This window comes from Chanos chanos, chromosome 6 (genome assembly GCF_902362185.1).
Source record: "Chanos chanos chromosome 6, fChaCha1.1, whole genome shotgun sequence".
NCBI lineage: Eukaryota > Metazoa > Chordata > Actinopteri > Gonorynchiformes > Chanidae > Chanos > Chanos chanos.
Genome location: NC_044500.1, coordinates 19473882 through 19616175, shown reverse-complemented (window position 1 = coordinate 19616175; position 142294 = coordinate 19473882). Strand labels below are relative to the sequence as shown.

General features: G+C 40.8%; 10 protein-coding genes across 11 annotated transcripts; 4 read left to right on the top strand and 6 right to left on the bottom strand.

Moving 5' to 3' along the window:
- Window positions 1-1440: 1440 nt before the first annotated feature.
- LOC115815558 (collagenase 3-like) lies at window positions 1441-7998 on the bottom strand. Its single transcript, XM_030778521.1, has 10 exons — window positions 7903-7998; window positions 7492-7730; window positions 7122-7270; window positions 6738-6863; window positions 6495-6650; window positions 6112-6232; window positions 5716-5849; window positions 2030-2189; window positions 1738-1841; window positions 1441-1541 (listed from the first exon to the last, which is right to left on the bottom strand). Exons 1-10 carry the CDS (start codon window positions 7996-7998, stop codon window positions 1441-1443), a joined length of 1386 nt encoding a protein of 461 aa, XP_030634381.1.
- A 3641-nt stretch (window positions 7999-11639) lies between these two features.
- Window positions 11640-15355, bottom strand: LOC115815557 (collagenase 3-like). Its single transcript, XM_030778520.1, has 10 exons — window positions 15260-15355; window positions 14849-15087; window positions 14545-14693; window positions 14176-14301; window positions 13933-14088; window positions 13568-13688; window positions 12538-12671; window positions 12229-12388; window positions 11937-12040; window positions 11640-11740 (listed from the first exon to the last, which is right to left on the bottom strand). Exons 1-10 carry the CDS (start codon window positions 15353-15355, stop codon window positions 11640-11642), a joined length of 1386 nt encoding a protein of 461 aa, XP_030634380.1.
- Window positions 15356-25057: 9702 nt separating this feature from the next.
- Window positions 25058-29127, top strand: mmp20b (matrix metallopeptidase 20b (enamelysin)). Its single transcript, XM_030778142.1, has 11 exons — window positions 25058-25064; window positions 25350-25429; window positions 26020-26258; window positions 26580-26728; window positions 26843-26968; window positions 27163-27321; window positions 27772-27940; window positions 28293-28426; window positions 28515-28671; window positions 28760-28863; window positions 29027-29127. Exons 1-11 carry the CDS (start codon window positions 25058-25060, stop codon window positions 29125-29127), a joined length of 1425 nt encoding a protein of 474 aa, XP_030634002.1.
- Window positions 29128-29852: 725 nt separating this feature from the next.
- Window positions 29853-39218, top strand: mmp20a (matrix metallopeptidase 20a (enamelysin)). The gene is made up of 10 exons (XM_030778141.1): window positions 29853-29930; window positions 30262-30503; window positions 30819-30967; window positions 31836-31967; window positions 32020-32238; window positions 34391-34502; window positions 35097-35239; window positions 35341-35497; window positions 36366-36469; window positions 39118-39218. The coding sequence occupies exons 1-10, from the start codon at window positions 29853-29855 to the stop codon at window positions 39216-39218; spliced, it is 1437 nt and encodes a 478-aa protein (XP_030634001.1).
- A 22195-nt stretch (window positions 39219-61413) lies between these two features.
- On the top strand, window positions 61414-64417 carry LOC115815565 (collagenase 3-like). The gene is made up of 10 exons (XM_030778529.1): window positions 61414-61515; window positions 61964-62208; window positions 62373-62521; window positions 62676-62801; window positions 62882-63043; window positions 63303-63504; window positions 63608-63738; window positions 63826-63991; window positions 64112-64215; window positions 64314-64417. The coding sequence occupies exons 1-10, from the start codon at window positions 61435-61437 to the stop codon at window positions 64415-64417; spliced, it is 1470 nt and encodes a 489-aa protein (XP_030634389.1). The 5' UTR covers window positions 61414-61434.
- Window positions 64418-67170: 2753 nt separating this feature from the next.
- Window positions 67171-74791, bottom strand: npat (nuclear protein, ataxia-telangiectasia locus). The gene is made up of 17 exons (XM_030778140.1): window positions 74755-74791; window positions 74242-74360; window positions 74067-74127; window positions 73896-73974; window positions 73657-73697; window positions 73250-73459; window positions 72864-72942; window positions 72512-72635; window positions 72311-72402; window positions 72058-72139; window positions 71848-71944; window positions 71186-71299; window positions 69580-70995; window positions 69257-69369; window positions 69036-69126; window positions 67379-68718; window positions 67171-67251 (listed from the first exon to the last, which is right to left on the bottom strand). Exons 1-17 carry the CDS (start codon window positions 74789-74791, stop codon window positions 67171-67173), a joined length of 4176 nt encoding a protein of 1391 aa, XP_030634000.1.
- A 1158-nt stretch (window positions 74792-75949) lies between these two features.
- hif1al (hypoxia inducible factor 1 subunit alpha, like) lies at window positions 75950-88698 on the top strand. Its single transcript, XM_030778518.1, has 15 exons — window positions 75950-76062; window positions 80844-81034; window positions 81279-81433; window positions 82446-82530; window positions 82749-82861; window positions 83829-84016; window positions 85270-85376; window positions 85485-85632; window positions 85802-86028; window positions 86444-86583; window positions 86667-86762; window positions 86897-87033; window positions 87251-87356; window positions 87576-87696; window positions 88042-88698. The coding sequence occupies exons 1-15, from the start codon at window positions 76043-76045 to the stop codon at window positions 88119-88121; spliced, it is 1914 nt and encodes a 637-aa protein (XP_030634378.1). The 5' UTR covers window positions 75950-76042; the 3' UTR covers window positions 88122-88698.
- A 3859-nt stretch (window positions 88699-92557) lies between these two features.
- zgc:152863 (sushi domain-containing protein 6) lies at window positions 92558-98077 on the bottom strand. Of its 2 annotated transcripts, XM_030778528.1 has the most exons (5): window positions 97901-98077; window positions 96277-96383; window positions 95502-95699; window positions 94276-94417; window positions 92558-94018 (listed from the first exon to the last, which is right to left on the bottom strand). In XM_030778528.1, exons 2-5 carry the CDS (start codon window positions 96368-96370, stop codon window positions 93685-93687), a joined length of 768 nt encoding a protein of 255 aa, XP_030634388.1. In that variant the 5' UTR covers window positions 96371-96383; window positions 97901-98077; the 3' UTR covers window positions 92558-93684. The 2 variants fall into 2 exon arrangements, with proteins under 2 accessions (XP_030634388.1, XP_030634387.1); XM_030778527.1 differs by lacking the exon at window positions 97901-98077 and having other exon boundaries at window positions 95502-96379.
- Window positions 98078-102602: 4525 nt separating this feature from the next.
- pak4 (p21 protein (Cdc42/Rac)-activated kinase 4) lies at window positions 102603-116836 on the bottom strand. Its single transcript, XM_030778517.1, has 10 exons — window positions 116778-116836; window positions 108499-108720; window positions 106954-107174; window positions 106441-106867; window positions 105862-106317; window positions 105386-105519; window positions 104711-104837; window positions 103433-103558; window positions 103099-103233; window positions 102603-102869 (listed from the first exon to the last, which is right to left on the bottom strand). The coding sequence occupies exons 2-10, from the start codon at window positions 108697-108699 to the stop codon at window positions 102714-102716; spliced, it is 1983 nt and encodes a 660-aa protein (XP_030634377.1). The 5' UTR covers window positions 108700-108720; window positions 116778-116836; the 3' UTR covers window positions 102603-102713.
- A 7403-nt stretch (window positions 116837-124239) lies between these two features.
- ccdc9 (coiled-coil domain containing 9) lies at window positions 124240-136704 on the bottom strand. The gene is made up of 15 exons (XM_030778516.1): window positions 136617-136704; window positions 135776-135853; window positions 135316-135420; window positions 134797-134946; window positions 133345-133668; window positions 133101-133184; window positions 132806-132973; window positions 132169-132350; window positions 131646-131704; window positions 130080-130203; window positions 129570-129678; window positions 128920-129418; window positions 128413-128532; window positions 128117-128230; window positions 124240-125617 (listed from the first exon to the last, which is right to left on the bottom strand). Exons 2-15 carry the CDS (start codon window positions 135776-135778, stop codon window positions 125613-125615), a joined length of 2046 nt encoding a protein of 681 aa, XP_030634376.1. The 5' UTR covers window positions 135779-135853; window positions 136617-136704; the 3' UTR covers window positions 124240-125612.
- Window positions 136705-142294: the final 5590 nt, after the last annotated feature.

The window sequence follows — 142294 nt, the reverse complement described above, 5'->3', positions numbered from 1 at the left end:
ATAAATATTTAGTCTGTCAAAGACTGCACACCAGTGAAAAAAATTCTACGAACCTTATGATCTAAAGAAACAGATTTTAATGTTTTTCTCACATTTTTCACAAGCAAAATTTAAAATAAAATCTGTTCAGTGTAGACATTACAGGTAATGCTAATCACAAACACATCTTTGTTTTTGTTTTTGTTTTACCATTAAAAATGCCGTAAATGTTGGTAGTTTTCTGCAATTCTGTGTTGGTGAGAGAATTTCTGATTTTGCTGCAGACACTGGGGTGTTTGAAAACAAGCAGGGGCCAGTCCATGACAAGACTTCCTGTTTTACTGCTTGTGGGCAATCCCCTGAAGGAACTCATACCATTTCAAAGTAACTGATAGAAGGCAGGATTCACATAAACATCCACTGACTGTATTTCTTAAGGTGTTTAACATAAAGTATGAAACACAGAAGAGTAAATGGAAATCAGAGGAGCCACATCAAGATGAGCTTTTGCATGAATGCTTACTGGAGCAGCCCTTTTTTTTCTCAAACTGAGGTCTGAAACCTCTCTCTCTCTCTCTCTCTCTCTCTCTCTCTCTCTCTCTCTCTCAGCAAACACTGAGAACAGCTCTTGTTTCCAAGCTCAAACAATGCCAAGCAGCGAGCCCTGGAAGCCTTAATACTGTTTGCTCTCTTCACTAAATCCTCAAAACCACCAATGTGTTTACACTGTGACCTGCATCAGATACTGAGTCATTCTCATGAACTCCTCAAATGGAGCCTCTGAGTAAGAGCTGACTGATCAGCATAATGAGTGATACCTGCCTGAAAACTGGGCATGTAGCTTGTTTTGTGTACATGTATCACCAATATCTGTGCCGAGGCATAAAATAAACAAAATTAAAAGCATGTCACTGAGAGGTTTCTCCAGTATTGACAGTAGTCTCCACAGGCTTGGAATGGAAAATCCACAGAGGAAACTCAGAGAATTCTCCAGAAAAGCTTACTGATCTCTGTCAGAGCACACTATTCATCTTAAAGATCTTGATCATGAAGTGTAAATTTAACTGAGTGGTAATCTATAACAAAACCCACAATTTATACCATTACTAGTAAAGATCAAAGACGAAGGTAGGAAAAATAAATTGAATAAATTGAAATTTATTTTATTTTGCTTTTCATAACAATGGCATTAAGTAATAATTAAACCAGTCAAAATTAATTAAATTAACAGAGGAAATGTCTCAGATATTAGTTCTCATCCAGGAGAACTCAGAGCTCAGCCTTTTTTCAGGCTTCATAGTTAATTGTTTTATTATTTATCATCTATGCATCAGCAGAAATCCACAGCTGTATGGTGTGTATACTCCAGGACCAAGGCAACTGAATAATCAGCTGATCTCTTAAGAGAAAGACAAACACCTGTGCTCGAGGGCACTTTCTCTTCCCTCTCATGGTGAGAAGTTAGCAGTACAGCAGATTGTTGACTCTCATTAGGCGGATGACTTTGCGAGCACTGTAGCTATACTCAAACACTGTGTGTTCGTCAAAGAATTGTAAATATCCTGTGTGGAAAAAAACAGAAACAAACAAACTGAGGGTCTCTCATACATACACAAGCTGAAGCCAGGACAGACCAAACTGGGAATGACAATTAAATGAATTTTTCTAAGCTCTTTCATGACAGCTTCACCTAAATGTACAGATAACATGAAACATTAGCGGGACTTTAAAAACCAAAGTTAAGAGCGAGTTGTTTACCTGAAGAGTAGGCAGCTGCATCCACCTCATCACCTATTCCAGGGAAATCTGTCTCTATGGATCTTGGGTATCCACCATCCATTGTCCCTGTCTGTTCGTCGTAGCTGTGGATGAGGAAGCAGTCCGGTCAAGATACCCACAGACCACACTAACAACATCTTACCAGTCATAGTTTAATTTCTCTCAGAACTCTTAAAATCAATTTTAGAGATAACTTCAAAACAGGCGGTCATTGGTATGTAGCTTCTGACACACGACAACGTGAAATTAAGTACAGAGTATCTCAATGTACCTCCAGTATTCTTCATCAGCGAAGAGCAGAGTCTTCCCCGTGTCTTGGACATGTACAGCAGCATCTATTTTGCGAATGCTTTTTGGGAGGCCCAATTTGTGGATATATTTTGGGTAGCCATCAACTAAATCATATCCATTCAGGGCCCACATTCTGATACCTGCAGCATTTTAAAGTAATAACTTGTGTAAGTTCATATGACTTTTACCATTTTTTACTTAGAAACATCTGTAACAAGACATTTAGACTGGGAATTATGTGACATTGTTACAGAAAGGAAAATAGGTTGAATCTGTACATACACCAGCACATACACATATATATATATCAGTACTTTTTTTTAAATTCTTTTCATTTATTTGTTGATGGTCACTCAGAAGGGGGTGGGGCTACTTTTTGGACCATCTTCAAAAGGAGCTCGTGCTGGATACGGCAATGGCAGAGTGGTAGTGCAAAGTGGAATGTTAGTTGTTGCTGCAGCCAAGTGCTTTATAAGAAAAAGACAGCATTAGTGGTCTCCAAGAAGGAGGATGCCAAGTCTAATCAGCCTGAAGGGGATTCAAGTTGGGGAAAACAGCAATTGTCATGGTTAACGAGGACAAAGAAGCAGAGTTGCATTTGTACGTTTGCATTTGTTTATTTGACGACTTATCCCAGAGTACCATACTGGTAGGAGCCCGTGACACTGCACCCCAGTCACACTCTAGACGTGCACAAGCATGGTACATATTCACACTGGAAATTTGTCTGCAGTATTTTGGATTTTACAGCCAGCAACTTTAGGCATATAGGCGTTCTGCTAGCTGGATTTTAACATTAAATTTTCAGATTGTGTTAAGTGGTTGTGTGGCTTGATACTATACAAATTTAGAAAAATGAGTGAAGCGCTCAAGGCAGAGGAGTTTATCAGTCATAATCGAATTTTCCATTCAAGGGATTGGTATCAACTGAAAACAACTATCTGTAGAAAATAGCAGACCATTTGAATGTCGATCGTCCAGCAGATGTCAGAAAAGCTGACTAACAGTGATTCTACTGCTCACTTGCAGTTTGCAAAGTTGGAACCTGAAAAAGAGTGTCTTTGACAGGGAATAGCTGTTCTGCTTGCATTAGATAGAGAACAAATGAGGCTAGACAGAGAGAGAATGGAGAGAGAGTTTAAACAAAAGAAGGTTTAGACTGCAATTGGACAAACACCAAATAGCTACCCTGGAGGCGGAAAGACTCTTTGACCCAACTAAAAATTTTCGTTTGATCCCTCAGTTTAGCAAGAATGAGATTGACATTTTCTTCATGTATTTTGAAGGAAGTCACTAAATCATTAAAGAATAGTGTATGCCTCGACATTGAAACTATCCTGAGGATCAGACAGTGGAGAATGTAAAGAAAGCTGCCGTTATGGCAAGTGATTTTTAGCTCACATGTCAGAACGTTTCCAGCAATACGTACAGGCCCAATTTTTTCAGGTCCCCTGTGGGAAAAGGGACTGAGAGAAGTTCTCAGAGGAACCTCAGATGGCAACATGTCTGCGGAACATGAGTACACAGTGGTTGTGTTACGAGACTCAGGTGCAGCCCATTCACTGTTGGTGGCAAAGCATATCACCCTTCTAGCAATTAGTTCACCAAATGTCTGCGCACTGATTCAAAGGATGGATAGCGAGTGAGGGCAGTCTGAAACTGTCCCTCTTCACTAAGTTCATTTGAAACCAACCTGCAGACAGTTAAGGTAAGAGTGGTGGATAGTCTGCCTGCTCCAGGGGTTACTTTTGTTCTTGGGACAGACTCGGAAAGAGATAAGGTGTGGGTCGTTACCTTGGTGACTGAGACTCCTGTGGACTCCTGTCCACAGTTTGCTGGTGTTTTCCTAGCTTGTGTGGTGACTTGTGCCCAGTCTCGTGAGGCACAGAAACAGGAAGAAGCAGTGGACTTAGCGCAAGCTGATAAAAGGATAATGTTGGCTGAAAATTTCTTTATAGAGGGCCTCAGTACTGATCCAAATTTCACATGGAAAGGTTAGATGAGAGAACCAAGTTATGACCTGAGGAAATTTTGTGTTCCATCAGATTATGCTTCCTCCATGTTACAGAGATGAGATTTTGAGACTGGCTCATGAAATCCCAACAGCAGGTCATCTAGGCATTAATAAGACTCAAACAAGAGAGTCCAAGCCCTTCTATTGACCAAAAACATGCAGAGAAATTGTTATCTTTTGTAAAACCTCTCATGCTTGTCACTTAGAAAAGCAAACCAGTCCATTTCATCTGCTCCACTGATTCCCTCCCCAGCCTTTGATAGTGGAGATCCCTTTCAGGCTCAGTTGAGTGATCCACATCCGATTAAAGAGAAACTGAGTGATGGGAACTGTATTGTGCATGCTCCTGACATTTGCTGAAGTGAGGTTACCCAACAGCAGTGTTTTGGCAGATTTAGACACATTTTTTAGTTATTTGACACCAAATCATTCAAGTGATGGAAACTGGCTTTTAGACAAGTCATCCTACTCTGTTTGAGGGGGTACTGTACCTATTCTGAATTCTGAAAAGCTTTACAGGATCAGAGAAGAGGTAGCATACGTGCTTGACCATCGCATCATTGAACCTAACGTGAGTGACTGGAGCACATCTATTGTTACCATCCCAAAACCAGATGGTTCTCTAAGGCTGTGTGTGGATTATCTTAAGGTAAGCAGTCACTACAACAGACTTTTCCAATCCCGGGAATCAAAGACTGCATTGATATACTGGGTTATACCAATCCTGTGTCAAAATTTGTTCTTTTGAAGGTAATTGGCAGGTTCCCATGTCAGGCCAAGCAAAAGAGGTCTCTGCATTGTGCATACTAAATAGCGTACATCAGTTCAAGGTGCTACCCTTTGGAGTCAAAAATGCTCCATCCTTCCCCTGTCCTTATGAGTCAAGTCACTGAAGGGCTTCCTAACTACACTGTCTGTTGATGTACTGGTGATGTAGTGCTGTATGGAGAGACTTGGGAGGAATATCTGTCTGACATAGAAAAGTTTTTTGAGAGATTCAAAACACCAGGGCTGGTCATTAATCTATCAAAAAAGTGAGATAGGGAAGGCTTGCATCACCTACCTAGGTCATATGGTTAGGCAAGGCAAGATTCAACCCTGTATAAAACGGAGGCCCTTTCTTAGCTTACATTCCCACGCAACAGAAGAAAGCCGATGCGTTTTCTGGGAATGTGCAGGTTTTTTAAAAAATTTTGCTTCAGTGACCGAACCATTGATCAACTTGCTGCATTAGTTCAAGTGGACAGATTCTTATCAGGCACCAAATGAGCAGCTCGAGGCAATACAATTCTGTGAGACAGTGGTGATTGCTCCCGATTTCTCTTTGCCATTGAAGTTAGCATTGGATGCTTGAGATGTGGAGGTAGGCACTATACTCCTTCAGGGAGATGGCTCAGGGATGGGCAGGCCTATGGCCTTTTTTTCAAGGAAATGAAATGACCGTCAAACAATTTATTCCACTGCACCCAAGTCAAACTCTAGACTTGAACAAGGATCTTACATGCTCACAGAGGGATTTTGTGGGGTTTTTTTTTTCTTTTTTACAAATGAAGAAAAAAACAATGCCAAACTAATCAGCAAGTTTTAGAGGGTAGGATATTCCTACGGTATGAGGAGATGATAAATGTCAGGTGATGTTTTTAAAAACTCACCACTGAAGATGATGACAATGTCTTTCTCTGGATTTTCATAAGCAGCATCAACTGTTTTGGGGAGGAAAGGCCATGTGGACTTGATCAGGATCTGCTGAGGTTCAGGCATTTGTGGGTGCAGACGCCAGTAATACCTACCGACCATGACATACACAACATGAATGATGGTTAAAAAACATTGGTGATTCTAAAGAAATAAGGCAGAATTGATGTCATAAATCAGAGCAAACATCTACCTAAGTGTTTTTTTAAAGTGGATCAGATGAAACAAAGATGAGGTTAAAGGAATCCTTTAGGAATTTGAGGCAGTCTCAGAATGAATCTAAAAAAGGTTGAGGCAACCATATTAAATTCCACCATGACAGTGCAGACATCAGTATGGTGTTCATACAGTACCTGTCCTTAAAGATTATTGTTTCCCCTCTGAGCTCTGTGACTGCATCAAAGGATAACTCAGGGTCACATCTGTTTGGTGCTTCAGGCTTGGGCTTCACTTTTCGATGGTCTGGGTTAGGACCTACAGAGCAAAGGTCAGTCATATTATTTTCAAGCTAGAACATGTGATACAACCTAGCACCTAATTTGAGGATTGGAGTTGTAGAAACAGTTTGAGAATATGGGTACAGTTTTTTCTTGTTAGGTTACCATGGTATTAATTACTAAAGTGATCTGTTGCCCTCCCCAGGAAATTACAAATAATAATCCTTGTAGCCTTAAAGTGTTTCTTTGACACAAATACAGATTCAGACAGGTACACTTTGGTTTCAGAGTCTACTGACCATAAAGAGACTGGATTCCTTTGATGTCATCTTCAGACAGGGGAAAACCCTGAGCGTACTCATAAACTGGGTACATCAGTGCTCCTGGATCAGAGGAATGACCCATACCCAGGGCGTGGCCAAGCTCATGGGCCGCCACCAGAAACAGGTTGTAATCTAGAAGATGGAAGAGAACTCAGTGCTGCTTTCAACCACCAGAGTGAATCATAATTACTTGACCTGATTCATTGACAGACAACATACTTCTGGAGTCCACGGTCCATGTTTCATCCTCATCGAAGTGTGCATCCCCTCCGATGCCATTTCCGGGGGGGTAAGCGTGTGCCAACAGTCCGTCTGGTCCATCAAATGGGTTATGATCACCATGTTCTGTATTTCAGAAAGGAAAATTAGAGCAGGGTTATGTTTCCTTCAACTGTCTAAGCTTTTGATGAGGATTTAATTCTAGAGAATTTGGAGAATTTGTAACCTTCTATGCTGAAATTTGAATATTTAGTGCAAAGTTTGGTAGGTACAAAGACATCTTAGTACACATAGACAAGGTAAGAGTATGATTATTAATTATATTTGTGATGACATGGTTTCAGCTATGCAGACGGATAAAGGAGAGATGCTAATCAAAAATACCTCTGGCCCCAAAGCTGATCATAATATCAGCAATACCATCATGCAGTTTCTTAAACTTCAGGGGAGTGACTTTGCTCCACACTTGCAGGGCATTGTGTAGGGCTCGATCCACATCCTCCTTTTTCAGATCTGGAGTGTAGTTCACTATTCTGTAGGATCAAAAGAAACATTGAAACGTAGTTAAAAAAAACAGAAAACAAAACAAAATACCTTGCTTTTAGTATACATACACTTTCAGGGCCTCTGAGTTCAAGTATGTTCTACAGACAGTTAAATCTGGAGGAGAGGGTAAGATTAGACATGAAGTAAAAAGCCCTCCATACTGTAAAGCATCTTTTCCTGAATCAATAGTCTACATGACAGACATTACCTGAATGTCACAAGATTGGTTGTCCATTTTGGGTCTTTGGGGAAGTGACTATACGCGACCACGTCTGGTACCCCACAGCGGGGCATGCTCATGAGCTCCAGTGTTTTGGAATCCAGGTTGCCAGTAACTTCCAGTCTGAAGAAAGACTGCATCTCTTTTATCTTCTCCTGCATGGTACCTGAGGGCTTCCCTGCTGCCTGGAGCCCGGCTGGCATGTTGTAGAATCTTCGAAGATATTTCTAAAAGTATGTTGAGAAAACCAGGGCAATTTTTAATAAAAATATCTAGAGATACCTAAACTATTTTTAAAAAAAAAAGGAAAGAAAGAAACTTTTCAAATTAATTTATATAGTTATTTAAGATTATACTGGACCATTGAAGACTCCACAATTCTAAAGAAGTTCAGCTTACCTCAGCTAAAAGCCAGTCGTCTGTCTCTGAAGTCAAAAGAGGTTTCGCAAAAGAATGTGCGACTGTCAAAAGGAGGATAATGCTGGTGATTTCCATGCTGACTCTTTACTGCTCCCTGCTCCAACACTGACAGGCTCTGAGGCTTCCTGAGTTATATAGTGTCCTGTGTGGTGGTGTTTTTTTTCATCTCTATCAATATGATTCATGAAAAAGCACATCCACGACTTCCTCGAAAGTGCTCAGGCAAGGAAAAAAACATGCAGTATGAAACACCTCTTTGGATTTGCCAGTGATTTAGTGAGAAATGATTTAATTTATTTAAGCAATTTCCGTATATATCTTGTTAATAATACCAGGAAACAACATATATATTTAACTAAAAATGCCTGTCCAGACACGTGGCAAAATTAGACCGAGATAACGTCATTGGGTCAAATGCTTTGAATCAGAGCAGAGACAGACAGAGTAGAGACCCATGACTGTGAAACAGTATCATGCTGTCTTGACTCAGCACCCGCTGATGCCCTCCTAACAGACACAAGAAAAAGGACTTGGAAAAAAAAAAACTGTATAACATATATAAACTCCCCGTTGAGCTTACATCACTGCCTTTGCAAAAAAAAATAAATAAATAAAAATACCTATGCAGTGATATTGAGACAAATTCATCTTTAATCTGATTACAGACAGATTATAACAGATTACACAAACATTTGTTTACATAGATCAGAAACATCTTTACACAAAGCAGATGCGCCTTTATGTAAAGATCTTTACATATGTCAGATGCAGTGTTCATTACTATGGTTATTCACATGAATCAGATAAAGTGCTTTCTTCTGAGATTTTCTGGATCACAACGATAGGTATTTTGTTTGCAAGAAGAGAATGTGTGGGTATGATTTTGTTTGAATAATGACTACATGAAAATGAAAACCTTGGATTCAGATGTTTATTTGATTTTTCCAAACAGCACGTAATGGCTGGTAGGGAATTTTTGTGGAATCTTACTTCTGTTTCAAGAAATAATAAAAATACCTATGCATAATTTTCATGTGGCTTGACCTGGGGTCATCTGAGGTCTGTGAACCAAGTAAAGGACATTATTATAGGTATGAGTGACTGTGTGTGTGTGTGTGTGTGTGTGTGTGTGTGCCCATGCATGTGTATATTGCTCACTGATTCGTTCATTCATTCAACCATTCATTCATCCATCCATTTATTGCTTTCTCTGATTGAATAAGCAGTGATATATCTTCCATTCCAGAAGAAAAGAAAGATGGATGTGTAGAGGAATACAAGCATGTGCAAGCCCTGTGTCACTGTTTCTCTGTTATGAAGTGTGATATGGATGAGAACATTTTCACACATTGCCCCCCAAAAAAAGAATAACTATACAACTACATGCAACAAACGAATGTTTGGTGGGGAAGGCATGAGAATAAAAAAACAGCCGCACCATGCTGAGCTCACAGTTAATGGCAGTTAAATCCATGCGTTACGCACAATGCGAATGTTATTACTTATGCATTGTTAGAATACAGCGTAATCTCTAGCTTGTTGAGGAAATGCTGAACTCTTAATCAAAACGGGAAACATAATTTTTGTGAATATATGTATGGCCTATACGTGGCATTTCTTTATTATTTAATATTATTTATTTATTTATCGATTTATATATACTGTAGCCTACCATAACAGGAGGGAAAAGTGTGTTTCTGTTTATTTGTATAAAGTTATTCAAACCTGCTTCATGTTATATATTTGTTCAAAATCACATTATTTTTCAGGTTATATGTGTGATATATTATCTATATGTCCATAAACCTTTGATGAAAGATTAACCTGGATCTATGGGCCTGCAACCAATACTACTGCCTGAAGGGAACATATCCTTTTTAGTGAGAATAGCATACCGAAAATGAGTCATGAACAATGGATGCAAGCAGGGGATTTTTTCTGCAGATGCAGCTCCATACTTGTGTACTCACTCACATACAGACTCACGTACACGCGCTCTCCTCAATTCGTCCCTGCGAAGAATCGGCCCAGTGTTGTCTGCTTCCTCAGGAACTTCTACATCAAGTCCCGTCTGCAGCATCCAGCAACTGGACAACCGACTCAGTCGCTGTCGATCCTCTGAGAACTCCAGAGTCAAGAATCAACTCAGTTGTCGGCAACCCTCCAGTAGTAACTCCTGACTCTTGTACCCGATTGTGACTGCCATTAGAGGAAGTAACTACATTGGAGCATAAGTCAGATTGTTTCTTTTGGTTAAATGTGCCTCTTCTTGAATAAAAATTAATACATACGTATAATTATGTCATTCTAGTGCACAAGAGGTAACAAGAGTGCTTCACAATTGACATCTAGATGCTACTTCTTGCTGTTAAGTTAGTTCTTGTGTGTGTGTAGTCAATGTCCCATGATTTCTATCTAAAATCTGTCTTATTCAACACTTCATTTGATTCTATACCGTTTTAATTTGAAAATTGTAAAAAAAAAAATTAATTAAAAAAAACATGTTGACAATCGCTTCCCATACCTTGGGTGGGCAACGAATCACCACTCGATTTACTGAACGTGGTGGTCCAGGAAGTTCACAATCTACAAGAATTCAATTCTCCAGGCTACTTTGTTTAATACATGTTTATGCTAATGAAGAATGATTATGAATCCTTTCAAGGCTCAGTGTTGAAAGAGCTGTTCAGAAAAAACATATTGCAACTGGGTTCAGATTCTAAAATGAACTCAAATAATTATGATAAAGGTCAGTGATATTGGTATTCATCCCCATTAAATGGAACTCATCTACACAACTGCATGACAGATGTTTCCCGCTTCAAATATTGAGTCATTCTCACGAACTCCTACTGGAGCCTCTGAGTAAGAGCTGGCTGATCAGCATAATGAGTGACACTTGCCTGAAAACTGGGCATGCAGCTTGTTTTGTTTACATGTATCACCGATATCTTTGCAGAAGCATAAAATTAACAAAATTAAAAGCATGTCACTGAGAGGTTTCTCCAGTATTATGACAGTAGTCTCCACAGGTTTGGAATGGAAAACCCACAGAGGAAACTCCAGAAGAGTTTACTGATCGCTGCCACAGTTAGACAGTTCGTCTTAATCAAGACATATAAGTTTAACTTAAGTGATAACTTATAATGGGAAAATCAATATTCTAGACCTGTTCCAACTTACTAATAAAGACCAAAAACAAAGGGAGAGCAATCAGGATGAAACAGAAATTGATTTTATTTCGTTTTTGATAACAATGGCATTAAAGTAAAGATTAAAACTATCAAAATTCATTAAATTAACAGAGGAATTACTTTTTTCCATTGTCATCTAGGAGAACATTTATTGCCCTGCTTTCAGGCAACAGATGTACACATCAAACAAACATTTTTAAATAGTTATGCCAATCAGAAAAAAAATCCCAAACTGTCAGACTATAAATAAACATATGGTGGGTGTACTCCAGGACCAAAACAGCTGAACACCCACCCAATCTCTTAGATATTAGTTCTCATCCAGGAGAACTCAGAGCTCAGCCTTTTTCAGGCTTCATAGTTAATTGTTTTATTATTTATCATCTGTGCATCAGCACAAATCCACAGCTGTATGGTGTGTATACTCCAGGACCAAGGCAACTGAATAATCAGCTGATCTCTTAAGAGAAAGACAAACACCTGTGCTCGAGGGCACTTTCTCTTCCCTCTCATGGTGAGAAGTTAGCAGTACAGCAGATTGTTGGCTCTCATGAGGCGGATGACTTTGCGAGCACTGTAACTGTACTCAAACACTGTGTGTTTCCTAAAGAAGCTCAAATATCCTGTGGGGGGGAGAGACAAAAACAAATACACTGAGGGTCTCTCATACATACACAAGCTGAAGCCAGGACAGACCAAACTGGAAATAAGGCTTCAATTAATCTTTCCTCAGTCCTCATTGAAGCATCACCTAAATGTACAGATAACATGAAACATTAGCGGGACTTTAAAAACCAAAGTTAAGAGCGAGGTGTTTACCTGAGGAGTAGGTGGCTGCATCCACCTCATCACCTATTCCAGGGAAATCCATCTCTATGGATCTTGGGTATCCACTATCCATTGTCCCTGTCTGTTCGTCATAGCTGTGGATGAGGAAACAGTCCATTCACGTTACCCACAGACTGCACTCGCAACATCTTATCAATCATAGTTTCATTTCTCTCAGGACTATTAAAACCAATATGAGAGTGAACTTGAAAACAGTCAGTCATTGGAGTATAGTTTCCACCACACAGCAAAATGAAATTAAGCACAGAATGTCTGAACGTACCTCCAGTATTCTTCATCAGTGAAGAGCAGAGTCTTCCCCGTGTCTTTGATATGTACAGCGGCATCAACTTTACGAATGCTTTTTGGGAGGCCCAATTTGTGGATATATTTTGGGTAGCCATCAACTAAATCATATCCATTCAGGGCCCACATTCTGATGCCTGCAGCATTTTAAAGTAATAACTTGTGTCAGCTCACTAGACTCTTAGAATTGACTGCAACTGGAACTAAACATTTAGACAGCAAGTCATGCGACATGAGGAAATCCAAGATGGTGATAATGTCAAATGAAGTTTTTTAAAAGATTCACCACTGAAGATGATGACAATGTCTTTCTCTGGATTTTCGTAAGCAGCATCAACTGTTTTGGGGAGGAAAGGCCATGTGGACGTGATCAGGATCTGCTGAGGTTCCGGCATTTGTGGGTGGAGACGCCAGTAAAACCTACCAACGATGACACAGAAAATATGAGTGATGGTTAACATACATCAGTGACGCCAAAGACACAAGGCAGAATTGATGTCATAAATCAGAACAGAGATGTGTCTGAGAGTGTCATGTCAGTTCAATTCAAGGAATACACTGATCTATAGCACAATGTCGTCAAGATCAGGTTTGAGAAGAGGAAATTCTGTCAGTCACACTCACTGATACACCAGTATGTGGAGTGATTTTTTTCCCCCACAGTTGATTAGACTGAACAAAGATGAGGTTAAAGTCATAGTTTAGGAATCTGAAGAAAAATCTAAGAATGAATCTAAAAAGGTTTGAGACAACCATATTAAATTCCAACATGACAGTGCAGACATCTGTCAGGGAAAACTTGGGACTCAGTTGCAGACTTGCCAATGAATGAATAAGAGATGTTTATTATGTCAGGCAACAGTCTTTCAGTACACTTAAAGCGGAATCCAAAAAACAAGCAGAGGTCGTACCAAAGAGCAGTCAGAGGCAGGCCAACAATCCAAAACAGAAGACAAAGGCAAATTCCAGGGACAGGGAAAAGGTAAAAAAACAGGTGCAAGGCAGGCAGGCAGGCAATATCCAACAGGCAAACAATCAAAAAAACAGGCAGAGGTCAAACACGGAAAGCAATCAAATAACAGTACAACACACTGGGGGAAAGCGGTACAAACTGACAAACAAAGGGTAGAACAGGCAGGGTTTAAATAGACAGACTAATACAACTCCAATGAGAGACAGGTGAGCACAATGACACAATAAGTGAGGGGCGGGGCCAGAGCACACGGAAAACCAAAATAAATGACCAGCAGGGGCACAACAGAGAAAACAGTTCATGCAGGAACCCTGACAACATCAGTATGGTGTTCATACAGTACCTGTCCTTAAAGATCATCGTTTCCCCTCTGAGCTCTGTAACTGCATCAAAGGATAACTCAGGGTCACATCTGTTTGGTGCTTCAGGCTTGGGCTTCACTTTTCGATGGTCTGGGTTAGGACCTAAGGGTCAAAGGTCAGTCATGTTATTTTCCAGCCAGAACATGTGATACAACCTAACACCTAATTTGAGCATTAGAGTTGTAGAAACAGTTTGAGAATATGGGTGCAGCTTTTGCTAAGTTACGATATTATTAATCTGAGTGAGAAAAGTGATCTTTTGTCCTCTGATTTTAATTACAAATGTTAATCCTCATAGCCTAAAAGTGCCTCTTTTGTCACAGACACAGATTGAGACTCTACTGACCGTAGAGAGACTGGATCCCTTTGACGTCATCTTCAGACAGGGGAAAACCCTGAGAATAGGTGTAAACTGGGTACATCAGAGCTCCTGGATCAGAGGAATGACCCATACCCAGGGCGTGGCCAAACTCATGGGCCGCCACCAGAAACAGGTTGTAATCTAAAAGATGGAAGAGAACTCAGTACTGCTTTCAACCAGCAGAGCGAATCATAACTACTTGACCTGATTCATTGACAGACAACATACTTCTGGCATCCATGGTCCACATTTCATCCTCATCGAAGTGTGTGTCCCCTCCAATGCCATTTCCGGGGGGGTAAGCGTGTGCCAACAGTCCGTCTGGTCCATCAAATGGGTTATGATCACCATGTTCTGTATTTCAGAGAGGAAAATTAGAGCAGGGTTATGTTTCCTTCAACTGTCTTTCGATTTTAATGAAGAAATATGTTTAAAGAATATGAGAGAATTTATAACTTTCTATGCTGAAATTTGAATAATCTATGCAGAAATTTGGTATATACAAAGACAAAATAAGAGTATGATTATTAATTATATTTGTGATGACATGGTTCTAGCTATGCAGATGGATAAAGGAGAGATGCTAGTCAAACATACCTCTGGCTCCAAAGCTGATCATAATATCAGCAGTGCCATCGTGCAGTTTCTTAAACTTCAGGGGAGTGACTTTGCTCCACACTTTCAGGGCATTGTGTAGGGCTCGATCCACATCTTCCTTTTTCAGATCTGGAGTGTAGTTCACTATTCTGTAGGATCAAAAAAACATTGGATATTATATAGTATACACTTCAACAGTTTCTGAGTGCAGGTGTGTTCAATAGACAGGAAAGGGTAAGATTAGGGATGAAGTGGACAGCCCTCCATACTGTGAAATGTCTTTCTCTAAATCAACAGTCATTACCTGTAAGTCACAAGATTGGTTGTCCATTTGGGGTCGTTGGGGAAGTGACTGTACGCGGCCACATCTGGTACCCCACAGCGGGGCATGCTCATGAGCTCCAGTGTTTTGGAATCCAGGTTGCCAGTAACTTCCAGTCTGAAGAAAGACTGCATCTCTTTTATCTTCTCCTGCATGGTACCTGAGGGCTTCCCTGCCGCCTGGAGCCCAGCTGGCATGTTGTAGAATCTTCGAAGATATTTCTAAAAGTATGTTGAGAAAACCAGGGCAATTTTTAATAAAAATATCTAGAGATACCTAAACTATTTAAAAAAAAAAAAAGAAAGAAAGAAACTTTTCAAATTAATTTATATAGTTATTTAAGATTATACTGGACCATTGAAGACTCCACAATTCTAAAGAAGTTCAGCTTACCTCAGCTAAAAGCCAGTCGTCTGTCTCTGAAGTCAAAAGAGGTTTCGCAAAAGAATGTGCGACTGTCAAAAGGAGGATAATGCTGGTGATTTCCATGCTGACTCTTTACTGCTCCCTGCTCCAACACTGACAGGCTCAGAGGCTTCCTGAGTTATATAGTGTCCTGTGTGGTGGTGTTTTTTTCATCTCTATCAATATGATTCATGAAAAAGCACATCCACCACTTCCTTGAAAGTGCTTATGGCAAAGACAAAAAGAAAAACATGCAATGTGAAACCCCTCTCTGAATGCACCTACGTTGCCAGAAAGTTGACCACAAAGTGTTTTTCCTTTTTGCTTTGAATTGTGTGAACCACATGAATAGAAGATGCCAAAATCTCCATCAGGCTCAAATTAATGAGACAGAGTGCACATACGTTATGTGAATGATTAAATAAATGCCCATTTTTTTCAGTTTGGGAACTTGAATTGATCAAAAAATGGAAGTGACATATGAGTTTTGTCCGTAGGCTACTAAGTGACAATGAAGGCATTTAACTAAAAGCACTTCCCCACAGACATGTAACAATAAGACTAAGATAATGGTGTCATCTTCAGGGCTTTGTAGAAATACTTTGCATGTACTTAATGTTTTGTGAATATTTCTGGTTTATGTGAGTAAAAATGTTTCTGTCAAGTTCCATTTTCCACTTCATTACATTACCCAAACCAAATGGCAACTTTTACTTCAATACATTTCAAGTCTGCGCTGTGAGATTCAGACAAGCTTAGATTCGAATTGATTGCATCCAGATTACATCGTTATGCATAACAAATGCATCTCTACATAGAAGAAATACATCTTTACATAGATCAAACACATCATTACATAGATCAAGCACATCTTTACACAGATCAAACACATACTTTACAACTGTCAGTGCTCACTACTGGTACAGTGATACAGATGAGACACTGACAGATACAGTGCTAACTATGTGGTTATTCACATGGGTCAGATAAAGTGCTTTCTTCTGAGATTTTGGATTGCAAGAAGAGAATGTGGGGATATGATTTTGTTTGAATAATGACTACATTAAAATGAAAACTGTGTATTCAGATGTTTACTTGATTTTTACTGCAAATATTGACCAGCAGGAAGTTTTTGTGGAATCCTACCGCTGTTTTAAGGAAGAATAACAATACTCATGCAATTTTTCATGTGGTTTGACCTGGGTTCATTTCAGGTGTACGAATCAAGTAAAGGATATGACTCCTTGACATCATTCAGAGAGTGCGTGTGTGTGTGTGTTTGTGAGTGTGTGTTAGGTAAAGCTAGTTTAATGACTAACTTTCATAACTGTAACAAATATTCATTTAGGGGAAGTATGAGAGTTAAGAATAAATAAATAAATAAAAATCTCATCGTGCTGAGCACACAGTTAATCAAAGTTAAATCCAAGTGTTAGACATGATGCATATGTGACCTCCTCCTAGCTGTTTTCACCATTATAGTCTCACAATGACACTGTTGCCATTGTTGCCATGTGGCATGATTTCTACCACTTAAGAATCACGTGCTCTATGGCATTTATTGTTTCTCTGTGGCCGTATAAGATGAAAAACGTGCTAATTTGTTATATGATCTATTTTTTTGGTTAAATTTGGTTAAATTATCTATATATCCATAAACAACTGACAAACTGTTGAAGACTTATTGCCTGGAGGAAATGCATCCTGTCTTAGAGAGACTGTTTTAGTGACCATGAATCATGAATGAGGAATGGTGGTGGGGGGTTTTCCCGCTGATGCAGTTCAATGCGCTCACACACACACACACACACACACACACGCACACACACACACAGATCCAAGTAAAATCCCTTCCTCTATGGGGGGGCAGAAGACACCATGAGGACCAAAGTACACAGTTTGTAGTTTTTGTTTGTTTTGTTTGTTCATTTGTTCTTTGTCTGCCTGATAAAACCTTGAATTTGTCAGACAGGTAAAATTTTAAACACTTCCTGACTGTATGAGGTGGAATCATGACACAACAATAGGGCAGAAAAAATGTCTGAGAAATTTGACATATCATTAACAGACAACAGACAGTACTCTGAAATCCAAGTTTCAGTATTAGTGTACAGTGTTCAACAATTTTATGCAAACAATAACAGTACACAGGTCTACTGAAGAAGGTCTACTGTTCATTCAGCAGAACAGGTAAAAATTGGGGTTTAAGTCTAACCAGTCTCAAAAAACAGATTAAAAATATCTTTCAGTCTTTGTGCAGCAGAACTTAATCAGTCTTTCATGATCAAAAGTGCCCTAAGAAAATCAGACCTGTGGAAAAAAAAAGGTTTCCATAACTGAACTTCGAAGGTACAAGCATGAAATATCAAAATTATACTAATAGTGTAGTGGGTTTTACTTAGCTGATGGAGACATTCAAAAACAGAGTATCAAGACAAGTGAATCCTCATGAAGCTGGTTTATTATCTTTATATAGCAAAATTAGAGGCCTCATGTCAAAACATAATTTAGAAAAACTCATTCATGCTTTTATTTCCAGCAGAGTTGACTACTACAATGATCTTTTTACAGGCTTTCCTAAACAAAACTACCAAACAGCTTCAGCTTGTACAAAATGCAGCTGCTAGAAGTCTTACGAAAACCAAAAGAACTGACCACATTACTCCAATACTTAAGTCCTTACATTGGCTTCCAGTAAGTCACAGAATTGACTTTAAAGCACTGCTGCTTGTTTATAAATCACTGAATCGGGCAGGACCAAAATATCTATCAGGTGTGTTTCAGCAGTACACATCTACTAGACCTCTCAGGTCGCTGGAGAGAAATCTGTTGGTAATACCTACTTTCAGAACTAAACATAGTGCAGCAGCTTTTAGCCGCTATGCTACTCAGTAATGGAACCTGATGACATCAAACGTGCTCCAGCTGTAGCCAGTTTCAAATCCAGATTTAAAACCCAACTGTTCTCAAATGCTTTTTGTTAACTGATCGAATGCACTCTACTTTTTTTTTCCTATGTTCTTTTAGCTGATCTAATGCACTCTTCCTTTTTTAATCTTTCATTTTTCTATATTCTTTTATCTGCTCATTCGTAAAGCACTTTGAATTACCAATGTGTATGAATTGTACTATATAAATAAACTTGCCTTGCCTTGCCTATATGTCTTTAAGTTTGTTTTTAGGATTTATCAGATGTACAAAACTATGAATATATGTATTAAACATAGCTTTGTAAAGCTGAAAAAAGAAAGAAAAATCAAAATGCCCAAATAAATTAAACTCATGATAGTACATTTACATTACATTTACCTTTATTCATTTAGCAGACACTTTTAACCAAAGTGACTTCCAAGACAGGCAGAAAGAAATCAAGCATAAAGCCATTGTGGAGCTGTCTATTGTACAAATGCCACCGCTAAGTTCAGTAGCAGATGAGAAACAAATGCAAGAATGGTGAGGGAAAAATAAGAGAGTGGACAGCAAGTGACTCAAAAGCACCCATAATGTAAACTACTGAGGACCAAGTATCCCAGTTAAGTGCTATGTAACTGCACATATTAAAGCTAAAATCTTTTTTTGCATAACAGCATAAAAGAAAATGAATGGTTTATCTTTGTTGGGATTGTCAGATTAAAAATCTGGTTTCTTTCACTGACTACAATGCTTACACTCTTTCCTTGCCTGCTTGTTTTTGTATCCGCAGTGACTGACAAGTATTCCCTCAGTGTGTATTAGGAAGAACAATAACAAGGGTTTTATCACTTGTTCCAGTCACGGCACATTTTTGTTTTGTTTGTCTGATTGTATGTACATGCACTGCTGGTTTTGATGTCTGATAGAGAAATCTGAAGCACAGCTGTGTAGAGCGCAATCATCTTCCCGACTTCATCAGTTCTTTGAATGACATGGGGCACATTTCAGTGTAATCGCCAGAGGTGAACACGTAGCAAAGTGTGAAAGCTCCAACGTGTATGATCTGTCATGAAATCCCATTCTGTAAATCTTCATGGGAATAATTTCTTTTCTGCTGACCATCGCTGTAGGAGAAACAGACCACAACAGTCACTGATGGCATTGCTAGCTCCCTGTTAACAGCCAGCACATGGGGAGGAAAAACACAAACCCTTTTGCTAATTTCCAGTAAACTATTGCATCAGCATTTTGAGTCAGGGATTCTGATGTAGCCATTGTTATTTCGATGTGATGATGATCACGGTGCGATTCATTCCAAATTTGTGGTGGACTTTTCATCTAAATATAAATATAAACATATCATCACTCCTGCTACCACATTCAGAAAAATAAAATCGAAGGCTCTGAACGGATGTTACCTAAGACGAACATTTCTAACATTAGATAGAGGATGTGTAGGCAAAGGGCTTTAAAAGGAAACCACAAACGTCAAGGAGATGGGGGGGAGTGTTAGTAGATGTCTGGGAAATAACCATAAACATTTTCCCCTAGTTCTGTAGAGTTGTGATGCTATTTCACAACGTGGTAGTTTCTTGAAGAAAGATGTGATGAAATGGTTAAAAATAAATTAAAGGAAACATGTTGTGTAACTGTAAGCTTGAGCATTTACTGTTATGTCTTAAACACTTTCTAAGTTTTGAATTTATAAATAATAATCATTGTGTTTGGATATTGACATCACGTAACAGAAAAAGAAAAAAAAAAGGAAGTGATTTTCTCAAAAAGTGTGGAAGATGTGATAAGTGTTCTACTGTAAAACTGTTCCTACATATATCCAGCTCCTTTCTGCCTTGTTCCTCTGAAGAGTGAGACATCCACCAGTTACTGAACCCCAGACATAGTTTACATAGCTAATTAGCCTAAACAAAAAATTCCCAGAAAAGAGATGCCAAAGTTCCAGTGCTAAACTAAGAGCAGATGAAGGCCAGTCAACCTTTTCTCAATCTTACCTTTAGTTTGGCCATCTACTGAAAAATGAGGGAAATTACCTGAAACCCCATCTTGAGGCTGTTAATGGTTTTCTCAGTCAGAGAAGTGTACACTGGCTTAGTACACAATCTAGATGGCTTTGGAGTGTCTTTTTCAGTAAAGCTCATCTGGCAATCTTTTTTCAGTGATGTGTTGGAAAGAAGTTTGAAAAGAAAGTCTGAAGGTTGTGGATTCAAATCTGCAGTTTGCTCTTTGCTAACATGGTTGTGAGGAAGAGACTTCCAAACCCCCAAAACTGTTAAACCCCAGATGCTTCAGGTTTTGTTTGCAGATTTCTGTTTTATTGTTGCAGGATATACAGGAGTGTGGAACTGAAAATAATTAATTTGCATTCCTGTTTGTGAAATACCAAATTGTAAACTGTAGATTGGACAGCTTAAATTGAGAAATTCTCTGCATTTTACATATTTTACAGGATTTAAAAATGCATTTATGAAGTGCACTTGAAGTGCATTTAAAATGAATCTGAATTAGAATGAACAAATTACAGGAAGTATACAGAAAAGTGTGCGTGACCCCCCCCCCCCCCACACACACACACACACACTCACTCACACACACACCAAAAAAAAAGGAAAAAAAGAAAAAGAAACACTTCTATCGACCCACTTGAATAAAATATCAAGTATTTTTTAGAAAATAACTTCTCCTCACCCTCAGAAGATATTTCCATTTCCACTTTTGTATCTATAATGCGTTAACTTTGCGCTTTGACCATGTCCAGGCTTGCAAGTGGAAGGTTGTTCTGATGCATCTGTTAAAAGCAACTCTATTATCCTTCGAAAAACCAATGTACAACCTGCACCAAAAATCGAAGAAAGGTCTGAGGGTTTAACTCATCCCTGTGGGTGCACTCAGAAAAGGTTACACAAACAGAAAGCGGTTGTGTCAGGTTATCTGTCTATCATTCAAGGTTTTCATGCAAATTTTTTTCTTTCCTCTGTGCCTCTAACTCACCATCTGACTTGCCAGTTTTCTGCTTTTTGCCAAGGGGCTGTTTACAGATATTCTCTGACGTACAAGTGCTCTGTGACTGCCTTTTCATCTTTGAAATGCAAATGATTCCAAAATAAAATCACCTATGAACATCTGTCATAACTTACTGTATCAAAATCTAAACCACCTTCATACTGCACACAACCATTCCAATTCAGTTTACATAGAACCAAAATAATACATGCAAGCATTAATGGAACAGTTCATCAGTATCTTAAAAGTATAAAAACATGTTTAAGCATACTTAAGAATCTTTTGTTTCTACATGAGTTGTGTGTCATGTTTGGAGAAGAGACTTGGTGACACACTACAGGTCAGTGACAGTGATCTCAGTATTTACCATAGTCTTAACAGACCAAAGCCCTCCTGTCATGGGACTCCAGAAACACATTTCACAAGCACTGTAATCACAGTGCTAATGTGGTCGTACCCTGCACAAACCTGGAATGCACAGCAGAGGGCAGCAGAGCTTCTCTGACAACCAGAAACCAGAAATAAATCACTAAGTGAGTAACTCAAACCACAAGGTCATGATTTGGCATAAAAACAAGACTGTTCAGTCTTCTGAGCCTCACTTCATCTGAGATTAATAAACAGACCAGAGAGTTGTGGTGTGATATGAGGAAACTTGGTTATGAGGGTTTGGGCATAGTCCTTCTGCCCTGTTTAGTGTTCATTTATACATACAGTACATCAACATTCAAACAGTCAAGGCAATGTGAGAAATGGGCACTAATAATATGAAAATACTGGTGGCCACATCCAAATCAGTAATTCTCTCATGTTTGTCCATGAATTAGGCTAAAAAACAAAGAGTCAATCTCAGATGAGTTAAATGGTATCAATAGCCAAGTCTTTTGTTCACAGTTTAGCTCTGCCCCCACCATAATGACTTCCATGGAAATGTGGGGAAAGGTTGCTCTGACTTAGAAAAAAAAAAGAAAAAAAAGTTTGCATGTGTTTGCAAGTCCATTAGTACGCATGCTGGTACTGATTTGTCTAACTGTTCAATTCATTTATCATAAAGCCATCTTATATCAGCAGTGTTAAGGATTTTTTTTATGTTGAGTGTGTTAAGTATGAATTTGTAATGTCATATCATTGAATTTGTCATATCACAGGTATACAGGTCATTTATTACTGCCTGTATCTCTGTGGTGTGGTCTCAAAGTACTCAGAAATATTATGTACATTTTCTGTTGGCCTTTAGTTAGAGCAACTAAAAAGCAAAGCTGTAAGCTGTTTTCACAACTCTTTTAGGAAGGGTGTGGTCAGAGGTGGTGGAACGAGACTTGGTTTGTGTTGTGCAATAAAAGTTATTTGGATACGAGATGAGTTTCTGTGTAATCTGTAGATCGGCTGGGTGGCTGGCACTCCGCTAAAATTGTGAAATCACTATAACAAACAAGTCAGATTGATTGCAAAACCAAATTTTTTTCTTATGTCCACAAACTGCTTCGAAGGTCCATCAGAAGACCAGCAGGGAAAGTAACATGACAACATGTGACATGAAACATGTGTCCACAGTCAGTGGTTGCTGATCTTTTTACATTTTTTTTTCACTCCATCTGTTCAAACAAGTGCCTTGGAAGTACAGGGCACAAAATTACACCAAGGAGACCTTCTAATTTCACCCTTGCTGAGAGCAACTCTGCCAAAACTTTTGGCATGTGTATGATTTTGTTAAGGTCACAAGAGCTGGGTGATGCTTGTTCCTGTTTAATTACGTTCTTTCCCTTGGACTTTTTAGGGTCAAAGCAACAAAGCTGCTGGAGCCCTACTGTGTTTGTTCTGATTTTTTATTTATTTACTTATTTATAAACATTTTTATATTGCTGTAAGTTCATGAACATACCTCAAAATAGATGATGAAGACTAAACAAATATGACACAACAAACAGAGGTTGACAACAAATTACAAAAAAAAATCTACAGTAGACCAAACCCGTAATTAAATTAGTCACCTATTTTGTTTTGTTCAGTGCTGAATTTTGGGTCTCATAAAAGAAGTCTCACAACTCTAATATTTTTTTTCTCCACTTGTGATGGTCTCTCTGCGGATAGCCTATTTATGTTTTGCTGGCATTGCGTAGTTGAAGGATGAGATTAACTCTTAGATATTTCTTGAAATAAAACAAGATTACATGTTACATAAAAAGAGGTTCTTATTTATCCTTAGTTTATATAAATGCATAAGTATGATCCTGCTCTGAGTCCACAAGTTATTCATTGGCTTAGCAATCCTTTGACTCTGGACGTTTGTGAGCAATGTGAACAAGCATGTGAAGAAAGTTTCTCCCAAATTAAATATCTCCTGCTAACTGGAGGCATTTGAGTACAATCAGTTATAAACAAAAACAAAACAACAAACAAACAAAAATGTAATTTGTAGCAAGACCCTGCTTGAACAGTGCTTCACCGATTGCTTTTACATGTATCATGGTGTCTCGCGGTGGGATTTGGCTAACACAGTGTTCTCTGGAGAATAAGCAAGAATACAAATGCCTAGTAAATGTGTTTAATTTTCAATCCATTTTGCAAAAGTGACAAATTATTGTTGCTTTTGAGAAGGCATTGCTTTGAAATCTGCTACATCTCTAAAATATCAGCAAAGAACAGTAAAAAAACAAAAAAAAAAAAAAACAAAAAAAAAAACAAAGTGAAATACTACAGTGGAGACTTATTTTTGCTGGATGCTGGTATAATTGCACATTCCTAACCACCCACTAAAAATAGCAGCTCTAATAAATTTTCCTCTGTTATCAGGCCAGCCTCTTATTTTGACTATTCAGTGTCTGGTTCTTTCTGTACAAAAATCTCCATTTTTCACTTACTTTGTGCATTAAAATTATGGAGACCACACTGGGTATTTGAGTCTGAAGCATGTGTCCTTTAAAATCATATGGCTATGTAATTCTATATGCTATTGACTTGAATTTCTAGAGATTTGCTGTTGCATAAAGGTTATGACAGCCCTCTGACCATATGAAAGTTGGTGCTCCATTAAAACCTGCAATTAATTTGGTCTTTAACGGATCTTTATATATTATTTAGAATTTATGAGTTGAACAGCTGAAAACAGTAATGAGTTCCAGGAAAGTAAGATTTTTGGAGTTGCATATATGTGTCACTTCCAAGTAATCAGCAATTCCCAAATCAGTAAACCACAACACGCTGAGTAAATGAAACATTAGAGATGACCAAGCTTTGGAAAGGACCAGGCTGATAAAAAATGCCACAGAGCAGGGGCCCAAATCTGAGGCATCTGGTGACTTTATCTCACTATCATATCCAAGACAATCTGTGTTTACAATTACAGGTAATAATGTATATGTTTCAAAGGCATGATGTGAGTTTTCATTGGAGATGTGTAGCCCACACATGTGACAAAGCCAAGTTCACGTTCTGAAACAACATGAACCAAGGCAAATCAAACCAAAATATTAGGAGTCAAGCTGTGACCACAGATCAAGTCATGCCTACCATTACTTCCATTAATAACTCTCTCTTACCTATGACCTTGTACTGTTATGATAGTAGTGACTGAGTTCTACAGTGTAAGTTCCTGACTTCAGAAGTTCAGCATTAAAAGCTTTTTGTGCCTGGTCCAGTGCCTCGATCTTGAGAAACAGAGCTTACGAACGTGTCACAAGAGCAGTAAAGTTACACACCCACGTTTTTCTTCTTTCTCTTTTTGACAAGCTTTCTAGCTAAAATGAACAGAAGTCTCCTATGTCTAATACAAGCTCTCAAGAACACCAAAGGCACGGCAATGCATTTAATATATTTAAATAGAGGCATTTTACACATAACTGAAGGTGCCCCAAAATGTTTGGTACGTTGGTGCATTGTAATTTGAGATATATTTTTTGACATGGCATTTTTCCTTGTGACCTGAGTGGAACCCTCCCTGCCATTATGCTGCTGTTTGAGGTATTCTGGTCTTGGCACCATGTGAGTTATAATGACACGCTAAAAGACGTTCCCATAAAGACTCTCAGCCCTATGACTTCTTAAGCTACCCCATTTCCCTGTCTCTGAAAGCCAAGCTGAGAGATGGAGCTCGTGTTTTGCTTGGCTTGCGCCTCCGCGTTGGTCCTTTGTTGCCCGTGTTTCTCAGCGCCTCTATCATTGCTTTACGACGATCACATCACTACCCGTCAGACCGGACTGAGCCTAAATGACCTGACAATAGCAACAGTAAGTGTTGACTTTGAATATTCATGTGTCAGATCAGCAGAGTGTGCAGTGATAAAGTCCTCTGATGTGGTTGTAGTGATGTGTTTTGTCCCAGTGATGCAGAATTACAGCATGATGTGTCAGTTTGTGAAGTCTGGTTCAGCATCTTACATCCGGTGACAAACAGCATGGAGGGAAATAATGTCGTCTTTGTTTTGCGTGCATGCATGTGATGGTGTGTGGTGAAGATAACTAAACTTCATACAATTCAAAGGCTCATTTAGTTTAAAAAAAAAGAAAAGAAAAGGAAAAAAAAACTTGAGGGAGCTAAATTTTTCATGAGACAGCACACACTTACATGCTTACATTTAATTATTAAGTGAAATGACTGGTTACTTCACAAACATGTTGTGGCAAATGATATGACAAAAGACTATAATAAATATCAGTGATAGATATTGCAGTGTTGCAGTATTTTCACGTAACATGTACTGTATATTTATTTAGACTGGTAACAAATATATCTACTTGAAATCACCACGGTTTCACCTCATCAGCCGTGCTGAATTAAATGAGTAAAAATAGCACACTGCTTAATCACTCTCCTGCAGAAATACCTCCAACAGTTTTACAGTCATCAGAGGGAGCCTCCTGCCCGAAGGCGGAGAAGTCGCCAATCTCTGTCCTCCAAACTGAAGGACATGCAGAACTTTTTTGGGCTCAATCCAACAGGTCACCTTGACTTGGACACACTAGAGGTGATGATGACTCCCCGATGTGGCGTTTCTGACGTGGATGATTACGGTGACAACGCAGGAAACAAGTGGAAGAAAAACATATTGTATTACAGGTAACTGCAAGCGTTGCTACTTGAACAGGTATTGGGTCAGTTATTTAATACAAACTATAACACATCTCGAGACGTGAGTGTTTATCTGTTTTAAAGTGGAATTCCTGTGGCTGTTCATCTGCAAGATTTTGTGCCCATGCCAGTCAAACTGATTCTCCTGATTCATCTAAATAGATTTTCTTCAAGACTTTGATGAGTCCAATAGTGAATATTCACAAAGCATTGAGTTAACTAAAAACTTTGCATGGATGTTGCTTTTCTGGGTAGATGGTTGGCTTTTCTTTCTCTTTGAGTCTTTATTTAAGATCTGTTCACTTTCAGCATTGGGAAGTATACAAATGACTTGCCTGCTAGCACTGTGGACTCTTTGCTTGCGTCAGCATTAGACGTGTGGGCCAAGGAAAGCCCTCTGACCTTCTACAGGACCTATTCTGATAAGGCAGACATCATGGTGGAGTTTGCCTCTTATGGTGAGCAGTCCTGTATTTAATTACTGAGAGATTGAAACCTATGTCAGATCAGAGGATTTAATGTCATATATCAAATGACTCCTTTCTGTATGTGATGCTCCTCTACAACTCAAGAACACGGCGACTCCTACCCCTTTGATGGTCCACAAGGTATATTAGCCCATGCTTTTGGTCCCGGTGAGGGCACTGGAGGAGACATTCACTTCGATGAAGATGAATTTTGGACAGATGGATCCAAGGGTAACGTTTCTGACCAATATGTGAATGTCACAAACTGCAGAATCAGACATGATAAGCATTTTAAGGGGGAAAAAAATTAAAGTAAAACAACTGAAACACGACTCTTCCGTGGATATCTTTATTTGTAGGAGTCTGATGTCTTTCATTCTTTATAAAAATACTTTTTTTCTGTTTTGTTTTGTTTTTTCATCCAGGGTTCAACCTCTATCTAGTTGCAGTACATGAATTTGGCCATGCTTTGGGATTAAGACATTCTCAAAACCCTGCATCCATTATGTACCCAATGTATACATATAAAAAGTCTCTGAACTCGCTGTCCAGTGAAGATATAATGAACATCAATGCATTATATGGTAGGAAAGCTCGTAGCTACTTTCCCACTGTTTTACAAGGTAGTCTTTGGAATTCCACTGACCTCATAGTTTAACTTGGACGCCGTGACTTAACCGCAAGTCTAGACCTCTGCTTTTACGCATTCTTCGGCTCCATGCCGGACCAATCTGACAACATAGCATGGCAAAGCTAACGCTAAGACATGACACTAATGTGAGAAAATAAAATTAGCCACCAACACATTAGCTTACTGTTGTAATAATATCTTAATTACACTGATCATTTTGTGACATACAGCCTCTTCTGAGGAAGTCATTTGGAATATCACTTCGTTTTTTTTGCTGTTTGATTTACCCACAGTAGGAAACTGAGATAGTAGTCTATGAGACAGTTATGGCAAACACTGATTTAGAACTATGTAAAGCGGGAATGATAATAATAAAAAGTGTTATTTTTTTCCTGTTCTGCAGGTCCAAGAAACAGCACACGTCACTCATCCACATTAGCCTGGAATTCTTTCTACAACCCTTGGATCTCAGGATCTCATCCCTCTTCATTGGTTCAGGATAAGTGCAGTCCCAACCTGTCCTTTGATGCTGTGGTAATTCTGGGGGAGGCCATTTTCTTTTTTAAGGACAGGTCAGTTTTGCAATAGCATCGCTGATGAAGTGTACGTGCAACACCAGATGAAAAACAGAGTACAGTCCAGTGTCCATTGTCCACTAGTAAAATAAACCTATTATTTGATAGGTGACTTTAATCAGCTGATTAGTTATTCAGAAAGTTATAATGTGTATTAGACAGGTAACCAAACTTGTCTTTCTGTCCATTACATATTAGATACCTGAAATTTTGAATTTAAAGTTACTCGGTGCTTCAATTAAATGTCATAATATTAATGATAACTTGTTATTTGTAAGAAAGACACTACAGCTCGGAATCAGAATCTGCCAAAAGAACTGAACAAAAATGTTCTTCTCCACCCACCAAGGTATTTGTGGATCAAGCAGAATAATCTAAATGACATAAAAGAAGGTGCTATCAGCAACTTCATGCCGAAAATAGACACTGAGATCGACGCTGCCTACTGGGTTCCCAAGCGTTCAACAGCATACCTGTTTAGTGGTATGCACATCATTTAGTTTTCCACAAAGTACCTATCCAATTGCAAAATGTCAGGTCAGTCACATCCTCTGTGGTCAATCTCATACAGGACCCAGTTTCTGGATAGTTAAGGGATCACAAATCAAAGGCCGACCGAAAAATATTGCCAGTTTTGGATTCCCTTCATGGGTACAGGAGTTAGATGCTGCAGTTCACATCAGAAGAACCGCACATACCCTGTTCTTCACTCAAGAGTTTTATTGGAGGTGAGTTACAGAGCTTTAAAGGCTACTCTGAACTAATCATGCAGTAGATTAGTTAAATGGTTTTAAAATGAGTTTTATGTCTCTGTAGATTTAATGAGAGTCGTAGAGCCATGGATGACATGCACCCAAGGTCCATTAGAGAGGATTTCCCAGGGATCTGCATCCCAGTTAGTGCTGCTGTTCACAGAGACAGTAAGTACACTCAAGATAAGTTTCTTTCAGTGGATCTATACAATCAGTTATTTGATCAGTGCTAAGGAATATTTTGCAAAATGTTTTTATTGATTGGTTAATTCATTCATTCATCCAAAGTCTCAACATAACTATTAACTGAATTTCTATCACATTTTCCAAGGTTTCCTCTACTTCTTCTGTGGATCAGAGGTGTACAAATATGACAGTGCACTGAAGAAAGTTATTGGAGTTTATAAAGCAAACTCATGGTTGAATTGTTAACTGACAGAACTGACCCAATCATTAGTCTTGCAGCTATTTTACACTCTGTTATGTAGCAACAATAAATATCAATTCAATCTCTATACCCAGATTTTTTGTTTTTTCAGAGGTTTTATTTAACTAATCTTTTATTTTATTGCCTTTTTGAACATACACTAATGGTTGTCCATAACTGAATTAGATTACCTGGCCTTTATTAGCAGCTGCTTTTTTTAATTAAATTGAAGTTGTGAACAACAATTCTATAAATTATAACAAGAACATCTGTAGCATGTTGTTTTCTTTAATAGACAAACAAACAGAAAATACTTTCTTGGCATGTTGAAATGTTGAAAGGTTTGGAGCATTGAAATCAATGCAAAAAACAAAACTTCCTACATAGTTTCAGCATGTCATGGTAATCCCAAAGTATGGGGAATGCCTCACATAAACAAAAAAACTGAAAAAATATAAGACTAGCAACAGAAAATATTTCCATTTATTCTTCAACATTCCTCAACCTTTTTGTTCAAACAAGACATGAGCAAATCTCAGTTCTAGTGTTGTTTTTCGGAGACGGTGGCTTGCGACCACAAGAGCCATCTAAATGCCTGCAGGTAGACAGTGGTTTGGTGGCAAAAGATTCACGTAAATTGCGCTACTCCTGAAGCATACCTCACACTATAAAGCCAAAGGCTAAGTGAATATGAGCATGTTTTTGGCACTCCTCTGAAAATGTTAAGGACATGGCTTTGGATGTCGGCGGTGAACTGGTTGCTACACATGAACTTCTTATGGACCTCACCGATAATTCAGGAACCCTGGTCAAGCCCAGAGGAAATTCAGCATGCTGAGGTTTGTCTGTTTGCGATACTATATTCTCCATTCAACTGTTCTGTTTTTATTTCTCTCATCCACTCAAGAAAAGAATGAGTAACACTCTATTTATAGATCTGTGTACACGGCATTCATGAATTACCTTAAGCAATTCACTGATTGTTATCTATAAATAATAACCCAATAAAATCTGTATTGATATAAGACCCGATAGTAAAAGCAGTTTATCATATTTATGAGTCCATCACAAATATAGTGATGAAAATTACTCAGAACACTTAAAGACTCAGTTTCATAAAGTATCTTGTTGGTAATCAGGGATACCTTCAGCGATTTTATCACCTGAAGCTAGGCAGCAGCTCTCGTGATCGGAGGCATCTGCCATCTATGGTAGGGAAGATCAAGGAGATGCAGGCCTTCTTTGGCCTCAAGGAGACTGGACATCTGGACCCCCAAACTCTTGCTGTGATGAAAAAGGACAGATGTGGCGTGCCTGATGTGGATAATTTCAGTTTATACCCCAACCGGCCAAAATGGAAGAACCTGACCGTCACATACAGGTTTTGCAATTTTTGGTTCTTATTTTCAGAGCCTCTTAATGTTACCATAATCCTCCTTTTCTGGAGCTGATTAAATGGTAATTACCTTACAGTATATTACACATTATACATTATTATTATTACTATTACCTTACTGCATGTCCTTTAATATTGGGAAAAACTGAATAAAAAAAATTCAACAAAAATATGAGTATGTAAACAAGGGACAATGCATTCCAGCCCTGTTGTGTGAGAATACCCCCATAAGTTTATTCCCTGTCAAACCTTCTCGTGTCGCTACTTGTTAAAGTGAGTGGGTTATGCACTGAAATGCAGGATTGCAAAGTACACCTCAGACCTCAGGAAGGAGGAGGTGGAGAATTCATTACATATGGCGCTAAAAATTTGGAGTGATGCAGCACCCCTGAGGTTTGTCAGAGTAGAGAGTGGCAAAGCAGATATCATCATATCCTTCGTTTCAAGAGGTATGCAGGATTATATTGAAGTGTTGTTTTTGTTTTTATATATATATATATATATATATATATATATATATATATATATATATATATATATATATGCGTGTGTGTGTGTGTGCGTGTGTGTGTGTGTATGTGTATATATATATATATATATATATATATACATACACTGCCTGGCCAAAAAAAAAGTTGCCATTTGGATTTGGCAGTGTTATGATCTGGATTTGCTTCAGTTGGTCAGGCCTAGGCTCAGCAACGTTATGCGGCAATAAAATGAAGTCAACTGAGTACCTGAATGTACTGAATGACCAGGTTATCCCATCTCTGGATTTTTTCTTCCCTGATTACACAGGCATATTCCAGAACGACAATACCTAGATTCATTGGGCTAAAATTGCGAAAGAGTGGTTCAGGAAGCATGAGGAATCATTTTCACACATGAATTGGCCACCACAGAGTCCTGACCTTAACCCCTTTGAAAGTCTTTGGAATGTGCTGAAGAAAACTTTACGGAGTGGTTCGACTCTCCCGTTGTCAACAAGATCTCGGCCAAAACTTAATGCAACTCTGGACGGAAATAAATGTTGTGACATTGCACAAAGTTGTCGAAACATGAGCGCCGTAATCAAAGCTAAAGGCGGTCAAATGAAATCTTAGAGTGTGCGACTTTTTTTTGGCCAGGCAGTATATATATATATACACACACACACACACACACACACACACATATGTGTGTGTGTGTGTGTGTGTTTTGTTGTTGTTGTTGTTTTTTTTTGGATTCCTTACAATGATGTGTTTGACTGGGTCTGGTGCACCTTAATCAAAAGAAAAGTATAATATGATATACCTTTGTTATCGTTGTCTACCAAAGGACATGGAGACTTCTTTCCTTTTGATGGACCAAAGGGAGTGTTAGCTCATGCTTTTGAGCCAGGCACTGATATAGGAGGAGATGTACATTTTGATGATGATGAAATATGGACCATGGGATACCAAAAACCAGGTAGGACATGACAGACCCTGAAGGAAGAGTCAGTATTACCGAGCCAATTCAGTTGCTGCTTCTGTCCGTAAAGTACTCAAACTTGATGGATTACTGGGTTCCTTTTCAGGTTACAATCTGTTTACTGTAGCAGCTCACGAGCTTGGTCACTCGCTGGGTCTAGCGCATTCCAGAGACCCGTCTGCTCTAATGTACCCAAACTACAAATACTTTGATGCTGCCAAGTACACACTGCCAAAAGATGACACACTTGGTATCCAGTCACTGTATGGTAAGTTCCAATTGCTTTAGTTATTTGCAGTGGTCGGCAGTAATGAAGTAAATGTAATCCGTTCTAAACTTAAGTAGGCTACCCTCTTCAAGTATCTTTACTTAATTAAAGTATTTCCATTTTGGGGCACTTTTTACTGTAACTCAACTACATTTCAAAGTAAAATATCTTACTTTCGACCAGAGTGCGAATTATACAATGACAATTGGGGGGGTCAACTTTTCTCCAGGGCTATATAGCATAGGATATATAAATGATTTGACCCCCCACCCTACAGACTGTTGTTTTTACCTCATTTGGGGGGGTCCAAGTCTTAATTAGGGGGGGTCAGACCCCCGCAACTCCCCCCATAATTTGAACCCTGCTTTCGTCTCCACTACATTATGCGACATCTGTCATTCCTTCTCACTTATGAGTGGGAAAAACCAATTGTCCAAACAGAGGCACACAATCACACCAATCAGGCAGGGTACAGCATGTGCTTTAATTGGCTAATTTGCTTTGACCTGTTGCTAGCTATGACAAGAATGCAACAACAGCCTACAGAGTAGTTGAGCGTGTGAAAAAGTTCTGAATCTAACTCACCTATAGAGGTCAGCTCACTTCGACACCAAGGGCCAACCTAGGCCTTCATGGGGCCCTGCGCAGAATTTGACTGGGGGCCCTCCACCGTCTCGGCGCCACCAATACTATTGACTGTTGTCAATGCATGATCATTCACACACCAACTGTAAATCTAACAAACCTATTATCAATTTTATTAGTTGTAGCTGTGTTACTTACATCGTACCAGTTTCAGCATGGCATGCTTTTACTGAAAAGTAGCAAAAATAAACCAGCAGACAATGCATTTACTGTAAACAAGTTAGCCACTGTAATTGCTTTTGGTTTAAAAAATTTGCAATGTGCAAAAGTGCGGGACATACGACAGAGAATTAGGGCCACGATGAGGGAAAAAAAACTTCTGAGATTTCGAAAGTAAGGTCGTAATATTACGAGAATAAAGTCGTAATTGAGAAAAGAGCCATAATATTACGAGAATAAAGTCGTAAATTTCAAGGGAAAAAAACCCCATAATTTTTAGGAAAATACATTACCAGCAACCAAAAAAACAGGCAGTCAATGGTAGCCTGAGCCTGCTTCTGGCAACTGCTGTCCGTCGTCATGCCATACCACACACATCAGTCGTAGATGTTAGCTTGCAGCAGCGAAATCTTTCATTGTGTATGTGGTTAAAATAAATCAGTCACTAGTGTTACCATGTTTATGTCATGTGTGTGTTGCAAAGCGTTACTACACAGCAACGCAATGCGACAATAGCAAAGCAGGCTGGGGCTAGTAATCACTTGAAGTTTTATCCATTTCCATTAGCTCGCTAGCTGTTTCACCTTAGTTTGTAATGTTCGAAGCTTTTCATCTAAACGCTGTCATACTGTGAAAGAAGATTAAGATGGAGTCATACTATTTTAGAATTTGATGGTGTCTTTAGTTGTTTCTGTTGTTGTTTTACTCATAAAGTATTTGTACATATAATTTTCACTTTTACACGTACACACACACACTTTTAGTCAATAGACATTATCAAGTTCAAACTCGTAACTACAGTATGTCAGGTTTAAAGTAAGTCTTGAAAGGAAAGTTTGCCTTTTCTCAAATCTTCAAATCTCAGATCTCTCAATCTTGTTAAGTCACGTCTGCAGCCACTCAGATCTCCCTAATGAAAATTGTTCACCTGCATGTTGACTGCTCTTGATAATGATAATTGACATCAGTGTCAGACTAATTTAATGAGCTTATAATGACAGATCTGTGTGCCCAGAGTGACTTTAGAGCCTTCTCACCTAAAGTGAGTAGATTAAGCAAGAAGAGGGAATATGTCTAATTACAAAAATTATAATAATATAACATTACCGCTGTAATAAATCACAGTACTTTTACTGTGATTATTTACAAAGTATTTTGTAATTTAAGTCAAGTGGAAATTGAAATGGTTTACTTTTACTGGAGTAATATTTTATCATTGGTATCTTTACTTACACTCAAGTACAGGATTTGTGTACTTCGTCCCCCATGGGTTATTCAGGATAAAGTTGGAGATTTTGGATGTCCCACAGAGTTTTGTATTATCCTTGAAAATACTTTTTCCTCAAAGGTAAGCACACAAAAACACAGGAAACTCGACCCATCCCTAGGAGGTGCCATCCCGATTTCTCGGTTGATGCTGTGGCAATAGTCGGACATGAGCTACTATTCTTTAAAAACAGGTAATAATTGATTATTAATTGCTTTTGTATTCATTTAAAGTAAGCTGGCATGCTCAAAGCATATTGGCTAGAGTTGCTGATGAATGCAGAGGACATGAAAACTCATTTCAACACACTTGGACAAATTAAGGACCTGATGATTGTCCAACCAACCAAGAATGTGGCACAGCAGTAAAGTATGAGCAAACTTGACTCTCCATATTACCACCTGCTGACTGAGTGACTCCTAGCATCAACGGGGCACCAGTGCAGAATCTGGGGAAATAATGAGGACCTCCACACTTACACTGTATTCCCATAGAGATGTTTATAAACAGGCAGGTGAAAGGAATTAGTGACTGACTTACCCTCTCAGATTGGGGCAGTGGACCTGCTGTGGCAGGGGCCTGAAACAGTATAAAGAACTGGCCATTTCAAATATGGTAAATAAGAGTAAGAAAAGGGCCCATAACAAATTTTGCAGAGATTTAGGAATGATCTGGTATCTGGCTAATCATTTGAAGGGGGAGAACTATTTCGTCTTTTGATTGACATGGTACTGGCTACCTTGACTTGATGTACATTCTTTTGGTCTTTCCCTGACACCATCATCAGCTACGTGTGGCTTAGAATGATATGGCGGTCATATTGGAACAGGCTGAAAGAGGGATTCATAAACACATACCTGCCCAGTATAACTTCACCTGTTGATGCAGCTTATAATATCCCTGCCAGAGGAGTGGCATACATCTTCACTGGTACAAATGACTCTAAAGTCTTTTCTATAAGCGTATCATGTTCAACACAGTGCAATTTACAGATCACTCTCAAATTTTGATTTCTTGATTATATCTTTCAGGTCCCAAATATTGGATGGTCCAAAACTTGAAAATGAAAAGCTATTCTGGTTCCATCTATGAATATGGATTCCCATTGATAGTGAAAGAAATTGATGCTGCTGTTCACATCAGTGAATACAGAAAAACATACTTTTTCACTGGTGATGTTTATTACAGGTATGTATTGCAGTGGTGAGCTTTCTTTCAATCATTCAACTGATTTGATTCAGTTCACTGATTCACTCATTCGTTTACCAGTTCATTTGACACATCAACCACAGGGCCTAATTCATTTAGCCATTATCCACTTAAGACTCCTCAGAGAGTTATACAGCTTATAAATTATACAGCTAATTATTGTAACAATGAAGAGTCTTTTTGGTACCGTACACATTGTAATAAATACCATATGGATTTTTATGCATTTATAATAAATACTATATGGATTTTTATTTTATGCATTTTCTCCTGTCTTATTTAATAAGACAAGCTATACTGCTTTATTAGTAAAACATCTCATCTGCCATCTGAGTAAAACATTGTAGAACTGTAATCTTACACAAAAGTCAATAATATGCAACTGAAGTTATGATTTAGGGGTACTGATTTATATTATTTCAATACTAAAGATCTACCAGTTTTGCAAGTCCATCCTACTGAATGCACCACTCTGAAAAAAATGTTGTTGGTAGGTGGCAAAAATGCTTTGACTAACCTCTGAAGATGCAAATGATGTAATGTCATCATGTAAGGCTAACAGCTACTTCAGAATAGTGGTAGAAGCCAGAAAGAGAAAGAGGAACTGCAGCCAATTCTCTGCCACAAAGAGGAATCAACTGTTAAATAATATTTAGCAAAGAAAAAGAGTCCTTTCATCATTTCAAACGGTATATTGGGTGAAAAAGCTATTCTTAATCAGTTTACAGTCCTTAACCCATCTGATGATGTAGAACACTAAGCTGAACAATAATGTATAAGAGTAATATAGAGCACATATGTATTGCCACAATTTTCAAATGGCATAAGATCGATCATTTTTTCATAGGTATGATGAGGCCAGAAGTATGATGGATCGTGGATTTCCACGGAAAATCCAGACTGATTGGCCAGGAATTGTTGGGAGAGTTGATGCAGCATTTGAACTTGCTGGTAAGATCAATGCAATTTTCAGATGGTCCTAAATTTCTGTCAGAGTACAACTGTAGTTTTGTGATACTAAATGTACATCTGCATCAGTTATAAATATGAAGACTGATTAGTAAATGTGAATACTGATTTATATGTGTAGCTATATATGTTTAGATAAAGGTAAAGTTACTGTTTCTAAACTTCACATAACATTTTTCTACTTCCAGCTTAACCTTTTTAATTTTTTAATGTTTGCTTTTCGTGCAAGTATTGTGTTGAGGCTGAAAGCCACCGTTTAAGTTTATTAAGATTCTTGTCTCTTATTGCTACTAATTGTACACTAGAGTGGAGGCACAGTTTTGTTTAAAATTCCATTTTGTGTGCCACAAAGCTAGCAAAAATCCATTTATGACCCTTGATGACTGCACTGTTTTGGCAAGCAAAAAATAACTCTTATCTGTTCTACCCCAGCTCCTATATTCATCCGTGACACATTTTTACAGATGTTGTCATGACTACAAGACTGTTAGTTGAGAAAAAGCACAAAATGGTTTTGTTTTATTTTATTAGAATTATTGGAATTAGAATTGCAGTGGAGTCATTTACAGAGACCCATATTAAAGCCAACTCTGCTTTAAGTCAATGCCTCTGATAGGCCTTCGCCATGTTAAGTAGGGGCGTGAAAGTTTATGCGTTAAATTCTTAAGTTAAATTAAAATAAATGGGACGGTGCCACTAATCGTTTTCGGAAATACCATCTGGGCTGCAATGTATATCAGTCCTGTTCCACAAATTCTGCTGCACAAGACTGAACCTGAACAAATGGCACCATTCCTGGCCACTCTCCTAAATGCTGACAGCCATCTGTGACTGCGCCTCTCAGCACGCACTCCTGTTATGAAGCTAATTAGTTGCAAGATACATCGGTTTGTGCTTCGGCAACAAAAGAAATTTCATGCACTGTTAACTCAACAGTTTAATTTAAAAAGATGTCCAAGTACCGTTTAGCACAAAATGTATTTTTAGCACGAAATGCAACTCAGCTCTCCTCTGCTAAAATATCGCTTTGAAGAACAACACTCCTGTGATGATGCTAATAAAACGAGACGTGAAAGTGGTGGCTCATTAAAAATTAAAACAAAAAAGCCTTAAGTATCTTATTTGCTCTCTTTGCCCATTTATTCCCTTTATTTACCAAAGGGAAACATTGTCGTAGTTTGACCTGCTTTAGATGTAATCATGATGAACGCCATCATTTTTAAAATCATTTGACACCTAGCTTATACCCTTGTAGTATTACTTCATCCCCTTATGATAAAGGCCGGGGACAACCTGTTAACCCACGGTGTCACGTTGCTGTAAACATGTTCACTGCCAGGGAGGCAGCGCTCCAACGCAGGAGCTGGCAAGCTTGGACAGGAGAGAGGAGCAGAGCAGCTTGGACAGGAGAGAGGAGCAGAGGAGCTTGGGGAGGAGAGAGGAGCAGAGTAGCTTGGCGAGGAGAGAGGAGCAGAGCAGCTTGGGGAGGAGAGAGGAGCAGAGCAGCTTGGACAGGAGAGAGGAGCAGAGCAGCTTGGACAGGAGAGAGGAGCAGAGTAGCTTGGCAAGGAAAGAGGAGCAGAGCAGCTTGGGGAGGAGAGAGGAGCAGGGGAGCTCGGGGAGGAGAGAGGAGCAGGGGAGGGGAGCAGAGTAGGAGCAGCAAGTGAGAACTTACCTGGACTACTATTTGAAAAGGTCTTGGCAGCCTGTGTATATTGTAATATTGTAAGATGTAAGTTAATTCCAGTTTAATTTAACTATTAAAAAGACTGTTCTATTCATATTACTTTGCATTATTATTCTCTCCTTTAGTGGTAACAACACCTATATTTCCAATTCCTATATTTGATACAGATACAAAGGAGAGTGCACTTACAGAAAGATTATATTGTCATCAGCTGTGGTTTTGCATACTGCCAACAGTGTCTAGAATGACTTTGATTAGCGTCTTAGTGTTCAAAGCAGAGGCTTGTCTCACCTTGTTATATTTTATTTACAGTTTGTCAAATGATCTCAGTCAGATTTTGTAGTCTATGCGCACACACATTCACCCATGGCAACCCTGAAACCACAGACACCTCCCCACCCCACCCTACCCTACCCCACCCTTGTAGTATTACTTCACCCCCTCATGATAAAGGCGCGGGGCAGGGGACATCCTGTGTGGCCACAGTGCCACACAGCTTTACACATGATCACTGTCAGGGAGGCAGTGCTGTAACGCTAGTTAAATGCACTCGAAATGTGTGTGCAAACACATTAAGCAAACTGATGAACATGCAGTTCAAATGATGCTATTGCCCCTTTCTGGTAAAGTTACTTTAACCGAAACTTCTTTATAACAGCAGTTGTCACTATTGCCAAAATTATGCTTTTCTTAAAACTATATACAAGTGCATTGTTACTGTTTGGAGACCATTTTGTGCTTGCATTAGATGTTCTTGATATACAATAGTTCAACTGGGCGAGATGAATCGAACTGATTGATGAAGTCACGTCATTAATCAGTCCAAGAAATCATGTGAAAATACACACTGCGCCATGTGGTCTTTTTCCAGACCAACGGATCAGTCCGAACTCCTGAACTTGATAAAAGAAATTATATGTATTTCTCATTATCTCATTAACAGGTACCGTTCACGTGTTTTCTGGATCGAAGGCCTATGGCTTTAATTATCGTCAAGGACGCGTTGTGTATGTTGTGAGGGCGAATGCTTGGCTCGGCTGTTAGGTACAAAGATAACTGGCACTATAGACTGTGAACCAGACAAAACAGAACACAATGTGCTTGAAGGGTTTGTTTGTTTGTTTGTTTTTTCTTTTCGTCAACATGTACAACTGTGAAATATCTGGAATGAAATGCTAAGTAAGCCAGTTTTCAAGTCTCCATTAAGCCAGTTGAAACAAACTTTGATGGATGACTGCTGTGTGGAAACAAACCTGTAGTTTTCTTTTTTCTTTTTCTTTAAGTATGTGCCAGTAAAAAGCCATATTTTTGAAATATAATGGTCTTAACACATTTCCCTTTATAATACATAATTTCTCTATTAGGCCTACTCTTCTTTGATCAAACACAGGTATTTAAATAAAAAAAGACTGTGTGTTCTGTTCTGATTGTGATTTTTTCACTAACATGAATAAAGACATTGATGAAAATAATGATGGTTCACACATAGACACGCTCTTCAGAACAAAGAGTTTCTGCCTCTGTTCAGATGCACTTCACATATTCCCTGATGTACATATACATCAATTCTCCATTTAAATGTCTCATTTATAATTTACATCTCTTACCTAATTTACCTATGACCCCTTTCCTAGAACCGCAAACTCTAACGCAGCCTTTTGCTTATGATCCACAATGTTTAGCTTTAGGCCATGGGCTTGTTGTAACAATGTCAGGAATGTACAAATAGTTTCACACAGGCACTTGATGTGGACTTTTTTAATCCCTTCTATCTGATAAGAACAATGTATGCCTCAAGCTTTAATCCATTTAATTCATCACTGTAGAAGTTTTAAAAATTTGGAAGTAACTATATTTAATTGTGTTACTGTTATGCAAATATTCAGTTCTCAAAAACACTACACAATCCTACATGTTTTATGCAGAACAATGGTCTTAATCTCAATTTCATTTAGAAACCAGGTTAATGGATACTACAATACTTGGGAGACTTTATTTGGTCTTTCTGTTTCTCTTCCACACAAGGACTACCTGTCTCAGTTCTACTCAGATGTTGGGACTTTTAAATTCAACCGTCAGCAGAATCAGTGTAGATTCTTTTGAGACACACCTTAAAGCCATGCAGGCATTCTTTGACCTAGAGGTCACTGGGGTGCTGGACAAAAATACCCCTGAAGTGATGAAAGGACCAAGGTTTGCACGTGATTAGATATGGCCTCTTCCTGTAACACCCCAAAATGGGGGAAGACAGCCATCACATACAGGTCAAGAGCCAGAAATTTTAATTCATCCAGTCAAGTTTGACGACTCATGTCATGTTCTCAGATGACCTCTGGGTCATAGTCAATTCCATTTATCACTCATTTATTTATTTGTTTTTAGTCAGCTGTAACGTCTAAACATGATGAAAAAGCTAAATATTAGTGAAACATTTTGATAACTCTGCATATCAGTCAACAGGATTCTAAACAAAACTAAAAATCAAGCCCAAATTTTGAAAAAAAGGCGCTTGCGATTTTTTTTTCTATCAAAGGTGTTCGGACACCATCAGGGAGACCTGAACCTGTACCCAAACCTACTCCTGAAACCGAACCAGACCCTGAACCAGGCCCAGGACCAGAACCAGAACCAGAGCCATGGCCAAAACCCGATCCAAGGCCTGATCCTAGACCTAATCCAAAAGATGCTAAGTGCAGCCATGAACTAGAGTTTGATGCTGCTACTTCTATCTGGGGAGATCTCTATTTCTTCAAAAATGGGTGCATTATCTTTTTTTTTTCTTTTATGGGAGAGAAAACCCCTTTTATGCAATTCTCAGCATGTCACAGGTTCTAGTACAGTGCAGCGAAGTATTCTCACCTCTCTGCTATCAGTTACAGAACAGCTCGCAAAAGACAAAACCAACAGTTTGACAAATTTCAGTTTCGACGAAGTACGTTCCCAGATGGACCCTGGATATCCAAGATCCATCTCACAGGATTTCTCAGGAATTGGCTCAAAAGTGGATGCTGCTTTTGAAAATTTTGGTAAGAACAAATTTATCACAGAAATTTAATATCAGAGGAAATATTATCTCAAATGAATTCCACTGTCACAGACGTATTTGCCCCTTCTCCTTCTTTAGGGTACCTTTATTTCTCTGATGGGCCGAGACAGAGCGAATATAGCTATTACTACAAGAGAGTGGTTCTCTGCTGAACTATGGCTGAGAGTGGTACTCTGCTGAACTATGGCTGGCTGAATTGCTACTAACATTTCCACTGAAAACTCCAGTGCTAAGGTTCAATTAACAATTCAGCAACAACTCAGGTTCCAATAATATGTTTCACTTTAACAAGTTTGTGCCTTACTTGAGTATTTCTGTTTTTGTCTCAGGAGGTAAAGTTCTGCTGAATGTTAAACATATGATCAGCCAAAGGGCTGTGATTCATGTTATTCTGACTTAGTTTGTATTACGTGTAATGACTAAGCGCATACTTTCAGTACTTTTGTTTGTACCATTAATAGATTGTATCTATGTGTGAGTTTCATCTGAATATAATAAAATGGAAAAATGAAGTCGATGCTAACTTATGTTTGACTTTTCAATGTTTTCTTGAAGACTCACAGCATTAAAATAAAAAAATAAATATATATTACAATTTACAATATGGCATCTAGCAGAGGCGTTTAAACCAAAGCAATTTACGATTAGTGCATCAATCAGGTTTAATCTTATAAGCAAAAGATCGCAGTAGGAGTGCAAATTAATAATTTTCAGTATCACAGTCCTGTATATCCTGAAGCACAGAGACAAGGTTAGTACAAAGGATTTTTTTTCCATACCTTAAAATATAAAACATAGCATAAAGGAAAGGATTACACATTGGGGAACAGCTGGATTCTGAAAAGTAATAAGAAAAACATCATTCATAACTAGAGTTAAAAACAGATATACAGATAAATTAATCATATAAACAATGAAAACATTTAAAAAAAATACAGCCACAATAAAAATTCCAAGCAGGAGGCATCAGGATATTTTGTATTATCAAACCACTGACCACAAAGATGGAATAAAAATTTGCAAGATCTTCAAGGAACTTCTACCCTCTCCCCGATTAAGTCAAATCACATATTCACTCCCTCATGTACAGACCCTGCATTCACCTTATGGTCTGATAAGAAGTTAGAGCAATCCACAATTTATACATAGAAGATATAGTTGTATCTTTCTCTCAGTTATCCCAAAACTACAACTTACCTTAGAACCATTTCTTTCATTACCTACAGATTAGGAGCTTTGTACAAAAGACGTTTAAGTCATTTCCAGATAAGCCCATAAAACCACGTCGAACATATCCTTGAATTGAATTCAGACAGCAAAGGACTGATTATCCCAGATCTGTGAGCTCATTAACAACATCAGTCCACACTCTACTGAACATTTGAAAAGGGCCTGGGACTCGGCTCTTGGAGTAGTTTTAACAGATAACCAGTGGGCGAGATGTATGGAATCCGATTTGCCCCTGACCCAGTCTGTGCCGTCTTCGTTTTAATAGCAAAAATTTTCTGTGCTCTTTTACCAAACAAAACCTATGAGGTCATAGCCTTCACGACACTCCTTGCAAGATATTTGATCCTTTTAAAGTGGAGGCAACGGACTCCTCCATCCTTTTCCCAATGGGTCAAAGATGTTATGTACTTCGTACTTCTTAAAACTAGAAAAAAGTTAAATACACACTGAAAGGGTCCTCTCAAACTTTTGTTAGGATATGCAGGCCCCTCTTGGATTTTTAGGACTCTCTACAGGAACCCCTTGATAAAGAGTAGAGTGGTCTCTGTACAGGTTCTGTTATAACAGTGAGCAACCCCCCCCCCACACACACACACACACACATACACATACACACACATACACACCTTTTTTTTTGTTTGTTTGTTTGGGGTTTTTTGTTTTGTTTTTTTCCCTCTCTGGCTCACATGTATCTTACAACCTGTAATCCTATAGGTGGGTGGGTGGGATGGGAATGGGGATTTCAGTGCATTAACATGTCTGATGAATAGTGCATCTCTGTACTTAAGGGATGGGTAGATGTCTTGAAGTCAGTCATATGTGTTTTTTACTTCTACTCTGGTAGGAGAAAGACTTTGAAAATCAATAAAGAAACATAAAAAAATTTTGCAAGATTAGTTATACTCACTGCTTAGGTCTATTCGATTGTGACGATATGTGGCATCCTCCACTTCCACAAAGTATGAACGGGGCACCACCTGTTTAAGGCATGTCCCATGTTGCCATCTTCCAGTCCTATCACCAGGGAGAGGCTTCATTCTGATGTTCTGTCCAACTTGCAGTTCTGGGAGGTCCCTAGCTGATCTGGCATAATACTGCTTAGCTACCTGCCTGATGATGTAGTTTCTCTGGAACACCTGTCAAAACACATGGCTTGAGCAATTAATCAGATACAGGGAGTGGTGTGTTCAACCTGCGTGCCATGAGGCACTGAGCTGGGCTACTGTCCATGCCAGTCGTAGAGGTATTTCTCCAGAGCAGGATAGCTCCATGAAACCATGTTTGCAGATGCTCTGAGCTATTTTCTCTGCAGACTCTGCCTTGCCAGTTGTCTTGGGGTAACATGGGGATATTGCAATGTGTTCAGTACCCCACTCCTTGGTGAACTTACAGAAGAAACTACAATCAAACTGCAGCCCTGAGTCTGTGATGAAACGATCAGGCTGGCCATATCTGGCAAACTGGGCTTTGCACTTTCTAATGGTTGTCTCAGCTGACAGGTCAGAAAGGTATTCAATTTCCCAGAAGTCAGAGTAATGGTCCTCAATTAGTAAGAAATTCTTGCCCGCATAATAGAACAGGTCCATTCTTAACATCTGCTAAGGGTGCTTTGGGAGAAGGTGTAACATCATGAATTCTTGAAGTAGCGTATGTGCATACTTGTTGCATGCAGAACATTGGCCCTCATAATCCTTGATTTCCCCTTGCATCTTTGGCCAGAAAAGTGTCTGGCAAGCCTGTCTTTAGCAAGCCTTAGCTCCTGTGTGCCTCCAGTGAATGCCCTGCAACATGTCTGGACACAGCCTCTTAGCAATGATGACCCTGTGGCTTTTGAAGAGGACTCTGTGCTGCACACTGATTTCATCCTTGAAGGCCCAGTATTCTCTGAGGCCTAGTCCTCACGTACACTGGGTATTTTTAAAAACGTAGCTTTTTCTATGCATTTTGGTCTTTCGTCCTCAAGCAAACTGTGTTTTAGGTCACTGAAAACAGACCTTTCGTAAAACTCCTCCCAGAGTGAAGATGTTCAGAGACTCTGTTTTCAGTTTTGATGTGTAGACAGGGAAAACAGAGTTCTTGGCTTGTAACATCAGAGTGTGCAATGTTATCTCTTTTGCTTGACATCAGAATGTGCGCCATTATCTCCTTCGTGTACATGAGGAGATTTTGTGCAATGGCGGACATAGCCAAAATAGTGCTGGTTTTAACCTTACTAACAGGACTTTTTACATGTTTACACATAAATGTACAGTTACTCTCCCACTATACTGAGGAACAGACGCGTCAGAATACTGCTACATCCAACACTCCCACGACACAGATCCCAGCGCCAACATCACCGGTTTTGGACGAAACCTGGTTGGACCTCTCATTGGTGGGACAACTTTGAGAATGAAGTCATTGTTGCTGACGAGTGGCAAGAGAATTTTCGTTTGTCAAGGACATCGCTGTTGTCTTTGAGTGAGCTGCTGCGCCACACACCTCAAAGGACAGACAACTGTAATGTTGTCAAAAACGTTGCTGGCAGACTCCACTATCTTTAGCAGAGGAGACTGAGATTATGCGAGACAGCAAACACCTTTGGATTGTCAAGACAGGTGGTTTTGAAAATAATAAGGCAAGTATGTGAAGCAATTATAGTCCACTTGGGCCCTATGTATATATAGTTACCTGTCACTGAGTCCAAAGTTGAGGCATCCCTCAGTGCATTGGTGCCGTGGATGGGACCCACGTGGAAATAAAGCAGCCATCCACAAATTCTATGGATTACTTGAACAGAAAGGGGAGGTTTTCTCTTGACATACAAGCCATCTGTGACTACAAGTATTCATTTATTGATGTCATTGTGATATGGCCGGGTAGTGTCCATGATAAGGTGACCAGATTTCTGAAATGAAAACCTGGGACATTTCCAATTCGGCAGTCAACATATCATTAATATATCCAATGTTTTATCTATGAAATAAAAAAGGGGAACTTTTTTTCACTTTTCTTTACCTTTCCACTTATCTCTTCACTCTCCTCGCCTCACTCTTTTTACTCCCTTAATTTTTCCTTCTCACACTCTTCTCCTTCCTGTCCAATCTTTAATAATAAAAAGTCCACTATTAGATAAAATACTTTGGTTAAGAGATTCCCATTCTTTGCCTCATTTTTGTATTTCATTGTTAATAATAATAGATTGACAGGCTCTGTAATCATTTCTTTACCTTCCCTCCTCTATCTCCTTCACTCTTCTTCCTATTCAGTCTTCCTCCTTTGTTTCCTCTCCACACCCCCTAAAAATTTTTTTTTTCCCAGCTAAGTCATATTCCCCATCCACAATTTGTAAAACAAGTTACAGAGGCGGCCCACACTAGCCCTTGACACCTGCTAAACAAATAACATGTTAAATATGTTAAATTAAAAATAATGCACTATATTTGTAGATTGCATGGTGGTAGCCTACATCCAAGTAGACTGTATGCCTACAAATCAGCTACCTATCACCTGGCAGTACGATTCCAAAGTCCTGTAACCCCACCCCTGATTCAAACCCTGGGTTACCTCTAGACTTGAAAAGACGTTTGTGGTGATGTTGTGGATTCACTTGACACTTGCTAGTTTCTGGTAGTTTTACACAGCAGTTTTCTCTAAAACTAGGCGAGCAAGTGGTTAGTAGTAGAACAGTGATTTGAAACTGCTATAGCAAGCAGCCAGCCCCCTCTGTTGGCCAAAACAAGCACAACGCAAGACGTCTGCCTGTTTGCTCTGCTGCCCGGTCTTTCTTTCTGGTCTGAGAATTCACAGTTAAAAACATAGACATTTCCAGGGAGAACTCCAGATGGGGACAGGCCACCTAAAATGGGGACTGTCCCCGGAAAATGGGGACATCTGGTCACCCTAGTCCCTGGCGTCCATATTTTCACAAATTCCATGCTGAACACACATTTGAAAAATGGCACAATCCCCTCCTCAAAAAAAACAGATGATAGAACACGAGGAGGCCATTGCAGTTTTTGTTCTTGGGGACCCAGCTGTTCAGGAACAGTATTTCGGACAGTCGTTGTGCAGAGTTAGAACTGTCATTGAATGCACTTTTGGCAGACTGAAAGCACAGTTTGGAGCATTGAGGAGGGTGATGGACATTACAGTTTTTCTTGACTGCCAACACGCATTTCTTGAAATTATGCTCCATTTCCCAAAACTCTAAACACAAATGCATAACTGCTCACTCATCTTCACAAACTTCAAACTTCCATGTCAAAACCAAACTCTCCACTCAAAACCATGTAATCTTACATCTAAACCAAACTTTGCCTTCAGACATCACACAAAATAGTAATAATAATAATAATATGTCGGGTGGCAACTGGAGGAGATACTTTTTACTTTGCAATGTGTGGGCTAATAAATATTTCAATGATTCTGACGTTAAACATTGCACAGAATGATTCTGAGGTTAAACATTGCACAGACTCTCCCCATGTCCCCCTGTTCTCTCTCTCTCTTTCTTACCCTTTCTATCTCTATTTAGCCTTCCCTGACCTTTTATCACTTGTCACCAATCCTTGACCCTTTCTATCTCTTTTCACCCTTCCTTGACCCTTTCTATCCCTCTGCAAATTCCAAGGAGTGTCTCCACCCTTCAGGTAGAGACACCCCCAAAAGGACAGCTGCACTCCCCCATCTGCAAATCAGATAAAATGCCAGACCTCCTGTTATCCTTCAGTTCAGCTTTCAACTAAGCTGCAGTTCTGTCATTGGTTCAGCTAAGCTGCGGTTCAGCTTCAGCTCCAGTTGAGCTCAGGTTGTCCCAACCATAATGTAGTCTGTCCGTTCTGACCTGCTCATCTCTGCGACGAATCAGCCCAGCCTCACCACTTCGGAAGATCCGCGATGCTGAAAGACTCTCCCAGCACCGACACAGAGTCTTACTCACAGTCTCCTATTGCTAACCTCACATACTCCGGTCTCTCCTACCTGAACGTGGCTGGGCCTGCTCTTCTTCTTCCCCCTTTTTCTCTCCTTCCCTCACTACCCTTTTGTGCATTTGTAACTCCACTAGAACATCGCTCAGATAGTTCTTTTGGTTAAGCGTACCTCTTCGTAAGTAATGCCTCATACTCGCGTAGTTGTTCATTCATACATACTTTAGGTAACGAGGATATTGTTATTGTCTATCATTAGTTGTTTGTCCTCTTTTGAGTAGTTTAGATGCTGTCATATGAGTGTGTATAGCGGATTTGCCTTAATTCCACATGAATCACAATTTATTCAAGATTAGATTCATTCTGTACCATTGAATTTGATCATTGTAATAAACGTGTATGTTTGTATTTCTACTCTTTGAGTATGTGATAAATTATTAAGTTACTGAATGTGGTGATCCAGGAATGTAGCTATAGAAGTATTGAATTCGAAGAGTATTATTATACTTGCTACTTTAATGCTATTATATAAGATATGTTAGGGCTAAGAGTTATTCTGAATAATTTCTAGGTTCAATGTTCAGAGCGCTGAGCTATAAATAGTTTTCAGAATTATTGTAATTTCACTGGGTTCAGCATCTGAAATAAGGTTATGGTCACAGCTAAGTCATATTAGTATTAAATCTAATATGGACCATTTACCAGAATTTCCCTATACCACTGGCACAACAAATAATAATAATACAAGTTTATTTAGAGCCAAGTATCACTATTTATAGTCACGAAGGGCTTTACATGTCTGTAACAAAGTCAAATCATAATTATATTATCCATAAGTTAGAGAAAATAGATAAAGTATTTAGTCTGGTTTTAAAGGTATGGAGAGAGTTTGCCTCCCTAATTTCTGTAGGTAAACCATAAACCATTCCAGAGGAAAGGAGAGCAGTAGGAAAGACTCGGTTGCCAGCAGACTTCGTTTTAACTCTTGGAACAACTAATAGTCCAGTCTGGCACAAGCCCATGTAAAATTTCATTTGTTAATAAGAGGACCTTAAAATCTGCCCTTGCATGAATTGGGAGCCAATGAAAGACAGGTGCAATGTGGTCAAACTTCCTTGTTCTGGTCAGAATTCTGGCACCAGCATTCTGGACCAGCTGAAGACTTTTGGTAATAGGGGCAGGCAGACATGGTATAACATTGCAGTAAACAAGGCAACATGTGACAAATGCGTGAACAAAGGTTTCTACATCAACCATACCTAGAAAGGGCCTAATTTTACAGTATTCAGGAGCCTAATTTCACGGTATTCAGAGGTCAGATTATTTTAGTGGACACACTGCTTTCTCTCAGAGAGATAAGATTTAAACAAAGAGAGCGCCAGGCCACGAATGCCGATTTGATTTTCCAGGTGCTTTAACAATATAGTGTGATGAACGGTGTCAAATGCTGCACATCAAATACACATACACTACAAAATGGCCATTACACATACTGGTGAGATCAGTCCAAAACAATACTGTAAAGACCTGTTACAGCAATGAGTAATGGCGCTTATGGTTTTCCCCGAGAACAACCTCTTTACATGATGTACACAATATAAAGACACAACATATGTATAAATTTTCAAAACTTTTAATTCCTCAATGTACTGTAGTAAAATAAACTGAAACTTAGTTAACAAGTTAATGTACTATAAAAATATGCAACTGATAAAGAACATAGAATAAAGTAAAATAATTTCCATGTATTTACCATTATAAACACACAATAAAAAAACAGTTTGTACATAAAGAAAGAAATCACATTTATTCTGCCTCAGCATCCCATCCCTGGTCTGGGTCAGGCCAGAGATTCTAATCAACATCACAAGGAATATTAACCCAAGCCAGGCAGCGGGACAAAAAACCCTTGCATGCCTTATCCACCACACCAAGCCTCAACCGTAATATCCAAACAAGCCTCCTCCATGGCCCGGAGGAGGTGAACACGGATGTAGGGGTCATGGACCTTCTACCACCATGCCGAAAAAAAACCTCCTCTATGGGGTTTAGGAAGGGAGAATATGCAGGTAGAAAGATGTTGATGAATCTTGCGTTGTTCAAGAACCAATCATGAACTAAAGCAGCCAGGTGGAAACTGACATTGTCCCAAATGACTATGTAGCGTGGCTGCTCTGGTTGTGCTGGCTCCCTCTGGTCTAGTAGTTATACGTGATCTTGCAGACCATCGAGGAGAGCCAGCAGAAGCATGGTGTTGTATGGACCGAGGGTGGAATGGCAGTGGAGGACCCCCTCGGTGGCTGATGGTGACACACATGGTCACGTTCCTCTACCTTCAGGTCTTTGTGGATCCATTTTTCCAAAACAGGTGAACTGACCCATGGCCTTTTTATCTATCTATCCTGAGGTTCTGATTGGTGTGTGACCAGTTTTAACTCTTAGTGTTTCCACCTGGGGAAATATGTGTTAATTGGGTTCGAGCTGTGATGACTTGAGTTAATGATATTGAATGCCAGTGCTTTCTAAATGAGCACATGGTGCAGCCAGTGATGTATGAAGGGTTTTGTGTGTAGAGTTTTTCACAAAAAGTTCAACAAAACTGAATCATGTGTGAAAACAGGGGAACAGTGTTTATAGTTTTGGGAAATGGGTCTGTCTTTTGGTAGATGGCATCATGGTTTGGGATGTTTAGTTTGTAGGCCCAGTTACAGTGTGTAAGCGATCAAGAAAAATTGTTATCTAAATGACCTTCCCTTTGTTATCTATGCCTGTTTCGTGCTCCATAACTACTGTGAGGCCACAAAGGAGACGATGGACGAGAAGAGAGTCGTCGGAGAAATTCACAGCCACACAGACTTATTTCAGAGGCGACTGCACCACAGCAGAAGGGAAGAAGGTCACGAGAGTCTATACTGAATTCCTTGAGACCACAGTCTTCTCTGCAGCGCACGTGTGTGTGTGTGTGTGTGTGTGTGTGTGTGTGTGTGTGTGTGAGGTAATGTGTATATAAGTGAGGTAGGCAGTGTGTGTGTGTGTGTTTGTGTGTGTGTGTGTGCAAGTGTGTGAAGTAGTGTGTTTGTGTGTGTGTTACACGCCGGTCAAACCTGCTCACGGTCTGTGCAGTGCGATCCTGAACGTGCTCAAAAAGAAAGTGGTAGGTTGCCTTAAGTTAAAAGTTATTCTTTACCGGAAATCATTGTTAAGGCAATTTTGTTTAAAATAAAAAATGATGTATGTTGTATGTGGCTGTCATTTCCTCTAAGTTGTGAGTTTATAGCACCCATAGTTCACAGCACTATGTCTTCATGTCAATCAATCACTCAGACATCTGTGCAATTTTCGAACACTTTTTCTATTGAATAAATTCTTCGGATTGTTGGCACTGACAGCAGACAGCAGGTGAGACACAAAATCAAAAAGAGACTCTGTCTTTTTTTAATTAACACATGAAATGATGATGGCACTTGCAAATGACAAAATGAGCTGCCTTTTCAGAGAAACTTAAAAAATTAAAAAGGGTTTGAGAGTCCATGAATAACGTAACAGACCTCTTATACTCCACTGCTAACCCTTTTGTACATATGACCCTGGAGCTGCCTAACAGCTGACGTGACATTTAACACTTCAACAACAGGTGGGCTTCAGCAACAGTCTTAAAACACAAAAAGCCTTTACACAGTCTTGAATATGAAGTATAATAAAGCATAAATAAAAATAAATTTTAAAATTTATAATAATAATGATAATTATAAAATATAAAGATGCAGCCCAGACAACAGCCTCCCAATATGTTTTGTCAAGAATTTCAAGTATCATCCTGAAAAAGGACTTGTGTGATGGAAAACTCCCCTAATCCCTGCACAGGTGAGATACAGCCAGGTGTGTGTGGTGATACAGTTATGGTAGTGTTGGGTGGAAATGTGCCAGGTACTGTGTGTAGTGGTGGTGCAGACACATAGATGGGTCCATCAGGACCCCTGGTTTGGTATGATACCTTTGTATTTTTACTTAAGTAAGATTTTGAATGCAGGACTTTTACTTGTAACAAAATACTTTTACACTGTGGTATTGCTATTTTTACTTAAGTAAAAGATCTGAGTACTTCTTCCACCACTGCAACAGACACAGTGCCGATAGGCATGTCGGGTAGTCTACAATCTACCTTTATAAACATATAAGCACTTCTTAACAATCAACGATTTAAAAAATACCCCTGTATGTGTGAACTAGGCCTGATAGCGATAGGCATCTCTCTCTCTTCTGGCCAGCCCTCCAGGACTGCTGCCTTGAGGGTCTGATGGTGTTCATCAGTCTCAGCATACTGTCTGATTTGAACAAGGTGGTGGCTTGTGACGTTCAGATAATCAGCCTGATTTATGTGTTTGGCATCAAGCTGTCCCTGCTGTACACTGCATACAGAATGGCATTTGTATGGCAGGTCTGAACCGTATGGAGGTGCAGTGGCTCTGCATAGTGTGTCACTTAAGTACATCTCTGGACCTGGTTTGTACACCACATTCAGGCAGTAGTCCTGAAGGGTGAGTAGCATGCTTTGAAGTCGCTTTGTAGCTCTGAGGAGGGGCTTGTTGAAGATTGCAATGAGTGGGTTTTGGTCAGTCTCTTCAGTTACGTCACCTCTGCCATACAGATAGTCGTGGAAGTGCACTCCTTTCAATTTAGACTGCAGCTTTTTGAGACTGAGTCTGAGCTTCACTTTCCTGCAGCAGTCCATGAGCGAGAGAAGCTTTGCATCATGGTCTCTGGATGCTTCACCCTCTATGTCACCATGGCAAACAATCAGTGTGTCGTCTGCAATGGGTTCAACACCATCCTGGCCAGCCAGCAGCTCATGCTGTTTCTTCTGGTACACCTCAGGAGCCACTGAAGGGAGTTTAAACCAGCATTTCTGCCCCCAGGGTGTCCAGAACGTTGTGAGGAAGCTGCTCTTCCTGTCAAGTTTACACTGCAGGAAGGCATCACGCACGTCCACCAGTGACAATATGCAAGCTTTGGGCAGTTTGTAGAGGACGTCATCTGGGGCTTCAGGTCAATGCAGATTCGAATTTTGTCAGCCTTCTTAATGATAACCATATTACTGATCCAGTCTGTAAGTTCTCTCACTGTTAAGTGGCCTTCCTGTTTGTGCTTGTCCAACTCTGCCTTCATAGCTGTTTTGAGAGCTACTCGAACATAACGTGGTGGGCACCACACTGGCATGACAGCCTCATTTAAGTTGAAGTGGACTTTGCTAGGAAGTGAGTCTATGGGGCAGGTGAGGACATCTTCATACATGCTGGTGAGCTGCTGCCTGGTAAGTGACCCAAGTATTAGGCCTTCCACTCCATGGAGCTCTTCTGGTATGGTAAAGTGCATCAGCCAAAGGCATTTGCATGTTGAGCCAGACAGCAATGGATGCTGGTTGGTCTCCACGATTTCTAACGGGTGAGTCTGTTCTTATTTTTTTGCATTGTATTCTAAACAGTGGAGGTATGACCTCTCTAGAATAAAGCCTCAGTCTGGTTTGGCTGATTTCCAGCTGCTTTCCTGGTGCTAATCGCATCATATCTCTGAAGCTCATAACATTGCATGTTGCTCCAGAATCCGGCTGGCACCTCTGCCGGACACAATTCATTCTCAGGGTCACAAACCACTTCAACAATTATTATTATTACGATTACTATGATTAATATTATTATTATTACTATTATTACAGGTACCACTTATGATTATTTACCATTATAACTATCATTACTGTTGATGCTTGATTGCTTATTATTATTATTATTACTATTATTATTATTATTATTACTATTATTATTATTATTATTATTACTATTATCAAAGTGTAATATAGTGGCCCTGAGGTAGGATCGATGTAATGTTCTGTTGTATGTTTTGTGTTGTATGTTTGTATGCATCTATAAATAAAATTATTAAAAAAAAAAGAAAAAACACTTGTTCACCACCAACCTATGTGCCCTGACAGTTGAAGTGTAAATGTGTGCATCAACCTCACCTTCCTGTGTTGGGTCTGTTAGCGTGACAACGACGTTTAATTGGAGTTGCCCTGTCTTTTTCTTCAGACACACGCTAGCTGAGTGATTAGGCGCTGTAGCAGCCAATAATGTAATAACTACCGTTATTGTAATAACTGCCAATAGCATAATAATTTTACCCTGCTTAATATAGTAAAAGTTGATAATGTAATAGCTGGCAAAAAATGCAATACATTTTCTGAACCAATGACATAATAACCTTTTGCGCATAATGTAATAAGTTATTACATTATTAGCTGGTTATTACATTATGAGCTGGGTTAGAAAAAAAATCATACAAAATGTAATAATTGGAGCCGTTAATGTAACAATATACTTATATCACTTTATTTAAGTTTTAATTATTGCCTATAAAGTGTCACACTTCCATGACACTTACTCTTACTGTTGCCTCTTTCAACTAGCTGCTCAAAAGACCTGACCACACACACTCACACTCACACTCACACTCACACACACACAAACACACCTACTCTCTCTCTAGGAATTATGACTATTTATTTGTTTGTGGTACTTGATGGTTAGACTTATCTCCAGCCCTACTTTTTACTTCTTAACCATTTGAGTACCAAATGAAGTGCGAGCAAACACGGACAATTACTTTTATGTCATATAATATGAAATCTATACCTCTTTGAAGATGCTTTGTCCTCAAATACAAAGACCACCATTTGTTTTCATGAAAAATACCATATTTAATTAAACATATTTAAATCAGTTTTTAAAGCAAACTGTTTCAACCACACTATTCTAGCTGTTCAGCACTCTCTCTATCTCTCTATGTATATATACCAGAACTGACTTCTGAAAGGTTACATGAAAATGTAATACCAAATCAGAATCCTTGCCCTATTTACATCTCTTACTATGTGAATACAGTCATGACAAGCTCGACAAAGAGTCTAAAACCGAAGCAAATGATATCTATAGTTCATTCTTGAAGACGTGTATTTTCTTTGGCAGTCCCCATAATTGACCACTAGATGGCTGTTGATTGACAAGTTATTCAGTCACGTAACTCTAACATTAGGTTTTCTTTCTTTGTCTGCAAACTTCTGTCTTCCGTATCACACATGTTGAAAGGTAATTAGTGGTTTAATTTAGTTTAGTAAATATGGTTTATTTAGTTGAGACTCATGCACATAGATTAATATTTCTTACATATATTTAGTGCAAGAGGATGTACAAATTTGTGAGATCATTCCAATTAAAGTTAACTGACTATAGCCAACTGCAGGCTTATTATTTGCTATCTATGAGAACACTTTGATAATACCAGTGACATTATGTACAATGCAGACCTCAACCCTGGTCCTTCAAAACTTGGAAGATTTAGTTCTCACCACCCGATTAATGAAAATCGCAGTTAATGCAGTTATGTGTTTTGTAAACCATTGTGTAAGAGCCAAGTGTTGGAAATATTTTTCTTTTTTTTATATTTAATTTCTACCTATCAATAACATTATATAATATAATATATTTATGTAAGTTGCTTGTGCATTGCGCTTTACTTGAAACTCTCCATTATACATAAGCTTATACTGTATGTTAGGTCACATAATGTCCTCAGTTTACAGTTTAGACTTAAAAGAAGGGAATAATGTACCTCAGCGGGTTGTAGAATGCCTGGTGCCACTTTCTAGTTTTTGAGTATAACTGAATCAACACAAAGCAATTCCATACAAACTTGAATGTCTCTTAAAACCCACAGTACTCACATCTAATTAGACTAAGGGCCTCCACCTTCTGTAGTTTTTCAGGACCAGGGTTTGACACTACAGCACAGTAATGATTAAAAAAATGAAACTTACTATTTAACACCACTTCATGTATTTGACAGATCTGGAACAATGAGAATTCTGCAAACAATCTTTCTCCTGTCCTGTATCATTTGGGTATGTACAGGACATGGACAGGTAGAGCAAGGTAAGATGAGACCTATGATGTGATACTCAAGGCACTCAAGGGGGAATTTATTGTCACAGAGATCAAGGACAGAGTGTGCTTTTGTTTGACCGTGACAGTGTAGACAACTTTACAGCCGCAGTGAGGATGGCCAGGAAATTGCATTTGCTGGAAAATTGGTAGCTAAGAAGTCGACTATCCCTGCACTTGTGAGCAGGGTTCTTGATTAAACAATAGGCTGTGCTACAAGAAAGGTGAACATACACCTTAGAAAAGAATCCTCTGGCATCAGCCGAGCTAGTGTGCAAGACACATTGGACATGTCAAGACGCTACCATCTGCATAAGGTCACATTTGGAAACAAACCCATTCCAAAATCCATTAAAGCCAAAGCAGTTCAAGATTGCCACCAGACTGACTTTCTTGACATGGAGAAATAGAGAGCTGAGCATGGCCAAGCCACAAACAGGAACATCCTGACCATAGTAGATGTAGTTAGCAGATACATATGGCTTAGACCATTGGAGAGTAAACACAGCATTTAGATTGCCAAGCATCTTGAGGACATTTACTCTGACTATTGTCCACCAAAGCTTTTACAGCATGATCAAGGAGAGGAATTCAAAGAAGCAGTATGAAAACTCATGGAATCCCTTCAAGTGAAAGTAATTCAGAGCTTGCCATATCATCCCCAGAACCATGGAAAAGTAGAGAGCCACCGTGTACTGAGGAAAAAGATTATGTTTGACCTAGTTTACTATCAACAAGGAGGAGTCAACTGTGTCAAGCATTTGCCAATTTATGCCACGATAATGAATGAAGACCCAAGGGAGGTTTTGAGTTGAGTGTCTCCCTTAAGGTGTACTGTGCAAGAAAAAGTCATAGACTGTCCAATCGGTCAACCTGTTCCCCAGCTCAGGTTCATTAAGAACACTGTCTGCCAACCCACAAAACACTGCTCACCCAAAACCATAGGCTTGTGTTTGAGGATAACCAAAGGAAGATTAGGAGAAGGTCACGAAAGGCAACACAACGTTGTGCAAGACAAATGACTTTGCCTGGAAGTCATCCACCCCCTAAATATAGGGTAAAGGGCAATGTGTTGGTCAGGGTGAAGAGCAGTAATCATAGACTTTCACGAACGCACTTTGTATTACCAGATTTAGTTGTGAAAAGAAACCTAAAGTTGCACAAATATAAGGTTCAGTTCCGTATGCCCAATAGTTCTACTCCAACACAAAGGCGATTTTCAGTGTTACATGTAACCAGCGTCACAAGACTGGAGGAAAAGCAGCACCCAAAGTCTCAGCCCAAAACAGTTCAGCAAACCCACCTGCTAATTTTTTCACACACATGAGGAGTGACCAGAGTCTTTTGAATCATCAGACGTGAGCATTCGTTTAGACCCAATTCCAGATGGCAGTTGCCAAATTGTTGCTATTGCTACCAATTGGCCGCCCTTGGAACATTCCGTTCTGTATCAACATTGCGAGAGGAAATTGCAGCTGATCTAACATTTCATCCGCATGAAGTTAATGGGACACCATTTTATGAGTATGTGGAGGGGCTATGGGGGGATAATTTACAAAGGACGGCACAACATGGCATAAATGGTAACCACAGAAGTCTTCAAAGAGCCTCCCAGATATTCAATGTTCAGTTTCTTGTTGTGTCAACTCTTGATTTGGATGCAATCTCTGTTATCTCACCATCCAGTTGTTATTGTGAAAGCTTGCCTCTTTGGGTTCTTATGTATCTAGATACATGGGCTACAATATGATCCAGGGATGATATATTTTAATACGGTATGATTCACCGCAATTCAGTTTGGTGCAATTTGACACGATGCAATCTGATACAGTTCTTAACATTTGTTTATTGTGGACATTCATTTTCCATTATAAACTAAAATAAGGCCATTCTATAAAAGTGGCATTGCTTACCTTTAAATAGATACATTTCATACCGGCGAATCCCAAGTATTGTTGTTACTCTGTGGCACAGAAAAAATGGAAGACAAATGTATCATTTCAGAGCTACATGTCATTGTGTTTATTCCTTTTCCAATAGACACAGTTAGACCAAAAGACTTTGGCCTACGGCATGAACAAACATTTTGAGATTACCATCCACAGAACTCTCATCACCAGCATAGGTTTCACCATGTTGTCTCACCAGGTGAATGGTAAGATTTGTCGTGCTACCGCTGTACTTAATCACTGTTATACAGAGTTTACAAATGGCCAGACTTTTGTCCAATTTTCCTTCCTTCTTATAAAATTCAAATGTCTTTCAAACTTTGGATTTTAGATTTGATGGTGCACTGTGAAATGTGTCCGGGTTGTCGGACACATTGTTCTTGTTTTTACTTCGCAAGCAATGCTAACGTTACTCTCGTAAAAGGTAAAAGGTCAACACGAGACACTGTGCAAATTTATTAGTGAATGAGAGGTCATTATTATTTTGAAAGTAACCTGACCTGTAACGTTAGATCAATGAGTCTTCCGCAGCAGCTCAGTTTATACTAAAGTAGAGTTATCAGCAAGGCTTCAGTCAATGGATTCCTAACTTTAGAATCGGGCCATCGACCAGTACAGAGTATTGACAGTCCAATTCTGTTATAGAGTTTATGAGTCGATTCTGTTCTGTTTTCCTTGTTTTTTTTAACATTGATGAATAAGATAGGCATCTCCCAAAGTAATGAGGAGGATATTGAGTCGGTCTCATTTGTTTCAAGGAAACTGTCTATTGCCCGTGACACTATTGTACAAAAATTTTCATCTGCCAGTAATATGGTGTTCAACCTCCAAGGGGGGCGTTCTGTGTAATTAAGAGAGAGGGAGATATCTAGCAGTACAGGAGAATGATCAGATACAGCCATAGCTGAATATTCAGTATTATTAACTGAGGGGAGGAGGGTCCTATCCATGAAAAAAAATATGTGTGGTGTACATATGAAAAAAAGGAAAAGAGTCTGTCAGGGGTCAATGCATCCCACCTGGCTCAGGAATGTAGATAAGACTGTGGCCATTTTAGATGGAGTCTTAAATTTGGAGTTAGATCGGTCTGAAGCTGGGTCGATCACACAGTTCAGATCACCATCCAAAATCAGAAAAAGTGAGTTCAAGTTCAACAAGGATGAAATAAGCCTGTTCGCAAAGCTCACATCATCCCAATTGGGTGCATATACATTCACAAGCAAAACTCAAGTGTGAAAAAGGGAGCCAGATACCATAATGAAACGGCCCTGTGGATCAGATATTATATCAGCAGCAATTAATTGTATCTTTTTATGAATTAAAATGGCTGTCCCCTTTGCTTTGGCATTGAAATTTGAATGGAACACATGTCCTACCCAAGATTTCCTGAGCTTTATATGGTCTTTAACGGTTGAGTGTGTTTCCTGTGGAGAAGCTATCTCAGTTTTAAGATGCTTGAGATGGGCAAATATCCTGGCTCTCTTCATGGAGCGATTAACCCCTTTCACATTCCAGTAGTTAAATCTCACAGTTGAACCCCAACAATATTATCCCTATCACCAGATGCATTAGCCATAGTTATATGAGGCTATTTTGAATGTAGAGTGGAGTAACCATCAGCATGTTCTAACCCGTTTAGCGAAGGCCTACTATTTTTTAAAAAAATAGAAAAATAACCTGTCCATGCTCACTTGTGCACTAAATCTACAGAACATTAGCATAAAATGAACCCTGAAGGCGGTGCGTCCGTTGAAAAAACCCTTATCCCACAGACACCCTAAACCCATACAATAATAAGACAAAGTAAGGTTCACCACTCCTCCTATGCTTGCCTCCCAAATTGAGGCAAGCTGCAGGATCTTACACATACCACATCTCTTCTGGTAGCACATCTTATTAACTACCTTCCTTATCTAAGAAGGCTCCCGACTAATTAAGGAGAGAAAAAAAAGAAAGAAAAAAATTGAAAAGTACAAACAATTCAATTTACTAACAGGTAATCCAAAACGTGGCTAACTGAGGTACCTAACAGAAGTAATATTACATTAATTAACTTGCAGTGCCAAATTGAAACTATGCCTAGCATTGCAGTGTGTACAAACAGCCAAATTAAACAGATTGTTAATAAGAACCTGACCTATAATACTCATATCTACAGACAATAACGCCACAGCAACATATGCACCATAAGAAGTGCTTCGATGCAAAACTGATGAACACTGAGTTAATAAAGAAAAGGGCAAGACCATACCTTCCAAAATTGCTGACTAGTTTGGATTGATATTGATACAAATAGAATATTTGTTCCAACAATAAACAGAGCAGAGCAGTCAATATGGTAGTCCATACAAATCGCAGCCAAACTGGTAGTGTGCCCCAGAAGACAGCTGCTGACAATAGCCAATTAAATACATACAACAAAAACAACCAAACCAGCATAAATGAACAGAAAAATACAAACTGAATGCAGAGTAACAATGAATGAATGAAGTAAGATCAACAACAGCACTCTGATGAGCACAAAACAGGAAAGCAGGGGCAAACCAATACAAAACAGGCAACATACAAAAAAAGAAAATAAGGCAACAATTAGTATGGAAACAAACCAAGATCAATTGCAGAAAGCAAAGCGTGGGAACAAAACCAACAAGGAAACCAAATAAAGGCAACAGAGAAACAAAACAAAGCAAAGAAACAGAACCAGCAGAGAAACAAAGCAAAGACAGAAACAAAACAAAGACAAAAAGTCAAAAGCACAGAAACAAAACAGGTAAAGTGGAGGCAGTGGACTGGAGAGGGGTCGTCCAGCGTCGTGCACAGCAGAATCTATGACGGCCGGGAACAAAGGTACAGCTTCCCCAACAGGGAAATCGTGAGAGCGGCAAAGGCCGCGGCCCACACGAGTGCCAAACCAAGGGCTTAAGCAAAAGTGAAGCTGCCTGCTGGAGCCTATCCCAGCGTTAGGGCGAAAGGCAGGGAAACACCCTGGACAGGTCGCTAGTCCATCGCAGATGCTTGTTCTTAATTTATAATAGCCCAACTTGGCAAGATGAATCGATAAATCGATAAAGTCACGACATTAATCAATCCAGGAATTCATGTGAAAATACACACACAACCACCACGCCATGTGTCTTTTTCCAGAACAAAGCATTGGTCTGAAAGGTGTAAACTCCTGAATTTAGTTTAAAAAAAATTAGATGCATTTCTCATTAACTCATTAGCGTGTACCATTCACGTGTTTTCTGGACCGAAGGCCTACAGCTTTACTTATTGACAAGGACACGTTGTGTATGTTATGAGGTCGAATGCTTGGCTCGGCTGTTAGATACAAAGATAACTGTCTCTGTAGACTGGAAACCAGACAAAACGGAACACAATGTGCTCAAGGGTTTTTTTTCTTTTGGTTAACATGTACAACTGTGAAATATCTGGAATGAAATGTTAAGCAAGCCAGTTTCCAAAAAGTCTCCATTAAGCCAATTGAGATAAACTTTGATGGATGACTGCTGTGTGGAAACAAACCTGCAGTTTTTCTTAGGTACGTGCCAGTAAAAAGCCATATTTTTAAAATATACTGGCCTAACACATTTCCCTTTATAATAAAATGTTTCTCTATTAGGCCTACTCTTCTTTGATCAAACATGAGTATTTTAAATTAAAAAACGACTGTGTGTTCTGTTCTGATTGTGATTTTTTTCACAAAAATGAATAAAGACATTGGTGAAAATAATGATGGTTCACACACAGGCACGCTCTTCAGAACAAAGAGTTTCTGCCTCTGTTCAGATGCACTTCAGATATTCCCTGATGTACCCTGATGATGATTTTATAATTTATGTCTCTTACATAATTAACTTATTAGCCCTTGCCTAGAACAGCAACTCAGCCTTTTGCTTATGATCTACAATGTTTAGCTTTAGGCCATGGGCTTGTTGTAACAATGTCAGGAATGTACAAATAGTTTCACACAGGCACTTGATGTGGACTTTTTTAATCCCTTCTATCTGATAAGAACAATGTATGCCTCAAGCTACGAAACATCGCAGATAAAAGCAGATGGATGGGACAGGGAGACAGTGAATGCTTTGGGTAAAGATGGACCGACTTGTGGTTTCTGTGTTTCTGATTGCCATGTTTGTGTTTTTGTGTCGGGCTGCACCGACACAGGCACCAGAGACCACAGTGACGGGGGAAGAAAAGGCACTGGCTGAGGTAGTATTTTGTGCAAAGTTTGCGGATGTTTCCATTTAGGAAAGACTTATTTAGTCAGTCTTTAAATACTTGTGTAATGGTTTAGTGTTTGCATTTTGACTATACAAATACATGATGACGAACAAGTAATTGTGTTCAAATTAATCTCAAAATAAAGAAATACAGTGTTGATATATGTACAAGTGAATATATATGAGAAAATACAGTTCATTATCTGTGTTGTTTAATCTATTTTACTCATCTCTGTAGAAGTTTAAAAAATTTGGAGGTGGCTATATTTAACTGTGCTATTGATATGCGAATATTCAGTTCTTAAGAACACTACATAATCCTACATGTTTTATGCAGAACAATGGTCTTAATCTCAATTTCATTTAGAAACCAGGTAAATGGATACTACAATACTCGGGAGACTTTATTTGGTCTTTCTGTTTCTCTTCCACACAAGGACTACCTGTCTCAGTTCTACTCAGATGTTGGGACTTTAAATTCAACCGTCAGCAGAATCAGTATAGATTCTTTTGAGACACACCTTAAAGCCATGCAGGCATTCTTTGACCTAGAGGTCACTGGGGTGCTGGACAAAAATACCCTTGAAGTGATGAAAGCACCAAGGTGTGGAGTCTCCGATGTGAGTAGATATGGCCACTTTCCTGGACGCCCAAAATGGGAGAAGACAGCCATCACATACAGGTCAAGAGCCAGAAATATCAATTCATCCGGTCATGTTTGACAGCTCATGTCATGTTCTCAGATGACCTCTGGGTCATAGTCAATTCCATTTATCACTCATTTATTTATTTGTTTTTAGTCAGCCGTAACATTTAAACATGACAAAACCACACATTGTCTTACAGAATAACAATGTACACACCAGATCTGAGTAGAGCAGAGGTGGACGCCACCATTGCCAAGGCCTTTAAATTATACAGCGATGTCATCCCCCTGGATTTCCAGCAAATTTACAGTGGAACTGCCGATATCATGATTCTCTTTAAAGGCGGATGTAAGACTTTAAACTCTTTAAGATAATTTGTTAAAAAAAAGACTACAGTATAAAAATGTTTGGAAAATTAATGTTTTTACACGTGTTTTACGTCAAACCGTGTTGTTTTAACTGTAATTGTACTGTTCTAACGGTTTTACCTCTACCTGTACAGACCATGGTGATTTTTACCCATTTGATGGGGCTGGTGGTGTCTTGGCCCATGCTAACTCACCTGGGCAGGGCGTAGGAGGGGACACGCACTTTGACGATGATGAGCATTGGACACTAAGCCAGAGAGGTATGAGTTTTACCCAAATAGGACTTTGGACGTACCAGAAACCTGTGACAGAAACCTAAATCCATATTTCACATGTTCAGGAATCAATCTGCTGCTGGTGGCTGCCCATGAGTTTGGTCATGCTTTGGGATTGGATCACTCCAGGGATAGGAGGGCATTAATGTACCCAACCTATCAGTATGTGAACACAAACGGCTATAAACTACCTGACGATGACAGAAGGGGTGTTCAGGATTTGTATGGTAACTATAACATCATACATCATCATTTATCATTTATTACTTTTAACACTTTTAATAGCTGACCAGACAGGCTACTACAGAAGTGTCACATTTGCCTTTTTTTTGAAGGTTAGGCAAAAACAAAATATTAGTGAAACATCGTCGTAATTCTGCATATCAGTCAATGGGATTCTAAACAAAAGTAAAAGACAAGCCCAAATTTTGAAAGAAGGTGCTTATTTATGATTGTTTAAATTTTTCGCCATATTTTCCATCAAAGGTGTTCGGATACCATCAGGGAGACCTGACCCTGTACCCAAACCTACTCCTGAACCCGAACCAGAACCAGAACCTGAACCAGAGCCAGAACCAGAACCAGAACCTGATCCTAAACCTAATCCAAAAGATGAGCAGTGCAGCCGTGAACTAGTGTTTGATGCTGCTACTTCTATCTGGGGAGATCTCTATTTCTTCAAAAATGGGTGAATGATTTTTTTCTTTTATGGGAGAGAAACCCCCTTTTATGGGAAAAGCTGTACATATCCCTTACAATACAGGTGTGTTGTGTTTGCTTTGTCATAACAGGTACTACTGGAGGAAAAGTACACGATACCCAACGATTCGTTTAACTCACGTGAAATCCACGTGGTCTGGGATTGACAATGTAGATGCTGCCTACGAAGTTAAAACACAAAATACCGCATTCCTCTTTGACGGTAAACTCTGGTTAATAATAATAATATAATGATCTGTCTGTGCTTATAAAAATTACAACTGTCTTTTGAAACGGATTTTTTTAACAGGAAATAATTACTGGGGATTAAAAGCATCCACCAAAGCCCTTCTCCCTGGATACCCAAAGCCCATATCCAAATTAGGCTTCCCATCATGGGTCACAAAAGTGGATGCTGCTGTGCATGAGCCTACGTCCAGAAAAACCCTTTTCTTCGTGGGCAAGTCATACTGGAGGTGAGCAATTTTCAGCATGTCACAGGTCCTAGTACAGTGCTGCAAAGTATTCTCACCTCTTATGCTATCAGTTACAGTACAGCTCGCAAAAGACAAAACTAACAGTTTGACAAATTTCAGTTTCGACGAAGTACGTTCCCAGATGGACCCCGGATATCCAAGATCCATCTCACAGGATTTCCCAGGAATTGGCTCAAAAGTGGATGCTGCTTTTGAGAATTATGGTAAGAACAAATTTATCACAGAAATTGAATATCAGAGGAAATATTATCCCAAATGAATTCCACTGTCACAGACATTTTTGCCCCTTCTCCTTCTTTAGGGTACCTTTATTTCTCTGATGGACCGAGACAGAGCGAGTATAGCTATTACTACAAGAGAGTGGTCCGTACTCTGCTGAACTATGGCTGGCTGAATTGCTACTAACATTTCCATCGAAAACTCCTATACTCTTCAAATCTACGTAGAAAGCATATGCACTCAATCCAAAGAGTTATGGTTCAATTAACAATTCAGTAACAATTTGGGTTCCAATAATACGTTTCACTTTAACAAGTTTGTGCCTTACTTGAGTATTTCTGTTTTTGTCTCAGGAGGTAAAGTTCTGCTGAATGTTAAACATATGATCAGCCAAAGGGCTGTGATTCATGTTATTCTGACTTAGTTTGTATTACGTGTAATGACTAAGCGCATACTTTCAGTACTTTTGATTGTAATACTAATACTTTGTATCTATGTGTGAGTTTCATCTGAATATAATAAAATGGAAAAACGAAGCCGAGGCTAACTTATGTTTGACTTTTCAATGTTTTCTACGGAATACTCAGAGCGTTTAAATTAAAAATTCATTCATTCATTCGTTAATTAATTATACACACACACACACATATATATAAACATCATTTACAGTTTTCAGTAATAACAAGAGGTAAATGAGTCATAAGAACAATAAAGACATTTAAAAAATACAGCCGCAATAAAAATTTCCGGGCAGGAGGCATCAGTCAGGATGTTTTGCACTGATCTCACCACTGACCACACACATGGAATAAACATTGGCAAGATCAGTCATTCTCATTGCTGCCTGCAAAGCATTATTCATAGGGTACTTTCACAAATTATTTTATTAGTGCGTGACAGAAACCAAAATCTGCTGAATTTCGCATGATGCTTTGTAACCACCTAGCAAACTTGCACACCACGTTTGGTGACATTAGCACTATGACTCTTTTTTTTTTACCAAAGAAACGAACAAACAAAAAAAACCCCGCTTTTTTGTCGGCCTGTGCTGTTAACAGAGTCAACAAAGTTTGGCATTATTTGAAATATTGATAATATAATACAGCTGGGACTACAGACTTTCTTAAAAGCCTAATTTGGGGGCTATCAGTCAAGCAGTCTAGCGACTTTTTGGAAGGACATTTTTTGTAGATAGATAGATAGATAGATAGATAGATCAAATGTCCTAACAGCCTTAGTTGTTCAAGGTACGGAGGTTCATCTTTTGAGTAATGTGATGCAGAGACACACTTCTGTGATACTTGGCATAACGTAACTGTATCCCTTACAGTCAACTGACACAAACATTAATCATGCTTACTGCATTTTGCGAAGAAACCTGTCATATACCTGCTATAAGCTCAGTCAATGGTGGCAGCTATGATATCCTTGTAAAACACCAAAAAAGATGAACCATACAAAACTTGAACTTGGCTAGTAGAGTCACAGGCAGTTTTCAGTTATTTGCCTCTTATAGCGCCATCTACTGGTGACATGTGGCAGTCATAGTGTTCGAAAGTTCTTCATTCTTGCATAATTGTTGTGATCTTTCTAATTTTAAAATCAGACAAACAACAGCCAAAGTTTGCAAAAGTACACCTCAACCAAAACTCAAAACAGCAGAAAATCCAATTTGGTGGAAATAAATGGGCAAATCCAAATAAACCACCACCATCTAAGGCAAAGGAATCTGCAGGAAAATGACTTTTGACTCTTTGACACAGTTCATGAGTTGTGGCAAAAAAAGGTCACAACGCCTCCCTCTGGCCGGTCATAGTAGGTATGATTACCCCAACCGTGAAAGAACACAGAAATGTGCCTGTAAAGTTTCATGGCTCTATAATTTTCACTTTTTTGACTCCCCATTCAGTTTTAGCAGAGAAAAATAATAGCTTAGGAATAACAAGTACAGAACAAAACTAATAAAGATCCAGCAGCTTATCTGCTCATACTTTTAATAAATTCAGAATTCATCAGAAATTTAGTATGGAAATTTGTTTGTCTATTGTGTATTATCCATTCTTTCATTTCCAATTATCAGTTTTATATGAATATTAAAATAAGCAACCATTCAACATATATGTACTAAATCTCTGTTTTGACTCTTTTTTTCTGTCTTTCACCCATAGCTTCCCAAGAACCCTAACAGGGACATGCTGTAAAAAAAAAAATATATATATATATATATATATATATATATATATATATATATACACACACACATACACATTGGAAACAACACAGTATGCTAAAAAATTAGTTAAAACACATAGAAGGAAATGTCAATCCAGCATTATGCTTATTTAATATTGATCATTATCGCTGCTTTTATTTTGTGTGGACATGTGGATTTTTAAACTGTATTATGAAGTTTTCCGCGAGGGAGACAAAATCTATAACTGTACCAGCAATCGTGATGGACCCACAATACTGGCTAATGACTTGTCAGCTCCGTTCAGATAATCTGTTTAGTTGATGTTTAATTAAAGAATGAAACAGGGAGTTCTGTCTGATTTGACATTATTACTGTTATAACAGTGGAGAATTAGAATGGGTAAACCCAAGAAAACAGGTTTCATTCAAACTACCAGACTTTATGATGAAAAACCAAATGTCAGCATCAGTCAATTTAAATTAAAAGGTTTGTAGATCAAGGTTTGTTAAATTAGGCTACTCAACTGTATTTCAGTTAAAGGTTCTTGAATCCTTGCATTTCTCAAATAACATTATCTGTACAGCAGTGCTCCATTGCATTGTGTCTATATACAATAACTATACAGTAAGTATATGAGTCATGAATCAAAACACATTCCATTAAACAAATGAAATCAGGCTCTCTCAGTCTCTTATTCCGGGCCTTCAGACAGCAAACGGCAGGTCGACGTCTTGGCCACGCCGGATCATTCATCGTAATGTAGAGATGACAGGAACTTGTCCACATCTAAGTCATGTGGGAATGAGTCTAGCAGCTTTTTCTGTTTCTGGCAGGGAAAGAAAGTTGGCCATTTTTAAGTTATATCCGGTCGTCGATGAAATGCATCCTCTTACTTATTACATAATAAAACTACATTATACACACATGGGATTCTGTCTGTGATGTCAGCTCACCTTAGCTTTCTTCTTGCTCCCTGATGAACCAGTGATCTGGGCTTCTCTCTTCGCTGGCGGACTTGGCTCAGTGTGCTTGCGCTTCTTGGTTTTGGAAGGGGCGAGTTTACCGGATCCGGCTTCCTCCTGCCTCATGCTGTCTTTCAGAGGACCTCCCGTGCGGGCAGCTCGGGACAAAATCATCAGGGTGTGGGCTGCCATGTTGATGCTGTTCTCACTCCCTGCTTCGCTGGCTGGGCTGCAGGTGGGGATGTCCGGGGTGGCGGGCGGAGGCAACTGCCTCGGAGTTCCCTCGTTCTCCCGTCCAGACCTTTGCCGTGAGGGGGTCTTTAAGCCCTCCAGAAACTCTTCCTGCAGCCGCCCCGACCCTGGCGTTCTGGGAAGTGGAAGATCTAAACAGTTCGACCCTTGCTTCTTGGATGGGGTGCAGGCAGGGTTCTGACCCTGGATGTCCTGGAGCATCTCAGCCGCCTGCTTGGTGAGCGGGCTGGTCTTGCAGAGGGTTTTGCCAAAGCCACTCTGGGACACGGGCGTAGGTGACCTGAGAGTGAAAGACACAGGTTCTTCAGACGACGGGGCGGCTGTCTGACCCTGCTCCCGCTGCACGCCCCCCACTTCGTTCTCCTTGTTAGCACTGACTTGAGGCGATTCCTGCAAGGAAATCTTTCCGGACAGTTCATCGTTTCCCTTCACAGGCTGCTGGTCACGAGGCTCTGGTTTTGTTGTGTCCTTGGTCTTGCCTGAGGTGACAACCTGCTGACGACCTGGACCAGAGGAGCTTATATTCTGTGCTGTGTCCTTCACCTTCAGTGCAACATCCTCATCCTCCTTATCTGATGTTTGAGATGTTCTACCACCCTCTACCCCAACAGAGAACTCCTGCTGAGGTGGGGATGTCTTTGCAGAGCTAGTACATTTGGTGGTTTGATCTATAGGCTTCTCGAAGGGTGTACTCTTTGTGGACTCCTTTTGCTGTCGGTTTGATGTGGTTTTGTGAGGTTCTCGTGCTGCTGACGCTTGGCTTTTTTCTGTTAACCTTACAGTCTCTACTCTCCTCTTAGCTTTACCACTCCCTAAAATGAGAGGTTTCGTCAGTCCGCTTTTTGCGTTGTCACTACGACACAGTTGGCCTGGTGATAATGAGACCGCACCAGAGGATGACGGCGTTTTATTGACCTGTGTGGTATTTTGACTAGTTACAGTGTTATCAGACGTGACGTCAAAGCAAAGCATTCTGCGATGGCTAGAATTAGAGGTGGAACTCTTCTGCTGCTCTGAGCTCTGGCCAGACTGTAAGAGCGTCTTTGAACCACTGATGGATCCGGACTGTCCTGATTTGCCTAAAACATTATTTTAAATGATTTTTATTTTTAGTAATAGAACTAACAATCAGGTACATTTTTTTTAAAATCAACATTTCCATTTTTACTGATTGTTTCTTTGCCAGGATTGCCCATCATTCCTAGATTTCTCCACTGAAAATAACAACACATTTGGCTGCAGTAAAGTTGAGGTCAGATTTCTCTCATGGCAAGTACAGGACACAAAACTACTGTAATCTGCAGTGTCAGAGGTTATGAAATACAAATAACATAATGAATAACAAATCATTTCAACATTCATATTTTAAAAAAAGAAAGAAAGAAAGCTCACTCACCAGAGTCTGTGGAGTCTTTCGGAGCCAGTTTTGGTTTGGATTTCACCTTTACAGGCTGTGTTACCGAGGTGGGACATGGCAAAGTCAACACCTGCAAAAACAGATACTCCTTACTACATCTGCTTAACAAACTACATTCCACACTTCTGTACTCCAGGCAAAGTAGTACGTGAAAGACAATGCACTTCATTGCTTAAGTTTAACATATAAATCAATCTCACCTGGTTGGGAACAACAGTGAATTTCCCAGTAGTGTTCTGCCCTACTACAGATACAGGTACAACCACACTTTGTAACATGGGCTGTACAGGTGAAGAAATGATGATTGTTGACCCTACAACGACAATAATAACGGCAATTCTTTTCAGTTAATGGAAAAGCATACAGGTAAAACATCAAGTAAACCATAGAGCTAAATCTTGGTAGCGCCAGATTTAAAAATAAAGAGTTTGGGAGGACATGTGAAGACCACAGATTTAGAAGAAATACAGGGTAGGATCAGCGGCACAGTTAGCCTCGATGAAACAAAGGATCCTAGTCTTACCGGTGGAATAGGTCTGAGAGACATCTGGAGACATGGAGACGACAGCTCTTGACCGAGGCGGAGTTGCTACCACGTGTGACGCAGCAGATATGGGCCCCTGCGGTCCGTTACTTGGCAGCACTACCAGGTTGGAATGGTGGTCAGCCGCAGAAGGGTCCGTCACAACAAAGTAGCTACTTGAACCTCCAAAGGAAGGGTTGGCGGACACCAGCTGGATGTAGCTAGTTTCCTGCATCTTTTCACCCGCCTGTTGGCGCTGCACGTTATCCTGAACGTTAAGACACAGAGGCGTTGATGTTCCAATAACCTCCGTCCCCTGTAAGCTGCTGACTGCCTGCACAGTCTCCTCGTGCGTGACGGCGGAACTAGCAGAGGTCAGGCCCTTGGTGGGTGACTTTCCAGGTGAGGAGAGGAAGATGGTAGGGATCTGCTCTCCCGTGACGCTGCACGTCGCTTGGTTGAGAGCAGAGTCAGTGGGACCCTCGTCCTGTTCATCACTGATAATGATCTTCAGAGAGACTATCTTACTGGGATCGGGTTCCCTGGTCTGACTGTTTGAAACACAGGTGGAACCGGAAGGTGCGGCTGGATCTGCTGAAGTGGAAATCAGCAGGGATGAGCTCTCTGTAAGAGAAGCTGCATTCCCTGAGCCCCTTGTCTGAGGCTCCTTGACTGTTGCCTCCTTCTCCTGAGCAGCAGGGTCAAGAGAAGGAGGTTTGTTTTGTGAGAGACACTGCCCTGGCCCTCCGTTGCCAGTTTCACCCAAGTCATGCAGAGGTATGTGGAGAGAAGGCAAAGCTCCAGTTTGACCAGAACCTCCAATGACTCCACTAGATGCACCACTGGTCTCTCCGGCAGGCGTTTCCGCCATACTCCCATTCTCGTCTCTGACTGTAGCCCCAAAGGCACTGGGATTAAGCTCAGATGGCTTTGTTACTGGGATCACAGTGGTGTTTTCGCTGGTACTTTTGAAAGCCTGCAAGTTCTCCAGCACAGGTGTTTGAGAGCCATCCTGCAGATGGTGCATTTCTGTCATTGGAGCGCTCACAGCCTCATCCACATCCATGGCTGTACATTCCTCAGTTGCAGAAGAGCTGCCTGCATTTTTGTCCGACAAGTGAGACTCTGAGTTTTTACTTAACTGCTCACATGACGCAGCGCCAATGCCTCTCGTTTCCTTTTGGTTAGGAACCGAAACTCTTTTCCTGCTGCTCCCATTTTTAACCTGTGCTGTTCCTTGCCCCGTTTGTCCAGACTCACTCGCCGGACGTGACAGTTTGGTGCCTGGAGATGACTTTGATGTGCTTGGAGCAGCTGCAGGCGGTTTCCTTTTGCTTTTGGACTCCTGCACGTTTCTTTTTCTGAGTTTTCTCACAGTGTTTTCTCCCCCAGAGGTGGAGTCCTCATGCCCAGTTCCTTTAGGACAGAACAGAGGGTAAATTCAGCCACTTTAAACAGCTACGAGTCAGTTGGGATCAACACTAAAATGAACTCCCCCATGAATGGAACTTCCCCAAATCAACACGAAATGCAGCCTAAAACTAGTCATACAGCTTACCTGAGAACCGAAGAGTAAATTGTTTAAGTCAAAAGCAAAAGGTCTTGCCTGTATTAGCTGCTTCAGAAGAGTCATCCACGAGCCCTGACTCATCACTTTCCTGAGCACTGTTACTGAGGCTCCCATCAGCCCGGTCATGGTATTCACCTGTTTTACCTTTACCTGCACAGGTAGACAGTAAAAGGAAAGATGGGTCAGAAAACATACAATTTCATGTAGGAGACACAGTCACCCTAATATGAAAAGACAGCTGCCAAGGCAGGATGAATTCCTCCAAAAATGCAGGTTTGATGTAACATCAAAACGATGTTGTCTTAATTAAAACCGTTTTCTGAAGCAAAGCAGAGTATGCGTTCCTCTGTTATCCCAGTCCAGCTCTCTATTCATAACTCTTTCCTGGAATTCATTACCACCCCCACCCCCACCCCCCTCTGTTTTCACTTCGTGCTGCTTCATGCAAGCACTTATAGATGTCCTGCAAATTATGCAGTACAAAGAGAACAGCACCATAAAGGGGTTCCCTGGCATAATATTATAAACACTTTAGAATTGCTCAGTCTATTTTGCGATGCAAACAGAAATCTCTGTTAATACATTACATTAATACATGATCTATTCAGGCATGACAATGCCGTCATGTGAGAATAAATAAACCGTTTGCAAGTTATTTCTACAAGGTCACTAGGATTGTATCTTTATGACCTACTTACCATAGTCAAAAAGATCAAAAAGGGCTTGGAAGGCAGGATCAGATTCAGTCTGCTCTAGTATATCCTGAATAGCATCATCTGTCATGTGAATTTCACCCTACCAGAACAGAAAAAAAGACAGACAGCACACTGACGCTCGCTGACAAAGGAACAAGTTTTAATCACAGTATTTAAAGTATTAAAACATCTGGATGTGAAATTTTAACATACCTGCAGGCCAAGTATTTCATCAATGGACTGGTCCTGTTCCACAGTGCTGCACGATGTCTTTGACATCTGGGGACTAATGTCACTATCAACAACATAAAAAACAAACAAACGTGGAATTACGATCAAAATTCCTAAACTTCACACTGATATACCATTAATGAACGTACCATTAATGATTTCAAACTTTCGACCTTCAGCAACTGAAGGGATTAAAGCACGCAGGTATATGAAAGATTGCTCAGAAAACACTTACCTTGCAAGGATTTTGTTGATGTTTTCTGCGAGCTTCTCCTGAAGAGACCGGTCATTTAGAATCTTTTCCCGAGCATTTTCTATCACCATTTGCTACAACGGAATACATAATATGATGAAAGACATAAAACAACTGAAATAAATCCAAAATGATCTTAATCACAGAGGGGAAAAAATGGACAGCTTTCTGGTCTCCACTCACAGGAAAGTTCTCTGACACCGTCTCCTCATTCTGCTGCTCAACCGTAAGCACACTGGAAACAACACTGTTCCTGCCAGGCCCACTGGCTCCACACTGGCTCCCACCCCGCCGCCTCGGTGAGTCACTGAAATCAAACGCCTTGTGTTTTAACTGACAAGATGTCAACGTAAAGCTCTGTGTTTAAAAATGTTAAACAATCATCAAAACTCAGAGACTAACAGTTTAGTGATAATAAGACAAGTGTCAAATCTTAGGAGTCAATTTTTTTTTCTTTTTTACATTTTTCAGTCATGAATTTTTACATTATTCAATTCATGACTGTTGATTTCATTCAGCCACAAAAAGGCCTCACCACTTCCTGCGGCCTGGAGACAGGGGTCCAGGGTTAAATCTGTGATCAGGGACCAGTATCTGCAGGGGTGAATCTCCTGCACAGTTACAGAATGCCAGGTGAGGGAATGAGTTTATTTATCGAATATGACACTACAAAATACTACGCTGCATTTCTTCAACCAAAAATGCAACATCACATAAACAGCAAAACAACCAAACTTCAGACTAAGTTCATCTTCATACATAACTGTGAATGAGGATCTGTGAGTGAGTGTTTGACTGAATAAAGAATTGGACTTCACTCACAGCTGACACTGCTGAACAAGTGTTTGACTGAACAAGGAACTTGTCTACACTCACGGCTGACACTGCCGACCATGCGGCCCCCGTCCTGGACCTGTCCTGGTTGACCAAAGCTGACAGTGGAGGGGCGTGTCTGCTGACTGGTGTAACACACAGGGGTGGAGTGACCCAGCATGCCACCCTGAGGGGTAGCGGCAGGACTAGCTCCACACTGCTGAGGCATCGACACAGTCATGTACCCTGAGCTGGGTGCCGGGGCAGCTGTCAGCGCCCTCTGACGCCTCATGTTGGCGATGCCATTTCTGGTTCGGACTGCAGGAGCGAGCAGAAATATGAAGCACATAATACACACTTATTCTGTATGGTGTTCAATAGGAGGAGAAAATCGTAGCTCTAGTAAATAAATAAACAAACATATCTGCAAAAAACAGTAACTACATTGGGTACATAAAGAAATAACAGCTTGGTTTTTACATATGTATGATCAGAAAAATCTCAAAGAATCTTACGTCGCTGGCTCTGTTGCAGAGCTGGAGAGTTCTGCATGCATCTGGAGAAAACAGTGAAGTTTGTCTTAACATCTGTCCAATAAGCTTCCCAACATCTCAGCAAATTCATACAATAAGCTGATATGTGTAATTATTACAGGCACAAGCGCACACACATGGCACCACTTCACGCAAAGTAGGGAGCAAACAATAGAGATGACAGTTTGATTAACAGGCTGTGATCAATATGAGTCCATTACTTTATCTGATTAAGGGTGAAGTCCAGCTTTTTCCATAAAGACGTCATCATGGCGGGAATTTGAGTCTCGTGGCTCGTTTCTGTGGGACAAAATTAAAACAAAACAGATCAGCATATGGGAATACTTTTAACTGTAAATTTGATCTCTACGTTCACCAAGAATGCTACATACCTTTTGTTTTAACGGCAACATATTCATTCAAAATTGTTGTGAGGTTTTTCCCAAACAGAGACTGGAACACATACACACAGAAATTAGATAAATTACCACAGGCAAAACTTAAGTCTACAGACATCACTTGATCGTTAATGAAATCAAAACATGGGTTTAAAAAAAAGGGACTTACAAATACACAGGCAGGGATTGTGCCATCCTCTGTTGTGTGCTCCGCATATTCCTTTAGGTTTGGGCTCTCCACAATGAATGTCCGACTGGTAGCATTTAGCCCTTCTTGTTGCAAGTACCCTACGAGCGAAAAACGAATTTAGAAAGACAGGCGATGGCATAGCGGTAAGTCATTCACCCTAAGGAATTTAACTAGTAGACCTACGGCTGCAAATCTTATTCACAACCACTGTCTTAAGATTAGGTTGACCCTTATTCTGCTTATGAACAGTTAAGGTTAGCTGTAGAAAACGTCTCCACAACTAAGCCAGTTTCACAACTGACGTGACTTTTATTTTCCAACTACCCGTCTACTGGAAATTTGTGACAAAATGCTTCAAATGATTGAAAAGAGCATAAAAATCTGAAATTATAACTAACAATAGCTGACAAAACAAACTAGCAGGATAACTGTAAAATAGTATGTAGCAAGCTAGCATGGAAACAAAAACAAAAGTGGTCTGATCTCACTTACCCAGCACAAGTCTTGCTATATCAGATGGTAACAACATAGTTTTATGTTAAATTTTGTGCACCAGTATATTTACATTTCACATGATAAAAAGTCAAATTACTTTGCCAAATTGTTAAAATATCGCCGAGTGACAGCTGAGTCAATATATGACAGCTAAAGGCTAAATTCTTCAGTCAGGTCTAAAACCGAAAAGGCGCGGAAATTCGGCTCCTGTCAACCGGAAATTACGGAATATGAGGAAGATTGCAACATGGGAAATGTTGTTCACAGGGGTATTTGTATATGTTATGAGCCGTTCGCCCAGTGTGCTTCAAAAGTCTTGGTGGCTTGATAGATATATTCTCCGTTGTAGTTCATTTCAGTTCCCTGGGCGAAAAGGGACTTAATAAGTCCTTACTGCGCAGAATTTAATAGCTTCATGAATTCTGACCTCAGCTTGTTCTGTAATCCTGATGTTAGAACCTAATTGCTCCAATCATAATTATTGTATGATTACGCTACTTTCACATTCACGACCCACAACTCTAAAGGAGGCTCAAAAAGCACAAAATGACTCCACAGGGCTAGATGTTACTGAATCGGCGTTCTTCCCTATCTGCAGAATAACTCTCTGTTCGTCAATGGATACTCCGGATTAAATTAATTATGTGAAATAAAATTGTACTGAAGTAAATTCAGTTGAACTCAAATGAGTAAAGTTTCTTGTACTTATACTTACAATATAGATTTGTAGTGTATTCATAAATACCACATTATATTTACAGAGAAATGTGTTTACAGTGTGAGGACTGTAGGACTAAATGGAGTTTTAATAACAAAAATGAGTTGCGCAAGCATGGATATTTTTGCCCGTCTGAATGTCTGAGTTTGAGCATTCAGAGGCTATAGGAAATTTCCATTCCCCCCGTGAATCAAATACGAGAACTGTAGAATTCATGTTGCTGACTACGCTTTCCCTGCCTGCAAATGCATACGTTAATCTACACGCACCGGAGTGGCAAAAGATTATAAATCACAATAACAAGTCTGTAAAACGTTGTAGAGCAAACCCAACTGGCATGAATACACCTTGACCACGTCAAGATTTTCATCAGTCATCATCCGTGCCTTTTATTTTGATAAGTGCTCAATCAACAGGCGTACGGCTACTGGTATTGCGCATGCTTCAGGGGTGTGCAACTGGAGTAAACAACTTTCAGGCAGTGAGGTGTGTGTGCAGTGGAAACGGAACATAGTAAATACACTCACAAAATATAGAAGTTGGATTTGAATCAGGATCAACGTGAAGATGGACTCTGAGCCAAAAAGGTAAGATATTTCACACTGTAGCATTTTAAACTTTTTTTGGACGCAGGGACTCGCCTTGGGGTACCAGTCAAATGTGCTAATCAATCAAATAATTTAGGCTAGGTGGTCGCATCCGCCCATTGCAAGTATTAGCAGTGAGACACTTAAGGTTTGACTTACACCTTTGTGCATCAGAATGTCACCCTGTTATGCAGCTACACATGACCGTGTTTGAATTTAATGAAGATAGACCCGAACAGAGAAACAGCAAAACGTGTTGCACCCTCACCTTCTGCCTGTGCTGTAAGAGTAATGCAACTTCCATAGGCAATGTTTTAATCGCAATACTGTCTGATACCATCGTGGTCCACTTTAGCGGTTTCTCTTTATTTTAAATAATATGATCTGTTTTGGGTTTTGGCACATTTATAATGATGTGCTGTGATCGCTGACATTAATCAATATTGCTGAGTACGTTTCACTTCTTTCATTTTTACTATCTGTGACCTCAAGTTTCACAGCGATGTACGAGCAAAATAAATTGACCATCAAGCATCAACTCAGGAATTACAGCAGCGGTTCCAAGACGGTTGGGCCGCTAAGTCATAGTTTAAACCAGAATTTTCCGTACATTCTGCGCTTTGGTTTGTAATGGCAACGATTTCAACTTGTAAAAGTTTATCAGGCCGTTATGACGCTTTGCCTGTAAGATGAGTAGGAGGAACTGGTGTCTTGAGATTCGTTACCTCTGTTCCCTGAAATTTTATAGTGTTTTCCCAGTAATTTGTTTTCTGTTTTTGTAATGTGTCGTGGAAGAGAAATGCCGTTACAGTACTTGTAATGAATTCTAAGATTATGATGCCTAATTCATATTTAAACGATTGATTTTGTCAACTGGGTTTCAAAGCCAGACAAAAATAGCGCCATCAAGCACAACAGCACTCAACACTTGCGATGCATCTTGGCTAAATATAATTTTTGAAGTGAAGTTTCTTTCAGACTTTTCAGTAAACATCACTCCATTTCAAGCAGCGGAGTAAATATGTAAGGTTTGCCCAGATTGTCAAGGACAGCCAATTTTTCCTGGCTGTGTGTAGATGGAGCTCTTTACAAAGTCCATCGCCACTGAAAACTAGGCCAAAGCGAAAGAATACAGAATCACTTGCTTTATTGTTAATGTCTTTAAGATGTGGGATTTCCCCTCCCACATATGACAAAGTACTACCATATTAAGTACAGTACATTGTGTTCTCGGGCTATCTGGGATGGACTGCAGCTTTACTTCACTTTGTTATTTCTGTCATCACAACGGTTTACCTCTCTTCACACCAATGCACTTTGTTGAACCCTTCACGCACATGGCAGATATCACACATAATTGCTCAACTTTTGGCTCACTTCCCGCAGCGCCTTTTTTGCTCTTCAGCAGTGTGCCAGCTATAAACTAATGTCTGCCGACCGTATGGCCAATCGTCGTTTCAGTCCACACTAACTACGTTTTGACTTTTGACCAAAGTACAGCACTGCTCCCAGGGAAGCTAGCACATAGCTGTAACCGCCGCTTGCCAAAAAGCACTGGGCATGTTGCCAGAAATGTAGCTAAGCGCTCAAGGACACAGTGTTCCGCAAAGCGATCATAAGCAGGATGTTTAGTTAGACTGTGTTTTGTGTCGTTTTCTTGTGTACGTTTACTCGTACCCACACATGACCCACGTGACCAGTGATTTTACCCTCAAAACATAGACGAAATAGTCCTCTAACCCAAAAATCGAGAAGGACTCTTGATGAACTTTAGTTTTATTTCTCGCTCGATCAGGGGACGAGTTTACTTAGAATTTAGCATACAGTCGACTATATTGTTCACTAGCCCCAGTCTACACTTTATTTTTGTGCACGTGTCTCAATTGTCCACCAGTTATCAAATACAATATTTTAATTAGGCATCATTATAAATAACTGTAATTGAGTTTTGTGGTTTAGAATAGAAGTGCACAGTGCTGTGTTTTTCAGAATAGGGAAACAAAACTAGATTGTTTAATTGAAAAAGAATATTTGTCTTACAGCTATTTAGGGAAGTGAGCTTGGATTAAGAGAGAATATTGAGAATTACCTTTCTTTAGGAATTACTTTGGCTTACAGTATGACTGTCTTTTTCACACACGCACACACACATACGCATCTAACTGTCCCTTTGGTTCTGTACTGCTACACTTCAGTAACCAAAATGATTAAAATGAGGTTAGTCCACCTAAAATTATTGTGATATTCTACATGATCTACAAGAAACTGGTGTCAGTGCATTTTCTGTCACAGCGGGAATGTATAGCTCATTCTGTGAACTAAAATAACCTGATAGTAGCCTACAGTGCTGTATATGGGCTCTGCCTGCACTAAGTTAACACTCAGTAGTATTTCAGAAGTTTGTCTGGAGCTGTGACAGCTGTTGGCAAGGAGAGTCAGTGCTGGTGTCAGTTTGACAGATATGTCAGATGGACTGGGCTGTGTAATACACAGGAGATAATAATAAAAACAAGGGGGGGGGGGGGGGGGGGTGCTAGAATAAAGACATGACATCGTTATCAGTGCCAAAGAAAACAGTACTAAATTGGACTATTAGATATATGTTTTTGGGACTGTCAGCATTAATACTATGCCAATAATACACTACTGTGTCTTACTTAGTGAGTTACATTTAAATTTAAACAAACAAACTGTCCTTACTGGTGTAATCAGTGTGCACAGGGACTCTGAATGCTTACTGTTGTCATCTCAGCTGTATGATGTTATGGTCAAATAGCATTAGTAAACACATAAAGATTCAAGCCAACACTGCTAGATGGGCTTTATGTCCTATTTCTCAATATTAAAACTGCTTTGCTGAGTCATCCACTAAGCATTGTCCTTTGAAAGCTGAACTGTTATTGTTTTGGGTAGGTTTTTTTTGTTTGTTTATTTGTTTGTTTTTTACCCCACTGCCTGTTCAGCTGTACTTTTCCCTTAAATGAAACAGCATGTGATGGTTTTGTGTGTTTAATATTCTCTCCTCATTAAAGAGGAATGAGAAAACATGTTGTCTCAGTCAGGTTTTCCGTAACTTTCTTTGTTTTGAATCCTGATTATGGCCTCACAGAGGGTTCCACGTAAAGAGGTTTTTGGTCATAGTTTTGTTTTGTCCCCTCTAAACCGATACAAAAGCCCTGATTTTGAGATTATTTTTGCATTGTGTAAAACTGTGGTGCTGGACTTTTGGAGAGAATCATCAGCTTGGAACTTTCCTTTCTTAGCTTTTGGTGACAGGCATCCATTGACTTCTTTTCTGGGTATCTTTAAGCTGGGGGGGCTATTAAACTGGTTAATAATGTACTAGATCAGGATGCTGGCTTCTAGCCAGATGATTGGCTAGACTGTGTTTTTTTTGTTTGGGGGGTACTGAGTCTTATAATAAAACCCATTTTGTAAAACTTTGTAGTTTCTCTCCTCTGCAAATTGATTTTGTCCAGTTGTCTCTCTGGCTCTACTGGCTGGAAAGTACTATTTGACAATGTGCTGTAAAGCCAGTAAGTATCAGATTTCAGGTCCACATGTTTTTAAACAAACCCAGCCTTTTCAAATGATCACTGTGTGAAGTGAACACTGTGAAAGTTGAATGTTCCATTAGAAAATACAGAATTGTCTTTTTTTGATGTTCCATCCCCCCATTAAAATGCAACAAGAGATTTGTTGTAGGACAGACCGCAGACCACTCCAGCCGTCAGCCTGCTGGGAAACTGAGGGTTAGCCTACATACAGCTGCACAGTCCTATTGCTAGCACATTCCCGGATTACAACCTCGCTGTTTTTGGGGTTTTTTTCACACACACGACTAAAGATCCTCAGATTGGTCTCTTATATTTTATTACCAACATTGACCATAAAAACAAACAAGCAAACAAGCAAAGTTTATGGGAGAGATTAAAAAAAAAAAATCTGAGCGCAGAGGTATTGCCATCGAGTGAAGAGTCGGCTCAGGCATGGCTGGCGGTCAAACAAGTTCATTCCTTGTCAAAACAGTGAAGGAAGGGGGCGGGGTGGAGTGGTGAAAAGCTTGAGGGAAGTAAGTGGGGGGAGGGGTGGGGGCATTTTGGAACACAGCAGGCAAGGAGAAAAAAAAATGAAAGAACCAAAGGAAGGAGACTGGTGTCATAAACACCACCCCCACACTGCCCCCCCCCTTGTCCTCTAGGCATGTGGGGGAGGGAGAAAGAGAGAGAGATGCAAAGGGGAGGGTTGTTTTCTGGGAGGAGGAGAGAGGAGTTTATCTGCACCAGTTCTCATAAGTCAAAAGTAAAGTTTGGAAAAGAGCAGAGGAACGACTCCATTCAGACACGCCTGGAGAAGCTTTCTGCTGACATAGCAGAGAAAATTAAACATGTAAGAAAAAGAGGAAGAGGGTTTCTCTCTTTTTTTTTTTTCCATATTTTGGTGTCTGCTCTTTTTTTTTTTTTTTTTTTTGGAAGGGTGGACAGAGAAGCACAGTGGGGAGTCAGAATCTGAGCAACTCAAAGGAGCATTTGTCTGGCTGTCAGCTGGTGGTTTATTTCTCTGAAAAATGTTTCTTTTTTATCTATTTTGTTAAATACTCTGAGAGCTGTGGTTATTGAGACCAAAATCGTGAACTGCTTGTTTGAACTATGCAGTGTAATGCTCTTAAATGCCATGCCTTTGTATAGGTTTTGTTTTGTCCTTTCTTACTATATCACTCAACTATTTTTATTTACTTCTCTTTTCTCTCTCTCTCACTTTTTCTCTTTTCTGTCTCCTAGGCCAAGTTCAGAGCAGCGGAAAGTCCGGTCGCGAGATGCTGCGCGCTGTAGGCGGAGCCAGGAAACAGAGGTCTTTTATGAACTTGCTCACACCTTGCCCCTTCCCCGCCGCGTCACCTCTCACCTGGACAAGGCGGCAATCATGAGGGTGACCCTCAGCTTTCTGCGCATGCGTGGCTTCCTGCAGTCCGGTAAAGCTGCCATTCACCGATCTACCAAACACACAGACCGTTTTCACCATTATTACGTTGTGTTTGTACATGTTTGTGGTGTGTGTGTGTTTTTGTGTGTGTGCGTGTGTATTTGCCTCATTTTGATAGCTTGTGATATCGGTAAAGATAGCTGACTCACAGGGCTCAGTTTCTGGATGTCTTTTTTTTTTTTTTTTCTTCCCCTTCACTGACACCTATGTTTGGCCAATGTTGGATCCTGTAGTGTCTAAGAAAGCGGTGCCAAGTGTGGAGGAAGAAGAGGATGTCAGAGACACGCTGTACCAGCAGGCTTTGGCTGGCTTCATCTTGGTCATGACTGAGGAGGGAGACATGGTCTTTCTGTCAGAAAACGTTAGCAAATACATCGGCATCACACAGGTCAGTGGAGCTTAAAATTGGATGCACCCTTCAATGGAAACAATGCTGTGAACTTACCACACAAAGAGAATCCTCTATCACGATTGTTTAAGCATTATGAAAACGTAGCCCCACTGCTATTTTAAACTGTGGAATGCAGTGTGTGTACTGGATCTGTATGAGAATCTGTCATGGAAAGGTTTACATCCAGGGCTGTATAGAGGTTAGATCACCAGGCAGTAAACGCAAAGCACCCTACCAAGCTTTCAGGGAAATTGAGACCAATAAAAATTTTTTTTAAAAAATATCACGATAAAGATCGTCATCATCACAGTATCTCAATATCATTAGCTGTTTTTTGCAACTCAGCATGACTTGACTGTTTATAAGAAACAACAGTGCTGCAGCATCTGGAATCCTCTTGAATGTGCTACAGTATCCTGTGATGCAATTCAGCACCTCGGCTCTGAAAAAAGATTGGAAATGACAAAGTTTGTTTTAAAAATCTGTTAAAATGTCATATTTTATAAATCAGGAACAATTCAAATGGCATTTTTTTCTTTAGTTTCTTTACATATAAATGGAAGGGGGTGATTAAAAGGCCCTGTTGTTTTGTCATCCACAGCAGTACTCTATATAAATGGCCTAGTTATTCACAGTGGATTCAAATTCTTTAGATTCAGGATAAAAATAGATTTCGGAGGTTCTGGTGCCAAGAAGTGTAACAAACCCTTAGCCGTGGAGCCTCATACCACATAGATATGTGAATTTGAAGCTCACACTCGACACCTCTACATATGTGTTAGTGTGCGTGGCTGATTTCATAACTTTAAGCCTTTAAAAATAAAAATACCTCAGCATTTGGAACCAGCATGCAAAATAAAATCCACTAGTCTACATCACATGCACTCATAAGCAACCCCTCATTTAAATATGCCATCTGTAAACACAGACCTTGTAACTGTTTGTTCTTTCTGAGTTTCTGGTAGTTGCGCTGCTTTTATTTATTTATTTGTTTCTTTGTTTTGAATAGCTGGAGTTGCTGGGACAGAGTGTGTACGATTTTGTTCACCCCTGTGATCAGGAGGAGTTACGAGACCTCCTCGTCCCACGGCCAGGTATTTAAATCGTTTTAAAGAGGGACTGAATGAAGCATTAAAACACTTAGGTTCCTTCAACTTGAAAAACATACTAAGCACAACAAGTCATTAGCACAATGAGTCATTAACAAAGTAATGCTAATGTAATTATCATGAGATGGTATCACGAGCAGAGGGTACTGACTCTGCACGCAGTGACTGGAATTCTGGATTGTAATGTATTTGCTGCTTCACAGGAGTCTCCAAAAAGAAGACGGAGAATTTTAGCGAGCGTAATTTCTTCTTGAGAATGAAGAGCACCATCACAAGCAGGGGCAGAACAGTGAACATTAAATCTGCCGACTGGAAGGTGAGAGACGGATCATATTACAGTCTATGCGTATATGAGTGATTCTGATTGAGTTATTATAAAGTAGAATCAGTAATTAAGCAGCATAGCACAGTAGTAGCTGATATAGCAGAAAATAAAAGTAGTAAACTCAAATCAAAGCTGAGCTGTGTGTGTAACTGGAGAAGGGATTCAACCAGGACATGGGTTCAGCTGTTATTTTTATTTGCGTGTATCTATGTACCAGCTCAAGGTATTGCAATATGATGATAATTGCAATTTATTGTGTTGCATGATTAATAAATAATAATAGGGAAACTAGGGAACAATAGGAAGAAATGTAGTGGAGGAAAAATAGGGAAAAGATTATACTTCCGAGGACCTACTGATAGACTGGTTGTCTGATTTGTTCCCAGCAGCCAAAGAGAAAGCGGTTTGTCAGGGTTGTAACCTCATGCAGAAATACAGCGTCTTAGTTTTATTGGGTCAGCTGTCTTGGCTCATGTCAGACAGCGTTCTTATTCAGGAACGTAATCAGTGCTTAGAAAACAAAGACAAGAAACGAGCTCTCATGCGGGCACTCACGCAACGACAGGGCAAGTCCAGCTCATTGCCAAGACAGGAAGCGTCAGTTCACCTCCGAGCAAATCAGAAAGCAGATTTCCACGGCTTGCCTTTAATCTTGATTACCCTGATCTCTGCACAGACTTGTCCTATTCTCACAATATACATTCCCAGCTTTTATCTAAGTAGTTAGTATGTTGCTATGGAACCAGTAGTGACGTGAAACACAAAATATGCTATGTTGTTGTACTACCACAAATTTTATTTTTTGCACCTTGTGAACAGAGCTGCCAGATATGCTTTTAAAAATGGAATTTGGAAAAATTTATAAATAGACAAATATGTCCTTTATGCCAGTGGAGGGCAGGACCTATGTGAGGGTTTGTGACTGTACTGAGTGTAAGTTGCTGTTTTTGGGGTCCAGGTACTTCACTGCACAGGGCATTTGCAGACATACAGCGGTGAGGAAGACTCCTCTCTCCCCGCCGGCTCCTTCCTCATCCTGCTGTGTGAGCCCATACCACACCCCTCCAGTGTGGAGTTCCCTCTGGACAGCAGCACCTTCCTCACCCGCCACAACATGGACCTGAGCTTCACACAGTGTGATGGAAGGTACCTACACACACACACACACACACACACACACACAAAGATACAAGTATTTGTACAAATACCGTAGCATGGACATGAGCAGTGAGCATTGGCTGTATGACAGGAGCTAAAAGTACACAAACACACACACACACACACACAAACACATACACAGAGGCACTCGTAGAAAAACAAACACCACAATATAAACAGGTGCACAGCGTAACAGCTCAAGTGCACGCATAGCCACGTACTCACATAGTTAGCGAGAAATTGTCAGAAGGAGCATGCAAATGCTCCCACACATAACAAAAACAAACTGTAACCTGTATATATAAACACTTTTATATGGGCAATCCCACGTGACTGACTGTACTCCACTCAGACTCATGTACCTCACCCAGCCAGAATGATCAGATTAACTGTACTGTATAAGGAGGAAACGAACTCTCCTGACCTGGGCGTAGATAGCATTAAAAAGGTTTGGCCTCTCACTCAGCATGTGCGGTCATAGAGCTGCTCACATGCCTACAACAGTAATAGTAACACCACTGTTTGTTTGTGTGGATTTGACAGCGCACATCTTGTTTTCCAGTCTGACACGCTACACTGGAGATTTTTGAATGTATGGTCACTGCCAATGTACAATAAGCTTCAGAACAGTGACTATAATACTGCTCTACTAACATACAAAACACAAGACATGAAATATTAAGGTTTAAGTAAGTCAATTTTATCATGCTGTTTTCAAGACAGAATACTTAATAGTTGTCTTGCTGGAAAAAAGTAGAACTATAAGAAACAGATTTCAGAGATTCCATTCATTAAATTTTTGCTTGTATCATTAAGCTAAAACTGAGGGAAGACATTATGAAAAATGTTGTGGGAATACACTACTGTGTACTAAGTAATGAGTCGTCAGCTGGTTGTCGGAGAATTTCCATAGTGGCTCTGACTATTGCAGAACAGGATGGAATACTTTTGAGGAACATAAAGACCTTCCTTAAAATGGCTGTCAAATTTGGAGAAGTTAGAACTCAGACAAGGTGGAGATGTGTGCCTTTGGATTAATAAATACTGCTCTGCAGTGCCCCCTAGTGGGTAAAGTGTGATTGTTCCGTACATTATATTGCATACCAAACATAGACTACAGTCACTGTGCTAACAATATGTTCCATTTCTTTCAGCCCACATGTTCATACACGTTTTTCATGTCACTGCTCACTGCCTCTTTTAACTCCCAAATCTGGTTTCTTTCATCCTTTTGTTCCCAGGGTTACTGAGCTCGTCGGGTATGAGCCGGACGACCTGATTGGTCGATCGGCTTACGAGTTTTTCCACGCCCTGGATTTTGAACATGTGACCAAAAGCTTGCACATCTGTGAGTGTCTCTCTTAATTTATGGTGTATTTGTATGTTTAGTATTGATAATGATAAGCTTGAAGCAGATGTTTGATTGGTCAGTTAATGTGTTGTGTTCTGTTGACAGTGCTAACCAAAGGCCAGGTGTGTACCAGCCACTACCGCTTTCTGGCCAAGAACGGAGGCTTTGTCTGGGCGGAGACTCAGGCTACAGTGATCTACAACAGCAGGACTTCTCAGCCTGAGGCCGTAGTCTGCCTCAACTTCATCCTTAGGTACTCAGACTATCTGTTTTATCTCCTTAACCGTGCCTTTACTACTTACTTAGTCCACTCAGATTCTCTCTCTTGGACAGATGTTTATGTAGCATCATTGAAATTCTCTGAAATGTAAACATTGTCTTTCAACACCCCTGCTGCCCTCCCCCATTTCTGCCTGTCCCAGTGGGGTGGAGCAGGCTGACGTGGTGTTCTCAGCGGAGCAGACCCGTAACGAGGTGAAGCCCAAGCGTGAGGGAGTTGTGGTGAAGGTGGAGGCGGTGGAGGAGATGGTGACCTGCAGTAAGAACAGTGATGGTGGCAGTGCAGAGCTGTTCCTTAAGCTGAAAGAGAACCCAGCAGAGCTGCTCCAGCTGGCCCCAGTGTCTGGAGACGCGGTCATAGCCCTGACAGGTAATTTATCAGTGTCCAGGCACACACATTTTCTCTCTCTCTCTCACTCGCGCTCTCACACACACACACGCACACACTTACTCTCTCTCTTCCTCCCACACTCACACACCAACACTCTCTGTCCGCTCTCATATTCTGTAATTATTCTTAGACATGTCATGCTGAGATAGAATGATACATCCCACACCCAACCCAGGATTGGGTAGAGCCAAATATAAGTGTCCAGTTATTCTGGGTTTACATGCTCAGCACCAAAGGGAGTGTGTGTGTGTGTGTGTGTGTGTGTGTGTGTGTGTGTGTGTGTGTGTGTGAGAGGTGTGAGTGGGTATGTGAATAAGGCGAGACATGCGTACTTTCTTGCCTGTGCATGCTGTAGATTTGGCTGCTCACAGTCAAACTATACCCATGTCTCCAGAGAGCATGGAGCTGTCCTTCCGCCCCTCCAGCCCAGACAGCCTGCCCGATGCCCCGCAGGAGCTGTGCACGCCCGAGCTACGGCAGCTCCTCGCTCCCATCTTCGACACGCCTTCCTCTTCCCCTCAGGTGCCTGAGCTGGTGAGAGTGGTCTTCGCTGTTTAATCAGTGTTGTTTACCTGTTCCGTGGCGTCGACGCCCTTTGACTTATATATGTGTTGCAGAGCCCTGTTGAGGACTTGCCCATTGAGACCGTGGAGGTGGAGAAATTCTTTGCCCACAAACCAGAGGAGATCAAGACACAGAACAGCCAAACACAGGTCCTGAAACCTAAAATAATGTTTAAAAAAAAAAAAACAGAACAAGAGAGCACAAGCAATGTGCCGGAATCATGTGAAGAGAAGGCCATGAAAGGATGATGTTTATGTGAATGATATCTTCCATAATTCTGCAGGACTTGGAAGAGATGGATCTGGACATGTTGGCTCCGTATATCTCCATGGATGACGATTTCCAGCTGACATTCCTAACACAATTCCCAGAGTCGGACTTGTCCCCTGCAGAGCTGCCTGCCGCTGTTTCCAGGAAACGGTACAGTCTCCATGACAGCGAGAGAGTTGTGTCTAAAACAAAGGGGTTTATAGTTTAGATGCAATTCTACCTGTATTATTTAGTGTGTGTTCTTTTGTACTGAACACCATGGAATTAGTAGTTTGAACGTACTATCTTTTGTACGAAGAACAAAACGTTTGGCAGAAAGCAAGAGAAAGAGGCTATAATTTTCTTTCCCCGTCTCAATTCTGGACAGGGGTCTGGAGGAGGACGAGGATGTGCCCTCACTGACCAGCCAATTGGAGAAGAGACAGAAAAACTGCTCCATAGAAGAGGAATTCCTAATGAGCAAAGCCCTGCTGGTGAGTGGAGCTGCATGGATGGTTATGGGGCAGGTGTCGTCAGCTGTCTGTCTGTCACAAAGCAGTGGAGTGGATCAGCTTGTTTGTCTCACAGCTGTTATGTGTGCGTGTGTGCGCGTGTGTGTTTTGTCAGTTTGTTTGGCTCACAGCTGTGATTTGTGTGTGTTTTGTCAGCGTGTTTGGCTCACGGCTGTGATTTGTGTGTGTTTTTTGTGTTAGAACTGCCTCGTGGACTCAGACAGTTCAGAGGAGTTTGATGCTCTCCCTCAGCCGCAGAGTCAGCTCCTCACAGACAAGGACCCCGTGTTAGGAGGGGCGCATCCCCTATGTGACACAGCAGGTACGTGTCAAAGGACCACCAGAGCTGCAGGGGTTTTTTTTGGAGGTGGGGTTATAAGTATGACCAAATTTGGATCTCTGTTTTTAAGACCGCCACATACATGTTTTTGCATTGATAAACAAGATGTTAATAACCCGTTAGACCCATTAGACAACACCGATTTACCAAATGGGATTTGATTCCCAGCACAAACGTTCTTACCTTTTGCCTCAGTGTGGATGTGTGGAAGCTGGCTATGGGTCATTTTGTCATATCAAATGTTAAAGCCATGTTCATGAAGATATAAAGATAAACAACCTGTAAGATTTATTTATTTATTTGTTTGTTTATTTCTTTCTTTTTCAGCTTTGATGCAAGATGCCCTCCTCTCCCAACCCCCTAATCCCATTGTTCAGATGGCTGGAAATGCCCCACCCTTCACCTGAACAAAGACTGTTCACTCACCACTGTTGGCTGTGGGGCAGATGGCACACTCTGTCCCCACCTCTGTTTATTAGGTTCAAATAAGTAATTCTCATCTGATAGACTTTATCTATACACACACGCAGTCGGATACCTTCAATACCTTGACCTTTGCCACAGTGATGGTTACAAGTGTGATGTGGAGCCGGAAATACAGACAGGAAACTTTGTAGCAGATCGTATGTAATCTCAAACGAAAGCTGAAGTAACGCATAAATGTTTCTTTTGCCAACTACTTTTAAAGCTTTTTAAAAAAAAAAAAAAAAAAAAGAAAGAAAAAAGGAAGCGCCTCCAGTCATGAAAAGAAGGAAGAGGAAGGTCTTGTCTTCCAGTTATGAAAGTCCAACTGCCACCATGTACAGACTAAGACCAGATTTGTTTTGTTTTGTTTTGTTTTTAAACGTCTCACGTTCACGTCTGTGTCAAATGCTAGCATGTGTCACGGAGACAGCATGCACATGGGTCGACTAGACTGTGTGTGAAAGCCAGTCTCACACACACGCACACACACACACAAGCCCGCACACACACTCACAGACATGCACACACACACTTGCACACATACGCACACACACACACAGACATGCACACACACACTTGCACACATACGCACACACACACACACACACATGCATACACATATACACAGGTCTGATTAACGAACTACTGGCAGGTGCAGACATCAGTCCGATAAAGCTACACTGTAAATACCAGTTCTCTATCCACAATACATCCTCAGAACAACAGAAAGCCTTGGTCTTAACTGGGAGACAGACGCTAATATGGTTTTTTTTGGTGCTCTTGACAAACCACAGCCCTCTGACGTGACCTACCAGCGCACAAATCAACGTCACCAAAGGGCTTTTTTAAGAAAAAAAAAAAAAAAAAGCCAGGAGAAATCTTGTTCATCTTGTCCGGATTGTACTTGTATAGGCCTTAAGCCCAGATCTTCAATGTGACTGACTCTGATGTCTCAAACGTTTTCACCCGTACCCGAACCTCTATCAATCCGTTTTTGTTATTATGTCCAGAAGAGACTATGAATACGTATTTGTCGGGTCAGAACCACATTAGCTAAAGTGGTGCTTTGTAAACGTTTTCCACAAATGTCCTGTCGCTTAAAAAAAAGAAAAAAAAAAGTTAATGCTTTTACGAAAGCTTTTAACAATATAGAGAATGCCATCGCTGACAAACGCAACAAAAAAAATAATTCTTTTTCAGTGGCAACTTTTTATAAAACATTTTTATATACTTTTCATAAGCTACTCGCAAGGAGCAGAAATATAGAAACTAAATGGTAAAGTGTTGTTCCAGAACTACAATTGTATCTGTGTTTGTAGAATGTGATGTGTGTGTGTTGTTGTCATTGGTGTTTTTTCTTTCATTATTTGCAAAAAATACCAAATTACGAGGTTGTGATCTTTGATTCATTTAATCATATGGAAATATTGCATTGTGCATGTACTCATTATAAATGTTGTATTGAGGAGGGCTAGGGCTTTGCACAGAGGCGTTTCTTACCGCTGCCGGTGAAGAGCTTTCTAAGATTGATTTGAATAAAGCTAAATGACACATGGAGAGAGTTTTGCAACAGTACACTTTTTTTTGTTTTGTTGAATCATAGGTAAAACAAAAATATATTACATTTAACCTATTACTGGTGATCTGTCAGCTGTCCGTCTCATGCACTAAAAACAATTTGTATTATTCTCAGTGTGTGTTTATGGCTTAGTTCTCTCTCTGTCTCTTAGGATATAGCAGCCAACAGATCTGTTTTCAGTTGTACTGAATATGTTTTCTGCTGAACTGATTCAGAACTACTTGCCTGACGGAATTCAGAATCACCTTAAAGGGCCTTTGTGTCACGCAGTGCTGTCAGGTTAGAAATATATACACCTATCTTGCCTATCTCTTTTCTTCCTAAGTACTTTATGTATGAGTTTGTGATAATGACCTCATGTTTTACAATCTTTTTAACCATGGCATTTATTGACTGATCGAAAACATGCAAATAAAAAGGAAAACATTTTAAACATACATGAGTGAGTGTTGATTTTTCATATGCCCCTTTTATTCAGTTCAGTCACTGGACACCAGTGAAACATCTGCCAAGTGGAGAAAATTGAATTTTCTGCGAAAACATTGAACGGGCTGTTTTCTAGACATGGTTTAGATATATAAAAAAAGGGAGGGGGGGCTCCCAGTAAAAACAAAAATGACTTGTAGTATGTTACTTGGGATGTGTCTTATGAATGCTACAGTTAATGGGTGTTCTCCATTAAAAAAATTACAGTTCTTGACAAGATTTAGTTTGAATTTGTGAAACCAGCTCAAAGTTCATGACAAGTTAATCCCAGAACGGGACAATTTTAATTTTCCAAGTGTGATTTGTCCAGTAAAGTAGTTTTAGAATTAAATAGAATTAGTAGAATTAATATTACTCACAGTGAAACATGAGGCCACTGCCATGAGGTGAGATATTGCTTTCTTAGCAAGGATTCCACATGCTTCATGTGTGTTGTTATAACTGACCTGTTTGAGGCAGCTGAAACCAACCTGTATAAATGCATATTCAGCTCTTACTGCCGGATGTAGAGATGGCTGTGCCCCTGTGGGCAGTGTAGTCGCCTGGCACTCAGTTCCCACGGTAACTACCAAACACCACCAAAACCATTACGTTGCAGTGCAACAGAATTTTGTTCTACAGGCAAAAGGGGATATGAAAATTCATGAGTTGCAGTGTATTAGTCATGAAAAATCAGATTAAAGAGACTTTCTCTGCTGTTTAACTTTGCCTCCTCGTTGTGTATCTCTGTATCACTCTGAGACGCTGCTAGTATTTTTTTCTGATTAAGGTAAGGTACAATGACATTGTAATATTTGCTTTCACACATTTGAATCTGTGATAAACTGGTTTGATGATCTTTTTTTAGATTACAAATAACATCCAGACTTACTTGTATACTCTCTTTATTGTGGAACTTGGACAATTTTTTTAATTATTAGGATTTTTAAATGATTATTTTCATACCATCCATTTGCATTGTGTGGCACTGTGTGAAGTGTCAGCACTACACAGAATGACCTCAGAGTGGAGCCAGATTACACATTTTGTCTCTAAATACAGGTTGGCCTAAATTAACTCTCTCAAACGTGTTACTGATTCTCGCTTACACACAAAACCAGAGAAAAGTCAGGCACGGACGTTATAAGCATGACCAGCATGAAAACAAAGGTTCAAAAGCTGTGTTTGTAATGTATGACTAATTCAGCTTACAGAGATATGGTTTAATTTATAACTACACGTATTCTCAGTACATTTTTAAGTGCAGGTTCCTCAGAAAACCTGTGCTGTTCACTCAGATGAAAACATGAGCAAAAATTTTTTAACACTGTAGGTTAAATGGAGTTATGATATTGAGAGGGTATTGAAATTCAGAGACGACAGTATCAGACCAGCCCGTCCGGTGACTCTGAAATGAGGTCACTCTTTCCTTCACACAACAAATGTGATAAACTTCTGTTTTACTAACTGCACTTCCTATGAATTTGACAGTCGCTGTTTTATATCTCAGCCAGATCATGTGAACACACCGCATCTTTTATGGGTTTACAGTGCAACCATCTCATGCGCTATGTCACTGCCATTGCAAGATCATCAACATTGACAGCAACTCCAACCTCTACAGAGATATTTATGAAAAACCCTCACTGCACATGATAATTAGAGTAACCAGTCATAGAACAATTTGTACAGGTGCTCAAGTTATCTAAAAACCTACCTTGGAAGTGTACCAGAGAGCTCATGTTGGTGAGATATATAGAAAGTTCAGGGTGGGTGTTAAAATGCTGTGGTTTTATTTTCCTACTCTCATTCTGTGTCATAACAGAGTCAAGACAAAGAAAAGGGCAAATAGGTTTCTTCATGCTCAAAAATACATTACAACTGGGTTGTGCATTATGCCAGGACAAGGCCAGTAGGTATGACCCCTTTTTTTTTTGTCTTTTTCTTTTGTTTTGTTTTGTATTGGAACTTCAGACCTCTTAAGGGTGTGGCCCTCCCCTATACCACACACGAACTGCCTGACCAGCCTAGTGGGAAAACAATTTTTAACCAGCTTAGCACTGTGTCAAGATTCCAGTTTGACCTGAAAATCAAAAAAAGCAACCAAAACAAACAGGACAGCTTCATGAACCGCTGAGTGAAATTTCTACAACACTAGAGTCCATTAGCGATTAAAATATTACTTGACAAACAGCAAGTTGGGGATAAACCATGGTACTGGAAGCTGAAATCAATGAATCAATGTCAAGACTGCACTCCAGTTTGTTGTTTTTGATATTTTGTGGGTCACAAATAGAAAAAAGAAAAACAAAGCAACCTCATCGTGACAACCCATTTTGTCATGAACTCTTTTAATGTATATTAAAAACATATACTCAAAGAGGTTTTTTTTAACAGTTTTGATAAGAATACTTTCATATTCAGTGCAACATTATATATGCAAATTTCAAGGTAAATGTTACATTTAATAATTAAATAGGATACTTCTCTTCAACTAACAAGGGAAAAAAAGATTAAGCACATTCAATGTCTTTACAGAAAGTATGCATGAAGTCAGTTCCCCTTGGTTCCCCTTGGCCTGTCAATCAATCATTAAAGAGAAAGTGGAGAAACAATGTACAGTGAAGGTTTTTCACCTTAGTAATATTCTACTGGCAAAAACAGAACATTCAACTTTTTAAATGTGCAGCATGCATTAAAAAAAATAAAGAAAGTTACATAGGGAATTTTAAGACTCAAAGTGCAGAACTGAATTTGGAGAAAAGTTTGTTTGTAAGATTTTCTTTTTTGTTGTTGTTTTTGATTTGTTTCCTTAAACGAAGAGTTTAACAGCTGATCTTCAGCTGTATTCTCACTATTCTCCGTGAGAACGGAGCCAGTGGACAGGATGGTGTGTGTGCCCTGTATTGACACACACACAGTCTGCTCCTGCCAGACCAGCACCTTCTAGTGTCCCCATATGTGTTGTACCTCTGAAGCCTGTTTCATATACAATGAAAACACATTTAACACTCTAACACAAGGAGGGATGTGCCAACTTCCTGCTGGTGCATTTTTTAACGCATTTCTTTTTTCTCAGTAAAAGTGCCTTTGACCACAAACGGTCCCTGTCCCATCACTGAGGGAAATGATAAGTCACATCTCCAGCTCAAAGCTGAAAACATGTCATAAAATCAACCAGACAATCAACCAATCAATCAATCAATCAATCACCCAGTCATACTGTGACATATCACTGAGAAAACTGATTATGGTTTCAGCCTGAAGTTACGGTTCCTACTACATACAAGACAACGGTGTCAATACACAAATCTCATATGAAAAACACCAACAGCGATCATTTAAAAACTTCAACCTGGTAATGAACCCATGCCGTTCCTCATTAATCCTCAAATGGAGGCTTGGGGGGATTTTTTTTTTTTTTAGGTAAAAAACAAAATCAAAAGGCAAGTGTCCACTGGTCACGTGTCCTTGTCACCTGAAAGTGCAATCTGTAAGGACCTAGCACCGTCGTCGAGCCGTCCATCTCTGGAACGTGATTGGACCTCCTCATAAGGAGGAGGCAGAGCCCCCTCTGGGCTCTGATTCAACCCGTCTGTGCAGTTGTTGGAATCTGAATGGATCTGAGAAGACAACGGGCTGTGCTCTGACGCCTCCTGGGCCAATAGGAGCTGAGTAGGTCCGTGATTAGGCGGGAGACGCTGGCCCCAGCTGCCATAGACTGCCTCCTCATAGGTCGGCAAAGCTACTGGCAAACCGTCCACCACCAAGTCCAGCTGATCAGAGGACCGCCGGCTAAAACACACAGGAGGCAGGATTTGACATTAGAAACATTTCAACAACTTACAACCATGTAAGAGAGCATATATTCAAATATATTAGAAAGGACAATACATTAGGCTTCATGTAAGTTAACGTAGTTTCTCTAAGTTCTCAAAGTTATGTTTAATGCTCCATAAATGATACATTTCTCTCTACGGTATGTGCTTATGCAGAGATCTGTAGGATTTATTGTGAAAAGTTGAACTTAGATGATAATAAAAGAATATTACTTATGTGATTGACAGGGGTAGAGGCGGGACTTGACCACCATGCAGACAGTAGTGGTAAGGAGGAAGATGGAGACTCCAACCGCAGTTGTAGCCACACTTGGCAGAGAATTAGCCACCTTGTCCTCGTATTTTGGATGCCCATCTGCAGAAGCCAAACAAGATTGGAAATTTAAGATTTACACACATTTCAGAATTTGTGGTGAGGAGACGCAACATTATGTCATGGGTAACATTTCATTACAGCCACACATAAAAAAAGAGCATTTCTGACAAAAGAGCAAAGCATTTGATGGTAACCAAACTTCTGGAGTCGTGGTTAACTCCAGTCTTCCATAACGCACCTCTGGCTAAGGTTCTTTTTAATATTTACGTTTGTTTCTTCTTTTTTTTTTCTTTTTCTATGACGCAGTAGCTTTCCGAAGGCTTTTAAATGCACAGGGGAAAGAGGCTGGTTAATATGGTGACTGCGCTCACTTCCCGTTGTCACAGGTTTGGTTTCCTTTCTCACTGCAGGTTCGAGTGTGAAAAAGAGGAAGTGAACAGTTTTTTTTACTGTGAACCACTGCAGCTAAGTCATCCAGATCCTTAATCTTTCATTTCACTTTTTTTTTCCTCCAAAAGCTTAAGTAGGTCACTCACTGAAATCCTGCTAGTTTTCCTCCCAGTTTAATGCGTATGTAAAATTAGGCTAATTCATTGTGAATGGGTGGAAGAGTTGAAGTACGTGAAGTTACGTGAAAACGTGCAGTTAAATGGGCTAAATTGGGCCCCTTCATTACCCTGCCATAAGTTGTCAGACTGAAGGAAAAGTTCAAAGCTTCTTAAACAGCATTCTTTTCTAATTGAGCCATTTGTTTCAAGGAAGTACAAAAGATTTGCTCTGTTTTTGAGGTCATTCTTTTCAAAGAATGATGTTTCATATATCCATATGCACTTTGGTTATATTTCAGAGGACATCTGAGTGGCGACATGCAAATCTTAGGCCAGACGGTGTTCCAGACAGAAGGCAAAGGTGATTAAGAAAAACCATTAGTTGAAAATTTGCACGCAAAACCCATAGCTAATGATGTTTTGACAATGGAGACAGCCACTTAAATATTCCAATGTTCCTAACATTCTAATCTGACAGAAACTCATCAGCGCCCACAAACGTCGCACGCTCCAGCAAATCTGTATAAGAACAGTCCCAAGTTTCATCCCTCTTCTTCATGCCTTGTCTCTCTTACCTGGGCTGAGGACACATGTGGGCACACTGGGAGTCCATCGCCCATGGCGACAGACAGAGCGGTGCACACGGCCTGGCAGGACATAGCCTGGCTCACAGAAGTAGTAGATGTAGCTCTTTTGGGGGAAGCCCCTACAGGGGCTGGGTTCGCATCGAAAGCCTCCGTGCTCTGGGACAACAGGGTGAGAACAGTTCTTGCCTGGAGATGTAAACAAAGCCTCAGAGTTAAGAAAACTCAGTGTTTCACAGAAAGTGTGAAGTGCAACAACACAGGCTGGTGCTGAAATTTCTACTAGTCTCATTTATTTTTTGTCTTGAGTTCACAATTGGTGAACTTCCCAGCTACCACTGGGGAACTGGAAGCAGGGAATCAATGACTGTTACAGTAATAAGGAGGAACCTGTTAGATGCAACAGGAAAACCGCTCTGTGAATGTAAAATGAAGAACTGAGGCTCTGAAAACACACAACAAAAAGATTTACATACACAGAACCTAAAAAGAGAACTACATCTCAAATTTTTTTTTTTCTGATTCACTCCACATGAAGTAGTAACTGTGAAACTCCAATGAAGCAAATAAATCTTGAAAATGAATCTTGTTGACAATACAACCAGATATCTGCATGACACAACACAATACCACACAAACTCTGGCAGTAATCCTATCAGTGTTTGTGGCATGGTGAAATTTTGTGTGTGTGAGAGTGTGGGTTGAGAGCAGCACAAATTGTGGTTTTGTTCATGGTTCTGGGAGTTTGAGGGAGAGGAATACTAACCTGTGGTCCGCTCTGGCAGAATAGCCAGGATGAAGACCCCAAAGCTCAGGGCGCAGTGTAAACATGACCACAGAGACAGTCGCTGTGCAGACATCAAAATTCCTGTCCTGTTTATACCACACACACACACACACACACACAAACACAGAGTCAGCATCCCACAAACAACTTAGCTGTTGATACAATAATAACAACCGGTAGTTACACATACAAAGCCATGAAACGAAACTTACTTTACACCCTTAAGTAAAAACAAGCTCACTGATATTTGTGGTCACAGCTGTTTCAGCTGAGTCAATAAAGTAGGTGAAGTGGAAGTCAACTGTTTGGACTATCAATAACTAATTCAATGGCTCATTCAATGGCTAGATTTACTGCCCATGTCCAGACTAAACAATAATTTAACAATTTCCCAACCACTTGATTTTTAAAATGCAACTTCTGTGAAGTCTAACAAAGTGCAGTAATACTTCCACTGTGAGGTGCTAACCTCGTAAATGACGAGAAGTACACAAACGAGAAGTGTAAAATTAGCAATGGTAGATGCAAGGGGTCTTGCACCGCTCTGTGGTTTCAGAGAAAGGGGTGGGACACACTGACAGCTATGGGTGCAATAGCTGGTAAGTACTCCGCCCAAACTTTGACCCTAAATGTGTGAATGTGCAAAAACCCTGAACTCCACCTGATCGTGGAAATAAGGTCACTGAACACCAGCACTTTGCCTCACATGGCAAAACAACTCTGAAAATGCCTGAAGCAGCTTGGTGCTATTCCGCAAGTTCTTCTGAAGACCTTTGCCTCTTGTAAGGGAAGTGAAGAAACTTGTAAATATTGTTTCAATGCACTTTGACATTCAGAGAGTCACAGTCATCTGTGTACTGTGTGGGATTGTCCCTCCCTAAGTTGTGTGCCATTCCCACACAATAGTACGAACAACATTTAACCATGACGTGGGCGGCTAGCACTTTGATCAGGCAACGCTTGTCTTAGAGTAGTAGGCAACTCGCCAGCGTTTGAAAAATGAATTTATCAACAATTAGAGATTATCACAGACATTGACTGCTGTCAATTTGTTGACTCTCTCAGCACAGCAAAAAGTAAACTAAATATACACTAACCGAAGCGGACGAAATTATTTAAGAAATCATATAGATGGCTGAGACAGTCGATTGCATGACTTCAATCATGCAATTGACTTCCAGTTCGAGATTACAAATAACACGTGGAAAAGTAGCAAAAGAATAAACTTCCACAGCAAAGAAGTTATTACATTTTAAATAAAACTTTTATTTCACAAGCCCCACTACGCGAAACGAAAGAATAGCAAAACAATGAGCTTTTTCTGGACTGTTAGAGCTGCACTTGGCTCGTTCTGCTGTGGTTATCAAGCCACCAACACGAATAGCTTAAACGCAAGCACGGACTTTTTTTTTTCCAAACAACATCGAATCTTACAGCACTACGCATGACTTACCATACAACGACATGTTGGGGGAAACGCAGATGTATCAAGATTAACTGAACGATACGGTAAATTAACAAAGTATTAATTACAACAGAACTACAACCTACCGAAAATTACGAAAGCAAGAAAAAAATGTGCAAACAGAAAATGGACACTCACCTGTTGTGACAGCGTAATCACTCAAGCAAAATACTTGGATCAGGTGCTGAAGAGGATCTTTCGTTATGACACCCACTGTTATTTCAGCTGCCAATCCTCTGAAGCTCTGCTGTCAGGTACTGGCCCTTCACTTGCGAATGAATGGGACTTGATTCAACAAGTGGATGTATATGACTGCCTCCGCCAGATGAGTCATCTCTCTGTGCTAACACGAAGAGTGACACTTCTGATTGGTTTTCACGCGAGAAGTACCGCCCACAGCGCTCGTCAGCCTACAGACTTGTAGCATTTTGGAAATACGTAGCCTGTATCTGAGAAATACAGAGCTGTGGTCGCTTTGGGTATTTAAACACAAGCGTTTTCAGCACCACGACAGAATAACCCCCGCATCCGAAATTTCAGTTATGCAGGCTCCTCATTAGTTAAACAAACCAAAGAATAAAGGATCAAGTGATCAACTGACATAATGATGAATGATAATATAAATGTGTGATTCCCACGCCGGAAGTACTACAAATACTGAGCTGAGTTGCCAAACGCACTGTCTGTCGCTAACGGTGTTTAAATGTACTTCTTGACATGATCATATTTCACTGATGTAGAGTATTAAGTTCGTATCCACAGCGACAGCTAAAAATGTGTCAAGCACCTATTCGAAACTTGACGCCAAGCGACTGCTTTGCTATTAACGTTTCATGTACAATTAGAATTTACATTCGTCATAATATTATTGTTTTCTACTTCCTGTAAGTAAACTGTCCATTAAATCAATATCACAGTGCTTGGTCAGACCACAAAACCATGGGGCAGCTGTCAAAGATGGCCTTCGCCTAAAACTAATAGGGACCACTGGTTCATATTTTAAGTATTTCCCTCAAACAATGCCTTGCAACATCAACACCCTGGTCACAGCGAAGCCGAGGTGCACAGCACGTTCGATGACGCATCAATTTTGACGTGCATTACCTTTGACACGGACATTTTGTCCAGCTATGGGAGGATGTGTCCACTGCTTCCGATCTCAGTCACTGAATAGCCTTTCTTACATCATTCTGACCTTAGCACATACCGTGGCGCAGATTTGGTCATTTTCAGTTAATTCCACAAGTGTGTCTAGCAGTGTTCCCTTTTTCGGCTTCTCCAACATGTAAATTCTATACTATTTCAGTGGCTGTAACGACACCATTTAGAAAGGATGTTACTGAATATGACAGGCAATGAAGTAAATTTAAGAGTCCAAAGACAAAATCTGTTTCAGAAAAAGTCTGTATTTGCAAAAACACTGGAAAATGCCATATTTAAAGTCCTTTTTGACATCAGTACAAAAAAGGATGGAATCTGATACCAGCTGTTCATGAAAATTGACAATACTGCCAAAGAAATGATTCACGCAAACAAAACACAATGACAAAGGGGAGAGGAGGAGATGGGGCAGAGATTACAAGTGTACTTTAGTATTTCACACATACATGCTTCAGAGCGTGCCAGTCAACTGGGCTATCCAACAAACCAGTATGAATCAGTGTTTTTTTTTTAGTTGTCTGGCACTAAAGATGGAAATGTTAAATGACAGTTTTAGCCAAGATATGCAAACAATTGTCAAACCAAAGGCCATTAAATGTTGACAATATGATACCAAAATAACAACCTAAGAAAAGACACTGACAGCATTTCAATTTAAAAAAAAAAAAAAAAAAATCACTCAAAAAGCAAAATGCAAACAGTCCAACATGTATGATAAGTTGGTAAACCACCTCTCTTTAGCCTGTGACACTGGTAGACGGTCAGAGGTCAATTAGTGTGTTTTCTGCCTTAACAATTCAAATACAGGAGTAACTTTATTAGAATCATGTACCCTTGACTGAACCTTTCGTAGGCATTACAGAACTACACAATGATGTATTTCAACATCTAACGGTAAGTCATACAGGTTCAGGGGGGGAAAAAAACACATACACACACAAAAAAAAAAACCTTAGAGAAGCTGAGGCCATGCAAAACAGAGTCAAATCAGCACAGTCAGTCCCCGGCACAAAGCAAGTCCAGCTGGCTGTGTTTCCTACTCCTTCCTCAACCCAAAATGACAAGGTGTAAGGCTTGTGGTTTTGTGGAGGTATCCTCAGACGAAAAAGACAAAAAACAAAGCTAACAGTCATTTGCCATTTGAAACACTGCTCAGATGTTTTGGGTGCGAGACATCATTGGCCTCAATTTGAGGCAGGGTACCCCAAACCAATGGGAACATTCCAGAGTGTCCTTGTTTCACCACAGAATGTGCCATCATGTAGTGTAGCTGAGAAGACATTTTCTCTTATTTAAGGCTGAGCGTTTACTTAAGGGAAATCCAGAGAGGATTCCCATCACTCTCTTTACATTTGCCATTTTAAATTAGGTTGGGTTTTTTTCCTCCAAGTCTGGATCTTTGATCAGTGTTAGACAAAGACGTGCGTGCTGCTCAGGTATACACATAGCACGTCTGAATATGGATAGAGTTATAACTGGCATTAAAAAAAGTACACTTTGACTTCTGATTGTCTTAAACTCTGCTCTACCCTCCTCAAAGATCAAAGCAAAGCCACTTGAACAGAGAATGGAATGATGTAGGAGCAGCTGTTGGCAACATTTCAGTGCCCTTACTTTTTCAGGTGTGTTGATCTTTTCTTTTTCTGTTTTTTTTTTTCTCCATTGTGTTTCTTGAACCTCTTTGAATCCTCAATGGATGAGATCCTCTTAAAGAATATATTACAAAACTACTGTTTAAAACTCTACAGTTAACCAAATTCTACACAGCATCTTTAAAACAAAATAATTGTTAAAATATCAAAATCATTATGTGAGATCAAATATGAAACAAGTGTCACTTGCTGAATTACTCTTGATATTTAACCCTACTCTTATCTAATATGCACATCATAGTCGTCACATTGGACCGCTGTAATCCCCTGTATTACTGACTTCAGTCTACATCTCCGCTTTGGTCCTTTATCCATGTGACAATGAAAAATTAATTCTACAGTAGGTTGACAGGCTGGAGTGATGGGTTTAGTGTTAGACTGCAGTGTGTCTAAAGTAGTGATATCTCAGAATTTATTAACTGTTTTGTTTGGGGGTTTTTTCTGTCATAACAGCCTTCAAAACCAACTCCTGAACGTCACTATAGACTGCCTCATCTTGGTGTGTCCAGTGCCATCTTTGGTTCCTCGCTAGATTAATTCTTCTGTAAGCAACTCACAAACCCTGGGGTGCATTCACTGTTACAGGAATAAATAGTGTGTGTGTTTATTGTTGTGTAAGCAACCTGGCTTAGATGCAAGAGCCTGTATGTCTGTCTGCTTGTGCTCTGCTACACAGATCCACCTCTGTGCTGATAGTGGACATACACAGTCATGGCACCTGCAGCTGCTCGGTTGGATTACAGAAGAGGGTTAACACCTTTCCAGTCCAATTCCAACTCTTAACAAGCGCTTGGAGACTAGAGCTGATATGAGACTATAAGCCATACATTCACATAGTCCAAGCTCTTCCCTCCCCCACAGATCTATACCTTAAAGGAATTCTCCACAGGAAAGGACCAGCGACTTCACATATAAGCTACTTAGCTAGAGGATTTTGGAGTGCCCCTGAAAGAACAGTTTTCTCACAGGTTGCCCTACATTGAACTGACAACCTTTGGCTAACAGTCTGCGTCTGGAGCAATCTAGGTTTGCACCGTGGTGTTAAAAAAAAGGTTACATTTGAAAAAAGTCAGAGCGAAATGTCTCGCCTTTGCCAAAAAAAACCCCAAAAAAACCTTTTTTCAATAGAATCGTATGGGGAGTGCAGCTTCAATCTTGAAACAGTGTTTAAAATCATATCACTGTCACCCAAGGGGAAAAAAAAGATCACAAAATATGAAAAAAAAAAAATCTTAATATAACTATGTTCAGCAAACTTACACAAAATTTTTAGTCTTCTGAAACAATAAAACCAATTCCAGTGTTTACCTTTGCTTAGTGTTGTAAGAAAAGCCTAGAGTTCATTTAGAACAAGGAGAAGCAGAAGTCCGTCTCCAGTAGTCGTGTTCCCCTTTCAACCACAAATCAAATGGAAATTGTGGTCAGAAAGTTTGGGGCCTTAAATCCAGTGAGTGCCCTAGTTTTTTGATTTGCTTTGTTATAACTGACTTCTCAGTCGAGGGGGAACTGTTCTCTCTTTTTTTTTTTTGCATGAGGACGGCTTCAGAGATGGTTAAAACTACGTCCGGTCATTTTCTCCTAGGCTTCTCTCAAAAGCACAGTCTCAGACCCTAATCATCAAACCACCAATAATGTGTAGTGTCTCCTACAAGCTGGAGAAGAATGGATAAAACTTCCACCCATTAGGGGACATCAACACAGGTGAGAGCACTGAAGAGTCCACAGATACTAGTTTTCCATGCCACCTGTGTTGGCTTATGCCGGGTGATTACACGAAAAGTAGTGGAGAGAGAGGGGGGGGGGGGAAAAAACGACCAAAGGATCCGGTTTTTTTTGTTGTTGTTGTTGTTTTTTTGAAAACGTAGTGTTTTTCACTCCCTTCCTTCAAAGGTTCAGGTCTGATCAAGCACGTATTCAGTTAATGTTTAGTTAAAAGAAAAAAAGAAAAAAGAGTAAAAATGCTTGAACAGACAAAATGAGATTTGTTACAATGTGCAGAGTTGGCATGTGTAGTGTCTCTGCAGTGAGGCCTGGCTCAGAGTGAGAAGGTTGGTGCTTAATAAGCTCTAAACGAGGATCTGTGTGAGGAACCACCTCCTGTGGTGACAGGTCCTGTCCCCCCCCCCCAACCTCAGCCCTCAGCCCATGCGATTCTGCCTCATTAGGGGCACGATGCACGAGGGGGGGCCAGCTTTGCTGAGGAAAGGGTGTTTGAGCAGCTCGCTGGCTGTGGCCCTCTGGGCAGGGTCTCGCACCAGCATCCTGTCCAAGAAGCCCTTCAGAAGTGGTGAAACCTGCAGGAGAAGAAAAAAAGCGAGAAGTCATGTTAGGAAAAAAAAAAAGTGTTTATCAAAGAGTGAATCAAAGAAACAGAAGAGCACTCTGACACACAACTTTTACTGAGGTCATGTTTCTCATCTCAAGTTCTCCCTTCGTTCGTGCTATTAAACTGATAAAAATAATCACGCCAGATAAAAAGCTATTTGAAGCTTCGCATTACATTCACACATAAGAGACACATGCCTTGTGGAGATTTTTGAGTTTGGGGGGCAGGTTATCACGGATCATCTTCATAGCTTTCAGAGGAGGCTCGTTAAAGTATGGGGGTTCGCCGTCCACCATCTCAATAACCATCACCCCCAGAGACCAAATATCCACCTGCAAAAAGAACAAAAATCAACTGCCATCAATCTGTTTGCCCAGTGTACTTCCAACCACTTATAAAGCAGCATACATGAAATCAAGCACCCTCATCTGCAGTGCACGCACACGCACATACACACACTCACACACACATATCAGTACAGTGTAAGTGTGTGTGTGATGGGAGGCACGGTGGAAAGGCAGGGGATCTGACCTCTTGTCCATAAGGAAGTCTGGAGATGAGTTCTGGGGCCATCCAGTACGGCGTCCCCACCAAAGACTTCCTCCGCTGGACCTCTTTAGACACCTGGGCACAGAAGCCAAAATCTGACAGCTTCACCTGAGGGCAAAAGAGGAGATGATTTATCAGCACTGAACAATGTGCTGCTCTCTCCTTCACTACATTCATTCATACATTAACATTTCCTGCCTAGTAACATGGACCTAACTGCAGTGACCTCTGATTCACATTCTAATATGCTGAACGGAATACAGATCTGATGCACGAGTTTCATAATGACTCTACATGTCAAATATCACGGGAAAAAAAAATAAAACAAACAAACCTCAGGGATAATACACCCTGTTTCAAGCTGACACAACAACAGTAAGCCATAGGTACAAATCAATCTTCTCTCATCCCTCCCCACCCCACGGCACCCACCCAAAAAAAAAAACAAAACAAAACAAGAAAAAAAAAAAAAAACATGAAACAGTGTACGGCAGATGGCCTTTGCGGGTAAAAACTGTTTAACAGGGTGGGTTCACTGGTAGATCCACTGACCCTGAACAACCATGGGGGATTTCTGAGAAAATTTTGCAATTTGCTGGTTGGTTAAACATACCAGCCAACATGACACAGACTTGCAAGACTTCAACAAGCAATGTTAAAGTGCGAGGAAACGAAACAGGCCCGTGCACACACACAAACACACACACGCAGCGGTCTGACGAGAAACAGCTGAGGGTAGCTGACAGCACTTCCTCTTCTGTCTCACCGCGCACTGCGTGCTAACACCGACCGTCAGAGAAAAACCACCAGTTAATTCTGAAACAGCGGCTTTGGGGTTTGCACTGAAGCCAAAAAGAGTAACACTTCCTGAAGGCTCAGAGAGGAAGTCGATCATCAGAGATGCCTTTGACAAAATGTTATCAAACATTCATCAGTGGATATCGGAAAATGGAAAGATACAGCTTTGACTAGCTTTCACACAAAACGTGATAAGGTTCTTGACCAGAGAGACCGCATCTGCACGAAGGCTCAGAGATGGGTGTTCATGGTGTTAAAAAAAAAAAAAAATGTGAGCTAACATTTGGTTTTAACACAAATCCTAAGGTTCACACTAAGCTCAGAAGTTTGACTACTGGTCTACCCCACAGCAGTCACAAAAAGAGTGACATGAACAGAATAAGAGGAGGATGAAAGGAGAAAAGGGCAGTTTGGGGCAGGTGGAGAGAGATAAGTGATGTGTTTGACGTGTTTGATTCTTACTCTGCCGTCATGCGTGAGCAGGATAGAGTCACTCTTGATGTCTCTGTGGATGACTCCTTGGCTGTGCAGCACAGACAGAGCTCTGAGCACAGACAAACACACGGTGGCTATCTGCTCCTCATTCATCCTGCAATATAAACAAACAGCCTCAGACCTGCACATTAGACCCTACTGTGTCTTTGCAAAAAGCACCATCTGCAGACACACTGTACAAACAGACCTCTGCAGCAACACAGATCACACGCAGTCTCTGCTGCCGCACAGAAAGGCACTGTGGACTGTAGATCCATGAGCAAGCCTACCATCTAGTGGTGTTAACTGAGACTTTTCTGCTCTGTGACCTCTCGCGTTTCAAAAGAAAGCACATCTACAGGGATGTACAGCTTTTCCAGTGTTACATTTCAGCTGATACCAATTAAAAGCCAAAAATACACAGTAAAGGATTTTTTCCTTGTTTACTTGTTGTTGTTAGTTTTTTGGGGTTTTTTTTAGGTGAACCATTGCATTAACAGATGATGGTCAATCAGGTGTCCACTGATCAAAATCTTGCTTTTCCTATCAGAATAAATACTACCATTGTGTCTTTGATTAAACACGTTCATCTTAGCAATTTCCTTCTATCTACAATACATCCCCTTGAGTTAGAAAACAAACAAACAAACAAATAAGACTTGCCTGGTGTGTGTAACGATGTCAGTCAAAGCGCCACCTTCCAGGAACTCCATGACAACCCACAGTTCATCCCCCACTAGGTAACTGTTGTACATTTCAACCACGTTTTCATGGTGATAGTCTCGCATGATCACCACCTTGATGCAACAGAGTAAAACGAATTTTAAAACAAACTGGGCATGCTGTTTCCCCCGAAAACACAGGAGTATGTTCCCCACATACAAGAATGTGTGTGTGTGTGTGTGTGTGTGTGTTACTATGACGTTTCTTAATTAACTTTAAGAAACGTCATAGTAACACAGTCATCAACCAATCACAAAAAGGCAAAACATACACAAAATGAAACATTCCCGTCACTGGTCAGCTGAATCCTATTACTGATTCACACACAGTAACTTCATTTGATCACGGGTGTTTAAAAAACACAAGGACAAGGTTTAACATGAGACTATGTGGCAGCTATGGATACAAAATCTCACCTCATTAAAGAGCAGCTCTCTGCGCTGCTGCTTCCGCAGGTCCATCTTCTTCACTGCCACTAACTTGCCGGTGCTCTTCACCGTGGCTATGCACACGATGCCGGTGGAGCCCTCGCCAATCTTGATGTAGTGGTCAAGGTACGTCCGCGGGTCCCCTGGATCCACCACCATCTGTAGGGCGGCGCGGAACTGCTCATGGGACACCCGCTGGGGCTCCCGCTGCGGAGAGCGGGCCTGCTGCTGCTGTGGGACGGGCGGGGCGCCAGGCGCTGGCTGTCTAGGCACGGGAGGATGGCTCGGATGTGGAGGCTCCGGACCCAAGGCTGGATGGGAGGCGTGGTGCTGTTGGGTGTCTCCTCGGACTGGGCCAGAACCATGCTTCCCTTCGACCCGGCCGGCTGCGCTGGAGGGACCGTTGTGGTGCGAGGCTTCGTGTGGTCGGCCTGGCTTCGCGTCCTGCAAACACAACGGGCCGTGAAAATGAAATCAGATGGCCTGAACAGACTACTAGATGCGCAAGTGAGCTTTTTTTATTGCGTGTTACCAGTTTTTTCCACTCAAACTGAAGTTCCCTGTTACCTGACTGCTAGGACTCCTGGGTGTGTCACTGTCTGTGCGGGGGTACGTGTTGAAGGGCCGCCCGGTCTGCTGTGCTGTCTTCATCACGCCCTCAGTGACAGGCAGGTTGGGGGTGCGGATATTGGGTCCAGAGAGTGGTCTCTTATCCCTGGGGGACTGGGGGCTGCTATCTCGCCCCGTGTAGCTGGATTTCGGCCTCTTGTCGCTCGGTCCTGGCCTGTGAACGACCTGGTCGTAGTGTTCACGTGGGTCCCGTTCTCTGTGCTGGGGCGGTCCAGGGGGAGGTCCGGTCCGCTCTCGTTCCTTGTGTCTGCTGGGCTCCTGGCCACGGGGCTGCTGGTGAGGTCTGCCGTCCTCCCGTGAAGCGCGGGGAGGCCCGTGGGGCACCCTTGGGTCAGAACTGAGTCGATCTTGTCGCAGTCTCTCCCTAAGCAGACAGTAAGTGTTCACTTCCGCATTACAATCATACGAGCTGTTACTAAGCGTGGACTGGCTTGGCTGTTGTGGCCTTACCTGTCTTTGCCGTCTCCGTGTCTGTCTATATGGCTGTGCTGCCGGTGTGTGGGTTCTCCGTTCTCCTGCCCTCCTCCCGAGGAGCTTGACTCACGGCGGGGCTGGATTGGGGGGCTCCCTCGCCGCAGCGAGTTGGAGCGAGTGACTGACATGTCGTCAAACTCGTCCAGCAACCACGTCAGAGAGCCATCCACTCCAATCTTACTGCCCCGCACTATCGTCTGAAACACACACACACACACACACACTCAAAATCACTGCTTCACACATCCACTCCAATCTTACTGCCCCGCACTATCGTCTGAAACACACACACACACACTCAAAATCACTGCTTCACACATCCACTCCAATCTTACTGCCCCGCACTATCGTCTGAAACACACACACACACACACTCAAAATCACTGCTTCACACATCCACTCCAATCTTACTGCCCCGCACTATCGTCTGAAACACACACACACACACTCAAAATCACTGCTTCACACATCCACTCCAATCTTACTGCCCCGCACTATCGTCTGAAACACACACACACACACACACTCAAAATCACTGCTTCACACATCCACTCCAATCTTACTGCCCCGCACTATTGTCTGAAACACACACATACACATTCAAACTCACTGCTTCACACATCCACTCCAATCTTACTGCCCCGCACTATTGTCTGAAACACACACATACACATTCAAACTCACTGCTTCACACATCCACTCCAATCTTACTGCCCCGCACTATTGTCTGAAACACACACATACACATTCAAACTCACTGCTTCACACATCCACTCCAATCTTACTGCCCCGCACTATTGTCTGAAATGCACACACACACTCAAACTCACTGCTTCACACATCCACTCCAATCTTACTGCCCCGCACTATTGTCTGAAACACACACATACACATTCAAACTCACTGCTTCACACATCCGCTCCAATCTTACTGCCCCGCACTATTGTCTGAAATGCACACACACACTCAAACTCACTGCTTCACACATCCACTCCAATCTTACTGCCCCGCACTATTGTCTGAAATGCACACACACACTCAAACTCACTGCTTCACACATCCACTCCAATCTTAGTGCCCCAGAACTATCATATGAAATACACACACATTCAAACTCACTGCTTAACACACTGCTCTAACATCAGACAGGAAAAGACACAGCTGCTTAGGAGAGAGATTTCAGATATCAACAACAAGCTAATTCTATTTTAGCTGATGTACTTTTTCTGTTAGTATGGTTGTCCTCTCTGTTTACAGGTTAGGATGACAGAAACAATTGATTTGTTTAGGATCTATGTAGTGTCATTTTGTCCTCTAGAACACTCATTGTTTCATTTCATCAACAAAATGCACATCTCCATAAATAAACACACTCGGAGAACACAATGCTCACTGAATGCAAAGGTCAAAAGCAAATGACTTCCCAATGTAAAATCCAGCAACATTTTAACTTAGCACTTCTTCTCAGGTCGGCTAATTTCTCATCCAACATGCTGCCTAAACCCTGCCGCGACCTCTGACCTTGCGGGGCTCCACATTGGTGATGACGGTGGCATCGATGAAGGGTTTGGGCCTCTTGGCCGTGTCCTCGATGAGGCTCTGCCATTGACGCGGCAGCCCCACAAACTTCTGCTCCTGCTCATCAAAGTCTGTGTGCACACGGTGCTCAAAGTTTGAGGGCGCGGAGATCTGAATGCGCTGCTTCTTCTTCTTACTGAACATGTCTGCAGCCAATCATCAGACCTGTCAGACAAAGAGAGAGAGAGAGAGAGAGAGAGAGGGGGAGGGAGTGAATAAACACACCGTGTTGTTGTTGCATTGCATGGTTTGGATTTGATGAACACTTAGCTGTGCCAAGAGAGACACTGGGACACCTGGCACTTCAGTAAAGGTTTGGATCGGCAGTGTAATAATAACTAAACAGGGGTGTGAGTTGGCAAGCTGTCTTGAGAACTACTAAAATACTACAACACCACAAACACAAAGACACACACACACCTAACGTCAGAAGAGGTTCTCACACATTTGGGGCCATATGCATATTTTAGAAGTTATTTCAAAAAGAAAAAAGTAGCCATTCTGGTGAGAAAAACAATCAGTTCAATTTCCTCTCTCCTCTCTCAACTTTCATGCACTCCTTCAAAAACAGTCTCGCCCTATCAAACAGTCACTCCCTCTCCATGCACTTTCCTCTGGCTCTCTGTTTCTCTCTCTCTCTCTAATTTCCCCCTGTTCTCACAGCGGGTATCAGAGACACTCCCAGAACCCAAACACAGTCCTGAGACATACGTGTCCACAACACTACCCCCACCCACCCTGTTTCTCTCTCTCTCTCAGGCCTGGGCTGGGCTGGGAAACTCTGGGCCTGTGACTAAGTTAAGAGGCATGTTTCACACAGCCAGGCTCCATGCTCAGCCAGAGCGTTTGAAGTGTAATCGGATCATTCACAGAGACATCAATCAAAGAGCATGAGGGTTAGCCGCAGGTTCTTAGAGCCCAGTCCAATTCGGACAGAACCTTCCCTCCTACACACACACAACCCCAGAAAACCTTTGGAATCACCTGAGCTCTCCTATGACTACGCTTTCAAAAATTTAAAAACCCAGAACACACTAAACTAACTTCAATGTGTTCTTCTGTACATTTTGTGGCAAAGAAATTGACATAAACGATGAGTTTTTATTTTGATGTGTATTAAGATATAAGTCTCTTGATGTGTTTTGTGAGCAGTCAGGCCACACTGGCGTGCAGGACCTTAAGGCAAAGACATTAGTCTCATCAAAAGCTACGCAGGAATGCTACCATTAGTGGGAGTTTTGTTTGCTGTTGTCTCCTAGTGAGGAAACAAAGCAGCTCATCCCCTAAGCTTTTGTGCTTTCACAGTCACACATGCTGTATAATGGTAGGCAAAGCTTGTTACATTCACCGTGCTAGAGAAAAGACGTATCCTTAACAGGAGATTAACTGAGATGAAAGGTGGGCGTCTTCTGATGAATCTCCTTTGAGGATCCACTTAACCACAGAGTGAAAGTGAAAGGCTGCCAGATCACCACCAAAACACACACAATCCTGACGCACCTGTGACAAAGCCCCTCCCCAAACAGATCGCAGTCAGCTGAGAGGGACAGACACAGGTGCACCCGCCCACAAATGGCTCCATCAGCACAACTGGATTCCCTTAGTGTCTCAACTGCTCTACTTCCTCCTCTTACAGAGAAGTACAACAGGGCAACAGGTGTCTGTGCTATTCAGGAAACGGAGCCACGTTTTCACTGACATTACTGACTTGCTTTGCCAAGAATACTGTAGCATTAGTGCACTATCAGATTAAAATGGCACATAAAAATTAAACAATGTTTGTAACTATATGGCCTGCGGGACCTTGGCTGTGCACGTGTGCTTCACAGTTGCCTTTGTTTCAGCATCAGAAATCTTTGTTTGGTGGCAGGAACTTATCAATGAAGCTTGCGAAGTGCTACGGCGGGCATGCGGCTTAAGCAAACATGTAGCGTTTGGTAAGCGTTGGTGAGCTGAGTCGGGCATTCCTGGGGCATACCATCATGCCCTGGTGCACAGGGAGAGAAATGGCTCTGTGGTCAAAGCAACAAGCATACGCCGAGACCAGAGCTACTGACCGCAAAGCTCGTCTGTCTCTCTCTGGAAAAACCACGGCCATCTGAAAACCAGCTTTACACTACTGTGGCTAACTGACTGCTAAACAGGATGGAAGATCCTACTGTCTTCATCTCTTTTGTTCATTTAAAAAAAAAAAAAAATAGTGCACAACTGTCTCTAATGGACCTAATTTAAGTTCCTGGAGGCCAGCCAGAGCAAATTTCACAAACTTATCAAAAGCCATTGTCACAAAACTCTGGCTCACTATTCAAAGTCTGTTTTGGCTCATGCCTCTTGATCTGTGTTTTTTTCCCTGCCATTTAGTGCCAATGTCCGTGTTAGGGCCCTCCAGTCAATCTACTGCACACGGTTAGTCTGGGAAGCACAAACATAGCCTGACCTTGGAGCAGTAAGAGTACTCTTATCACACAGCCCTAGTATTTACCAAGACTGCAGCTTAACGTTCCATGGCAGCTCACTGGCTCCACACACACACACACTGCTAAAATAAAACACCAGGCCTGCACAGACCATTTCACACACCTATGCCGCATACAGGGCCTTATGTTAGTGAGCAGTTCTACTCGACGCACTCAAAGCTTTTGAGCAGAATCATGTACAAAGACAGCAGAGCTAAAGTATGCAAGGAACCAAGCTTTGGGCCCACCTGTTTCTGCAGCATTAGGGCAGGGGTTTTTATGTTGTTTTCAGTCAGCTGACTTAGACCAAAGTTTGACAGGACTTACTACCTTAACCAAAATGCACAGAGAAATGAACTGAGGTTGTTTGCTTTCCCATATTCATAGGGGAAGTTACTTCTGACAGACTGATCATATACACAGAGCTGAAGGAGAAGCAGGGCTATTCCTATGCTGTAACTATCGCTGTTGACTTGACTGACGTAATCACACAATTTAACCAGTTTGACTGGCTGATCATCTTTCCTGGTTTTCCAATATTCTACGGCATGTTTGGCAATCGTCTGATGTGATGTCCACGTGAAATGACTTTCAAAATGAGTTCATTTGAACTCCCTCATGGGCAGTACATATGACCTGGCATCTCCTGCCCAGAGCTACGCGGAGTGTACTGAAGCTAGAGCCTAGCCAATGGATGAGGACTTTCAGCTCTGACAGAGGAATGCGACATGGTTATCTATCAAACACGGATGGCTGACTTTTGTGCTAGCTGCAGCAGCCATTTCCTTGTTCTTGTGTTACAGTGAAGTTTCTTTGCTGCTGGGTTGGCACCAGGTAACAACACTGGCCACATCTTCAGGAAAACAGAAACCTTTGTGCATTTGACTAACTAATGACCACTGAAAACAAAGGTGCGAAGCTTTGGTCTGAATCAGCAATAAAAACAGCACCGATGCGATGACTCAGCCTGTGGGCTTTGCCGCTTGTTGCTGCAACTGGAGTCAAGACAAAAGGCATGCTGGCCCATCTGAGTCAAGGCTCTGGTGTTGTGAAAGTAGATGCTTGTAAACATATCCCATTCTCAGCAAAATCTTGAAAGAGAAGCTTGAACACAAAAGCCCCCTACAGACAGAGGCACAGCCATGACTGACACAGATAAAACAACCAAAACAAGACCTGGTGGCTGTTGTCACACTCTCTTAGTAATCACCTTCACTCTAGTCCCTCAGGTGATAGTTCACTGCCACCTATCCATCCAACGCTCACACAGGCATACAAATAATTGCTTTTTTCAAAACATGCTAACCTACATATTTCAGTACATGACTGACTACAGAAACATAAGTCAGTCAAATGAGGCCTGTATCCATTCTCTAAACTGATGACATGCATTAGAAAAGCAGACAAAGGCAATTCTATCTGAATAAACAGTTCTCTGTAATTTCGTCACACAGTAGCTGAACACATAAGCCAGCATTGACAACACTGGTTGTGGTCTCCACAGTAGCAGCAGTTTGTACAGTGTGAGGGGAGACAGAAGTCCTTTCACATCTATGTCCAAGCCTATTCAGCCCAAACAAAAGGCCTGCCTCATTCTCTTGGAATATTCCAGGGTTAAACCAGTATAATGCAACAAAACCAGCAGCACTGCTTTTCTCGTTCTGCACCAACGTTTTCACTACACCATTCATACTGTGTGTCAGAGAGAAACAGAGGCCAAGTGTGACTATTTCCCATAATTCTCTGCACACCCATGCACAGCTTTGCACGGACTGGTTTCCAACACCAAACTTTGACGGAGCTCTGCAAACGCTCTGATTTCTCTGGGGGGAGGGCGGTCCAGACATAACCAGAGATTTTTGGGACTTTCACAAGTTTATACTGTGGACAGATAATATTCACTGAATATATGTGTTTGTGTGTGTGTATATATACACATACACAAACACACATACATACATAGTTAGATAAACACAGACATATATTAGGGCTGGGCGATATGGCCTATAAAATAATATTGTGATATTTTTAGACTATATCGCGATATACGACATATATCTCGATATTTTTGAAATCTCCTCTAAAGCACCTCATAAATGCTTGATTTAACCCTTTGATGCATACAGTCACACCAGTATGATGATTCTGGTAGTCCCTGTAACACATGTCTGCACTAAAACCTTCTTGTTTATTTTCATTAGTGGTTTCTATTGGAAGAATTTTAAACTTGCACGCAGAAAGGGGGAGATCACAACCAAGTTAAATTTAAGAAAACAGTATTTATTCAACATCCTCCTTGCGGTACCCAAACCACTGCCAGATGATGGATCAAGTGCTGTCTCTTTTCGAAACCAATTTATCCACCTCCATCTTGTATTAACGTTCCCAAATTCAACACGTATAAACTAGCCTTGGTGTTTCACTTCTTTCAATCTCTCCAGGCTCTTTCCCTGTGCCCTCAAGATACAAAAACACACGTCTGACCAATACACATCACACACACCCGCCCAGGAGAGTGGTCGGAATGGGCAGACGAGTGTGTGTGACGTATGTATATGAGCTTTTTACTTTTTGTGTCTGTGAGAGGGAGAAAACAATAGAAGAGAGTGAGAGAAGTGAAACGCCAAAGTGAGTCTCATGCCAGCAGCTTAAAAAAATTACGTGACCATTTGTACTCAATGTTTGCGACATAGTCATTTACTACATCACACGTAGAACAGGCCGCGATACATTGAGTATATTCAAAATATCACCCAAACCTAATATGTATATATATATATATGTGTGTGTGTGTGTGTGTGTGTACACGCGCACATCTAGAGAGAGAGTTTATCTAATCCCTGAAGATAACTGTTACTCCAGTGTTAGATAGCAGTTTTCAGCATGGTCAGGATAAAGCTACACTCATGTTCCATTGATAGGAAATGTCCATTTTTCTTTTTTTTTTTTTAGGGAATTTCAGATCTGTACAGTTAACAAAAACAGAGGTCTACACTTCATTACAAAGCTAGACAGAATGTTCCTTCAGCCAAAATATTATTTCTCCATATCAATGTGACAAGGCCTTGAGTCAGCACTGATTCATATCTGATCAGAAAGTCTATCAGTAAATCAGTAGTTTATATTTAGTTTATTCTATATGCAGCTATCTGGGTTAGTCAGCAGGGATGTTTAGTACAATATTTGAATTCTGTGGATAAAAGTGGTATTTCTATATGAGTAAACCCCAATGATGAAGCATTAAGGATGATTTTATTTACACAGTAACTTACTCTCTATGTCAAATAACCATTTTAGTCAGGAAAAAAACACACACAGACACAATAATTTACAATTTTCAATCATTTTCTACAGACAAATCCGTTGGTTCAGTGGCCAAGCCATGGCTTTTGACGGATGAAGTGAAATCTAAATGAGAAACTCTAAGGGCTCCTGAATAAGCACTATTAATCTCAGCGGCTGTTGAGAAAAGCGGGAGTGCAAATCGACTGTAATATGAAATTGAACTGGCATGGTCCAACCGTGGAAAGTTAAGTACTGCGGTTGGCTTTGGTATAGTTCAGGGGGTTGAGTGTGGTTTGTGCGACCCCTGTGCCGCACTAAAGCATGCCAGGAATGTGCCCAGAGCCCGGTACAAACTGCATCCCAGCCACAGAGCCGACAGTTATCAGCCGCTACGCGTGAGGAGAGAGGCAGACTAAAAAGGATAAACAAAAGAGAAGTAGGAAAAGATAACAAAAGAGAAATAGGAAAAAGAGAGAACAGAGGTGCAAGTTTCTGCAAGGCCTCCAGTCTCCCTCAGAGAAAATGCACCCCGACAACTACACATGAAAACGTCCTTGAATCATTAGAAGAAGGCTTAGCTAAAATAACTGAAGATGTGCAGTATTATTAAATCGGTTCTTGAAACAGACAATGATCATAATGTGATACTGACATTCACTGAGAACTCAGAGTAAGAGGAGGCAGATTCCCCCTTTTCTCTCCAGGGACTGTGAACCCAGGGAAATTCACAAACTACACACTGGTGTGTATAAAATGTTATTTCTTTTTATCCATGTTGTTATTCATCTCAGCATTTTGATCACACTGACCAGCAACATCACGGCGCATTCCCAAACAAATATTAAAATATTAGGACCAAGCAGACTATGAGATATTCTACCAACGGTAATAGGACCTCCTTCACTTCCCTGTAGCTAAAACAATGAAGGGGAAGGCAAAGCACATCAGGACCTAACTGAGCTGTCCAAATTATATTTATATGCAATCCATAACAACATCACGGATGTATGGAGTCATAAACCAACTAAGGCATCGACAGTTCATTGTTACCCATTTAAGCGAATCAAGATCATAATATATCCAATGTAGGAGGTAGCCTAAGATATGTCATCATATTCCTGTTTGAGAAGTACAGAAATCATTTCCTTGTAATCAGTCTGAATGGCTAAAAGATGTGTAGTTTTGTGGAAAACACTCGTAAGCTGTTGTTTGTTTCTGTAATGGACAATTAGAAAGCTTGAACGAAACCCAAATCTATCTTAAGTCCCGTGATAAACTTCATATCGATACTCAATGCAGTTATGCTGCGTAAATCCCTCCACAAAACATCGAAACCAACTCGTCACACAAACTTCGGCGTCAAAGTTGGCAAACATTCCTTGCCGATGAGCACATGTGAAAGCGTAACGAATACACTCGAATGTTACGAGCAGTTATTTTCCAGCGCAGTAACTGACTAAAAATCTAAACTTACAAAATAGACAGTTAAATCGCTAAATGCAACCTACTGACAACGGTTGACAAATGTGGGCTAGCTAGCTGAACGAATTAACTAACCAGCAAGCTAAATCGACAAACAAGCTACGTTAGCTAAATACAAGTTATCACACTACCTCGCCTGAAAGCAGTAACTGACCAGCTGATAACATCTGAATAACTATTCTCAAGCAGTAAAACAAGGCAAAGAAAATATATCACATAAAAATGTTCATAAGTTTTGGCTTCAGCTAATCAAAGTTACACTTCTGTATGAATTTGTTCGCTTATGACGACTTCCAATCAATCCATCCCTCCCCGAACTTTTTCTTCAGCAGGCTAAGCTAAATTCTGTAACGTTAGTGTATTGCTTGAATTAGTCACTTTCTGGAAACGACACTATAAGAGTACAATCTATGGGTAAGGTTCACAAATTCATTTCAAACTTCAAAAAATAACAATAATACGACTAACACTAGAGAGCACACAGAGTTCGTTACGGTTAGCTAACAACCCATTTGGCTAAAGGTAAACTAGCCTTTGCTGGGTCCGCTAGCTAATCTCAAAATTTAACATATATACTTATGTGATATCGTTAAGTTAAATGGTCATCAGACTCCACTCACTAAGTTACATCGCTATATTTCATATTACTGGTCCACATCTTTTCAAACTGTTTTGAAACAAATGAAGGCACACTGTGCGGTACGGCGACAGGCTTAAGTTCTGTTGTTAGTAATCAAAGACACAACTTAGCCAGCCAATTAGTAACTAAGTAGGTTATGCTAGTACATCTAATGCTAGTTGACTTGCTAAAGAGTTATAAACCAACCCACAGCCAACATTACAACTACCACACATGCTAGCATATCTACACGATCCGGGAATGAACTAAGACAGCGTTATAACGTTCTCTAAATATTTTTGCGAGAGTATTCAAACTACCCAGCACACTGTTCATATAATCCATTTTACATGGCGGGTTAATGGAAAAGTGAATCATACCTGAAATACGACTTGAATTTTGTTCACAGACACGGTTAATAGACTTCACAGGTTTCCTCTCTTGATTGCTGGATATCAACAAACTTAGCAAAGCAGGCTAACTTTGCTTACAAGTTAGCCTACTAACCCCTAAAAAGAGTCTGCCCTCATTCTCTCATCGCCATGTTGAGAGACTGAAGTTGCTACATCCGGGGAATTGCTCTAACTCAGGCACCATAGCAACCACAAGTCTCGTAATGCAAGTGGACGTTTCTAATATCCTGTATCTCCCTCTGTTCACCACCACACAATTATGGCCAAGGATGTTGAAAAACTCTGTTTTAGTGTGCTCAGTTTACAAAAATGAGGGCAAAAAACAATTATACGAAGAATAGACCTTGAGGTACATTCTGAGGGGAAAATGGTAAAATTCAGGGATTGGAATTGTTTCTATGATTGTCAGTTTACAAGCAAATAATCCAGAATCCAATAATTTTATTATATTGAATAATTACAGGTAACTAAAGCATATACAGCACCTTTGTTTTTAAATACATAAAAAGCAGTTATACATAAGATGACTTTGCATTACAAGCCACTTATATGCCTAACTGCCAAATCACAAAGTAGAGCCCTCTAAACTGATTTTTAGATCTTTAAACTAAAAAATGACACTGATGTTTAATTTTGCAAGAGAAACAACATTTTATCTGCTGAAGCATTCACCTCTGCTTTCCAAAACAAGACATTATCATCGCATGCTGTCCTCAGATTAACCATGAAGTTATTGCCTCAGGGCTGACTGACTGACCTAATTTCAAAGTGAAAGAGGATAGTTAATTTCCTGTATCCTTGTATCTCCTACAGAATGCAAACCCTGTGCTACTGCTCACTGTCCTTTTTTGCTAAGTAAAATTAGTCAGGGCCAAAACAAGCGCCTGTCAAGGGCTATGTGTTACCGTGACATCAATGCCAATCCAAGAGACACCATGTGGCAAGGATAGGGTATGTTCTTTATGGACAAAGAGAAGAGAAGTAGAGTTTCCCCAGTGGATAAATGGAACAAGTCAAAAGGACAGACAATGAGGCCAGGCTACATTGCAGGACAAAGTATTGAGCTGGTGATATAGACCAATGGTTTTCAAAAGAAAGAAAGAGAGAGCAAGAGAAAGTAGGGAGGGGCAGAGAGATAGACAGCAAACAGGCCTTAGGGCCTCTTCCATAAATCAATTGGTTATTAGACATGAGGACAGTCCATCTGATCTGGAAGACTTAGCACATGTTTTCTGAATGAGCTGTAGTTAACAGCTCTCTTACTTCTCTCTGACAGCAGCCTGATCTCACCTGCTCAAATGATCCACTCAGATGAGATTGCCTGCCAGCTGGAGCAGCACTCAGGTGCCAGGATATTTCTCCAGGCCATGAGCGAGGGGAAGATCCAGCTGGCCCATTTCATCCTGGTGGCCCTCAGGGAAACAGCAGTGAACGCATCGGTGGACATCCAGGGAGCGTTCGGATGTACCCTTCTGATGTTCGCTGTGGAGTTGCCGCGCGCCACTGAGCGTGCCTGCTTCCTGCAGCTGCTCCTGAGCCACGGAGCAGACTTGGAGCAGCAGGATAAAGCCGGAAGAACTGCCCTGAGCCTGGCCAGTGAGCATGGCTACTTGGATACTGTCAGTGTCCTGGTTGAACATGGGGCTGACCCCAGAACCGTTGACTGTGAGGGAAGAGCACCACTGGATTATGCTATTCATGGAAACCATACTGCAGTGGTTAAATTTCTGTTAAAGGAGCTGAAAAAACAAGAGGATATGATGAAAGTGGAGGAGCCTCTGAAAAAAGAGATAGCGAAAGGACACAGTTCCTCTCACAAAGGTCAGACTGATGCAACAAAGAGGAGACATGAACAGGTCACCTCCTCAGGCTCAAGAACTCCAGTTGATAAATTAACTTGTCAACAGCGGGGAAACTGGACCACTCAATCTGACCTCAGAGCTCTCTCAAATGATCTTCCCCATACCTTGTGCAGAGATACAGTGAATGATCTGTTCTCAACTGACTACGTAATCTGTAATCCCTATGCACTGGAGAAGGAGCAGGACAAGAGCATTGAGGTTTATGTTTACAGAAGATATGATTCCCCCAGTAGCACTGTCCTGCCCTCTTTTCTCCAATTCCCACTTCCTAACCAGGTCATTCAAAATCAAGAATTTTGCGACTCTATAGAGAGATATTGCCAGCCAGGGAATAAGCTAAAACCAAACCAGATGCAAGTGAAATCAAAGGTGAGCTCCACAGGTGGCTTTCTTCCTGGCTGGCTAAAGAAAGAATTTCTTCATCAAAGTGACTTGTGCCAGTCCGTCAAGAATGCTGTCACCAAACCCTCTAGCAGCTTCTGGAGATTGGTGAGACCCAGGATGGTGTTGACTTCATCTGATCCTAGCAGAGAGAGTGACCTGCTGGTTAGTGCTCCGAAGCCTGAGGTTATGTTGATGAGTTTACTTGAGCATAAGGCATCTCACTCTTCTAAAGCAGTAAAGAGCCATTGCACCCTCACAGACACAGTGCTAAAGAATCGCTGTGTCTCAGAGGAGCGACCCCAATGGAAGGTGTCAGAGGTGAGATCTCTCCGTAGATATAATGGAAAATGTGATTGTGGGAAGAGGCTCCACCCAGGCAGGGTTGCACTGGATACCCAGGCAAGCAAGATGCATGCCCTTCAGAGAGGTGAAGACAGTTCTCCTCAGAGGTCAACAAAAACTCTGCAGAGTCACACTCGCACTGGAGCAGGAGGTAATTTGTTAAGTTTGCTCCGTCGACACACATATCCCGATGTGAAATTCTTCAGCAGAGGAGAATCAGATTCAGATCTGGAGATACTGATGCCCATAGAACAAAACTGAGGTCAAGGAACAAAATTCCAAAATTCCTGGCTTTTCTTTTCTCCGCCACAATGCTGACTCAGAGAAGTTTTCTCATTGTTATTAGTGTTGGTCAGGTATTAAATAATTTCTACAGAAAAATATGGATTCAACACAGCTTATAGCTCTTCAGCAGAATTTTCATTTACTGATGGAACATTTACATGATTCTGTGATTATTGTACAACACATGGGTTCCAGTGAGTAATTACACACTTTCTACACAGGAAAAAAAGGAGTTTTCCGCTTAGTGTGAGTAGCTTTGTGTAATTGGGAAATTTACCAGTTATATTATTAAATTCCTCAGCTGGACTGTGCTCCATTGAGATAACAAAGATGGAGAGCATTTGCACTATTTGACATAGTGGAAAAGTAGGCTACGATACTTGAAAATACTATTACATTTTTCAGTACGTATAACCATCAAAAACACAGAAAAGTAATGCTGAGAGTGACACAGAAGGGCACAGTCATAACAAGAGTCAGACACAACCTCTTCAGGTAAATACCTTTTTCCTAAACTTGTAAATCAATAACAAAAGCGAATTTTGCATCTGCATATGTTTGTGATAGATAATTATTTCTGCAAGTATACAACTATTAACTTTAGGTTGTTTGAAGAAAACCGTCTTACTGATGTGACACTGCGCTCTAGTGGCAAGAAGTTTCATGCCCTATTTGGTTTTTCTTGCCTATTCTTTTCTTCTCCTGAGCTGATCCTTTAAGTATTTGTTCTAACACTTGTAAAATATAAGAGTTTTTCAGATCAACTCGGCTCGCTCTTTCTCACTTGTCATGTTTAATATCCTGCCGACGGCAGAGGTCATTTAGGGGAAAGGTTCTTCTCAACGCAAACGATTTTCAGGCTTTAAATTATTATTTGTCAGTGGTTCCTCAGAATGACTAGAGTGTTTTTTTTTCTTGGCGACTACAAATAAAAATATGCCTTGAGAAGAAATAATACACAGAACATTTTAAAAAAAATTTTTTCTGTGTCCTGTGTGTGCATGTGTCTTCAGACAATACAGTCCCGGGAAGCACAGAGAGCAGCGGAGAACAAATGCGTCCTGACAACTTACAGTGCAATTTAATTATTGAGTGAGCGAAGAGACAAAATAGCTCTCCACATCCTCACCGGTCTACACCGGCCGCAAGCAAATTCACATAGGCCTTAAAATCAAGAGAGAGCGAGACACATATAAACAGAAAAGTGACGAACAAGAGAGGGTGAAATCAAATATAAAGAAAAATTGCAGAGTACTGTTGGAACGGGTTTGCAATAGACAGGAAGCGAGAATGACCCAGGCGTTCTGTGTATACAATTTTTATTTGTTAATCAATATTTTATGGTTCTGCAAACAAGCTTTTGCACTTGGTTACATCTTCTGACAAATTGTTGTTTTACAAGACTGTATTCGTCGTACGTCAGACATTTCAGTACACCTGCCAGAACAATAACATTTGTTGGTGTTGCATGTATTTCGTGAGTGATAATAGTTCTTTTCAATGGCTTTATCAGAATTACGAGAACAACGACAGAGTACTCCTCAGTGAATATAAGTCGCTCGTAAAAGTTCATGACAGACGAAAAAAGTTTCAAACAAAAAGAGTGCTCAGTGTAGCGAAAACAGGAACGCCTACCCAGCTAAAATACCTAAAACTTTATCTAAGAATGACTCTCAAGAATGAAGAAGAACGCGCACTGCTCGTATGTTTTTGTAGCCCAATACTAGCATGAGGTACGTCCGAAACTAACTTGCTTGTGTATGATTTGCTTTATTTTACGGTTTGTGAATCTGGTAGTCTGTGATTAACCGATTTCTATGACTTGACGGAAAATGCAGTTTACTAAAACGGATGCGTAAAAATTCTAAGTGCGCAAAAGCGGTGCAGTGCTAGGGCATATATAATAAGGCCAATCATTTTCAGGCTCAGTTGGCTTGCGCATTAGACTATGCCAAGTTAAAAGCCGTTAGCGTAGCTGAGGTGACTATTCACAAATAACAACTCAATGTCAAAGAGCAGCTACTTCCGGTCAAATTCTAAATATGTTATTGATGGCACTGAATATATTTTAAGAGGATTACTGTAAATGTAAGTTCAATTCAAATTTTCATCGAAAATGTCTATAACCAACAACATCAAAAATCTTGCTGAACATCAAGCAAATTATCCCCGGGTGGGACAATTGATTTAGACCTGAGAGGTATCTAGTGATATAGGCTAGTTCTCAGTTGTACACGTAGGCTATATTACAACAAATCATGACAGAGGTACGTCTAGTAGGCTACATGTGTCGTCTGAAAATATATAGATCATTACTAAACTGGGCAAATCTAAGCCATAATACGTAAATTATCATAGAAAAGTAAACGAAATATAATTGTGAGAAAAAAAAACATTTCATAAACGTAAACCTGGGTCTAAAGTTACTGAATCTGACACTGATCAATCGCACTAGTCTGCATAAAACAGACCCTTATTTGAACAAAAGCACGCATGATTACATATCGGGCCTACTATTTAAAAGGTATATATTACTATGGTGACTTGATAAACTAAGTCGGATGTGAGAGGCTCAAACAATATCCCATGAAGATTGCACAGCGCTTCAACGCACAACTCGTGCGTCCAAGAGTCCCAAATCGTTCCAGTGAGAAGAGAAGGATTTAAGGTGTGGAGTGTATAGTGCTCTTCACGAGACCAACGAGTTCATTTCAGCGTCAAGATCAAGTGTGACATCTTCACGTTATGTTCCAAATGTTTTACTCTCATTGCAGTTACAACCTTGCAAGTGAGCGTTTTTAACTTCTGGGCAAGTGGCGTTGGTATGGGTGTCATCTGGCTTCCAGAAGAAAACATAGTAGATAGCTAAAATGAAGGCGGGTATAGACACACAGAGGAAATAAGCAATCCCCATCGCAACTTTCACCCAAATTTTGGTTGTCGAGTTCCCCTGTTTTATCCACTGGTCGCTCGGATAACTTGGTCTCCTTTCTGCGCCGCCGTTTATCCTCCCGGTTGCGACTCGTGTGTTGCCTTTCATTATGAAACTGGCTATTTTCCAAGAAAAATGTTCCAATAAATATTTGCGTGACACGCGACAAAGACTTTTTTGTCCTTTGTTTGCAAGTTACACACCTCAGCTGTTTGTCGGTGAAAACGTCCTACAAGACGCCGTAACTTTCTCGGTTCCTAGAGTGCGGTGCATCCACGGCGTGCGTGCTCAGTGTTTATAATATTCATTTTGGGGCGGAGAAAATCATAAACGACCATCGATTGGCTTGAAATGTCGGTGCCGCGCCCCTCAGCATATGGAACATCAGTTTCACTGTACATCCCTTTTCTGTACTGCAAAATTAACAACCGTATCCAAAATAGTCTTTAAGTTTTTGCAAGCACATGAGGATTTAAAAATAGAGTAGCAGTTGATTGTTGGCTGCGCGTTATGTGTGACTGCTTAGAACCATCTCTGAAATTTTCCTAACGCAAATTGCGTTATGCAGCAAAGAACCGCTGCTACTGTAAAAATAACGAACTCTGAAGTTCTTGTAGCTCGATTAAATTGCGGTCAAATTAATGATTACAAATTAACTGTTAATGGAGTCAAGTTATGAGTAGAATGATCAGGTTTTGACTGTGATTGCAATGAATGACAGTCCATGCTTTCAAACGTGCTCGGGGCAGAATTTGCTTAGGATTTGAACAATTCAAGTCATTGACTTTGTGCATAAAAGCAGAAATCCATTAGATAAAGCAGCAAATGAATGCATTTGCTCAGCTGCATGGTCAAGGATGGGCCAATGAAATGACATGTAAGTTATGGACATGTCTGTCCTCTGACTAACACAAACATGCTATATATAGTCTCTTCTTATTGCCACCCCTGGTGAAGATAAGAGAGAAGGGCTGTATGAAAAGACTGCATATACAGTGAGCTAGATTATGTGCTCAAAAATATGGGGAAATGTTATTTTTCTGTTACAAACACTCAAAGCCTTTTTTGTAAGTTCATCTTAGTTTTTATGAAAGTATATTGTGGCTTCCTTATTTTTTAGAAAACTATTTTCCATCAATCATCATTAATAAAGTCAAGGAACCTGCAAATGAAAAGGGAAAGTATAAAATTATGCATAGCACTTACTCTGTAAGAATAATTCAGTTTTGAGATGAAAGGGAAATTTAAACAATATTAATTACTGGAGTATTACTTGCTGTCTGCATTTTAGTCATTTTCATTAAGGATGTCAGTAACTTTGGAGGAGACCTATCAAAGTACACGATGGACATTCATGAAACTAACACAATGAGATTTTAAATATTAAAAAAAACCCGAACTATATACTACACTAGATTTCATTTCAGTTGATGGGAACAAGGGAGGTTTAATCTTGTCATTTTGAAAAGCAGTCCATTCAAATCCTTGGTAAGCTTGCTTAAAAAAGAACAAAACAACTGGGCTAGAGATGGTCCTTCACAAGACAACTGCTGGAGAAACCACACCAACATATCAAAGTCATGCCATGCACTGTGGAGAAGCCAATCAAACCTCAAACTCGACCTCATTTAAATGATGTACTTTTTATTCCTTTTTTTAAAACAGGAAGACAAGTCCTTAGCAGTGAGATGCAGTAGATACAATACAATCACAAAGGTCATGATTTTTCTGTTTTTCTTTCTGCTACCTCAAGACTTAAAAATGTAAAGACCTCAATGCAAACAGTGTCACACTCACAAAAAAAGCCTTCACATATACACTGGAATGTGGTTTATGATTTTCTTTAAAAACTATACATATTGCATTGCTGAGGCTCCTGTTTAATTCATTTCATCCAGATACAGGAGCAACATTTATCAGTACAATTTAGATGAGCCAATATTTAACCAGTCAATATCAACTAAAGGAAAATAAAGTAAAACGAGTAGACAAAAGCCAAAAACCAAAAAAAAAACAAAAGAAAAACATAAGTCTACTGAGGTACACATTATTTGATGAAATGATTTTCACTGCATCATACAGGCCACCGCCTATCCAGCAACTGGACACACACCATGGTCTTTGGTCAGATGTGGATGATCTCAGTGTCAAAGACACTGGTCTATGCGGTCACCGATAACTGCACTGTAAATGAAACCAACTCAAACATCATGATTTTCCCCATGCACACGATTTGTTCACATCTAGCTTTAGTCAATAATTAGAAACACTTTGTACATTGAGTTTGTAAAGAACCAATGCCCCGACACTCCAGTTTAATTTTAAGTAACGTGTCTCGTAAAACATGCCTGAATGAACATGACGCCCAAAGATGAAAAGCCCAAGAATGGTAAAAGATCCCATAGGGTATTTTAGGGTATTCCCACAGTTTCTGGTCAAAACCAATTATAATTTCTGAGGCATAAATTAAGGCAGTCTGACTGCTTTCCTAATGGAAGCAAAAGGTGAGAAATAACAATTTTTTTCTTTCCTTTTTTTTTTTTGCCCAATTAAAATGCAATACCCTTCAATAAATGCATTTGAGGTTTGTGTAGGTCTGAGATGGCTGTAGCTGTAGATTTGAGTTTGTTTATTTTAGGTAACTGGGAGGTTTGTAATCACTCTACGTCATATTTACATTAATGTAAACTGGATTCAGCAAGGCATGTTTTACAGACTGAACCACATAAATAGAGGTGGCACCAGGCTCACGGTGGGATCACTAAATGATCAGAAGACTCAAGATACCAGATGCTGATCAGATAGAGCAGAGGCAGTGCCGTTTATGAGACCAGAGGATAAATCCCCCCTCCCTCTGCCCACCTCCTTTATATTTTCAGTCAATGCTTTATCCCTTCCTGACCCAACCCCCTCCCTCCCAGGATCTCTCTTCTCTTCTTCTTCTTCCTTCCTTTCTGAATCCCTATGACTGAAAAGTCCAGTTGTTTGTGTCGGTCGTCAGCCTGTTAAGAGAGAACAGAGACCAAGGGAGGAGTCAGTCTAACATTCAACAGCCAGGAAACACCTACAGGAGAGACAATGCATGACACAGTCCACCCATGTACTCTCCACCGATACAGGAACATGCAACAGGCCATGGCTCTAAGCCTGACAGTCAAAAACACCTTTGGTTCATCTCTGGTACAGACCTGATTCCTTTAGTTACGAGTGTTAAATCCTCAACAGATTTTGTAAAAATGTACAAAAATGGGTAAGAACTCAATGCAGTCTCCTACTAAGGTGTCCTGTTCTTGTGTAGGAATTAGGTCAACACACTAAAAACACACCATCCTCCAAGTTTATGTGCTTCAAGAAACAGAAGGTGAATCGAGTCTTAGCGATAAATCTCAAGTCCATTTTCCATATGACCAACACTCTTTTTCATAAGAGATGGCTGTAGGACCTTAAATGACCCCAACAGCAGAACACTTTGGCAATTCCTTGTTTAAAACTCGTGCGCTAATTTACTCCATTTTCCGATGGCTTCCATTACAAGTCTTCCGTTTAAGCAATTCGCACGTAAAAGCTTTTCGACGATTAGGATTTTCCTGTTGTTTTCCGGCTCTATTTCATCGGCATAATCCACAAACAGTAATCAAATTTAGTGAAAAGCAAGTATCAGTTACTGTAACCAACAAATTGACACCAAGCCATTAGCTGCTGTGCCGATTTCTGGAAGGGAAACAAATGGAGAGTAATTTGAGGGCGTGTCTATAATTATGGAAAGATAGAACAATAATCTAACCCCATGAAAGCCCATCATCACAACTGCCGCTGTAATTAAGGCCAAAAAAACCCAACATCGTTTTTTAGAATGAAAGGGCAAAGAAATACGAACCGCAGATGCAAACAAACATGTCACTGATGCGGTTAGTTACAGTATTATACGATGGTATAATTTTGTAACACACAGAAGAGGTTAACAGACATACAGTTACAAATTCAGGGTGGAGGGTTCTAAGTCCACAGTGTTAAAATGACATGAAAGGGAAAGGGGGGAATCAACACAATTACGAGAGACAAGAACCACGATATTTATTCTGCATTCCAACATCTTACCAAATGTGCAATGCATAACCACAACACAGAGCAGGTACAAAGTCGACACATCTTTATCACGCTATTTAAAAAAATAGACATCTCGAGGAAAAAAAAAAAAAAAAAAAAACACTACACAAGACATCCTACCTGATACAGGCTTAAAGATCATATAAAGAATAAGATGACTAATTTCTGTAAACGCTGGCAAATGTAAGCATATTAGTTTAAGCTTTGTGAGGAAAATATGACTGATGGAGATGCAATATACTAAAGGCAATGTTTTAATTGAATTGTCCATACAGGTTCAGAATGCTGATGCTATAGAGCTTAGCAAACCAAAAAAAGGACATGACTGAAGTACACATGAAAATCTGATTGTGTTGGATAAACCAAATCAGTGATCTGAGACAGAGTTCTCGCAAAGCCATGTGAAGGAGAAATTTGTGTGTTCAAATTTGGCATAGTAATTTAATTGTCCACCATCTACTCTGCATGACTGGTTAGCCTCTCTGGGTTTTACAGCCGAATCAGAGAACACCTCCCCTTCCTCTAACTTTACAACACTAAACAGCAACGGGAGACTCTCAGCCTGCAAGGAAAAACCAGGGGAAACAAACAAATGAAAATGTTTCATTCCTCTCTGCGATGAGTCATATACACAGCAACATATTTCAGTTCAGGCATGCTTAAAAAAAAAAAAAAAAAAAAACGGAAAAAAAAAGGACGAAGGATTGCACAGAGAAGTAATATCATGCGTGGAGACAAGCAGCCAGAGCCCCAAACAAAGCCACTCTTCACATGGGAAGACACGACCAAAATAAAAAAAAAACAAAACAAACAAACAAACAAACAAAGAAGGAAAGAAAAAAAAGAGGTGCATGGACAGAAGAGTGGGGGGGTCCAGGAGCATGTGAGTGGTCAGAGGAAAATGAGTTCTTTTTGAAGGAGGTGAGCTGAGTTGACAGTCTGCGTGAAGCCGAAGATAAGAGCAGTCAGTCCCGAGAGGAAGGGGAGGGGCTTGTCACGGCCAGAGGACCAGACGAAGGAGGGCACTCTCATTTGTCAAGAGAGACAAGCTTCGCACCGAGACGCCATCTCATGCCATTAGACAGATGGAGAGAGAATGGAAGAGGGAGAGGTTGAGTGAAGGAGACAGGAAACAGAAAGTGCAAAGAAGAGAGAAAGAGAGACAGAAAGATTTACAAAAAAAAAAAAAAAGGAAGACAGACAGAGAGCAAGACAGACAGAGAGTGAGAAAGAATTAAAGCAAGAAAAAAAGAAACAAAGAGAAAGAGAGAGAGAGAGAGAGACAGAGGTGCGAGAGGCAGATGAGAAAGCGTGAGTTAGTGGTTAGTGCTCGGCTGGGCTCAGAGAGGCCTTATGGAAAGCCACAGTCTGATAGTCGGTAATGTGCACTGCACCTGAGGATGGCTGCTCAGAGCTCTCCACGGCCGAGTCTGCGGCCGACTCCGCTGCTGGGGGCTGGCTGTCAGCCAGCTTCTCATTGGGCTCTATGACAGGAGCTGGGGTTTCCTCTGCAACACACAAGAACGTGTAGACACAATTCAGATGCATCTATGGCAGCACATCTGCTATTTTTTCAGGGGGAAAAAACAAAACAAACTGCAAAATAAAAAGGAGAGTTAACTTAAGGTTTTACTGTGCATGCTTACAGTGATGTCTTAAATACTGTCAGTTGGTTTACATTAGCATTTACCCTTTGATGCCGTGGAGTCCTGGGCTGGTGGTGGAGTGGACACCACAATGTCTTGGTTGGTGGTTGTAGTGGTTTCAGCTGGCTCCTTTGATGATGATGATGATGTTTCTTCAGAGGTTTCTACATCCACAAATGAAAGAATCAGAAGAATGCTGAGTTCCATTTCATTAAAAAAACTTTTTTTAAAAAAAGATTTTGCACAGCTGTCGTCATTCGGAAACATTTACTCTCTCTTTTGGTGCTTTGTGGGTTGTCCTATTTGAAGAAGGGCCAATATACTGGCCCTTACTGCAAAGTCGTTGTATGTGTACAACAGAGACAGATACATAGATTTGACCATTAAACCTAAATTCACTTGCTCCCTCACTGGCTGACCATATACTCAAATAAAAGACCATAGAACTGACCATATACTCAAACAGAAGACCAGAGAACTGAGGAACTGAGGATGTTTGACGTTCTAACAAACTAGCATGTGATGCTAACGGAAACCTTGCATCACCCCACCTGTCTGTGTGTTATCCTGTTTCTCCTGCTCTGCTGGTTGGCTGGACTTAGCCTGCTCCTCCTCCTGGCTCTTGGCCTGGGAAGGGCTCCCCTCGTTACTCCCCGGCTTCAGCGGGCTCTCTCCGAGGCTACTCCGAGGCGACAGCATCTCCATCTCCTCCCCCCAGTCGGTGACAGGCTGGTGGCCCTCCAGCGGGGAGAAGGGGCTGAGGGGCTTGGTGGCCAGCTCTGGGGTGGCCTGGATCTCCTGAGGAGATGGGATCCGGACCTTAGGTCTAGGGGTGCGTTGCTCCTTAGGGCTTTGTGCTGGCGGAGCAGGAGAGGTTGGGGTCTTGTCTATCGGGCTGTCTTTGTTTTGGGATTTTTGTTCTTCGCCTTCAGACTCTTCGCCGTCTTCTCCCACCTCTTCTTCGTCTCCGTCGCTGGCGTCTTCCCACTCGTCATCATCTTCCTCGGCAGTTCCCCTGTCAGCTGGTTTCTCCTCCGCCTCCTTAGGCTGCTCCTACACCAGGAACCACATTGTAACAGTACAGGAGAAAGGACACACATTACGACTGAGTTCGCTTTTTTATTGGTAGCACTGAATAGACAAGCTAGATCAGTATGAACTGAATGGACTGAATTACAGTCAGGCAGAGTCAAACCTCTACCTTCTCAGAGGATGAAGCTTTTGGCTTCTTCTCATCCTTCTCTTTCTCTGTTTCTTCCTTCTTTCCTTTTTCCTCCTCTTTCTCTCCCTCCCAACGGTTATCGTGCATGCTGTAGAGAGAAATTGAAATCCTGAGATGAGATCACTGGACAACAGATCCAATCTTGGCAGCTAAGGCTCCTTCACAAAAAAAAAAGTCTTATGCAATAATGAACAGAGGGTGAGACTGATCTAAATCGTCTGAAATACATTTTGCATAAAATATCAGAGCAAGGTTACTGAAGTCATTGCCCTTTGGAAAGATAAACATCTTTTCAGCACTGTGAACATACATTGTCAGCCTCAATTTCCAATTTCAATTAAGCTTGAAGGGTGAGAGGAGAAAGGGGGAAAGAAAAAGCTTCACTGGACTTTACTTTAGAATATTAACGAATAATGGAAAGGAACTGGTTTCATTAAGAATAATGAATAGTCTTTGGCCAGTGAGGGAGGAAGGGGCGTTGATTTTTACCTGTAACTCTTGCCCTGGGTCTGACCCTTTCCTCGACCTCGCCCCCTGCGGCCCGCCTCTCTCGACTTGCCGTGTCCCAAGAAATCCCCAAACGTGGGTGCTTTGGGAGGTCTCTTGCCGTCCTCTGAAAGAGAGGGTAGGTAAAAATTAGACCAATCTGACACTGAGTGAGATGTGGGGCCAGTGCAAGACCTTGGAAAACGACTGTTATTGGAAAACCATCAGAGGAGTGGGCAGCAACAGACGGAGGGGGCGGGGTGTTCAAAGTAACAGATGGGTCGTCTGGCACTTATGACGGATTGGTTGTCAGATGTGTCAGTCTTCAGGGAGGAGGAAGGAGATGTAGAAGAAAAATGGGGAAAATCATGCAAATGTGACCTTGACTTTAGAGTGACGTGATATACAAACAAACTTTCTTTTTTTTTTCTTCAATAAATAAGGATTTATTGAGCAAACACAAACACACACACACACAAAGCCAGATAATTAGTGAGCATGTTGGCTATGAGACACAAGCCAGTTCTTCTTTTGTCAGATAATATGTCCATAAAGTTTTTCAATAAGTGAGTTTTTCCAAACAACAGTGGTATATAATCTTGGAATGCTTGCAGGAAAAAAAGGGGGAAATAGTGACCAGGTAAACTGACAGGTTAGGAAGACCATCATTGGGGGGTGGTGGTGGTCTTTAAGCATGGCTGGTGTTGGGTAGCGGATTTAAAAACAAAACAAAACAAAATAAAGTGCCAGACACACACAGTCTCATGCCATTGGCTGACCTGAGGCCCCACTGCGTTGTTGGGCACGGGCATTGCGCCCCCTAGCAGCTGGAGAGACACATCATGAAACACAACAGTAATGTAGCAACGATCAGAGACGGCGTTCAAACAGCATGGAGGTGTTCCACCATGCTGGGACTCTGTCAGTTACACAACATGAGTTAAAATTCAAAGTGACCAACAGGACAAGGAGAACAGGTTAAGCGCCTTCCTATTGGACAGTTTTGACTTTTGGCTACAAAAATATTTGGCCTGAGAAGAGAGAAACCCAGCTTAGTGGAATAGCCCCCTACACAACAAAGCAATCAACAGGCTGACTTATGTAACAACATTATCTATCAGACTCAGTGTAGAAAGAGACGCATACTGCCAGTAAGTTTGACAACCACCCAGTACTACAATACACATGAAAACACCAGTGGGCCCGTCAACAGAGTACTTTTGAAATGTATGGTTAGGGTGAGGATTTTTACTGAAAACTGAAGGTCTTATTTTCATGGTTTTAAGAGCACTCTGTGACTCTTTCCATCTACCACAGAGAGTTTTAATGAGGGCTGAAAGTTAGACTGAATAAAATAAAGATTTTATTCAGAGCTCCGATTTAGCATTTTCACCATCACAGTCAGATCATCTGAGTGCAAACAGATCATCTGTTGTTTTATTTCTGTGTTTTTCGATAACTATCACTTGTCCAGTCTCCTTTAAGAGTTTCAAACTGGCCTTATGCAAGTATATGGGGTGAGACTGAAGGGTGTGTCAACGTGTGTGTGTGTGTGTGTGTGTGTCTTGCCTCTCCTATTGCTCTGTTCTGGCGTCCCCTCTACGGCCACAGCTGCGTCCTCCTTGAACCTGTGAATACACCACAGGCTTACTCTCCTTTTCATTCTCACCCTGTCAAACTGCATTAGGCCTACAGCCATCTAGTTACTCACTCACACACACACACACACACGCACGCACGCACGCTCTCTCTCTCACACTTACACTAGAATGTGGACAAAACCTTCAGAGACCTCTGGAATTCTTATCTGACCATCTGTCAAATTCACAGTGATGCAGACCTAAGCCAACCAATCCAAAATGTTTTACAGCCCATGACTGCAGGCTGAACTGTGTCTGCGTCAGCGTCTTCCTAATTATTACCGTTTCATATCACTTTTACTGTAATTAGTCTATATTCAATTAGCTTGGTGCTCTCTTTAATCCAGGCCTCTGACCAATAGCGCTGAATCACTGTCCAAAAGCGCACATACAGCAGTTTGATGGCGTTTTTATGAAAGTAAAGCAGTTTTTTTCCCCTCTCTCTCACTCACATGTTGTCTGTTTTCTGGGCGTCCCATTCCCGTCTCCATTGTCCGGTGGCATTGCGATGGCGAGCCAGTCTCTCTTCATCTATTTGTTCACGTTCCTTCTTCCAGCGCAGGTACTCAGCCCGCTCCCGACCCGTCATAGACAGGGTCATGTCCACAGAACCTTTCCCCCCCGGTCTCCGACTCTGAGACAGAGAGACAGAGAGGGCGAGAGAGAGAGAGAGAGAGAGAGAGAGAGAGAGAGAGAGAGAGACAAACAGTGTGAGACAGAGAGAGACCACAGACATAAGAGTGAGAATGAGAGAGAGAAAAGGACAAAGAGAAAGGAAGGCAGAAAAAGAAAGGGAAAAAAAAACAAAAAAAAAACAAAAACAAAGACAACTACACTTTCATGTGCTGTTTAAACATACTCTTGGACTGTGGAACTATTGGGGTAGACCACTTTAACTTCCTTTAATGACATTTATGTTTGTGAATAGATAAAGAGCCAGTCAGAATTTTACAAGTTCACCACACATTGAAATCAAGCTGGAAAAACGCTGAATACACAGAATTTCTGCTTATACTATAATGGTAAGCTTATTCTATGTCACTCGTTGTTCCCCTCCCTTGAAATCTGACGAATATATAAAGCACCTACCGTCCACTCTTTTTCTACCTCGGCACCGGTTTTGACGTTGTCAAAGTCCAGTCCACCCCAGTTCCTGATGTGCCGACGGCTGCCCTCTTTACGGTCGGTGTCAGGAATGGGTCCACTGCGTCGTGGATCATCCAGAAAATTACGGGTGGGGTTTTTATCTCCATCAGCCTGCAAACAATAGAATTAATGATTCAACAAATCATAAACTACACAGACTCATTCCGTCAGTCCTTTAAAACACTGGGATCATGTGAGACGTGTGTGTGTGTGTATGTGTGTGTGGGGGGGGACGTACCCTTTGACCTCTCTCGTACTCTGCGATCTTTTCCATCTCCTCATTCATCTTCTCGATGTTCTGTCTCCTCTTCTCCTCCCACTCCTAAAGATCGACAACTTCATCACATTAGAGAATCACAAAAGCCCTCCCCCACATTACTGACAGATATTCGTACTTGCTTGCTCGCAAGGCATAACGTTACATTATATTGTAAGCATGCTGGAGCTTTTATGATGTCACTATCAGGGAACTGTTCGGTCACCTTAGACTTCCTGTCAGACCCTGACCCTCCTCCTGGTGTTCCTCCACCTCCTCCTCTTCCCCCTCTCCTTCCTCCTCTCTGGTTGCGTTCGCCTCGCGGAGGTCCGTCCCCTGATTCTCCATCCCATGGTTGTCTGTCAGGCCTCGGTTCTCTCCGCTCTGACCGCGGACCTCCACCCCCCCGCTGTCCTCCCCTGTTTAGTCGTCCAGAGCCGGTCCTCCGGGGCGGGCTTTCGCCCTGAGGCCTGGGGAAACCATCTCCCTCCTCTGGGCCTTGTTCTCCGTGGTGCAAAGCTCCTTTTCTATCATTAACCACTCTCTTCTCCTGCCAGCCCAACAGAAAACACAAACCCATTTTCAACATGATTCTACTCATGTACACAAAAGAGTGGACTGGAATAAATCTTTTTTTTTTATGGACATTTATGAAGTGGTTTCAAATTAAATAAGGAGTCACCCAACAGTTCCAGATGCTCTATACTCACTGACTTAGATAATAAACTAAACTCAAAAGCCTATGCCGTTAGACCCTAACATAACCCTCTAATACAAGAAATGACGTATTTGAAATATTTGACGTCCACCGAGTTGTAAAAATAAACCAGGAAGCAAACACATTTTCAGGAAGAGAGGTGTCCTTGGTGTCAGGTCCCTCTTATGGTGAAGTTGCTGCACCTGTCTGTCATTTAAGGGCAAGTGCAGTTCCGTTGACGGAACAGTCCGTTTGCTGAGCAGTGTAACCTTCGGATGCCTCGACAGGGGGTCCGATCACAGCTGCACGGACCATCTGCGGCCCCGAGAATCACTACAGGTATTGATTAAAATGCACTACAGCTTGTCACCTAAGACGGCAGGTGACAGATTAAAATTTGACCACAGGCTGTGAATGGCCAAGTTGGTAATTACTGGTACAATTCAGTTGTGGGTCTCGAGCAACTCGCTGTGGCATCAAAATGAAACAGAAGCTGCTCAAGGACAAGACTTATGGAAAAAGAACATTTACACCAAACCCATCCCTTAAAAGTGGTCAAACCCACTTCATTTGTGAGATATCTGACAAGGTGAGTGAGTGTCCAGAGCATTGCCCTTGGTTGAGATGTGAGCTGGTGAAACAATTCTGAAAAACCACAAAAGTACTTTTATTGTGGTTGTCTCATTCACGATGCCTAGCTCTGCTTCAATTCATACACTCTGTTCTCAATTATGCTGTTATGCTGGTCTGATTTCATTAAGAGCAAGAGCAATCAAGAAGGATGAGATGTCTGACTGACAGCTTGCCCAATGCAAGGAAACGAGCTAGCTGACATGCTGTGATGGGAGGTACTGCTACAGAGAGCATTACTGGGAGATCTGGATTGAATCTACTGAGGAAGGCTGTTAACAGTGAAAGCTTAGCAACAGTGACAGTGGTTTGTAATAGCAAACAGGATCATTTTTCACAGCGTGAACTTACTCCACTGGGTTTGGACAGATCAACGGTCACGGTGAAATTTTCCTTTTCTGTTTTCCGCCTTTCCACCTCGTGTTCATGAGAGCGAGGTTTGCGAGGCGTTGTCACGGCAATGCCCTCTTGCTCTGCCTTTTTCTTATCCTCTTCTATTTCCTGTCGGTGAAAAATGGGAACAAACAGAAAAGAGAGAGAAAAAGAAACAAAGAAAAACCATAATACACAATCGTTTAGTGAAAGAGCAATGTGCTGGTAAACGTCAAAATACCTCAACGCACTGAACATCTACAGAGACAGAAATCAGAAACCCAATCAAACTTTATAGATCTCCTGAACATTATGAGTCTGTAAACATTTATGCATCTCTGTTCCTTAAGGTTATTCTTACTGGTAAGTTGAAAATATGTAAAAATACAAAAATCAGTTTGCGAAAATAAGACCGAGGCAACGGCATACCAATAGATTTCCCCTCAGGTAGAACACAGAGATGGGGGGGGGGGGGGGGGGCACGACCTTTACGCTCACCTGGTACCTACGCACGAGTGCCTCATTCTTTTTGCGCAGCGCTTCGATTCGTCTGTCCAGTTCAGCATCTTTCTCCTCCTTGGTTTTTAGATCCACCACAGTAGACTGACAGACACAGAGGAGAAAGAGTATAACTACATATTGTCCAAAAAAACCCCAAAAAACGCTCACATACATTGTCAAAAAACATGCACACAAACATTTAATTCATCTTCAGCACTAAAAAAATGTCATTTCAAATGCTGAGTAACTTAAACTATTATAGATTCTTGACAAGTTGTGGTCACATTGCAAAAGAGCTTTCTGAAAAGATCTACATTAAAAAAAGGGGCCATGGGTTTTGAGGACTGGAAATTCCTGCCTGTATGCTGATTAGCGAACAGTCACATCCAGCAGCACATAACGTTGGAACAACGACGTCTTTGTGATTTGTTCATGTACTCAGTGATTCCGCACTTACCATGGCTGCGAGCCTGTCCTAGTACAACAGTGGTGGTTGAAATCCTTTTGGATCGATCTGTAGTCTGCAACTCTTTATCTAGAAATGCGTCAGATGGCTGTACGCATGAGATGAGTGAAATATCAAGGCAATCTTACAGCTGAAGCAGACACGATTATTTTACATGAAACAATGGTGACACAGCGTTCGACTAGGCCACAATCAACATCTAGCTTTTACACGAGGGGTGCATTCTCTCTGTCACACAAGAGTGGGGAACCGTTAAGAGCCGTCTAAACAAGCAGCAGTGACATAATTGTAAAGCAGCCAATCGAACATACGCCAAAACATGTTTCGCTGTGTACAGAATGTGTGGTAATTGGTTTAACAGAACGGGTCACAATTAAAGTGGGCATATAATTGATTAAACAACGTAAACAACACCCCACGCCGTAAATTGTCCTGTTCCGTGTTACACTAGCAAATGAAAGCTTTCCTAAGCGTATTAGTGTACACATTAAAACTGTGCCGGTATAACATTAGCCAGTGCCCAGCATTGCGGCAGCCAGCGGTCTCCACCACGACACTTGAAAGAAAACTGTGGTTAATATTATCTCTCACGTTTCACGTTATCTAAAGTCATTGCAATTAGTGAGTTAAATGTACAACCTTAGGTTAGTAAGTTAGCATATCAAGTCATGGCTGGCTACAACATATCGTATAAGCAAGGCGCTGCAGAACCACTGATATCAATAGCTGGCAAGCTAGCTAGTTAGCCAAGTTGTAAAACAACATTAAACTACACGTATGACTAAATACACAAAACAATCTATCAGAAAACATACGTATTATGTTAGCTTACCCTTCTAAAGCTTTAATATCTCAGGAAAAGCTCAGTTGCTTATGAAAGTCTTAATGTGCTTTTCACAATGTTTCAGTTTCTACTGGGACAGAAGTATCCCAACCCTTGTTTCCTGTTGTCGTAGACTAACTTCCTGCGAAATAATGAACTGTCAGATTTTAAAGTGACGGTAAATCTTTACGGTACGCAAACTGGGAACGACGAAAAATGTGACACTGGACTGTTATAATTAATCATTCTTCTTTTTTTAGAAAGAAAAGAGAAAAATCCTGTTTTACACGCAAATATTTCTGGAGCCATGGCAAAAGATTTTAAACTTTATAGTGCGTTCCCAACAGCCATATTTTGAGGATAAGGAAATTTGATTATCGTATATTTGAGAAATTAAATAAGTTGCAAACAATGAAATTTAGAAGTTTATGTTCTGCGTGACCATCCGAAGATCTAAAAATAAACATACCGCTTCTTTGTGGTTGAAAGCCATGGTTTTTCTGGTCATTCCACAAGAGGGCGACGATGTCTCAGAAAACAGAGGAGAATCAAAATTCATTCCAAAAAAAAAATGGTTACACTATCGTAATATTCGATATTGTGCTGAACAGTCAATCATTTAACTAGATTACATTCATTACTTAACAAATTAGGGAATTTGAATCACAGAGCTAAATTCAAATAGCAATTGGTTGGAAGGTTTTATCACTAAGGTTGCTCACAACGTCATCAACTGCGCTGTTCTGATTGTCCTGTTGTTGATGAGGATGAGGGCGATGCCAGTGATGATGATGAGTATGATGAGGATTATTCCTATTATTTTTGTAATTAGTAGTAGTAGAAGCAGTAGTTTTAGTAGAAGTAGTGGCCTGTTATTACTTGCCTATCACTGTTTTGATCGTGTTAGTGGTAGTAACAGCCCACTTACATCAACACTCCAAATTTTGCATTTGACTTTGAGCTTTAGAACTCACGTTAAAGAGTATGGAAGTGGACGTATGTACAGTTAGTTGATGTTAACACTGCCTGACACACTAATTCTAAACGAGGACAACGTCTATGCTGGCTTTACTTGTGTGCCAGCAGTCCCCAAGTAGCGGGAGATGCGATGACTGCCGCCGTGCGACCAATCGCGTCGCCACTCGCGGCTGTCGGAGCAAACACTGTTTCCGGGCAGAAGAGTTTTATCGGAGGAAAACAACCGACAGTGCTACTTCTGTTACCCACCCACTCTCTTTTCTTTCCGCTTGTCCAACTGTCTCCATGACGTTGGCGTTAAGGAGTGAGCATTCAGGCAGTCTCACCATTAAACCCATACAAAACAAATGGTCATCTAATACAAAAATATAAGGAAACATCTTAAAATACAAGGTATGTTACTTGATCACTAACGTGGCTGATGTAAAAGCGCCTTTATAAGACTACAGTGAACCGTCTTTAATAGGAATTTAGTGTGAGTAAAATAATGCCTTTGAGATTCCGCCACCCCTTTAAACTGGCTTAACTTCAACCATGAAATACAGTAAACTTTGTTAATGCAAGATGTCCTTTACAGTTGTAGCTCTAAAGATCCGCTTAAAGATCACTTAAGGATGAGCCAATCTTTGAACTATAGGACAAAGCACGTGGGCTGTTTGCGAGACACGTCCCGCGTAACTAAGCAAAACACTGACAGCGTTGACAGATCTGTTTATCATTTGATAAGGGCAAGCAACCTGATCTCCGTAAACCGACCATCACCACTTCAAGTGAGGGGGAGGGGAGGGTGGCATTGCTTTCGGCCCACACCAAGAAGCTGATGACGTTCTGTCGAATTCTATTACTAAGCAACAATTGTCCATCAAGACCGCCGTCCAATATTTTGACCCTGCACTGAGTCAAGTGGTTTCAGGTTCCAGCATTGGCAGAGCCACCTTGCTAAGGTTTTGTAAACACAGACTTGGCGATGACCTAATTGTTGTGACAGTCCAACAATTAGCAACAGGAGAGCCCTTGGGAGATTAAAAAAAACTGCATAGGTTTCAGCTCTGCGTCACGAGAGGGGGTGACTCATCATATTGTCTGTCACACTGCAAAGCAGAGGGTATAAAACAAACGCACAGTGACAACTTTAGTCTGCTGTAGACAAGTTACGAAGTGTAAAGAGATGCATCGCTCAAATAATGACATTTGTTACAAGTTCACAAGAAATAGCATCTGTTTAAAAAGCAAACGTATGATTACAAAAGATGCACTGGTTCAACTGCTGAGCATAAAACACGCAGCAGACTGTAAACATTTGACGTCCAACTATAAAAGTCTATAAAGGTGTCATCTCATCATTATTTAACTTGGCATACACATCCCTTTGTGGTAAAATAATTAAACAACCCCCCCTTCAAAAAGCATCCTCAGTTCACTTGTGAAAGCTTAAAGAAGTAGACATAATAATCATTTAAAAAACAGTTTTATTTTTCCAGCACCACAAGAAAAAGACTTCAAGGCGCCATATCTTAGTGCAACTTGTAAAACTAAATAACCAAGCAAGAGAGACAGAGCAAACAACATATAAATCCACACTAATCCACAGCAAGGCTCATCAGCATGGGAAAGCTCAGCATGCCCAAGTGTAGCTAGGCACATAGATTCCTTCACATTGTGTTAGGAAATACCCCCAGTGAAAACAAGGCATTGTTGGGAAGACTATGGGAGTCACATGGGGTCATGATCGGAACAGCTGGGCCGAGCAGCACTCTGGCTCAGCCGCCCACCCCCCCACCCTGCTAACCCCTTAACCTTCATTCCCACTTCTACAGCCCCCCTCCCCCCCACCAGCCCGCAGCCATGTGTCTAGAGCCAGACATTAAGATAATGAGGTAATGATTTTAGCTCCTGACACACATCTCCAACCATGTTCTGCATGACTGAAAGTCATTTAGAAGACATACTGAAGCAGTGACTGTTTTAGATGCCAAGGTTCAGAAATTATCTCAGGGGGAGAAAAAGAGTAATTATTAAGTGGCACCCGTTAGAGAAAATCCTACCTCAATTATTTAATCTGCAGTTATGTAATCCTCATTGGAAACAGTCCCCTGAAACATTTCACAGAAGGCTATCGATCAGTCGAAAGACTGTGAAAACGGAAGGGTGGTCTTTAAAAATGTCTGAAGAGACTTCAATTTCAAAGAGAAGATGAGTTTGAAAGCCAGTCAGAAAGACCATTTATGAATATAAACTATTAGGTTTCCTGGACATACAGCCCACAACTACAGAACATTATCCATTCCAATCTATCCATTTGTACCTGGAGAGAGTTTTGCCAGAAGCATTGCAAGGATCAATGACAGTCAAAGGGGTGCTCTAAAATAAGAAGAAATCAGGATTTCTCATTGTCTATCTCTGTTTAGATGCACACAAACTAATTGAGTAAATGGTAATTTAGAAAAATCCAAGGCGTTACACCCAATGGTAAAGTTTTAAAAGCCTTTATTTGAGCATAGCAATAAGAGTGAAATTCCATAGGAATCCCATCCTTACATACACCTCTCTGGGGTTCATTAGTATACTTACTTACTGTGCAGTTACTGTTAATTATGTTCATAGCTGTTGCAGTTATCTCAAAGAAACCAACTCACTTATCATCATGCATCATATATCTATCAGTGAAAATGTACTGATGTTTACCTCTGAATTACATCTGTATTGTGAGAGCAAGTGTTTACAGCAACATTCAGTGTACAAAACTGACAAAGGCCATTGTTGGGCGGGGGGGGGGGGTGTTTTGTTTTGGGGTTTTTTGTCTCTTTAAAAGGAGAGGGGGGTGTCAGGAAATGTTGGTTCGTGCTGGTCAGGTGGTCATTTGTTGTCCTGAAGAAAACCACACTTTATCAGCGTCGACATGTAGCCAAGGATATCCTCTAGTCTGGCTCATGGCTGCAGATAAGATCTAAATGGAGTCACTTGAGCATCAGCCGTGGTGCACACCACAACAATCATACACAATGATGTGATTTGTCAAAGCAGGACTGTCATGTTATTTGGTTTGAGGATTGTAGTAAACAGAAGTTTTCAGAAAGGAGGCTGACATGGTACAACTGTATGATTGAAACTGAACGCTCTGACTGGCCATAGTTTCACTTCCATGTTTTTTTTTTTAACACACAACACACAAAAACTTAAAATAAAATGGTTATGAACAAAACTGTTAAAATTTTTTTATTTCTCAACAGCTTTTTCAAACTCAGACAATTACATAATGTTTTAGGTGCTAATGTCATTTAGTAAATCAAAGGCCTGTGGGCATATCAATGATGTCAATGAAATCGCGATTACTGAGTTTCCTGACCACTGTTACAAATGTATAGGTCTTCAGTAAAAAATAATTTACACTGACCTACACCTGTTATCACAACCTATTTGAAGCTGAAGGTCTGAAACAGTCAAAATCATACTTATGACTTTCTCCACTGGGGTTGTTGGTATCTGAATGACACATAAATTGCTGTGTACAGTCTCACTCGGTTTGATTCTGTTGTGTGACTGTTTGCCTTACCTGCTGATCATTTGCTCCGCTCTGTCTCTCACCACTCTCCCATTAACTTACGAGGAGAGACAGCTGTTGCCCTGTGCCGCCTCACTCACCTCCGACAGGGGCCTGTTTAACAGCCAATTAGGGTGACAGCGACTGAAAACTCATTTGTGAGAAATGGAGGGATGGTGGGGAGGGGGGAGAAAAGAAGTGCTGTAAGGTAGCAGCCTGTCCAAACAGATCGCCAGCCATGCAGAGCAGGAGAGAGAGAGAGAGAGGGCAGAGGATAACGGATGATGTCATTGTGGCAATCTAAACTTGAGCTGCACTCTCTTTGTGTGCAGAGCCACGCTGAGTCCCTCTGTTTTGGTTACAGCTGTGGTCACCTCCGTCTCTCCGACACAGACAGGCCAGCCACAGGCAGACAGTGCACACACCCATCTGAAACTGACAACAGTTGACATTTGATCTTTTCCTTCTCGCTGTTCAAAACTGAAAGTCAAAATGTTAAAAATGTTAATGCCAGAGCCAGCAGTAGAAGACACATGTGAATGACTTACTTTACATGACACTGGTGTGGTGTATGGTCAGACTGGAGTTTTAAAGGTCAGGAGTTATGTGTGTGTGTGAGCTTACAGTACAAGATGGGTCATGTGACTCAAGGTTTTGAACAGGTCTTACAGTAACACACTGTTCTAGGTAAAATGATTAGTTTTTCTTTTTAGGCTAATGATTCAACGGTCAAAAGGTCAACGTAGTACCTGCTGGGAAAAAATGTCAGATGACAGCTTGGTCATCAACTGGGCCATTACATGTAGTGATGTGATAACCACAACGTGTCATCATGTGCTACTGCACAAATAAATAAATAAATACACATACGTGTGTGTGTATATATATATAAAGAGAGAGAGGGAGGGAGGGAGAGAGAGAGGGAGGTAGGGCTAGAGAGAGAAAGAGATGAATTCTTGTACATCTGGTGGTGGGTGGTCTTTGAGAAAGCAGACCAGAATAGAGATGGACATGGTAACTGTAATAATTGCAGAGATTTCTTGGCACTTGCAGTGTCACCTTCAGTAAAACGATTAAATTACAGACAGGGCAGTCATGTCACGGGCCAGATGGTGAGGAATTTACGGGGTCCTGTGATAGGGAAACATAATACCAGAACCTCATGTGA

What these genes read in the sequence shown, in the direction of transcription:
- mmp20a (XM_030778141.1), top strand. Translation starts at nt 29,853, where the DNA reads ATGGCTTTGGATGTCGGCGGTGAACTGGTTGCTACACATGAACTTCTT. An exon ending in AACCTGACCGTCACATACAG is followed by an intron (nt 30,504 to 30,818) that starts GTTTTGCAATTT and finishes ACTGAAATGCAG; the next exon opens with GATTGCAAAGTACACCTCAG. An exon ending in AGTGGCATACATCTTCACTG is followed by an intron (nt 35,240 to 35,340) that starts GTACAAATGACT and finishes TATATCTTTCAG; the next exon opens with GTCCCAAATATTGGATGGTC.
- mmp20b (XM_030778142.1), top strand. An exon ending in AAAAACATATTGTATTACAG is followed by an intron (nt 26,259 to 26,579) that starts GTAACTGCAAGC and finishes GTTCACTTTCAG; the next exon opens with CATTGGGAAGTATACAAATG. An exon ending in TGCTGCTGTTCACAGAGACA is followed by an intron (nt 28,864 to 29,026) that starts GTAAGTACACTC and finishes ACATTTTCCAAG; the next exon opens with GTTTCCTCTACTTCTTCTGT.
- hif1al (XM_030778518.1), top strand. Translation starts at nt 76,043, where the DNA reads ATGGACTCTGAGCCAAAAAG. An exon ending in GCGTGGCTTCCTGCAGTCCG is followed by an intron (nt 81,035 to 81,278) that starts GTAAAGCTGCCA and finishes TGGATCCTGTAG; the next exon opens with TGTCTAAGAAAGCGGTGCCA. An exon ending in GCCGCTGTTTCCAGGAAACG is followed by an intron (nt 87,034 to 87,250) that starts GTACAGTCTCCA and finishes AATTCTGGACAG; the next exon opens with GGGTCTGGAGGAGGACGAGG.
- npat (XM_030778140.1), bottom strand. Translation starts at nt 74,791, where the DNA reads ATGTTGTTACCATCTGATATAGCAAGACTTGTGCTGG. An exon ending in ATGAAATACTTGGCCTGCAG is followed by an intron (nt 71,945 to 72,057) that starts GTATGTTAAAAT and finishes CTGTTCTGGTAG; the next exon opens with GGTGAAATTCACATGACAGA. An exon ending in TTTTGATCTTTTTGACTATG is followed by an intron (nt 71,300 to 71,847) that starts GTAAGTAGGTCA and finishes CTACCTGTGCAG; the next exon opens with GTAAAGGTAAAACAGGTGAA.
- zgc:152863 (XM_030778527.1), bottom strand. Translation starts at nt 95,802, where the DNA reads ATGAGACTAGTAGAAATTTCAGCACCAGCCTGTGTTGTTGCACTTCAC. An exon ending in CACATGTGTCCTCAGCCCAG is followed by an intron (nt 94,418 to 95,501) that starts GTAAGAGAGACA and finishes TGGCTTCTGCAG; the next exon opens with ATGGGCATCCAAAATACGAG. An exon ending in TACCCCTGTCAATCACATAA is followed by an intron (nt 94,019 to 94,275) that starts GTAATATTCTTT and finishes TGTGTGTTTTAG; the next exon opens with CCGGCGGTCCTCTGATCAGC.
- LOC115815558 (XM_030778521.1), bottom strand. Translation starts at nt 7,998, where the DNA reads ATGGAAATCACCAGCATTATCCTCCTTTTGACAGTCGCACATTCTTTT. An exon ending in ACGACTGGCTTTTAGCTGAG is followed by an intron (nt 7,731 to 7,902) that starts GTAAGCTGAACT and finishes ACATACTTTTAG; the next exon opens with AAATATCTTCGAAGATTCTA. An exon ending in AGGAATCCAGTCTCTTTATG is followed by an intron (nt 6,233 to 6,494) that starts GTCAGTAGACTC and finishes TTTGCTCTGTAG; the next exon opens with GTCCTAACCCAGACCATCGA.
- LOC115815557 (XM_030778520.1), bottom strand. Translation starts at nt 15,355, where the DNA reads ATGGAAATCACCAGCATTATCCTCCTTTTGACAGTCGCACATTCTTTT. An exon ending in ACGACTGGCTTTTAGCTGAG is followed by an intron (nt 15,088 to 15,259) that starts GTAAGCTGAACT and finishes ACATACTTTTAG; the next exon opens with AAATATCTTCGAAGATTCTA. An exon ending in CATTGTCATCATCTTCAGTG is followed by an intron (nt 12,389 to 12,537) that starts GTGAATCTTTTA and finishes AAAATGCTGCAG; the next exon opens with GCATCAGAATGTGGGCCCTG.
- LOC115815565 (XM_030778529.1), top strand. Translation starts at nt 61,435, where the DNA reads ATGTTTGTGTTTTTGTGTCGGGCTGCACCGACACAGGCACCAGAGACC. An exon ending in AAGACAGCCATCACATACAG is followed by an intron (nt 62,209 to 62,372) that starts GTCAAGAGCCAG and finishes ATTGTCTTACAG; the next exon opens with AATAACAATGTACACACCAG. An exon ending in GTGGGCAAGTCATACTGGAG is followed by an intron (nt 63,992 to 64,111) that starts GTGAGCAATTTT and finishes GACAAATTTCAG; the next exon opens with TTTCGACGAAGTACGTTCCC.
- ccdc9 (XM_030778516.1), bottom strand. An exon ending in ATCTGTCCAAACCCAGTGGA is followed by an intron (nt 133,669 to 134,796) that starts GTAAGTTCACGC and finishes TTGGGCTGGCAG; the next exon opens with GAGAAGAGAGTGGTTAATGA. An exon ending in GCCCAGAAAACAGACAACAT is followed by an intron (nt 131,705 to 132,168) that starts GTGAGTGAGAGA and finishes GTGTATTCACAG; the next exon opens with GTTCAAGGAGGACGCAGCTG.
- pak4 (XM_030778517.1), bottom strand. Translation starts at nt 108,699, where the DNA reads ATGTTCAGTAAGAAGAAGAAGCAGCGCATTCAGATCTCCGCGCCCTCA. An exon ending in GACATCGTTACACACACCAG is followed by an intron (nt 104,838 to 105,385) that starts GCAAGTCTTATT and finishes TTTATATTGCAG; the next exon opens with GATGAATGAGGAGCAGATAG. An exon ending in TGCTCACGCATGACGGCAGA is followed by an intron (nt 103,559 to 104,710) that starts GTAAGAATCAAA and finishes TTTTGCCCTCAG; the next exon opens with GTGAAGCTGTCAGATTTTGG.